We start from the raw sequence: 105,000 nt of genomic DNA on the forward strand, positions 1-105,000 counted from the left end.
TTAGAGACACTCGGTTAATACATCGGGTATTCTTCCAGATATTTCTAATATTTCTTTGTCATTTTATTATTTATATATATGTGTATGTATATATATTTTTTCGAGACACTCCATAATATGTATTACTACATTGTTGTATAATTGTTCTAATAATATTTGTTCCTAGTTTGTTAATATTTGTTATGTTGTTTGCCATTCCAGAGACACTCCTTACCTGGCTCGATGTCAGCTGCCAAGCCGCTGAGCGACAAGAGGCCGAGCTACAACGGACATCAGCATGCCGGGTGAGGAACACACCACACTAGTCCCACACTATGGATAAATAACTCTTATTTTATTACTATATATTAATTTTACACATGCAGAAACATAGTACTGCTAACCCTCTGAAACTGAGACCTTCCAGAAACTCTCGCCACTTTTCTTTTGCAATGTATAGCTTAAGAACACAAAAGCGACACTGCGCAGTAGATCAGTTTTAATGCCATAGATTCATTTAAAGAAGCATAACATTCAATCTACTTATAAAACCTTTTCCCAAGTGCAAACAAGAGTTACAGATGTTGGGGAAAACGGTCTACATGCTGTGTGTTTTACAGAAATTTATGGCCTTTAGATTCAAAAGGAGCAGATTTGGGTATGTCAACAAGATTAGTAACAAAATTCCTACCATACCACCTATGTTATGTAAATAATATAGAACATACAATGTGATAATAACATTTTAGCTGGAGTGAAAATGAATCAAAATGAGTTTTTTTTCTTTTACGATAGACTAAATCAAAATGATATTCATTTAAGAATTTCAAATTGTGAGGAGTACGTTCAGCCTCAGACTCGTCCCTCCTCGGCACAGCGCTTCGGACAGTCCTCTGTGCCTGAAGCCATTAGACTGCACAACCAAGGGTTAACCATGTAACCCAATAAAAGTAACGCGTACTGGACATTAGGGTGGTCCTTCAAATTGAAAGTGGGAAAGTCTAAGCTCCAACCCCCAGAATTCATTCTATTAGTCAAGAAAACTCTCCTGGTGAATGTTTTCCTCAATCTGACAACATGTACCCCCCCTCACCAACCTGGAAGTGTAGCCTCAGTGGCAGCACCGTGGCTGCTGGTGTGGCAGCCCAGGTCCATGAGGGAGGGGTACATGTTGTCAGATTGAGGAAAACATTCACCAGGAGAGTTTTCTTGACTCTCATAACAAATTCCGGTGGTTGGAGCTTAAAATAAATTAATTTGAAAATGTACATGGCACGAAGGACCACCCTACTGGACATACATAGAAACCTGCCCTGATTGTACCTGCACTCGCATCTTCACACATACATGTAAATATTTAATAACCCAAAGCATGTATGTATATATGTTCATTTAAATTACCAACGTTTTATCTTGTTGTGATATCTCCTTTTAACAGTTACTTATATAATGTTATTTAGATCTTACTACCCTCTTCACTCTCACTCTGTTACTGCTTTAAACTCCTGAATTTCCCCACAGGGATAAATTAAGGTCCATCTAATCTTACCTTATCTTAAATTGCTTAACAAAAGTAGTGCGTTTTGCTGACGTAAATGGAACAAAATCTTCTAGGAAATGAAATGCCACAAACTGAAATGGTGTCCTGCCATTCGTCCTCCACGATCTGTTCAAAGACCGTCGTAAATGTTAAAATTCAACAGTAATTTTACGTTCTTCCAGTTTGCGGCTATGATAATCAGAGATGTCAAAAGTACTCCAACCTTTACTCAAGTAGAAGTACAGATACTCGTGTTTAAAAATACTCTGGTGAAAGTAGAAGTACTGACTAAACTTCTTTACTCAAGTCAAAGTAAAGAGGCTTTGAAATGTACTTCAGTAAAAAGTACCCATAACTAGCAGCTGCTTTAAAGAGTACCTGACCTCCCTTTATATCAATAGAACAATAATGTCATTGTTAGCTAATGAATGTTTCCATGCTGAACAACGGCAACATGACAACGTTTCCATTGGTCCCTCTTCTTTAGAGAAGACCAGGAAATGATGGATACACGGATCGTGTTCAAATCAATAGGCACGCAATGACTCTAAAGAATAATGATCACGCACCAAACACACATTCAGACTAAAGGAACCAGCTGTTTGGAAAATGAGAGAAGTAGAAAGTACAGGTATTTGAGTTCAACATGTAAGAAGTAGAAAGTACAGGTATTTGAGTTCAACATGAGAGAAGTAGAAAGTACAGGTATTTGGGTTCAACATGTAAGAAGTAGAAAGTACAGGTATTTGAGTTCAACATGAAGAAGTAGAAAGTACAGGTATTTGAGTTCAACATGTGAGAAGTAGAAAGTACAGGTATTTGGGTTCAACATGTAAGAAGTAGAAAGTACAGGTATTTAGTTCAACATGTGAGAAGTAGAAAGTACAGGTATTTGAGTTCAACATGTGAAAGTAGAAAGTACAGGTATTTGTGTTCAACATGTAAGAAGTAGAAAGTACAGGTATTTGGGTTCAACATGTAAGAAGTAGAAAGTACAGGTATTTGAGTTCAACATGTAAGAAGTAGAAAGTACAGGTATTTGAGTTCAACATGTAAGAAGTAGAAAGTACAGGTATTTGAGTTCAACATGTGAGAAGTAGAAAGTACAGGTATTTGTGTTCAACATGTAAGAAGTAGAAAGTACAGGTATTTGGGTTCAACATGTAAGAAGTAGAAAGTACAGGTATTTGAGTTCAACATGTAAGAAGTAGAAAGTACAGGTATTTGTGTTCAACATGTAAGAAGTAGAAAGTACAGGTATTTGAGTTCAACATGTGAGAAGTAGAAAGTACAGGTATTTGAGTTCAACATGTAAGAAGTAGAAAGTACAGGTATTTGAGTTCAACATGTGAGAAGTAGAAAGTACAGGTATTTGAGTTCAACATGTAAGAAGTAGAAAGTACAGGTATTTGGGTTCAACATGTGAGAAGTAGAAAGTACAGGTATTTGAGTTCAACATGTAAGAAGTAGAAAGTACAGGTATTTGGGTTCAACATGTAAGAAGTAGAAAGTACAGGTATTTGAGTTCAACATGTAAGAAGTAGAAAGTACAGGTATTTGGGTTCAACATGTAAGAAGTAGAAAGTACAGGTATTTGTGTTCAACATGTAAGAAGTAGAAAGTACAGGTATTTGAGTTCAACATGTGAGAAGTAGAAAGTACAGGTATTTGAGTTCAACATGTAAGAAGTAGAAAGTACAGGTATTTGAGTTCAACATGTGAGAAGTAGAAAGTACAGGTATTTGAGTTCAACATGTAAGAAGTAGAAAGTACAGGTATTTGAGTTCAACATGTGAGAAGTAGAAAGTACAGGTATTTGAGTTCAACATGTAAGAAGTAGAAAGTACAGGTATTTGAGTTCAACATGTAAGAAGTAGAAAGTACAGGTATTTGAGTTCAACATGTAAGAAGTAGAAAGTACAGGTATTTGAGTTCAACATGTGAGAAGTAGAAAGTACAGGTATTTGAGTTCAACATGTAAGAAGTAGAAAGTACAGGTATTTGAGTTCAACATGTGAGAAGTAGAAAGTACAGGTATTTGTGTTCACATTAAAAAAAAGAAAGTACAGGTATTTGAGTTCAACATGTAAGAAGTAGAAAGTACAGGTATTTGGGTTCAACATGTAAGAAGTAGAAAGTACAGGTATTTGTGTTCAACATGTAAGAAGTAGAAAGTACAGGTATTTGAGTTCAACATGTAAGAAGTAGAAAGTACAGGTATTTGGGTTCAACATGTGAGAAGTAGAAAGTACAGGTGTTTGAGTTCAACATGTAAGAAGTAGAAAGTACAGGTATTTGAGTTCAACATGTGAGAAGTAGAAAGTACAGGTATTTGAGTTCAACATGTAAGAGTAGAAAGTACAGGTATTTGAGTTCAACATGTGAGAAGTAGAAAGTACAGGTATTTGAGTTCAACATGTAAGAAGTAGAAAGTACAGGTATTTGAGTTCAACATGTAAGAAGTAGAAAGTACAGGTATTTGAGTTCAACATGTAAGAAGTAGAAAGTACAGGTATTTGAGTTCAACATGTGAGAAGTAGAAAGTACAGGTATTTGAGTTCAACATGTAAGAAGTAGAAAGTACAGGTATTTGAGTTCAACATGTAAGAAGTAGAAAGTACAGGTATTTGAGTTCAACATGTAAGAAGTAGAAAGTACAGGTATTTGAGTTCAACATGTGAGAAGTAGAAAGTACAGGTATTTGAGTTCAACATGTAAGAAGTAGAAAAGTACAGGTATTTGAGTTCAACATGTGAGAAGTAGAAAGTACAGGTATTTGAGTTCAACATGTAAGAAGTAGAAAGTACAGGTATTTGAGTTCAACATGTAAGAAGTAGAAAGTACAGGTATTTGAGTTCAACATGTAAGAAGTAGAAAGTACAGGTATTTGAGTTCAACATGTGAGAAGTAGAAAGTACAGGTATTTGAGTTCAACATGTAAGAAGTAGAAAGTACAGGTATTTGAGTTCAACATGTAAGAAGTAGAAAGTACAGGTATTTGGGTTCAACATGTAAGAAGTAGAAAGTACAGGTATTTGTGTTCAACATGTGAGAAGTAGAAAGTACAGGTATTTGAGTTCAACATGTGAAGTAGAAAGTACAGGTATTTGTGTTCAACATGTAAGAAGTAGAAAGTATAGGTATTTGAGTTCAACATGTAAGAAGTAGAAAGTACAGGTATTTGGGTTCAACATGTAAGAAGTAGAAAGTACAGGTATTTGTGTTCAACATGTAAGAAGTAGAAAGTATAGGTATTTGGGTTCAACATGTAAGAAGTAGAAAGTACAGGTATTTGTGTTCAACATGTAAGAAGTAGAAAGTATAGGTGTTTGGGTTCAACATGTAAGAAGTAGAAAGTACAGGTATTTGAGTTCAACATGTGAGAAGTAGAAAGTACAGGTATTTGTATTCAACATGTAAGAAGTAGAAAGTACAGGTATTTGAGTTCAACATGTAAGAAGTAGAAAGTACAGGTATTTGAGTTCAACATGTGAGAAGTAGAAAGTACAGGTATTTGAGTTCAACATGTAAGAAGTAGAAAGTACAGGTATTTGAGTTCAACATGTGAGAAGTAGAAAGTACAGGTATTTGAGTTCAACATGTAAGAAGTAGAAAGTACAGGTATTTGAGTTCAACATGTGAGAAGTAGAAAGTACAGGTATTTGTGTTCAACATGTAAGAAGTAGAAAGTACAGGTATTTGAGTTCAACATGTAAGAAGTAGAAAGTACAGGTATTTGAGTTCAACATGTAAGAAGTAGAAAGTACAGGTATTTGTGTTCAACATGTAGAAGTAGAAAGTACAGGTATTTGAGTTCAACATGTAAGAAGTAGAAAGTACAGGTATTTGTTCAACATGTAAGAAGTAGAAAGTACAGGTATTTGTGTTCAACATGTAAGAAGTAGAAAGTACAGGTATTTGGGTTCAACATGTAAGAAGTAGAAAGTACAGGTATTTGGGTTCAACATGTAAGAAGTAGAAAGTACAGGTATTTGTTCAACATGTAAGAAGTAGAAAGTACAGGTATTTGTGTTCAACATGTAAGAAGTAGAAAGTACAGGTATTGGGTTCAACATGTAAGAAGTAGAAAGTACAGGTATTTTGTTCAACATGTAAGAAGTAGAAAGTACAGGTATTTGAGTTCAACATGTAAGAAGTAGAAAGTACAGGTATTTGAGTTCAACATGTAAGAAGTAGAAAGTACAGGTATTTGGTTCAACATGTAAGAAGTAGAAAGTACAGGTATTTGGGTTCACATGTAAGAAGTAGAAAGTACAGGTATTTAGTTCAACATGTAAGAAGTAGAAAGTACAGGTATTTGTGTTCAACATGTAAGAAGTAGAAAGTACAGGTATTTGTGTTCAACATGTGAGAAGTAGAAAGTACAGGTATTTGAGTTCAAAATGTAAGAAGTAGAAAGTTCAGGTATTTGAGTTCAACATATAAGAAGTCAAAGTAAAAAGTCGTGTAAGTAGTGGAGTAAAGTACTGATACCAGAAACATGTACTTAAGTACAGTAACGAAGTATTTGTACTCCACTACGTCCCACCTCTGATGTTAATTGATGAAATGTATGATTTTCAAAAAGGAAACCTGTCTTTTAAAACTGGTTTGAGAGGGTTTCATATCAGCCACTCCTCTGCTTCACCTCAGTAAACTAACAATGATCAGGATCGGACCCCCCATCTCCTCATGAGAAACATTTAGTTTCCCCCGGAGGATGGCGTGAGCAGGTTTCCTGTGTCAGTTTATCAAAACACCCGAGTGGATGATAAGAGGGGAGCAATGATCCACCATTCTCCGCTGTAGTTCTTCCCACAGTTCATCTGCACAGTGACGAGTTCAAGTGTTTAATGTGAACGTGCAGACTTGGCCATAGCCTCCGATGTTCCTCTTAGTTTTCCGTCATTTATTGGTTTATTTGGCCTCTCCTTCGTCAGTATTCCCCCGAGCTCAGCGTCACTGGAATGTGTTTCTTTACTGACCTGGTTATTTCCTTTCAGAGGAAGTCTCTTATCGAAACACTAAATATGATTCATTAGTTAAACAACTCTGCAGTACTCACACCACTGTGGCATTATTACGCACAATTAGAATATTACATTTTGGGGGGAATTCAAGAGAGTTCAAGTAAGACTGCAATAAAAAGATACCATAGATTAAATATATGTATTTACAAATAAGCATGTTGAGTATGACTGTGCACTTAAAAGATTACATGTATATCACAATTAGAAGTAAAAATAAGATTGTGCAAAAAAATTAAATCAATATATTTAAATTAACAAATAAGTTAAAAATAAAATGTCTAATAAAATGGAATACAAATATTTATAAAAACATAAGAATTTAAAATAAAATGTCCACATTGTACTACCATGTTTATTACAATATTATACATTGATTACACTGTACATTTTACTTTAAAAAGCCTGACTATCATCATATTAATACACTTCTATTTATATTGTATTATTCATATTTTACACGTTTTTTTACGTTATATATTGTAATACAGTGGGTCTATTTTTAAATACACTTCTTCCTCTCAATGTATTTTATTTTTGTATTTGTTGTTATGTGTCCACAGCTGATCACCTGCTCAGGGGATCCGGGTCCAGCCGCCCCGCCTCGGCCATCCAGAGGGTCTCCAACATGGACTCCAACAAGACGATATCAGGTTAGACACGTTGGCTGAATGATACAATTATAAATGTATTATTCACCACAAAAATAATAACTTGTTGATCATTTACTCGCCCTGTGTTAAATTGAATTCCTGCAGAGTTCTCAGTTTTTTTAACAAAGACATCTTTTGATGAATTGAAGTCAATTGGGGACGCGGTTTAACAGCAAAATGATATTAAAGTGAGTTTTTAAGAGATGTTTGACATAGTTTGATCAGTGTGGCAATTAAAAATATATATTTAAAGGGAAACTTTTTACTGTCTAAAATATTGGGGATATTTTTAGATAATTCCCAATAACTTAAAAAAACTATAATTATGCATAAAGTAAACATGTACTAAAATAAAGGTAAGGTACTTTAATAAGACTATTAGAAACATTTGCTAACCAGTAAATATCTTTTTTTAATTCGTATCTTTTTTTAAATGAATCTTGCGGGAACATTTGGCCCCTTGTCGATGGATTTAAGGGACATTCTGAGATATTTCTTTAGGGCATTTTTTACATTTTTCCTCATTAATTTCCTGTCACTGTTTTGCTGTCTCTAAACGCAGCGGTGTAGGGTACCAGATGTGCACGGTCTACGAGATCAGCCCGGGGTCCTTTACGCTTACCAATGACGTCACGCAGATGGCTGTACGGCAACCCCAAGAGGACATTTTACACGGCCAAATTCCGCAAAGAATATTAAAAAATAACAATCGACAGTGGAATGTATGTTAGTGGAAATGTGTCAGGAAAGTTGAAGTGTTAATAAGGAATGTATTGAAGAACTGACATGCAATAAAATAGAAAGTTAATATGTAGCATATCCCTCTTTGTTTTATTGCACAACAAAATCATGTAAACATATTATGTAAATAACCCAATTTGTGTTCTGTGAACTGAAAAGGATATTTCATTGTTTTTGTTACGTTCGTTGCAGTTGTATGTCTTAAATGTAATTTAGGTTAACTTCCTGTCTTATTTAGATGCTTTTATTTAGAAGGCGAGTTTACGATGTTGACAGGAAGTTGCTATGGAAACAACATGACGGAGAAAAGTTATATCTTCTACATATAACAGACGGAGAAAGTAAAGAATAAAGTGTTATGTTTAAATGTTAGCACCCCCCGAAAAGGCACAAGCTCTTACGTTGAGTCTGGATCAATTCTAAATCACCAGTAAAGTCTACGACCATATTTCGGAGGGATATGCTACATATTAACCTTCTATTTTATGCATTTCAGTTCTTCAATAACATTCCTTAATTAACACTTCACTTTCCTGACACAGTTCCACTAACATACATTCACTGTCGATTGTTATTTTTTAATATTCTTTACGGAATTTGGCCGTGTAAAATGTCCTCTTGGTTGCCGTACAAGCCAATGCGTGACGTCATTGGTAAGCGTAACGGACCCGGGCTGATCTGGTAGGCCGTGCACATCTGGTTACCTACACCGGGATATACTTAAATCCTTTCAGATTTGTATGATTTTTCGGATACTGCAAAGTCATGCAAAAAAAGTTTTCTTCAAGACTTCAAGGGCTGATTATTCCATATTTCAATGATCATATACTAGGTGAAGTTTCCCTATAAAATCGAACTCCTCTTTTTTTGAGTAATGATGTTTCTAATCCTGTCCCCAGTGTCCCGCCTCAGCAGTGAGGAGATGAAGAGGGACATGTCTGCTCCGGACTCCTCCTCTTCCTTCCCCTGATGGCTCTGAGTGCTGCTTCCTCTCCTCTCTCCCTCTCCTCCTCCTCCCCCCCCCACCCTCCTCCATCACTCCCACCGGCCCCGCAGCCGCCTCAGGTAACTCTCAAATCCTCTTTATTGTTGTTCTGAGAAAACTCTACAAACTGGGATGTGATCTTTGGCCTGTACTCCTGCTAATAATCCTGCTTTTATTCTGTGTTTTTAGCACTTCTTAACACGTGGTTTGTGTGGTCCTTTAATCCTTTATGACTCGTATGATTTATTCCACAAATATATAACATACATGGAGATGTACATAAAAATCACACCCGCCTCAGTTTACAGTCCACTCAAATCTACACGATATTGTTCACATACACATACATACATTACCCCTTCCTTCTAAGTCTTGACAAATTATACATAAATACAGACATTTATTACGTATCTTATTCTAATGCTTTGTCAAGCACTTTGTGACTATGTCTGGGAAAAGCACTTTATAAATACATTTTACTTACTTCCTAATATGTGACCTTCTCTATCGAAATCAGTCGGAAGTCGCGACGGCTCATTTAAAAATAAACGTGGATTTGCGTTAACTACTTTTTCGGGGTTCGGGTGTTTTGTTTGATTTTAAATAAACAAAGTCTTGGTTTTCAGAATATGAAACTTGTTTCGGCAAATTCAGATGATAAATACAACTTTGAAGCTTGTGACGGCATAATTACAAGCGGAGTAACTTGACGTCACCGCAGGCATAACAGCCGGTGTTTCTCGTGAGTGTTTTCCCCGGGAAACAAACGCAATACACACAAACGCAAAAATACACAAACACGTACACACGTGTATACACACACACACACACTCGCGAGCTTCCCCCAGACCAGTAATCCAAGGGTAAATATTTTCCCTCTGTACTACTTTGATCCTTGGCTCCGCTAATAACCAATCAGATCGATGGATTCCAGAGAAGAGGAAACTTTGAAGGCCTTTTTCTCAAAATGATGACTCGGTGACAGTCATTATATAATGTGACATATTTTGCTGAATATTTGGAGTACAAAAACAATCCTGATATCATTAGAAAGCTAGGAATATCCTCTTTCCAACAACTCAACATGTGTCTTCGTGTTAATGCGACTGATTTCGATAGAGCAGGTCACATATGCTCTTATCAATGGCCGGTTATTATTTGAATTGATCACACATTTTACCCGAATTTCAAGAAAATTGGCAAATAAAAACCTTGTTTCCGTCCTCTACTAATTATGCAATGATTAGAAGTTGGTTAACCTAAAAAGTGTTAATTTTATTAGCTAGTTTCTTATTTGATCTTTTTTTTTTTGTCCATTGTCAAAAGTCATAAATGATTCATTTAGTAATCACGCTCTATGTCTTACTGATCTGGTATTGAGATGTGTTATTGCCTATATTTCAGTTAATGTTGAACATTTTTAACCAGATTTCCAGAAAAATCTGCTTCTTATTATCTCAACACTAATGGCGCGTTTCCACTGCAGGCCTCGCTCGGTTTGGTTAGGCCTTATTAGGCCCGGCTCACTTTAATGCTGCGCTTCCATTACAGTTTAGGAACTGGGGCAGTTACTATAGTAACGCAGTGTAGGCGGAGCCGTGACGTCATCTTCAATGAGAGCCCCAGAAAAACAACACAGCCGTTAGCTCTTAGCACTCAGAGCTCACAGCTCCTCATATCTGTTCAGAAACTAGACAAAAGTTAAACAAGTACAAACCACAGACTGCCTGTGTCATGGCGAATACAGTCGCTGGTTTATTTATGTCTGTATAGGCCGTTGTTGTGAGTGTGGACGGTCGGAGCATATATAACGTTAGCTTAGCCAAGCTACATTTAGCAAACACGCATTTTAAAAAGGGTTTTCGCCTGCCGTCTGTCTGCATTGATTGATTGATTGATTGATTGAAACGTTTATTAACAGCTTGTATATTGGGTACAGTACAGCTCAAAACATACAATTGTTAAGGGGATGCAGACCAGAGAAAGACTTTCGTCTTGTTTACATCAGGGTCCCCCATTTCCAATTCAGACTTGTCAAAGCATTAATTCATGGTTTTCACTAACCGGTATCAGTATGTTGTTACTTCGGCATCATTTTGAAACGTGTATTACAATTAAATCACGGTCAAATATGTTCATCTTGTTGTAGTTGTAGCCCCCTTGCCAGCGATTCTCTCTAGTTTAGCATACTCAGCCCGACTCAGCCTGGTTGTTCCTGGCCTTTAGAACCACGATTTAGTCGGGCCAGAAAAAAGGTGAAAAAGTAGCCCCGGGCCAAAACTAGGCCAAGTGGAAACGCAACCAAAAACGGGCCACGCACGGCTCGGCACGCTTAAAGCGAGCTACCCGCTGCAGTGGAAACGTGCCATAAATGTCTCACTCCAGCTTTAAAAAACTATGATCTGCGTTATTCACACCTGTAGAGAATTAGTTTTCAGTCTTATCTGTAATCGTAACCCGTCATAGATGCAATAATGATAACAACCTAATCTGTTGTGTAAAAAGTGAAGTTATTCAATCTTTTTAAACTTTGTCGGAGTGTTTGCTCACGTCTCTATTCTTCTGTGTTTTTCCTCCAGAGAAGAGAGGAAGGACCCGCTGTCGGCCCTGGCCCGAGAGTACGGAGGCTCCAAGAGAAACGCTCTGTTAAAGTGGTGCCAGAAGAAGACGGAGGGTTATCAGGTACAGTCGGTCCCTGAAGGCACCATCTGATCTGAGAGTCTATAACTAAGTTCAGAGTGAACAGTTGGCAGAGTTAGTCTGTCTCATAACTGTCAGTGTATCTGAAATGACTAGGTTAGCTACGTTAGCTAGCTAGCTTACAGCAGATCTGCAGTGACATCAGAAGGAGTCATGTGATCACTTTGTTCAAATAAGACCGTAAAACCTTTTAGGTAAGTTTCCAACAACAGAGACAGTTGTTCAGCTTTATCATCCTGAACGTCACCAAGCGCTCCGTCCCAGCTGTGTGCGTCACTCTTTAGTGTCCCCTTGTCTCCCAGCTGTGTGTGTCACTCTTTAATGTCCCCTGGTCTCCCAGCTGTGTGCGTCACTCTTTAGTGTCCCCTGGTCTCCCTGCTGTGTGCGTCACTCTTTAATGTCCCCTGGTCTCCCAGCTGTGTGCGTCACTCTTTAGTGTCCCCTGGTCTCCCTGCTGTGTGCGTCACTCTTTAGTGTCCTCTGGTCTCCCAGCTGTGCGTCACTCTTTAGTGTCCCCTGGTCTCCCAGCTGTGTGCATCACTCTTTAATGTCCCCTGGTCTCCCAGCTGTGTGCGTCACTCTTTAGTGTCCCCTGGTCTCCCAGCTGTGTGCGTCACTCTTTAGTGTCCCCTGGTCTCCCAGCTGTGTGCGTCACTTTTTAGTGTCCCCTGGTCTCTCAGCTGTGTGCATCACTCTTTAGTGTCTCCTGGTCTCCCAGCTGTGTGCGTCACTCTTTAGTGTCCCCTGGTCTCTCAGCTGTGTGCGTCACTCTTTAGTGTCCCCTGGTCTCCCAGCCGTGTGCGTCACTCTTTAGTGTCCCCTGGTCTCCCTAATGCAAATGTTTTGTGCCGTTGTAGCGCCTTTGCACCTGTCGGCCACCATATTTAAGGGCTTTTGCAGGAAAAGTCGTCCACAATAAGAACCATTTTAACTTCAAACTTTTACCGTCAAATTTCTCTTTGACGGTTCCTCCAGCAATGCAACATACAATATACAAAAAAACATCTAAATAATTATTGAATAAGATAAAAGTTGCAAGAATAACAACAATTTCTACATAAAATAGTAACAATATACACAATGTAAAATGAAACTGCAATAATACATAGATATTGATTTGGATGTGTGGAGTTAACCTTAGACATGTGCAGTGTGTTGTTGTTGCAGATGCACCGGTCTAAATGTTGATTTAAGTGCAGTTTCATTGACTCATATAAAATAAATCCCTTTTTAAAGCATAAACCTAGAAATGACTGGGACTATAACGACACTCAGCCGGTGTGTGGAGAGTCTCTCGTCATATTAAAGTGATGTTTATCCCTTTCTAACAGGTGTGAGTTGTGGTTACCATGACAGCTTGGTGCCTCTCCAGGAAGTGTGCCACATTTCACACATCCTGCGAGTTAACCACCCTCAGAAAAACACAGACTTTCTCTGAATCACGGCGAGCTTTCCAGAGTATAGTAGTGGCTGTGGGGAGGTTTCAGCGTGTTGTTGTGTTCAAGCTCAGAGGTTGTTTACGGCCCTGCAAAGGTTAAACTGTGGAAAGAGATGATCAATCTGAAGAGTGATGGAGAGCCTCGCATTAACTCTCAGCATCATATCAAGCTAGCTTTTATTTAAGGACACTGCAGATGGATGGAGTAAAACAAATAACACTTAGATATCACCATGAAACTTACCTAGTTTCATTACTGACATTAAGACACATAATTGTTGTTTTACAATCTTTCTGAAATGTTATGTTTTAACCCTTATGTTGTGTTCGGGTCTCCCGTGACCCGTTTCAAGTTTAAAATTATATAATATTTTTTTATCGGAACAAGGCTTCAAGATATCCTCCACAACAGCTATAGACATTTTTGCCAAGTCTGAAGGTCTCTAAAAAAAAAAGATGTATAATTTGGTGTTGGGGTCTGGGGACCCAGCAGCATTGTTTTGGGTTACTCGGGTTCAAATTTGGCCCAATCAAGATTCATCTTTAGACACCCCCCCCCCCCCCCCCGGTACTTTATTGATCCCAAATTGGGAAATGTTTGCAAAAACAAAACAAGGCATTGCACATAAGTAATTAAAGAGTAGAAATAAAAAATACTAGAATTGAATCATCTCAAAATAGAATTGAAATGTTATTGAAAAGTAGAAAATATACAGTAGACGGTGAAGATAAAAATAAATCTATAAACTTTGACAATTAAAAACTATTGAAGGGCTTAGTCACAATATAAAGCAGGATATTATTTACATTAAGAGTGTAGGGAATGGAATAATACATCAAATGTTACAGTATGTCTAACATTAGATAAAGCCAGTTTCAAAATCCTTGTTTCCTTTTTGTTGACATATTAGAGTCAATAGCCGCTTTCACACCAAGTACTTTGCTGGACTTGGTCCACCGGTACTTTGTCCCGCCGAACTCTTTAGTCTGGGAACTGTCCTAGTAAATCGCGTTCACACCGGAAATAAATCCCTGAGGGAGGATTACGCAAATGAAGCCGCTGACGTCACTTCTTCTTCTTCTGCTCTGGGTTACTGGCAGGCCGCAAACCACTTCACGCAAAGTCCCAGGAAAATCGCCAGAAGCACTGATACCTCCTCATCTCCACCGCTCCCACGTTTTATTTTGTGTTGCCATAAGTTAGTCTCTCTCCGTTGGTGCGTTGGGCTAATGCTAATAATGCTAATGCGTGCAAATAAAATGGCGGCTTCACACAACTTTGGGAGTTTTACGGGGCGTGGTTTCTAATTCGCCCAGCCAATCAGAAATTGGAACCTTTTAAGATAAGATAAGATAAGATGAACCTTTATTAATCCCCGAGGGGAAATTCAGTTGTACAAAGCAGCAACAGGGTAAGCGTGAAAAAACAGGACGGCAAAGATTCACACAGATCAAGAAAATCAAAAATCAAGAAAATCAAGAAAAAATTTAAATGATAATAATAATAAAAGACTATAAAATAGGAGAGGAGTAAAATAAGAGTAAATAACTGTCAGTATATATACATATTTGGTCATCTAAGTTATAAAGTATGGAATAAGTTAAAGTGAAAATGGACATCTGTACACATAGTGACATATCTATCTACCTTTTTGGTCTACTACTAATAATATGTTAGCATTGGTTGTGGAAACAGTGTTTCCTCCCCAGGAGAGTACCACCTCTCTAGCAGGCACTAAAAAGGGGGTGAAAAGGTTCGCATGAACGAAGTTCTAGTTCCAGATCTTTTTGGTGTGAACGCAAAATCCCAAGAACTATCACAACTATTCCTGGGAAAAGTACTCTGGTGTGAAAGCGCCTAATGGTTTCTACAGAGGGATATCTCTTTGTTGACTCCATAAATCAGAAAATATCCCCCCCAAAGAAATCCATTTTCTGTATGTTTTTATAAGTGTGTATAAATGAGTGTGTGTATGTTACAAATATTATTTTGCTGTTAGTGTCTTGTTTTAAATCATTTTAAATAGTACAATTAAAGCTGGATTTATTGACGTCATTTTACTGTTGAAAAAATATATAAATCAGGTCAATATAATATCACACGGTGTTTCACAGCCGAAGCACCGCGTGACATTATATTGACCTGATTTATATATTTTGCTCCGGACCGTAAATGTCGTGTTTAAGTGTAAATGGACTGTACTTAGAAGTGCGTCAGGTGAGAATCTTTTTGTATCTCACCATTCGATCATGGAGTTATTTTAGTTCATGTAAACAGGTAAAAGATAAAGATGAGAAAAAGGTTTATTTACATTTATTTGTGCTAAACTTCCACAAATACTCTTTTTAATTCTATAAATAGCATTTGTAGGTTTACGCATGAAAATGAAATCCAATCCAACTTTATTTCTAAATCCCTTTTTAAAACCTCCAGACCAAAGTGCTGTACAGAGAAATACAAAGTCCCACAGCGCAGCTCACAAAACAAAAACAAATAATGGGGAGAACACAAAATAAACCAGAATCAAAATAACAGCAGTTTAGTAAAAAACAATAAACCTATCTACAAAGTGCAGAACGCCGAGGAGAAGAGGGGAGTTTAAGGACGCAATGTATGCTTCGGTCAACACTAGATTTAAGGCTTTTATGGTCATGTGTTCATAGCTACAGTGTAGATATGACAATGGACATATTAGGTCACAATAAAACAGATAAAATAGTGTAAGAAAATAGAATATAATAAACAGTTCAGAATAGTCTATATACATGAGAGTAACACAAGCGTCACTTATGGGCAAAAAGTATGGCTCCGCCCACTTTTGGGGGAAAACAAAGCTGTCATTTGAACGGCGGTCAATGTCAATTCTGAAGTTTTTGCCAATTCGATCAGAAATATAAGAAAACCGTGGATTTTCTGATCTTCAAAGCGCCCGGTTACGATGGCCAGACAGGCAAACAATTACATTAAATCGTTGGAAATCGACGGTCGGGCTCGATATATGGTTAAATAAAGCAGTAGGCGATCGATGTCCATAGATGAGAGTAACATCTACGTCACTTTACGGCCCCGCCCACTTTTGGGGGAAACCACAGAGCTCTTCTTATACTTTCCTTTCTTCTTAGAGGAAGTACAGAAACACTGAACTCTGGATTTTTTTTAATGTTTGAGGAGCAATAAACGACACAGCAGCTTGTTGGCATGATAAAACTATTATTTTCCGCCTCGCTCAGTAGAGTAACAGCTGGCGAAATTACAGCCTGGCCTACTGATTTATATTTAACCATATATCGAGCCCGATTGTCGATTTCCAATGATTTAATGTAATTGTTTGCCTGACTGGCCACCGGGCGCTTTGGAGATCAGAAAATCCACGGTTTTCAAACATTTCTGATCGGATTGTCAAAAACGTCAGAATTTGTATTGACCGCCGTTCAAATGACAGCTTTGTTTTCCTCCAAAAGTGGGCGTGGCTGTAATTTTCGCCCGGAAGTGACGTAGGTGTTACTCTCATCTATACAAGTCATTGGAATATTGATATATATAAGTTGCAAACTTTAATACTGTTACAGGGTTAGTGTGGAAGGTTCAAGAAGGTCTTAATTCTGTCAGCTATATTTTATCTACTTCTTCTACGTCATATTTTATATTTAGATCGAACATGTAAAGGCATTTTATACAAAGATTTACCAGTGTCTTTTTGTGATTTGAACCTTGTTTCTTGTGATTTAGACAATCGATCCTTTTCGTTCCCCCATTCCTAATCGTTGGTTGTTTTTTTGTTTGTTTTTTTGGCAGAAAATTGACATCACAAACTTCAGCAGCAGCTGGAACGACGGGCTGGCTTTCTGCGCCGTGCTGCACACCTACCTGCCGGCTCACATCCCCTACCAGGAGCTCGGCAGCCAGGACAAGGCAAGACCACACCGCTATTTAACATGCATGATATGATCCTTTGATGCTTTAGTGTCGGATCCAGTCTGACCATTTCCTTGTATCGTGCGACACAAGACACAAGGAAACAGACATTTAACGTGACGATACAATCACTGAAGACAAAATGTTCCTTACCCTTTAGCGTGGATTTGATTTGAGATTAAATTCTGTATTAAACCAGGAGCTCAGCAGCCAGGACAACACCACTATTTAACATATACAATACACCATTGTTAGCACCTACTGTATTTACAATGTTTGTTTTTAAACTATCTCTTTTCTGCATGGTTCTGATTCATCTGTTTACTCCAGTGTGTTTATTGTGTTGTGTTCCTTTCTGTTGTCTTCTTATTAAGTGTTACTGATGAGGTAAAGCACTTTGAATTGCCTCTGTGTCTGACAATGTGCTTTATACATAAACATACCTTACCTTACAATACAATACCATTTGACTGTATTGTCAGATCTAGTCTGAAATGTTTCCTGCATTATATCAGCTCCATTGGCAACATCACAGGACAAACGTTAAGACAAGGACACACATAGTTAACTTAACATTTCAATCACCGAAGACGATGTGTTCAAATCCCTTTAACGTACATTTGATTTAGGATTGACTGTAATCTTAATTTATCAAATCGTGGCACCCTGTACCTCCGATGTCATGGTAACAATTCATATCTGCTCTTATTATGGTAGGCTTATCCACAGTTTCTCAAAGGGCTGACCTGCAATCTTTCTTATGATTCACATTTAGTGTTTACACTTTAAAGCAGGGGACTAACGCTTGTCCCATGGAGAATGGCAATACTGTAGAAACACCTGCCCATATCATATCACAATCATAGGTGTGAAAAACAAGAGGAAATGGTCTACCCGCCCGTAAATAAGCTCAAGCAGTGGAAATAACTCATTCTTTGTTTTGTCCTTTTGCAGATGTACTCAGTGTGGTCTTTCCAGGACAGCAGATTGTCCAAATCTAAATCCACTTATTGTGACTTTTGACTCTTCTTTCCTCAGAGGAGAAACTTCACCTTAGCCTTCCAGGCTGCAGAGAGCGTGGGCATCAAATGCACTTTGGTGAGTTCAATATCCAAATCAAATCACTTCTGTTTCTTGGCAAGTTCAGGGTCTGCTCCTGTCATATTTAACTGATAGTATATTCATCTTGCACCTCTGTGGAAGCGGCACAATCGTGGCTAGAAGAAGGGAGATCTTAAACAGTTTGAAGGCCATGAATATATTTTTTTTTTATGGCAAATTCTTTACTTATTTAAATGATCCTATTTTACAAAAGAAAGACAAAAAATGAATCTATATTTGTCTTTTTCACAAGAGTCTGCAAGTGTTACCAATACATTTAAAAATGATGGTATGATAAACAGGTCACCGAAGCACTGTAACATTTAAATATATATTTTATCTCTCTTTCTAAATATGTAATACATTTTTTTTTTTAAATGTCATATAAAAAACTGCCTTTGGATTTGAGGCTAACGTATGGCATGTCTTTTTTATATTTATATAATTTATTATATTTAAATCTATTTGACCAAAGTGCCTATATTAAATATATATATATATTTAAAAATACAACGTAAAAAAACTGAAATAATGCCTTTTTTTAAAGCTGGGTTTTGAGGTAAAGAGGGTTCAAATAAATACATTTAAATAAAAATTAATATTTGTTAAACATCATAATTACTTGTAGTGTAAATAAAGAATATAGAAAATCACAGACACAACTTCAGGTCGATGAAATGACGTCATGTATGGAGGAATGCGGACAGAAACATGTATCTGTGCGTTGCTCTTTCCTCTTGGCCCTTTTTCGGGTCATTCCTCGCTCTGATCTCCCTCATAATGTAAACACATTCAAACAAACCCATGACAATCATTAACCAGAGATGAACTGCAGCAGGTTACGCAGTACTACACTCTGACGTCTCTAGTTCTGCTTCTTATCTCTTAAACCTCATAAATCAAACCCCAAGCTGTGCAGCGAGGCATCGTCTGAACTTTATTTAAAACTCTGGTGGAGATCATGAAGTCTCAGGAGACTCCACATGTTGGGATACGTTTGGATGAAATGATGCTCAGATATATCTATTTGGTTGGAATCCATCACAAACCAAAAAACTGGAGTTTTTGATTTATTTTGACTATGCAAACTCAATTTAAACCAAACAAAGGGTTATGAATATATAAGAAAATGTCCAGGACTGTGCAATAAGATGATTTTACCAACCTTCCATTACAAGTACATTTAAGGACAAAAATGAGTCGGTAAAGAATAAATACATTTAATTGGGAAGCTAGGAGGACAGTTAACTTTCATATATAATAAAATACAAAAATATTGTAAGAAGTCTATTGCACGTAATAGAATATGATATACACAAGAACAGAATGTAAAATGAAATATTGTGCAGTAAAGACAAAATGAAAACCGGTTTATGCAGTGATAACTATTTAGATAAAGAAGTGAATCAGAAACGGGGGTTATCACCAGGTAAGTTGACATGTACATCAAGCAAACTACACATTTAAAACACAGAGAACTATTTTTAAGAACACTATAATATATTACAAATATAGCAGTATTTACATTGAAATGGAATAAAATTCGGCAGTAATAAAAAAAGAAAACGGATATTCAAGATTCAAATGCAAAGGTTTTATTGTCATATGCACAAAGCTCCAGTGATAATAAAACACAGGTCCATTGTGTGCATTAATGTCATGAACTGCAAGATAACAGACTGTGTTGTTCCCCCGCTGCAGGACTTGAATGAGATGGTGCACACGGAGCGCCCCGACTGGCAGAGCGTCATGACCTACGTCACCGCCATCTACAAGTACTTTGAGACCTGAGACTCTACTGTCCTGCAGCACAATCAGAGCCACGCCAGCCCTCCTGAGCTCCCAGCAACTGTAATACCTCACCACCTACGCTCTCACACTCACCACACACACACACACACACACACACACACACACACACACACACACACACACACACACACACACACACACACACACGTGGTCCACAGTATTAAGCGTCGATCTCTCCTGCTGTTACAGTCTCTCTGACGATGAGATCCAGAAACCGAGTCTAAAGGAGCATCAAACACAAACTCAGTGCCTTTTTGTTTTCTGCAGATCATATTCCTACGACAGCTTTCCGGGTGTTCGGGGGAATTCCTGCAAAACTGGCTTTTCAGGGCACTCGAATGATTCCCCTATTAGATTGACTTGTATTTTCACATCTTCCAACGTGAGAGACAGCTTCCTTCTCCATTCCTTCGTCCCACTTTTTGAAAAGCTTTCGTGCACCAAAACTAGTTCATATCCAAGTTTTGCTCATGTTTAGAAGTGGCTGTGTGTCTCCGTCCAACAAGAGATGTGCGCTTGAATACTTCAAGTTTCTAATCCTGGTTCAGAGCTAATGCACTGCGGTGAAACGCATGGATGCATATTCCGGATGTGGTGTGTACAGTACGGAAGCTGCTAAAACCCCAAATAGGGAAGTCAGAAGTTGTGGTGTGTGTGTCCTCATGTTCGGGGGGAAAGTGGAACATCATTGTGTGTTTTTTTTAAAGATGGTCCCAGTATTTCTTCAGTTCTTTGCGTGTGGATATTTAGTGAAAGCCTCTGTCTATCAAAGTGAAAGCCAGTGATGTTGGAATTCCCCGAAACGCCTTCAGACAGGAATTGATTTCAGCCTTTCTGCACCGAGTCTTCCAGACGTCACCGTTACATTTGAGCTGCCTTTGTTTTCCTTTTCAAAGCGGACAAAGTGCCTGCGTGAGCTTTGATGCAGGAGATATGTTTGTGAAGATGAAGATTTGAGGAGTCGTTGCCAAATATGTATTCGGAGCCTTTTGAGTGTTGGTCATTTCAAGCACAGAAAATATGCTACGTTTCACAACACGACTACACATTGTATTGAGCGGCACTCTTTGTAGGTTTTCTTTTCCACTTGAATATCATTTCTCAACAGCGTCTGGAGATAATGGCTGATGTGTGTGTTTGCATTTACTGTCCTGCACTTATTCCATTGGGCACACACAGCATCGTTTCATCGTAACCAAAATATGAGTGAGTAGTATTTAGTCTTTTGATAAAAGTGTTTTATTTCAAGTTCTGGTTTTAGATCAGAGAAACTTAAGGGGATTTTTTTTTTACCAGTTTTTGTGTCAAATTGGAACTTTTCTTTACATTTTGCCAAAGTCGATCCACTGAAAGTTTGTTTTTACCCCCCGCAAACTTACATTGATTATTCAAGTGTCTGACAGAGAGGCATTAATCATATTTCTTTATCTGTTTACCTTGATCTGCTCCCGTAGTCTCTCCCTGAAGTCCCACATCAGATCCTCCAGATATCAGTGGTTAAAACAAACTTACTTTGACAAAAATATGTACATTTCTCTCTTAAAACTCCACATAATTTTCTAACTTATTGTCCCGATTAGCCGCTTCCTCGAGTCTCACATTACATGTGAAGTCAATGAAATCATTTGTCACTAGCTTTTGTACAAATGAAGCTAAAGAAATGCATCTAGTGTCACTAAAAACCCCAAGTTAGTGAGTTTAAGGGGGGAAGGTAGACGGATCTGTACATTTGGACAGAATCAGTCCTTAAGCTAAGCTAACTAGCGGCTGGCTGTAGCTCCATATAAGCATACTAATACTCTACATTCATTTGTCAGGCATTTATTCTATTGATCCGAGCCAAAACAAACTTTTAGTGGACGTTACACATTACATATACTACACATATCAATAATTGCTGTTTGCTTTGACACAAAAACATGTGGAAACGTTGAAAAGTGACCGTTTCTCTGAGTCTGATTTGGAAAAAACATCTCTAATAATGAACCTCATGTTGAGAAAAGTGTGCTCGAGTGTTTGGAAAGAAGCTGACGGTCCGTGCAAACACTTCGTCTCATTAAAAGAGTCATTCAGCTGTTAAAAATGAAACCACTTTAACATCCGAGTGGTTTCAATTCATCATCTGACCCTCGATAAGAACAAGCGCATCTCCCAACCGGTCAAATTGTTCCCAAAGCGTTGCCAAACCATAAGTTTATAGCACAAAAGTTCAAACAATTCATCGTGCCATTGACTTACATGGTGTGATAATGACGGTGCTGTGTTAGAAAGGTCGTTTTTGAAATTCCTGTGTCACTAAACATTACTATAGAAACTCTTTAAAGCACAGAATGTCAGCAATAGTCATTTATGACACTTTAAATCCCCATATAAGCAGTTTAACGCGTTAATAACACGTTTTATTGTAGTTATAAGCAGCTTTAAGGACATTTTTGATGTCAAATATGATAACTTCTATCAACACTTATGTAACATTATTATAGTCGCTGTGTTTCACTTCATTATCTTCATATGGGTGTCCACAGGAGGAGTTATAGTGATAGACATGCATTGATAATCACTTCAACCTACTTTATAGTGAGTTATAAACCACCGCTGCAATTGTTAATCGATTGATCTGAACAATTATTGGCATTTGATATTTGAGTTTTTCATGCAAACATTTCAGAACATATTTAAATTAGCTTCTCAAATATGTTTTTATGTTTTATATCATAGTAATGAGAAATAATGTGGTTTTCTGACTGAAAAAACAATGCATTTCAACATTTTATACACTAAACAACGCATTTAGAAAGCAACATGCAATTAATTGTAATTGAAAATAAGCGGTCCTATTTCAGCCCTATTGTAAAATATTCATAAAGTGCTTTAAGATGCTAACATAAGGGGGTTTAAAGCACCATGTGATGCTGTCAGACTGCTTCTCGTGCCTCTTCTTGCCACGTTCACTGTATTTATTTGCATTGTTTCCCGTCATTGTAGCTTTGTGTGTGTGTGTGTGTGTTTTTTGTGTGTGTGAGTTTATTACACTGAGATAAGCTTGTTATTGTTATCCGACACTAACTTCCTGCCTTAACACTCAGCCTTCAAACCGCGCGTATCTGTTCTCCTCAGACAAGGGAGATACAAAACACCCCAGCTGGTATCAATAGCAGAACATCAGAAACTACATTTTTGTCTCGATTTAGAAGCACATGCTCTGTACTGCGCCACGTCTTCACGCCGTGTGCATCTGCAACTCGTTATACCCTCTGTGCAGGAGAGAGGGAGGTGTTCGTGCCATTTCATAGGAATAATTCACCCTCATGACGTACGTCGCAGCGTCTCGCTCATCCTGCAAACGTTTCAAAGTAAAAGTTCCAATTTGACACAAAAACATTTACAATACCTAAGTTATTACCCTTAACATTTTAAGAAATAGGCTTCTAAGTGACTATGACTATGAATACATACATTTCTCACTCGTGAAGCCTTGAATTCTTAGAGAAATGTATGTTGTTGTCGGCTTCGTCCACAAATGCACAAATGAGGTACATTGGTGCAACATTTCAAAGTCAAAGTTCCTATTGGACACAAAAACAGTGAAAAAATGGGGTCCAAGTTGAACTATACCTAAGTTATAACGCCTACAACTCTGAAAATAGGCTTCTAAGTGACAATATGGCCATTCATACATCAGTTTCCCACTCGTGAAACCTTGAATTCTTAGAGAAATGTGTTTTTCTCGGCTTCGTCCACAAATGAGGTATATTGGTGCAACATTTCAAAGTAAAAGTTCCTATTGGACACACAAACATTTCAAAAATGGGGTCCACATTGAAAAAAACTGAAGTTATTACCCTTGAAACTCACGAAATGATCTTCTAAAGTGTACTTTACCCAGAAAATGACTAATTTATAAATCGGTTTCTTACTCGTGTTACCTTGACATTGCCTCCACGTTGAACAAGGAATCAGAAAACTGAGAAAGGTTGATGCATTGAATCTAACGAGGGGGGGAATTGCCTAATTGAATTAAAAAAACACCCTGCATATTTAGTTGAATTCCCGTTACGGTATTACTAAAACCATAACATTTCAAACACGTGTAGAACACCTGCAATAATGTGAGACTTTAAGGAAAAGGGCATGTGTTAGTAAAGCAGTGAGACTACGACTGGATACACGAGTTGTGTTTTGATTCAGTTGTTATAATATTCTTTAACCGTGGAAGCATGCAAGTCAAACAGCTCAGTAGTCAAGGAAACACAACGTGAGGAATTGATCAAAACAACGTTCATTTCCTGTACGGAGCAGTCATGAAAGGGGTTTGTGGTGCCATGATGCTAAGTGGTTAGCATCCAACTGTGTGTTTTCTGCGTGTGTTATCGCTCCCTGCAGAAAGCCCTGACACATCTGAAGCCTCTGCTCGCTGGGAATGTGTTTCTGTTGGACTTTACGAGGTGCAGCGGGAGTGATAACGACATTTAGGAGACGTACGCTAAAAGAATCTCAGTCCACGTTCACGCAGAGCCACGAGGAACACGTAGCGTTAGCACAACGAGCTAAAAACATTTAAAGGGTCCACTTCATCACATTTATTTTGTCTTTACTTGAAAATGCTCTGATCCACTGAACCTGCTTTAGTTTCCAATGTTGCCTTTTTGTTTGTTTTTTGGTGTGAATTATATATATTTTCCTGATCACACTACATGCAGTGAAATGGTCCCTTGAGCATAGCAAAGCCGTGTGTGTGTGTGTGTGTGTGTGTGTGTGTGTGTGTGTGTGTGTGTGTGTGTGTGTGTGTGTGTGTGTGTGTGTGTGTGTGTGTGTGAGAGAAGGGACTAAGCTACAGTATTAAGTGCACACTACGATGATAATCAGTTGTAAAGAAAAACGATGTTTGTTTTTATGTTGCTTTATTTTTTGGCAATAGTTATAAAATTAAAATTAAAACAGCCTCTTGTTTGTTGTGGTTTTTGTCGTCACAGTATATCCTCCTCTGACTGTTTTACTATTATTAGTATTATATTTTGAGCGTATCATTACTTGCATTAATGTAAAAGGACATTTGACTGTCGCAGTTGGTTATTGTGGAGCTTATTGGATAGGACTGCAAACATCTGCTAATTATTTCTCTAGTGATAATTGTTTGTTCAAATCAGTAAAACCAGAGCATAAAATACCTCAAAATTAATTGTAATACTTTACATTATTAATGCTATAATTCAGGAACTACGTTTTTTCCCACATGTGTGCACAAATAAACAATTATCGTTTACAGTTATTATTTCAAAGGATTTCACGATATGTTTTGTACTATAGTAACACAACGCTGCATTGATCCAATAAACCAAATGTGTTCAAGTATTCAAATACATTTGAATGGTGTCGAGTACAGCTGCACCTTTACCAGCTTTGAGAACACTTTCATGATCAATCATTATAAAACATATCATATATATTATTCTGAAATGGACCAATCTGCACAACGACTACTTTCACTGTCGCTACTTTCACTATATTTTGATGAGATTTCTACTTTCACTTGAGGAACATTTTGAATGCAGGACTTTTACTAACAGAGTATTCCTACACTCTGGTACTTCTACTTTTACTCAAGTACAATATCTGAGTACTTCTACTTTTACTCAAGTACAATATCTGAGTACTTCTACTTTTACTAAAGTACAATATCTGAGTACTTCTACTTTTACTCAAGTACAAAATCTGAGTACTTCTACTTTTACTCAAGTACAATATCTGAGTACTTCTACTTTTACTAAAGTACAATATCTGAGTACTTCTACTTTTACTCAAAGTACAAGATCTGAGTACTTCTACTTTTACTCAAGTACAAGATCTGAGTACTTCTCCAACCTCTGGTTCAGTATAATTATTGATATCTGGTATTGATTGAATAAAAAATAAAAATGTTATAATGTTTAAATATGTTTGTAAAAGGAATCAAAGACACGTCAAACCGGTGAGCCACATTTATTATCTATCTTCTTATTGTATTTATTATTCATGTTTGTATATATTGTGTTGATATTGTTCATTATATATGTGTATTATTTATTTAAACAGTAATAACTGGCTACTTGTCATCACGTGTAATATTTGATTTTGAATATTAACTTTATTATTTAATTTGCCTCAGGTTTAGCGTGTGTCCTCGACAGATATAAACTGCCCCGCCCCCTGCCGGTGTGTGTGTGTGTGTGTGTGTGTGTGTGTGTGTGAGTGTGTGTGTGTGTGTGTGTGTGTGTGTGTGTGTGTGTGTGTGTGTGTGTGTGTGTGTGTGTGTGTGTGTGTGTGTGTGTGTGTGTGTGTGTGTGTGTGTGTGTGTGTGTGTGTGTGTGTGTGTGTGTGTGTGTGTGTGTGTGTGTGTGTGTGTGTTATAAACTGCCCCGCCCCTTGCCGAGGAAAGTGTGTGTGTGTCAGATAGCGCTCCTCTCATCTGTCTTCAGTCTCTCTCGTATAGCTGTTATCTCTCTCCGCGTGCAGCAGACTTTCACCGTGTTTTTGGTTTTTGACTTTCACCGTATTCTTCAAGTTCCATTTGTCGATATTTGGAAAGTGTCGGAAGTGTTTTAACACCTGATCAGTGTCGGAAATCTACTTTGTGAGAAAGGTGAGTTATTTGGATCGATAACAACTTAAATGTTTCATAAAATAAGAGTGTTTTTACTCTATTATGCGTCATATATGAGCTTGTGATACATGCATGATTGAAATATGATAAATAATGTCCATGTGGCAGACAGCGTGTAGAGCTCCGTGTGTATGTAGTCATAAGAGTGCCGATAAAAGAATAATGATCTGTAAACAAATAAGGAGATGAATGTGGAAATATCAAGTGGTTTGCATAGAATAATAAATACGCAAATTAACAACGAAGGATATATAAAGAGGAATCAGATAATGGAGGAAAGCCAAGCAAAATCGCGACAAGATATAACAATGACTTTATGTAAATAAATATGAAATAATAATAATAATAATGTTTAATATAAAAATAAACACAAAAATTGGAAAATAAAATGTAATAATAAAAATACAAATCGTTATTTCTATTGTTTGATTTTGTTTTTGTCTTTTAATTTCCACACATTTTGTTTATTATTTTTGTATTTATATTTCCTATTTTATTTTTTACTTCTTCAAATATTTCCTTAATTTTTTTTGCATTTTCTGATTTATTTATTTCATTTATTTGAGAGTTAGCTTAGATGCTAACTGGACTGACAGGTCTGACAGCCACTGAGTATATTTACTCATGTCCAGCGATTAAGTACACATGTGAGGTACTTGTAGTTTGTTTGAATAATAACTAACAATGCAAAGTAAACAGTGGGTTTATAGGTCTGTGTCCTTAAGAAACATTAAGCTAACAATGTTAACGTTGTGAATAAATGGTTAACGAGCTAACAGCTAACTGCTAACAGCTAACAAACAGGGTCCATGTGTTTTCTGTTCAAAGTGTAATAATATTAAAGAGACCCTATTGTGTTTTGGGGGGTTTCTCTTTTCTGTCGTGTGTTCTATATGTTTCAGTGCATGTAAATGGTCTGCAAAGGCTAAAATCCTCTTTGTGCACACTGTGTTAAGAACATTTAAAACAAATTATTATTTTAAAAAGTGATAATTTAACCCAGGGAGCTAAATGCACCTCACTGCAGAAATGAAACTTCACTGCAGGAGTGTCGGCTGTCAAGGTGTGAAATAAAAAAGGGGGAAGTAATTCTTGGTAACACAGATCATCATGTGGCACATTATCGCCGCACTTCTCTGAAAACGTTTTTCTGCCCTATATAGACTTTGAAGTTGCAATCGCCCAAATCTCTGTCCTTTGATTCTTGTTTTTGTGGATCTCATTCTTAATTCCACTCATTTTTGTCTTGTTTTAGAGAAATTCAATTTACAAATCTCTAAAACTGCAGCTATAGCAGTCTCTTATCATCAGAGCTCACGTTTTACTGCAGACCTGCTGCCACTTTGATCCTCCGTAGAGTTGACAGGAAGCTGAGAGGTGTGACGTGTGTTCCTCTTCACTTCCTCTGCAGGGCAGGACATGATGAAGCAAAGATAATTAATAAATGCAAGTATAAAGAAGTGTTTTCTGAGCGTGTCCTGTGGGTGCTAGTGTGATCAAATCCTTATAAAGAGACCTCACTGTTACACTTATCTCTGGAGCCGCACTTATACAACTTCTTGGTAAAAAGAGTCGTTAGTAGAGAGAAGAAGAAGAAGAAGGAGTTAATGACCTTTTTTATAGTTAGCACAAGATCCCCTCTTGATGTCGAATTAAAAGATAGATGGATAAAGACGGTATATAAGTACAGAACATTTACCATAAATAGATGGAAAGGTACTTTGTTGATTGCAAATTGTTTTGTTGAAGCAGCAAGGCATTCAAATCTTCATCACTTTAAGTATAAACTGCTGCAGCGCTCACATGAACCGAAACAGAAAATAACTGGTCATTGCAATTAATCGCAGAAAATCATCAATTGTTGCCCAGCACTAATATATATTTATTTATTTTCCTATTCCTATAAAGACTATTTCTTGGGATGAACCAAACCTGGTCGAAAGGGAAGAGTCCTGCACCTGGGAGTTATCGAGGACACATGTTTGACCTTCAAGTGTTTTGTAGTGTTTTCTTGTTGTTGCATTGATAGCATGGGAGCCTCCTAGATTTCACAGATCTATTATTCCCCTCGCTCTCCTCTGGGATTTCTTTTTGTGCTGCTTAATACATTATAATAAACTGCAATGCAACACCTCATCCCTCTGACATCAAGACACATGAATACCTGACTTCAGAGGAAAGACCAACAAAAGCGAGTCAAATAGAATTTAAAAACCTTGAAATAACAAGTTTTCTTTATTAATAAATAGTGTGTCTTCGTCCCAGAGGGGAAACCCTGCTTCAGAGAGCAGAGGCTGCAGCTGTTATCTCACACAACTCAACCTCCAGACAGATTCTCTCTGAGGGGATTCTTCAACTCAAAAACAGCAGATTCCTGTTTGCTGAGCCTTTTAGGGAAGATGGCTCACAGATAGAATTATCCAAGAGCTGGGAATAGATGTTTTTCCAGGAATTACTCTTAAAGAAAAGCGATCTGAAGGTTGACCTTTGCTTTATCACCTCTGTCTCTATCTCCCTGTCAATGAAGGGCGAAACCTGCTTAAAACACAAGTATTTTGGATTAGATTTATTTATTGTTATAATGGTTCATGTCAGTAGGTAGTGTCTCTACTTTAAAGAGTCCTCTCCTGCTGATGTTCAGGTGTATATCAGTATGTAGTGTCTCTACTTTAAAGAGTCCTCTCCTGCTGATGTTCAGGGTGTATATCAGTATGTAGTGGCTCTACTTAAAGAGTCTCCTGCTGATTCTGTGTATATCAGTATGTATGTCTCTACTTTAAAGAGTCCTCTCCTGCTGATGTTCAGGTGTATATCAGTATGTAGTGTCTCTACTTTAAAGAGTCCTCTCCTGCTGATGTTCAGGTGTATATCAGTATGTAGTGTCTCTACTTTAAGAGTCCTCTCCTGCTGATGTTCAGGTGTATATCAGTATGTAGTGTCTCTACTTTAAAGAGTACTCTCCTGCTGATGTTCAGGTGTATATCAGTATGTAGTGTCTCTACTTTAAAGAGTCCTCTCCTGCTGATGTTCAGGTGTATATCAGTATGTAGTGTCTCTACTTTAAAGAGTCCTCTCCTGCTGATGTTCAGGTGTATATCAGTATGTAGTGTCTCTACTTTAAAGAGTCCTCTCCTGCTGATGTTCAGGTGTATATCAGTATGTAGGCTCTACTTTAAAGAGTCCTCTCCTGCTGATGTTCAGGTGTATATCAGTATGTAGTGTCTACTTTAAAGAGTCCTCTCCTGCTGATGTTCAGGTGTATATCAGTATGTAGTGTCTCTACTTTAAAGAGTCCTCTCCTGCTGATGTTCAGGTGTATATCAGTATGTAGTGTCTCTCTCTCTTTAAAGAGTCCCTCTCCTGCTGATGTTCAGGTGTATATCAGTATGTAGTGGCCTCTACTTTAAAGAGTCTCTCCTGCTGAGTTCAGGTGTATATCAGTATGTAGTGTCTCTACTTTAAAGAGTCCTCCCTCCTGCTGATGTTCAGGTGTATATCAGTATGTAGTGTCTCTACTTTAAAGAGTCCTCTCCTGCTGATGTTCAGGTGTATATCAGTATGTAGTGTCTCTGCTTTAAAGAGTCCTCTCCTGCTGATGTTCAGGTGTATATCAGTATGTAGTGTCTCTACTTTAAAGAGTCCTCTCCTGCTGATGTTCAGGTGTATATCAGTATGTAGTGTCTCTACTTAAAGAGTCCTCTCCTGCTGATGTTCAGGTGTATATCAGTATGTAGTGTCTCTACTTTAAAGAGTCCTCTCCTGCTGATGTCGGGTATCAGATGTAGTGTCTCTACTTTAAAGAGTCCTCCTGCTGATGTTCATGTAGTAGTGTCTCTACTTTAAAGAGTCCTCTCCTGCTGATGTTCAGGTGTATATCAGTATGTAGTGGCTCTACTTTAAAGAGTCCTCTCCTGCTGATGTTCAGGTGTATATCAGTATGTAGTGCTCTACTTTAAAGAGTCCTCCTCCTGCTGATGTTCAGGTGTATATCAGTATGTAGTGTCTCTACTTTAAAGAGTCCTCTCCTGCTGATGTTTCAGGTGTATATCAGTATGTAGTGTCTCTACTTTAAAGAGTCCTCTCCTGCTGATGTTCAGGTGTATATCAGTATGTAGTGTCTCTACTTTAAGAGTCCTCTCCGCTGATGTTCAGGTGTATATCAGTATGTAGTGTCTCTACTTTAAAGAGTCCTCTCCTGCTGATGATTCAGGGGTGGTATATCAGATGTAGTGTCTCTACTTAAAAGAGTCCTCTCCTGCTGATGATCAGGTGTATATCGTATGTAGTGTCTCTACTTTAAAGAGTCCTCTCCTGCTGAGTTCAGGTGTATATCAGTATCTAGTGTCTCTACTTTAAAGAGTCCTCTCCTGCTGATGATCAGGTGTATATCAGTATGTAAGTGTCTCTACTTTAAAGAGTCCTCTCCTGCTGATGTTCAGGTGTATATCAGTATGTAGTGTCTCTACTTTAAAGAGTCCTCTCCTGCTGATGTTCAGGTGTATATCAGTATGTAGTGTCTCTACTTTAAAGAGTCCTCTCCTGCTGATGTTCAGGTGTATATCAGTATGCTAGTGTCTCTACTTTAAAGAGTCCTCTCCTGCTGATGTTCAGGTGTATATCAGTATGTAGTGTCTCTACTTTAAAGAGTCCTCTCCTGCTGATGTTCAGGTGTATATCCAGTATTGTAGTGTCTCTACTTTAAAGAGTCCTCTCCTGCTGATGTTCAGGTTGTATATCAGTATGTAGTGTCTCTACTTTAAAGAGTCCTCTCCTGCTGATGTTCAGGTGTATATCAGTATGTAGTGTCTCTACTTTAAAGAGTCTCTCCTGCTGATGTTCAGGTGTATATCAGTATGTAGTGTCTCTACTTTAAAGAGTCCTCTCCTGCTGATGTTCAGGTGTATATCAGTATGTAGTGTCTCTACTTTTAAAGAGTCCTCTCCTGCTGATGTTCAGGTGTATATCAGTATGTAGTGTCTCTACTTTAAAGAGTCCTCTCCTGCTGATGTTCAGGTGTATATCAGTATGTAGTGTCTCTACTTTAAAGAGTCCTCTCCTGCTGATGTTCAGGTGTATATCAGTATGTAGGGTCTCTACTTTAAAGAGTCCTCTCCTGCTGATGTTCAGGTGTATATCAGTATGTAGTGTCTCTACTGTGACATGTCTCCATGCTTTCATGTTCAAAAAGCTCTTTATTTTTCTCAGTTTTCACCCTCTGTCTGAAACCAGAGCTCAGTCTGCTCTGATTGGTTAGCTGGCTGGCTCTGTTGTGATTGGTCAACCGCTTAGAGATGTCCCGCCTATTAGCCTCATCACGTACAATGTGTTGGAGCGCTAGCCAATAGGAGCACAACTGTTGCCTAGTGATGTCACTTAGAGTTTAACGTGGAAGAGCTTAAAGGGTTTTCTTCGTAGGAACTTGCAAAATACGCAGACTTCTCAAAACCACACAACATGTTGAGATCCTCTTCCTATGTTGTAACAGCGTTTCCTCTTTTGTCTCTGCAGCGTCACGTTGCCTCAGTGATTATTGGCATCATCTCAGCCCCTCGAGAGGTTCATGGGAAGAAGGCTGTGAGCGGGGAGGACTTAAGAGCGGAGGAACTGAGGGAAGGGGACAGCAGAGGATTCTATCTGGAGCCTTTGAGTGTGCAGTGAGGAGTAAATACATTTCTCTCGTCAGGAGTTTGGCGGTGGATGTTTGTGGAGGTGAGGCGCCCGGCTGCAGCGATGGTGTTTGAGGCGAGGCTTCCTCCCTCCTTACCTTTGACCTTTCCTTCACGATGTCTGAAGAACCCCCCCTTAACTACTACCTCCACATCTACATCGTGCTGGAGCTGCTGATCGCCGTGTTCTCCGTGTTGGGAAATGTTCTGGTTTGTTGGGCCGTGTGCCTCAACAGCAACCTGCAGAGCATCACCAACTTCTTCGTGGTGTCTCTGGCGGTGGCAGATATCGCCGTCGGGGTGCTCGCCATCCCCTTCTCCATCGCCATCAGCACCGGGTTCTGCTCCAACTTCTACGGCTGCCTGTTCATCGCCTGCTTCGTTCTGGTGCTGACGCAGAGCTCCATCTTCAGCCTGCTGGCCATCGCCATCGACCGCTACATCGCCATCAAGATATCGCTCAGGTCAGTGGAGCCGGGGTGGAGACATGGGAGTGTCATAAAATACATGTTACTTGTTAGATGCTTTTATCCAAATGTCTTACATACTCAATACAGTTTGGGGTGAAGTGTCCAGGGACACAACGACATGCTGACTGCAGTGGGGTTTGAACCTGATCCCAACACCAACGCACTATCCACTGCGCCACACACCTCCCTTATAAAGACAAATACATTTTAAATAAGCAAAGAAATTGAGGAATTTCAAAGAGTGAATACAAAAATGTGGAAATATTTAAAAACAAAACAAACAAGTAAATAGCTAAATGTCAAAATATAAATAAATAAGTAAATAGATAGTTAACAAATAATCATACAAATTTCATGGCACTCCTATATATTTTGTTCTCAGCTCAGTGTAATCCGTCTCCTGGTCCCCGTGCGAGTGGAGGTCTCACAATAAAACCACATATTTCATTTTGTATTTATGAGTATCGACATTTGATATTTGATCCAGAAACCCTTGGCAGATTAAGTGTTTCCAGAAATGGCGTCTCCCACGAGGCCGCTTCCCTCCGGGGCAATCCAACGAGCGGCGCTCTAATTACTTACACAGACTGTGACCCCCCCCCCCCCCCCCCAAACCCCCTGTGTGATCCTACTTCATATTTTAACTGGTAAAACACATCGCTTATTAAACCGCTTATGTTGAATGTCGGCCTAGATTAGGATATCAAATTAGACGGTACGTGTCCAGATATTTAACCTTTCAGCTCATCACATTAACTCAGATCTTAAAGAGGCTCTATTCTGGGGTTTCCCTCTCTTAATGTGTGATTTTAGTGCATGTAAATGGTCTGCAAAGGCTTATATTCCTGTGTTTCCCCTGTATGAACCTGAAGATGAGCAGAATATGACCTCTTCAACCCTCCTGTTGTGTTCGGGTCATTTGAACATATACAATTGCTGATCACCACTTTCATTGCATTTTGGATGACTTAGTCAACTTTGTAACACCCATGGTGTAACCATCCGGATCAGATAAAACACACATACGCTAGATGTGTTCCCCTCCTTATGTGCCCAATCCCCCATGTGAATCACACCTGGCACACACACACACACACACACACACACACACACACACACACACACACAGAACAATTTGACACGTTTCCCGCTCTTATGTGCCCCTCCCCCCACATGGATCACACCTGGCAGACGCAATACATGTTCAGTGTCTGTTCTTTGTATATTTACTGCAGTTGTTCATGTATACCAGTAGTCTGATGCAATATGTACAGTTTGAAAGGGTGTTAAATGAAATTTGGTGATGATTAATGGTTTTTGTGTTAATGTAATAGCAGTTAAAACAGGACCGGTCAAATTTGAACACCAAAGTAAGGGGGGGAAACAAACACAACCGGAGGGTTAATCAACTCCCATGCTTTGTGAGTGGGCTCATTGTGACCTTTTATAGCCGACCACCATTATGGGAAGCGCCACTCTTTTGAATTTCTTTAAGCAAGCATGCTTCCCTTACTAGATTATAACATTATAATGTAATGCACACTAACAAAAAAACTACATTTTGAAATGTTTCGATTAATAAAAGAAGAGATAAGTTAATACAACATTTGGAAATATAGAGAGAAATAAATCAAAATAATGAATTAGTAAAGAGATATGGACATTTAATGAGATACAAATAAAAACAAGCAATATTTAAATATAAAATGGACATTTAATAAGGAAAATTTGTTGTTGCAACAAAAACTTGTTGTTGCAACATTAACCTCTGCACTTTAACATCTGAAGAATGTGATAGAAACAAGCCAAATATCTCAGCTGCTCTCCCACACAGGCCTCCCCAGAATAGACCTTCCTCTGCGGCCTGCAGGACCGTTGTTTGTTTATTCTGGCTCGTTTACTTCCGCCATGAGAAGTGCTTCCACCGAGCCGTCAGCTGATCTGAGGACAAGTCCAGGGAAACCTCATATCTACCGAATACTGAATATTATCAACTCGTTACGGCCCAAAGACGTACAAAGCCACAATATTTGTTCTAATGATTGTAACGTCTCAAAATCTGGCATGGACAAGCTTTGGTAAAATAGATAATCGGAAAGGTTTGTACTTTTTTGGATCACATGGAAAATCAGACTTTTATTAATCGCCAAAGTCAGGGTTTGTTTTGTTTTTGATTTGGAGAAGTGGCCTTATTGGAGTTATGAAATGGCTTCCATATGAAATATATATTTTTAACTGCATAGATGTACGTAAGTCGTCTTCAACAGAGATGGGAGAAGTACTCAGATCTTGTACTTGAGGAAAAGTAGAAGTACTCAGATCTTGTACTTGAGGAAAAGTAGAAGTACTCAGATCTTGGACTTGAGGAAAAGTAGAAGTACTCAGATCTTGGACTTGAGTAAAAGTAGAAGTACTCAGATCTTGTACTTGAGTAAAAGTAGAAGTACTCAGATATTGTACTTGAGGAAAAGGAGAAGTACTCAAATCTTGTACTTGAGTTAAAGTAGAAGTACTCAGATCTTGGACTTGAGTAAAAGTAGAAGTACTCAGATCTTGGACTTCAGTAAAAGTAGAAGTACTCAGATCTTGTACTTGAGTAAAAGTAGAAGTACCAGAGTGTAGGAATACTCTGTTACAGTAAAAGTCCTGCATTCAAAATGTTCCTCAAGTGAAAGTAGAAAAGTATTCTCATCTAAATATAGTGATAGTAGCGACAGTAAAAGTAGTCATTGTGCAGATTGATCCATTTCAGAATAATATATATGATATGTTTTATAATGATTGATCATGAAAGTGTTCTCAAATCTGGTAAAGGTGCAACTAGTTTAAACTAATTGTGAATTTAATCCAGGTTTATCTAAAGTATTGTTTAAGTGTTGATCCAGTGTGAAAGTACAAACGAGCATAAAATGTAAATACCCAAGTAGAGGACAAGTAGCTCAACATTGTACTTAAGTACAGTACTTGAGTAAATGTACTTAGTTACTTTATCTCTCTGAAAGAAAAGGCCAGGGAGATGCAGATGTACCATATTTCCGTTTGTAGCTAAATGGCGCGCTCTGGTGGTTGTAATCATAACATGGTTTGAAATAGAAAGTCTGGTGGAGTATTATAACATTACATTACATTACATTACATTGCATTTAGCTGACGCTTTTATCCAAAGCGACTTACAATAAGTACATTCGACCAGGAAGACACAACCTTGAAGAAAACAGAATCATATAAGTACATCAGGTTTCATAGAGCCAAACATTTCAAGTGCTACTCAACTGGCTTTAGGTAAGCCAGTCCTTTATTAGTATATAAGTGCTTTGTTAATAAATCTATCGCTCGAAGTGGAGTCGAAAGAGATGAGTTTCAGTTTGCGCCGGAAGATGTGCAAGCTATCTGCCGTCCTGATGTCAATGGGGAGCTCATTCCACCATCTTGGAGCCAGGATAGCAAACCCACGTGTTTTCGCCGATGGGAACTTGGGTCCCCCTCGCAGCGAGGGTGCAGCGAGTCGTTTGGCTGATGCAGAGCGTAGTGCACGCGCTGGGGTGTACGGTTTAACCATGTCCTGGATGTAGGAAGGGCCAGATCCATTCGCAGCATGGTAAGCAAGTACCAGTGTCTTGAAGTGGATTCTAGCAGTTACCGGAAGCCAGTGAAGGGAGCGGAGGAGCGGAGTGGTGTGGGAACATTTAGGAAGGTTGAAGACCAGACGAGCCGCTGCATTCTGGATGAGCTGCAGAGGTCGGATGGCACATGCAGGTAGACCAGCCAGGAGGGAGTTGCAGTAGTCTAGGCGTGAGATGACGAGAGCCTGGACCAGAACCTGAGTCGCTTTCTGTGTCAGCTAGGGACGTATCTTCCTGATGTTGTAAAGCGTGTATCTGCAGCAACGGGTTGTAGCAGCGATGTTTGCAGCGAAGGACAGTTTGTTATCTAGGGTCACACCCAGATTCCTTGCAGTCTGAGTCGGGGAAACAACTGAGGTGCCGATGTTGATTGTTAGGTCAAGAGTGGGACAATCTTTTCCCGGAAGGAAGAGCAGCTCAGTCTTGTCAAGGTTGAGCTTGAGGTGATGAGCAGACATCCACTGAGAGATGTCAGCTAGACAAGCAGAGATGCGTGCGACGACCTGGGTCTCTGAGCGGGGAAAGGACAGAATTAATTGGGTGTCGTCAGCGTAGCAGTGGTAAGAAAAACCATGCGGGCTAATGACTGATCCGAGCGAGTTTGTGTACAGGGAGAAGAGGAGGGGACCAAGAACAGAGCCCTGAGGGACCCCTGTAGTTAATTGACAAGGGTCGGACTCAGACCCTCTCCAAGTAACCCTGTAGGTGCGGTCTTTGAGGTATGAGGTGAGGAGGGAAAGTGCAGAGCCTGAAACTCCAAGTTTTTGGAGAGTGCGAAGGAGGATCTGATGATTCACCGTGTCGAATGCAGCAGACAGGTCCAACAGGATGATGACAGAGGAGAGGGATGCAGTTTTGGCAGTGTGCAGTTATTCCGTGACAGCAATGAGAGCAGTTTCTGTGGAGTGACCTGCCTTGAAACCAGACTGGTGCGGATCCAGAAGGTTGTTCTGATTGAGATAACAGGAGAGTTGTTTAAAGACAGCGCGTTCAAGTGATTTAGACAGGAACGGGAGGAGAGAGACAGGCCTGTAGTTTATAACATCAGACGGGTTGAGAGTGGGTTTCTTTAGGAGAGGGTTTACTCTTGCCTCCTTGAGACTGTTTGGAAAGTGACCAGAAGTTAGAGAAGTGTTGATGAAATGGGTGAGAAACGGTAGAATATCAGGAGCGATAGTCTGAAGGAGGTTTGAAGGGATAGGGTCCAGAGGGCAGGTGGTAGGGCGGGCAGAGGTAATGAGGGTAAGAACCTCACTTGGAGAGAGAGGGGAAAAGGAGGTAAGTGTGTTGGTGGAAGGAGAGTCTGGTGACCCAGCGGTGAGTAAAGGTGAGTCAGAAAAAGAAGAGCGAATATCATCAACCTTTTTTTCAAAGTGGGTAACAAAGTCGCTTGACAGAAGTGAGGAGGGGGGAGGAGCTTTGGGAGGGTCCAAGAGGGTGGAGAAGATGGAGAATAGTTTTTTGGGATTGGAATAGGAAGATTGGATCTTATCTTGAAAGAAAGTGCTTTTTGCCTGAGAGATCGAAGCAGAGAAAGAGGAGAGGAGAGCCTGATAGGTTAGGAGGTTATAAACGGGAGAAAGGGAAGGGCGGTGGATTGGTTAAACAAACTTTTTCAGACTTTGTCTCATGTGAAACCATAAACTAGGCCGCTTTAAGTATGGATGTCCTTAGAAAAAAAAACAAATTCGTTTTTCTCTCCAGGCACGACAGCTTGGTGACCAAAATCTAACATCCTAACAGCTCCCTGTGTTCCCTCCAGAGGGAGTTTCTCTCCCTCACACCTGGTTTCAGACAGAGGGTGAAAAGACAGGCTGTATGAGAAAAATAAAGAGCTTTTTGAAAATTAAAGCATGGAGACATGTCCCAGTAGAGACACTACATACTGATATACACCTGAACATCAGCAGGAGAGGACTCTTTAAAGTAGAGACACTACATACTGATATACACCTGAACATCAGCAGGAGAGGACTCTTTAAAGTAGAGACACTACATACTGATATACACCTGAACATCAGCAGGATATGTCCTCTTTAAGTATGGCTGTCCTTAGGGGGGGGAAAAGCATTCTTATATTATATTTGATGTTTCTATCATCTTCCTCCCCAGATACAACAGCTTGGTGACGGGGCAGCGCGCTCAGGGCATCATCGCCATCTGCTGGGTGTTATCCATCATCATCGGCCTGACCCCCATGATGGGATGGCACAAACCCCCCGACAGCAGCAACAGCAGCAACAGCTCCGTTTGCCCCCCGGGCCTCATGCCCTGCCTGTTTGAGGACGTGGTGGTCATGGAGTACATGGTCTACTTCAACTTCTTAGCCTGCGTGCTCATCCCCTTGCTGCTGATGCTGGGGATCTACCTGTGCATCTTCATGGCCGCTCGCCACCAACTCAAATTCATGGAGGTGAAGGCGGTGCACGGGGGGAAGTCTCGCTCCACACTGCAGAAAGAAGTCCAGGCGGCGAAGTCTCTAGCGATCATCGTAGGACTTTTCGCTGTCTGCTGGCTTCCTCTCCACATCATAAACTGTTTCACGCTCTTCTGTCCGGACTGCGCTGGTCCTCCAGTGTGGATCATGTTCGTGGCGATCATCCTTTCCCACGCCAACTCTGTCATCAACCCTTTTATCTATGCCTATCGAATCCGGGAGTTCAGGCAAACCTTTCGCAGGATTATCCGCCGACACATCCTTCGAAAGCAGGAAACCTTCGAGAGCGGCAGCAGCAGACGCAACTCCATGAGACTCAAAGCGGACGGGATGAACTTTGACGCTTGTACTGAACATAGCAGCAGCAGCAGCAGCTGTGAAAGCTCCTGCAGATGTTCCTCTCACATCTCGACTGTCGGGGGAAGTTTGGTGGCGGTTTCTCGGCCTCCTTTATCAGTCATTATCTCCCATTGTCCTAAAATGGGACCCTGTCCACTGCAGGCTCTCAGACACATCCCTGGACGCCATCATCATCTTCAGTATGCAGAGCAAGAGCACGACAGTGCAGGACAGGAAGTGGAAGAGGAGGCGAGGTCGGCACAGGCGGAATCGCTGTACGACGAACAGGAGAGGAAGTGTTGCTTTATAGAGCTGGCGAACATGTCATGACGCATGCAGAAAAACCCGGTTATCGGATGATTGAATGGGCTTCATCAGCTTCAAAGGTGTGGGTCAGAAGCTCCAGCTCCTACATCACCAACAAAAAGGAATATAAGAAGAAACCGTGACCTCTAGTGGACGTAGTGCGTATGACAGGACAGGAGCAAAGGCCATTTTAAACTTTGCGGACACGTTCCTGATGATGCAAATCGCGATATTAGTCCCATCCACGAGGGTCCTGTACGTTCAGCAAAAGCCCCTAATGCAAATCCAGTTTTGCTCCACACTCCAGTCCAGTTATTGGCGAATGAACCTGTAGCTTGTTTGCTAAGAAGAAGATGGAAAGACACAAAACTGGAGGATTGTTTAGGAGAGAGGTTGTGTGAGCCATTACGGACGTTACGAACATGAATAAAATGTGTCTTTTAAAGGAAAACAAAGACAAATGGCAAACACTGTAACGTGGATTGTGGATCGGTAAAAAACCAAATAGACGTGCAAAGTTAAAATACTTCACAAGACCCGTGATGAACTATTAACATCAAGAAAATGCTTAATAAAACCAAACAGTCTCGCCCCCTCAGTTTATTCCAGCTTGTTTTTATTCAGAAGGGGAGGTTATTTAAGAAAATGAAGTCTCTGCACTGTTGTTGAAATGTCGTTTGTTTGTTGCCTTTAATCCAGTGGCGAACCGTGTCTATCACAACTGGACCTTCTGTAGACACACACACACACCTCGCCCCCGCGGCATTATATTGTCCGTCTTTTCACTGAATTGTCGTCTTGAAAAGAGTACTCACAACAATTCCGCAACAATTTTATCTTCACCTAGTGCACTTGTCATTTCAACGTTAAAAACAATAAAACGGCATGAATTGCTTCGTCGCATTCATCTAGATCCTCTGTCTCGAGCCAGTTAACTTCTAGAGGGCCTTCTAGAGCACCTGGAACCGAGGGAAACTCTGAAAGAACACGCCCATTGGCTACAAATCAATATAGGATTGGTTGATCAAACTGTCAGTCCAAACGTACGCTCTCATTCAGAGCAACGGCCAGGGCATTCGATCAAGGATGTAGAATACCTTGTTGAAGGATATTCTACCCAGAGACCCAGAACAAGATCTGATTGGTTGCTTTCTTTTCTAACACAAAACCACTGAAATGCGTAGAGCATGGTCCGAGAAGGACAAACAAATCAACGTACCACTGTAATATTACAGATCAACAACACGGATACGATTCTCATTATTCATTTTAAATTATTAAATCGATTTTGTGTTTGTTTTATCTGAGTGTTCCAGGGTATTCTCTGAATACCTTGAAGGCCCTGACGGTTCGCCACTGCTTTAATCCACAGAATACTTCGGACCAGATATATGAAGTCTCTCCTTTTATTTTTATATGCAGATCTGTAGCGGCGATCGCTCATCAAAAAAAGCTACTCATGGAGGTTAGCAGTCAGAGTTCCCAACGCGTGTTGTTGTGAAGGATGAGGTCCACCATGACGTCATTTGTAATGCTTTATTTACTTCAAATGTTCTTTTAAGACTCACATATCTAAAATCTTGTTTAAAACATAACGATCACGGTTGAAAAACGTGTGGCTTCCTCTGCAACCTCTCATCCCAGCTGATCACCCACACATATAGGTTAATTACCTCCCGTCCTCCCAGGTGCGCAGATTGGATGATGACGCGTTCACACACACAGAAGCTTCATCCCAATATCCCTCCTCGACTCCTCTCTTCTCCTCCTCCGGGACTTGACCCGGAAATCGATCAAGACACGCCATGTTGAAGGACGTCCCAATAGCTGAAATGCACACGGAGGAGTCGAGGAGGGGTGAGGGAGGAGGGGTGCGGGAGGAGACGAAAGAGAGGATACACGCGAGCAGACTACGCGGAAGTGTTTTCACTGTATAAAAGCCCCGCCCCCACCTTCACAGCTGGTCGATTTCAACAGAGAAAAACGGACAACTGGAAGATGAGTGGAAAAGCGTCACATAAATGTATAAGTGCTCACAGCTCCGTGGGAATTATTATGTGCAATTCATTTCTAAAAGGCTTTCACATTACTATAATTATATTTTTATTTAAATGTAGGCTACATTTTACACCAAAACGAAACACAAAAGCAGGACCAACCATCATACATTGAATTCCTTGACTAACGAGAGAAAGATTCATTCATTTAAATAAATATTTCACAAACACCCCCGCCTCTGTTAGTACACATTTACTGACACAAACATTTGTATCATCTGTTGTAGACCCAAATACATTAAATACAATAAGAACTCATTCTGAAAAAAGATAAACGCCATTCTTAAAATGTATAAACGAACAATAGTTTGTTTAATATTGATTAGAGTGCACAAAATAAATAAAATAATTGAGAGAAGAAAAAGAGATATGTTATCTATCAAAACCCAGTTAGATTAACATTCATTGGATTGCACACTTTGTTTGTTTGTTTGGATATGTAGTAAATTAACATTTCAATAGCACTTAATGACTGACTGAATGGAAATGACAATACATGAAAATGTAAAACGAAAAAAGCGATCATGAAAATGTTTCCAAAAAATGAATTAAATGATTTGTGACCACTTTGTTGTTCAGATATATCACATATTTGTAACTAAATGAAACATGAATTGAAACAAAACACGGTATAAACTGAGGAGTGACTCCCGTGAGGTTCATGTATTTTCTTCACTCTGCTCTCATGTCAAGAAGCATCAGATCAGTGCATGCACTGCCTCGTCCAATCAGTGAGCGATACACAGTAAGGGGGCGGGGTGAGTATCTGAGGATTTCATCGGAGGATGGTCTGGTGGTTCCTCGGTTATCGCTCCTCCATGATCGCTCCTCGCTCCTCGATCCTCGGTCCTCCGGCAGAAATAAGAGCCATGGGACGGTACTCAAGATGGCGCAGGAGGCAAATCAACTTCCGGTGAGACCGAGGAGCGAGGAAATGAAAATAGTCGACCTGAGAAGCAGCCCTGGACTCCTCTGTCCTCGCGTCACCTCCTCGTGTCCCTCGTTCGCATCTTACGGAGGCGGAGCTAAGATGCAAGGAAGAGAAGCGAGTGAGGAAAGGAGGAGTCGAGGAGGGGTGTTGGGATGAGGCTACAGACAAACCGCGTGCACGACCCAAAGCAAATTGTCTCCAACCGTTCTTTGTGAGTTCTTTTTTTTCTAAAAACACTTCAAACATGAGTCAGGTGTTTGTGTCCCACGTTTTAAACCATGTGTTGTTGTCTTCGTGTTCACAAGGTTGAGTCTCACTTACATTTACAAATGAATCTTTTTGAATCCACATTCCCCGCCGTATTTTTCTGTATTGCACTTACAAAACAAGACGTTTACATACGTCATTTGCGTGGTGCACAGACTTCAATAAATCTGCGAAGCAACGTTCACGCTCGTTTGCAAAAACCTTTTTCACATCCAGCCTTTTCCTTTCTCTCACACTGAAATCCAGCTTCTCCCACATCACGTGTGTTTCATAATAATGTGTTAAAGCGAAGGCCCCAAACTCGGTAATATATCCCTAACTCTGTGTTTGGGTCTGCTGAAAGTGTGACACTGTGACTTCTAAGTTATTTCTCATGTTGTTGACTTCTGAGTTTGATGAGTGGATTGTTAATGATTAGACTTAAAGGAATACTTCACCTCCAATCAACGACTCACTCAGTGTTTCCTTACATTTACCTCCACTGTAAATGAAGAATTGAAAAGCAGAGAAAAGTCTTGATGAATTGAAGTAAAGTAGCTTCCTGAACATAGTGACATCACTATATAACACCTGTGCTTCTATTGGCTAGCGCTCCAACACATTGTACGTGATAGGCTGAGGGGCGGGACATCTCTAAGCGGTTGACTAATCACAACAGAGCTGGCCAGCGAACCAATCAGAGCAGACTGGGCTCTGGTTTCAGACAGAGGGTGAAAAGAGGAGCTGCAGCACATTAAAGGAGAGGCAGAAAATACAAATATGACCCTGAAAATGAGCTTTAAATTGTAATATTTGACTGGAAATGCATTTGTTTAGGATGTACTCACTGTACTTCAATTCATCAAGAATGGTCTGTCTGTGTATGCTTTGGTAAGAGTTGAGGCATGTGAGCAAAGAGTTATTAATACACAAATGATCCTTTTATTGGTGAAATATCCCTTTAAACTCAAACCCATGACTCGAGCCTTTTTGTGTGTCTCTGCTGAATGTCTTGTCACATGCAGGCGAGCACAAAGTCCCGCCTTTCAATAAATTCCTTTTACATTTAAAGTGTCCTTACTGTATTTGCCGTCATTAATGTCCACAATGACACCGTCTCTACTCAGAAGCTGAAGGCGTGTCTGCAGGCGTTTCCCCAGGCGAGGTATCATATCAGATAGGGATGTCTATAGCCAGAGAGCATTATGGGAAATGGGTTATTTAGTCAAACTATGTTAGGACTTCTTTATTTTCCCAGCAATCCCCTGTGGGTTCAGGGTAAAGGGTGCAGAGCGTACTTCTTTTCAAAGCTTCCCTAGGGGTCTTTCGTGCTTTTTAAAAAAGATTCACAACTGAGACCTCTTTTTAGTGTGTTAGCTCCTAAATAACATTTCTCATTCTTAAATCTGTAGAAAATACAGACACATCGTACAGTTTTAAAGGTGTGTGTGTGTGTGTGTGTGTGTGTGTGTGTGTGTGTGTGTGTGTGTGTGTGTGTGTGTGTGTGTGTGTGTGTGTGTGTGTGTGTGTGTGTGTGTGTTGTGTGTGTGTGTGTGTGTGTGTGTGTGTGTGTGTGTGTGTGTGTGTGTGTGTGTGTGTGGTGTTGTGTGTGTGTGTGTGTGTGTGTGTGTGTGTGTGTGTGTGTGTGTGTGTGTGTGTGTGTGTGTGTGTGGACACCATGGATACAAGCAACAGTAACCCCTCGTTTATAAGGCTTTGAAAGGAGAAGAAGAGGAGGATGCAAAAGAAGTGTGTGTGTGTGTGCCATCTCTACGTCACAAAGTGTGCACCAAAACAGATTTAAGGGCCTCTTTTGTTTCTCTGTGTGTTTCTGGGGCTCTCTGTAGTAAACACATGTGGGTCAGAGTTGGTAGTCAGTGTGAGTGGAGGAGCACTGAGTCAGGAGCAGAACATGTTCGTCACTATCCTGCACGGAGGTTAGTAAAGATCCTCGTTCTTTTATATTCTGGTAGCTTTTCAAGTGTTTAAAAACAAGTCCAATTATCCTCATGTGATTATGTAAATGTAAATGGTGTTTTTTTTCATCTCTTATTTTTAACAATATTGTTTTCTTGCCAGACAGCAGGATGGAGATATTAAATCTCAACTGTAAGCTGATAAACTTCATCCATCATTTAAAGGAGCGATGCGGTCTGGACTTCAAAGGTAATAAACACAAATGTTAGTAATGGTTATTATAATGACTTTAAAACGAGTATATCTGAATTTAAAATATTACATATCACATTTTTAACAACAGCAAAGATTTGAAAAAAGTGTTTGTGTTTACAAAAATTACCTCATAGTAGAAAAAAGTTTGTACATGTTTTACAGATAAAATGTTTTTATTTAAAGGGGACCTATCATGCAAAATGCACTTTTAGATATCTTTTATACATAAATGTGTCCCCGGTGTGTCGGGGAACTCACGCAGCGTCAGGAAATAAAACCCTCTCTCTTTTCCTCCGTACCCAAATCTCTAAAAACGGGGAACAACGGAGCTGATCCAGATTTGCGTCCGATATGACGTAATATCTGAAATGTGGACCCACGGCCCAATCAGAAAGTTGCTATCAGAAACAATGCCCGACTGTTTTGGACGTAATATGGTCTGTGTTTACATTAGCATCGCTAACACTCAGAGCTAACCTGTACTGGAGAGCATGTGTGTGAAGAAGCAGGAAGTAAAAAGGAACTCACCTTGTGGTATAACCGGCAAGAGAGAAAGCCTTTGAGCTCCAGACTGTTTCAGAGAGAATCCTTGATAATCCATGATATGGAGTTTCATCACGGCAGCATTTAGTTTAGACAGTAGCTGCCGGGTCCCGCATGAGCTCAGACCCCTGCTTTTTATTTTTAAAGCTTTTTACCCCAAATCAGCACGTTTGAAACAGGAAGTGAAATAGAGGGATATGAGGCATGGATAGAATGATCTGTTTGGTGTTTTGAGCAAAACACTTCATAGACATGTTTTTTATATTTGTGTATATCTGAGAGCTATGCTATTGCCTACAAATAGCATGATAGGTGACCTTTAAATGACTCCCTCTGGGTTTTAGCCTTTACACACCATTTACATGCACACAAACCTAAATAACACACTACAGGAAAGGGACACAAATAGTGGGGCCTCTTCAATATAGTCTATAGCCTTTACTGAAGCATAATAGAGCATCTTTGATCATTATGAGTTGATTTACATATTTTATGAAGCTATCAAAGACACAGTGGAGACAAAAGTACAATATTTGCTCTGACATGTAGACGTGTAGAAGTATAAAGTAGAAACAAATAATAATATTCAAGTGTAGTACAAGTACCTCAAATATACTTGAGTAAAATTACTTATTTCCTATAAGCCTTTACAAACGCATAATGGTGTCTTCACAGGGCTCACAAAATGCATTAGGAAGCTGCAGCTGATTCAGAACGCCGCTGCCCGAGTCCTCACTAACAGAGTGGATCACATCAGTCCAGTACTGAAGTCTTTACGCTGGCTTCCAGTCTGCCAAACAATTGATTTTAAAGTGCTATTGCTGGTTTCTAAAGCACTGAATGGTTTAAATGATATCAACGACCTCCTGCAAAAATATGAACCTCAGGTCTTCTGGGACGGGTCTGCTCTCTGCTTCAAGAGTCAGAACTAAACATGGAGAAGCAGCGTTTAGTATGCCCCGACCATCTGGAGCAAACTGCCTGAATCCTGCAGGTCCGCTGCAACGGTTGATACTTTTAAATCGCGATTGAAAACGTATCTCTTTGACGCTGCATTTGGATGAGTTGTCTCAAATTGTAGTATGGCTTTTTATCCATGTGTTTTATACCTGTTGTGTTGATTTCATTATATTCGTTGTTTAAATGCCTGTTTTGAAATGCCACGTGCTTCCACTGTATTTGTTCTTAAATGTCTCTTTCATTTGGTAAATCACGTTGGGTTGCCGTGTGCTGAAAGGTGCTGTATAAATAAACGCCTTGCCTGCCTTTGAAGCTCAATTGCCTCTCAGGCCTCCGTCATGTCTTGTAATAGTAACATCAAGCGTTCCCTCGTGCAGAGTGCGTGGAGCTGATGGACGGCGGTGGGAAAGTGATGGATTTGGAGGCGAAGCAGCAAAGTGTCGCTCTGGCCAGCAGCGTGCTGACGGAGAGACAACACTACTTCCTGCTGAGAGTGTGCAGTACGTGGATCTAATGCTTAAACATAATGTCAATAAGAGACACAACTTTATTTTTATTTTGTAAGTTACATTATTACATCAGTTGTAAATGCATTGTTTTTTTATTATAAAGGAGCTTTAGGGTATGCCTTCGTCCAAAACAAACCAAAAATGTATCTAATAAAATATTAAAATGAATATAATCAATTATAATAAAAGTAAATAATTATTAATAATATATTAAGGGAATTAGATTGTGTAAAAATGGTGTCTCTTTCATTACAAAATAAAATAAATATGTTTTCATTTGTTTGTATAGTGTTAAATTACTGTATTGCTGCTATACTAGAGGTATTCTACATTATATATATATATATATATATATTTCATATTGATATATGGGGAGAATATCCTACAAATGTATCGAGCTGTTATTATACTACATTAAAATACTAATTAATATATGATCTATTTTCTCCAGGAGAGGATGATGCTGCAGGTCAGAAATATGTTTCTCTCCTGAACCCCTGCAGACACCCGGAGATAACAGGTGACAAACCAGCAGATTTATATATTAAAAAAGGCTCTCTAAAGCCTCCTGTTTGTCAACATTAAAATATAATTAAATGTTAATTTCTTCCTTCGTAGAGCTGCTGAGGAAACTGTCTAACCCCGATCAGGAGCAAGAGAAGAAGACGAGAGGACGGACGCAGAGGAGCAAACACATCTCTGCAAACAACAAGAAAAAACACATCAAATAGTTTCTTAAAGTCCGAGGTGGAAGAAGTACTCACATGTTGCACAGTTTGTCAAACTAGCTATACTACAGCGTAAAACCCTCTGTTACAAGTAAGAGTCCTGCATCAAAATATACTGATTATGCAGAATTACCCATTTTAGAATCATATATTTTATTCTAATTTACTATATCATTAATGATGAATTATTGAAGGTGGAGTTTATACTTGCACTGCTTGGTAGGTGTACCTTTAATACAATATAATTATGAGGTGATTTATATATTTTATGAAGCTATCAAAGACACAGTGGAGAAAAAAGTACAATATTTGCTTTGACATGTAGACGAGTAGAAGTATGATAAAGTGAAAATATTCAAGTGTAATACAAATACCTCAAATGTGTACTTGTACTTGAGTAAAATTACATATATTCCTTGTTGGATTGTTGTTTATTTTGTTGTGTGTTTTATGCTATAGTTTTAGGCTATAGTGTTTTGCAATGTGTGATGTTTTTTATATATAAAGGGAATTCATGTGTTTACTTTTTACATAATGCAATTGTACAAAATATTCATGCAAAAACTGATGAATAAAGTTTATTTAAAAAAAAAGAAAAATGAAATAAAACGGTTTAGCATATTTGAAGAACACAACTGTATTTCCCTTATTGTGTTTTAATTTATTGTATACTTTAATCTCAGTTTTTGATGTTTAGTCCTGTCTTCTGGATGCATCTGTTCCTCTTAGATTGTTGTATTTATTTCAGAAAGCCACGCTGTTTTGTACATTATTAAAAAGTCTCTTCCGCATTGGCTTCATGCCCCGGAGGTCGCCCCCTTCAATAATGCCTTTCCCCACAGCTGGGAGGGAGGGGGGGTCTGGGGTTAATTACTGACAAACAGCCACTGACAGCCTCTGGACACACCGTAGCTTCTGCTGAACCAAATCCTGCGTCAGACTGCGAGAAAACACACTGCTATATAACGAGAGCAGCAGAAACATCACCGAGCTGCACGAACTGCTAACCCGCAGAAACTGCCCCTACAGCCTCCAAAATGTCCTCCTGTGAGTTTGAGTCCCTGGAGAAATGTCTGGAGACCCACCTGCCCGAGGCCGAGCTGTCCGAGGTGAAACGCATCTTATTCGGGAAGGAGACGAAGTGAGTTGGGGTCCAGGAATATGGACCTTTATTTTTATTTTTATTACTATGCTTTTTCTGTTCTATGTTTTCCTTCTTGGTAAATTATTATTCTGCTCAGTCAGTGGACTTTGGTTAGTTCAACTTCTGTCAGAGCGGAACAACCTTTAACCTGTGCAAATAATAACCTCACGTGTGTGTTCAAATAATGTTGTGTTTTAGGCTTTTTTGGTTACAAATAATGCTGGAAAGCACCCTGGTCCAGAATATGTCATACATATATTTTACAAATGACACATTTTAGTATTTTATAAAAAACGTAATCGTAAAATATGTCATAAAAAATTATATAAAAGGCAATAGTATAGTTTTGATATTAAAGTTAATTAAGAGTATAACTTCCATAAAAAAGTCATAAAAGATGTTATATGTCAAAAATACAAAAGTAATTGTTTAATATCTCATAAAGAAATAATAAAAGAATGTCATAGTATAAAATGTTGTAAAAATATATTTAAAAAATCATTAAAAATTTCATATTTTATGATAATTATATAAAAAGTTATTTTATAGTTTGTATTATTTTCACATACAGTACTCACTCATATAAGGAAGCAAAAACGTCACAACAGACACACCATTATTTAATAAGAAAAGCTAAAAAGGGACAGTTTAATATTCACAGAAAATATATACATGCAATAATTATTAAATTGTCATTATAGTGCAGTGATAGTCATTCCCAGGGGAAAAGCTGCAGGTTAGATGGTGATTAATATGGATAATTACCTCATTAAACCCCCCAAAATATCAATGTAAAGACCTGAGACCCACCTGAAATACATGTTATTACTGTGTGTCCATTGTGTCCACATTCCCAAAACTCTCCTCTCTGACAGGAAGTTGGATCTGCCGGCAGCTGCTGTCAGCGCCGCCTCGGAGCGGGACTTTGAGCTGCAGGGCTTTGGGTTTGAAGCGTCTCCGGAGCAGCTGAGGAAGGCCAGGAGGACCCGGGTCGGACTGATCCAGAACCAGATCGTGCTGCCGACCGACGCCCCCATCCTGGACCAGGTCTGGATCACACACACGCGTTATTAACACACACCTGACGTGGTTTTCATTTAGAGTTTACTAAACATTGAGAGACTTTACATAATTTAGATAGAGTATATAATGTCATGGTATAGTATGTCCTACAAATATTTGTAACAGAGTATTCTTACACTCTGGTACTTCTAATTTTATTCAAGTACAATATTTGAGTACTTCTACTTCTACTCAAGTACAAGATCTGAGTACTTCTACTTTTACTCAAGTACAATATTTGAGTACTTCTACTTTTACTCAAGTACAAGATCTGAGTACTTCTACTTTTACTCCAAGATCTGAGTACTTCTACTTTTACTCAAGTACAATATCTGAGTACTTCTACTTTTACTCAAGTACAATATTTGAGTACTTCTACTTTTACTCAAGCACAAGATCTGAATACTTCTACTTTTACTCCAAGATCTGAGTACTTCTACTTTTACTCAAGTACAATATCTGAGTACTTCTACTTTTACTCAAGTACAAGATCTGAGTACTTCTACTTTTACTCAAGTACAAGATCTGAGTACTTCTACTTTAACTCAAGCACAAGATCTGAGTACTTCTACTTTTACTCCAAGATCTGAGTACTTCTACTTTTACTCAAGTACAAGATCTGAGTACTTCTACTTTTACTCAAGTACAAGATCTGAGTACTTCTACTTTTACTCAAGTACAAGATCTGAGTACTTCTACTTTAACTCAAGTACAATACTTGAATACTTCTCCCAACTCCGGTTAAATACGTCGTAAAAAAGTCATAGTATATTACCTCGTAAAAATATATATTTATACAATTTATATATTATGTGATAAAAAATATTTGTTATGTGACAAATATCATAAAAAGTTGATTCCAAAAAATGGAACGACTAATAAAGACCTGTATGACTATGTCCTCCTCCTCAGATCACTGCGATGCACAGCCGTGTGGGGGAGATGGTGGAAGTGGCGGCCATGTGTGGTGTGAACATCGTCTGCTTTCAGGAGACCTGGAGTGAGTTTCTTTATTAAATCAAAGCCACACGTTACACTTCATCTACAGAAACACACTCAGAGTGGTTCCTCTCCACAGCCATGCCCTTCGCTTTCTGCACCCGAGAGAAGGAGCCGTGGACGGAGTTTGCAGAGTCTGCAGAGGAAGGAAACACCACGCGATTCTGCCAAGAGGTCAATCATTACTGCAATACAAGTATATAAGAAATACTTTCAGGTTCATATTAGTATATTTAGATGTTTTCAGTGGAATTACTCATAAAGAAAAGCAATCTGAAGGTTGCCGAATGGACCATTGGCCTTTGCTTCATCACATCCATCTCTATCTCCCTGTCAATTAAGGGCAACACCTGCTTAAAAACAGGTATTTGGGATTACATCAGATATATGTATTGTCTATATCAGCACAAATGTGTTTTTTGCTTCTCCAGTTAAAGTCCTGCATTCAAAGTCTCTCTTAGTAAAACACCTATAAGTATTAGCATTCAAATGTGCTCCAAAAGTACTCATTCTGCACATTTTAGAATAATATATAATGCAATAGTGGATTTAAAATATGGGTGAATTATTGGACTTACCACTTTAATGTTGCAGCTTTTAAAGGAGGAGCTTATCTTTTATCATACATAAAAGTACATATGCATAAGTACATATACTGCAGGGTAGCATGTGCATCATAGTCATAGTATATTATGTTATACAACTATGGTTTAAAAATGTATAGTAAACTATGTTAAAAAACATCATAGTATAGTATGTCATAAGTCATTAAATGCCATAAAAAGTCATAATATGGTGTAAAAATAATGTTAAAGGTAAAGTAGGCTATGTCAGAAAAAGTCACAATATTTTGTTAAAACAATAGAAAGTCTTGGAAAATGATGTCAAAGCAAGTCATAAAAAGTCCCACTAATATTTGATGAAAAGTCATTAAGATGTCATAATATAGTATGAAATAAAACTGTTCATAGACAGAGTTTTTTTAAATTAAATGAATGTAATAAAATAAAAAGTAAATAAAGAAATTGCTCTATATGACATTCAATGAGTACAACTATTACAATTAATCAAAAACATTATTAATACATATATCTACCACCTATATCATATGGTAGTTTAACTCGGCCTCACCCATTCAAATAGTTCAACCAGGAGAGACGGTTTTGATGTTAGAATACATATTTATTGCCAGGAATACACAAATGAATGTAATGGAGTTTTGGCGATTAGGCCCCGTTGTGCAGGAGTATCATTCGGGAGGGGAGAACCGATCCGATGAAACCCCCCGGGGTCTTGACCCTGGTGGTGGTGAATGGATGGTTGGGGTCGGTCTGAAGGGGAGGGGCTTAGCTTGACCCTGGTGGTGGTGAATGGATAGTTGAGGTTGGTCTGAAGGGGAGGGGCTTAGCTTGACCCTGGTGGTGGTGAAGGGATAGTTGAGGTCGGTCTGAAGGGGAGGGGCTTAGCTTGACCCTGGTGGTGGTGAAGGGATAGTTGAGGTCGGTCTGAAGGGGAGGGCTTAGCTTGATCCTGGTGGTGGTGAATGGATAGTTGGGTTCAGTCTGAAGGGGAGGGGCTTAGCTTGACCCTGGTGGTGGTGAAGGGATAGTTGAGGTCGGTCTGAAGGGGAGGGGCTTAGCTTGACCCTGGTGGTGGTGAAGGGATAGTTGAGGTCGGTCTGAAGGGGAGGGCTTAGCTTGATCCTGGTGGTGGTGAATGGATAGTTAGGTTCAGTCTGAAGGGGAGTGGCTTAGCTTGACCCTGGTGGTGGTGAAGGGATAGTTGAGGTCGGTCTGAAGGGGAGGGGCTTAGCTTGACCCTGGATTCAGAGGGACAGGAGGTGGAAAGGGGTGGAGGAGGGTTGCATCGAGTCACCTGAAATGACAGCTGTCAGAAGGGGGAGAGCAGATTTAAAAGGGTTGGCGGAGCGCTATGATAGGCTTGTGAGAATAGAGCGAAGTGATTGGTTAAGCTGGGGAGTGACGCCCCCGATCATTTATTATTACCATAGCATAGTAAATGAATGAGTAAAGACGGTCTTCCTGGTTGAACTTGCGCTGATCTTCATTAGTATATTTAGTATTATTTATGAACCTTTTGAATGATATTAACACTGTGCTTTCTGTCTCTAGCTGGCCAAGAAATACAACATGGTGATTATTTCTCCGATTCTGGAGCGAGATGCTCGGCACAGCACCCTGTGGAACACCGCCGTGGTGATCTCTAACACCGGGAAGGTCCTGGGAAAGACCCGGAAGAACCACATTCCCAGGATCGGAGACTTTAATGAGGTCAGTGTGGGAATTTTGATTTATTTTACACATTTTTTTAGTATTTAATAGATATGACTTCTACATATTTTTCATATTTTTTATTCAAATTTGTTTCTATGCAGCTTTATTTTAATTCAGACATATATTGTACTTAATTTGATAGTATTTTGCTAATATGTTAATGTTTGTATTTTATACTAGCTATTTTTACATATATACATACACTATACTATATATTAGCTAGATACAAGCTTATTTCATATACATTTTACATATTTTATAGCATTCTTTCTTATTTGTATTGTTCATTTCTTTTTATAAAGCTTTCATTTTGATGGATATATAGTGTTCATAGTTTTATTATTTGTATTGCACTTCTCTTCTATACAGCTTTCAATTGAACTCAGATGTATTTCACCTTTTTACAGAGCATTTTAAAATATATGTATGTACTATTTTCTTGTATGTAAAAAAAAAACGTCTTGGGACTTAAATGTAATGTTCACAGTGTTTCTTTTCCCCCTCAGTCCACGTACTACATGGAGGGCGACAGCGGACACACGGTGTTTCAGACGCAGTTCGGGAACATCGCCGTGAATATCTGCTACGGCCGCCATCACCCTCTTAACTGGTTCATGTTCGGCATGAACGGAGCGGAGATCATCTTCAACCCGTCAGCTACTGTCGGAGCGCTCAGGTAAATACTCAGTACTGTGAAAGAGGAGATATTAGTGTATTTAGAGGTTTTTCACAGGAATTCATCTTTAAAAAAGCAATCTGAAAGTAGCAGAATGGACCATGGACCTTTGCTTCATCACATCTGTCTCGATCTCCCTTTCAATTAAGGGAAAAACCTGCTTAAAAACAAGTATTTGGGATTGCATCAGATTTATTTATTGTCTTTATCAGTGCAAATGTGTCTTTTGCTTCTCCAAGTACAGCAAAGTCACATTAAAGGGACCTATAAAGCTACTTGGCCGCTAATGTGACATGTCTCCATGCTTCAATGTTCAAAAAGCTCTTTATTTTTCTCATACTGCCTGTGCTGCAGCACCTCTTTTCACCCTCTGTCTGAAACCAGAGCCCAGCCTGCTCTGATTGGTTAGCTGGCCGGCTCTGTTGTGATTGATCAACCGATTAGAGATGTCCCGCCCCCTTAGCCTATCAAGTACAATGTGTTGGAGCGCTAGCCAATAGGAGCAGGAGTGTTACACAGGGATTTTGTGTCCTTTGCAGACCGTTTACATGCACTAAAACATATCAAACACACTACAGGAAATGGAAAACCCCAAGAAGCAGAATAGGACCTCTTATATTATCTCTTGTCTGTTGATGACGCCCACAATATAATTTTTTGGTGACACCTGGAATATTTTTGACATACTCCTGGATAGGGCTGTGCGATTATGGCAAAAATCATAATCACGATTATTTGGTCAATAATTGATATCACGATTATTTTGACGATTATTCATTGACCATTTATTGAACTTTAAAACAAATAATATTTTACCAATAAACAAGATCAATAAATGTGTTGGAGCACACTTCCAAAACCATACTAAACATATATTAATATGATAAATAAAAATAAATTAGACCAAAATAAATGAAATCAAATATGTTGCAGTGCACTGTCACAACCTACTGAAAACTCCTTAACATATAGCCAACATTTTGGTAAAACATATTCAACATATTCCACTCAGTTAAACGTTGAAGGCTGGCCAACCGTCATGGTCCAGAAGTAACAGGAAATAAATGTTGAACTACAATTTAAGACTAAATGTTTTGGCCACCATGACAAATGCTGGTAGGGCTGCTCATGTCATCTCTTAAAGATTTTTTGCAAGAAATAAGCAGGCAGGTGACAATATTGCCACCTGTACTGAAGACCCTCTCTGAAGAGCAACTTGTGGCAGTGCTGCCACATATGACACAGGAAAAAAAGAAAAGACTCTGAAGAACCCTTTCTTTGCCATTATATAAAAATAGTGTTGCTACAAAAGTATAAATTAGGCTTACTAATAAGACAACTCAGATCTGAAGCTACACAGTAATCTGCTGCAGCAACAGTGCAATAAAAAAGACAACATTAATAGAATCAAACCCATTTTTTGTTGCATTTTATTAGAGTATAAAAAGAAATGCCTTTAAAATAGGATGCAAGCAACACTAGTTTCTGAACTGATAGACTATAATCAATTTAAACAGAACAGATCTTAATGTTTGCATTCTTATACCATTTTGTACAATAATTATCATGAATAAATTCAAACAAACTAAAACTTACAGCAGATTAATAACGGTATCTAAATTGAGTTTTTATTATATCAAACACCTGTTGAAATGCTGCTGTTATTTTTACTGTCCCACAAAAGCGCGTCGCAGCCTCCAGGAAAGCTTCTTTCATAACTTCGCCGTCTTCGAAAGACTTCATGTGTTTCGCAAGAACGTGACTGACACGATAAGATGCTCTGGTAGCAGCCTTGCTCTTGTTGTTGGGCCTGGTGAAAATGGACTGCTGTGCATTTAGCTGTGCTCTCAGGCCCCTCCCCTTTTGGAGCGTAGGGCAGAATAGGAGGGAATTCCGTCTCGTAGCGTTTGTGCACTGTTTTGAAATGCCGCTCCTAAATTACCCTTCTTCGATAAAGCCACGCTCGCATTGCAGATGAGACAGATGGACTTTGAATTGGAATAGATACAAAAATAATGATCCTCCCACTTGGAGTGAAAATTATATATTTTGGGCTTTTTTGCTTCTGCCATAATTGCGGTCTTGTGCGGACTGTCACTCCTGTTGACCATCCATGCTGTTGACACGGACAACGTCAGCGAAATAGTGCACTGCTCACCAGCCACGCCCGGACACATGGGGTGAGGCCGGCCAATCACAAAGCTTTGATGCGTTCAAGTGCATTATTCTGGCACGGGAACATTATGTTACAGGACATTAACGATAAAACAGAATATTGTTGTTCTATTTTTAGACACATCTCGCGATCGACTGGGAATCTCCCCGCGACCCTTCTTTTTAACGAGTTGCTGCTCTTGTTCTGACATCTTCGCTTGCGCTGAACACTCACAACACATGTCACTCCCACGTGGCCGAGTGGGCTTTTAGGGAGGGGCGAAAGCGCACCCAGCAAAATAATCGTATTTTGTCAATTATGCTGTTTTCCTAATCGTCGCAAGCCATAATCGTAATCGCGATTAAAATACGATTAATTGCACAGCCCTACTCCTGGATTCCTCTTACAAATAAATATACACTCACATTATCGTTTTGTCGGAAGAAGTAAATTCTCCCCATGCTTGAATATAATGTATTTTCTTCTGGTCCTCAGTGAGCCCATGTGGTCGATCGAGGCGAGGAACGCAGCGATCGCTAACCACTGCTTCACCTGCGCTATAAACAGAGTGGGGACGGTAAGTTAGTCTCAGTAACTGCAAACATATACATTTAAATTAGAGATTATTAGGTAAATGCATACAAAATAAAGAACAATGTCTTTGGTCATCACCACTGATTGAAAGTGAAATTATGTGCATTGTTGTTTTTCCATGCAGGAAACTTTCAAGAGTGAATTTACATCTGGTGATGGAAAAAAAGGTGAGAGATTTGACACCCAGCTGGATTCATCTTCTTCTTATGTATAGGCAAGGCAAGTTTATTTACAGTGGGGCAAAAATGTATTTAGTCAGCCACCAATTGTGCAAGTTCTCCCACTTAAAAAGATGAGAGAGGCCTGTAATTTTCATCCTAGGTACACTTCAACTATGAGAGACAGAATGAGAAAAAAAAATCCAGAAAATCACATTGTCTGATTTTGAAAGAATGTATTTGCAAATTATGGTGGAAAATAAGTATTTGGTCAATAACAAAAGTTCATCTCAATACTTTGTTATATACTCTTTGTTGGCAATGACAGAGGTCAAACGTTTTCTGTAAGTCTTCACAAGGTTTTCACACACTGTTGCTGGTATGTTGGCCCATTCCTCCATGCAGATCTCGTCTAGAGCAGTGATGTTTTGGGGCTATCGCTGGGCAACACAGACTTTCAACTCTCTCCAAAGATTTTCTATGGGGTTGAGATCTGGAGACTGGCTAGGCCACTCTAGGATCTTGAAATGCTTCTTACGAAGCAACTCCTTCGTTGCCCGGGCGGTGTGTTTGGGATCATTGTCATGCTGAAAGACCCAACCACGTTTCATCTTCAATGCCCTTGCTGATGGAAGGAGGTTGTCACTCAAAATCTCACGATACATGGCCCCATTCATTCTTTCCTTTACACGGATCAGTCGTCCTGGTCCCTTTGCAGAAAAACAGCCCCAAAGCATGATGTTTCCACCCCCATGTTTCACAGTAGCTATGGTGTTCTTTGGATGCAACTCAGCATTCTTTCTCCTCCAAACACGTCTAGTTGAGTTTTTACCAAAAAGTTCTATTTTGGTTTCATCTGACCATATGACATTCTCCCAATCCTCTTCTGGATCATCTAAATGCTCTCTAGCAAACTTCAGACAGGCCTGGACATGTACTGGCTTAAGCAGGGGGACACGTCTGGCACTGCAGGATTTGAGTCCCTGGCGGCGTAGTGTGTTACTGATGGTAGCCTTTGTTACTTTGGTCCCAGCTCTCTGCAGGTCATTGACTCGGTCCCCCCGTGTGGTTCTGGGATTTTTGCTCACCGTTCTTGTGATCATTTTGACCCCACGGGGTGAGATCTTGCGTGGAGCCCCAGATCGAGGGAGATTATCAGTGGTCTTGTATGTCTTCCATTTTCTAATAATTGCTCCCACAGTTGATTTCTTCACACCAAGCTGCTTACCTATTGCAGATTCAGTCTTCCCAGCCTGGTGCAGGTCTACCATTTTGTTTCTGGTGTCCTTTGACAGCTCTTTGGTCTTGGCCATAGTGGAGTTTGGAGTGTGACTGTTTGAGGTTGTGGACAGGTGTCTTTTATACTGATAACGAGTTCAAACAAGTGCCATTAATACAGTTAACAAGTGGAGGACAGAGGAGGGTCTTAAAGAAGAAGTTACAGGTCTGTGAGAGCCAGAAATCTTGTTTGTTTGTAGGTGACCAAATACTTATTTTACCAAGGAATTTACCAATTAATTCATTAAAAATCCTACAATGTGATTTCCTGGATTCTTTCCCCCCATTCTGTCTCTCATAGTTGAAGTGTACCTAGGATGAAAATTACAGGCCTCTCTCATCTTTTTAAGTGGGAGAACTTGCACAATTGGTGGCTGACTAAATACTTTTTTGCCCCACTGTATATAGCACCTTTTAACACAAGGCAATTCAAGGTGCTTTACAAAAATGAAAGACATTCAGACAAAGGCATTTAAAAACAGTCATTAAAAAGAAAAGATAATAAAAGAAACATTAAAAGAAAAAATACATGAATAAAAAGTTACAGTGCAGTTTAAGATATGAATAGTTCACACAGAAGTTCTACTTTACTGATGAACACAACGGCTCAGTTTCAATTAAAAGCAGCGACAAAAAGTCTTCAGCCTGGATTTAAGAGTTGCAGCGGACCTGCAGGTAGAATGTATAGACACATGCATGTTCTAGCATTTGGACTGCCTATGTTGGAATGTATTATCTTTTTAATTCACATACGACATCTATTGCCCGTCTGTCCGTCCTGGGAGAAGGATTCAAGATTCAAAGGTGTTATTGTCATATGCACAAAGCTACAGTGTAGAAATGGCAATGAAATTATTCTGACCCTCCTACAATGCAACATATATAATAAAATACAAAATACAAAAGCGTATCCTCCTCTGTTGCTCTCCCCAAGGTTTTATAAAATGTTTTCCCCGTTAACCGTGGGGTTATTTCGTTAACCGTGGGGTTCTTTCGTTAACCGTGGGGTTATTTCGTTGACCGTGGGGTTATTTCGTTAACCGTGGGGTTATTTCGTTGACTGTGGGGTTATTTTGTTGACCGTGGGGTTTCTTCCGTTGACCGTGGGAGTTCTTTCGTTAACCGTGGGGGTTATTTCGTTAACCGTGGGGGTGCTTTCGTTAACCGTGGGGGTTCTTTAGTTAATTGTGGGGTTTCTTCCGTTAACCGTGGGGTTCTTCCGTTAACCGTGGGGTTTCTTCCGTTTAACCGTGGGGTTCTTTCGTTAACCGTGGGGTTTCTTCCGTTAACCGAGGGGTTTCTTCCGTTAACCGAGGGGTTTCTTCCGTTAACCGTGGGGTTATTTCGTTAACCGTGGGGGTTCTTCCGTTAACCGTGGGGTTATTTCGTTAACCGAGGTTTTTTTTCCGTTAACCGTGGGGTTTCTTCTGTTAACCGAGGGGTTTCTTCCGTTAATCGTGGGGTTCTTCTGTTAACCGAGGGGTTTCTTCCGTTAACCGAGGGGTTCTTCCGTTAACCGTGGGGTTTCTTCTGTTAACCGTGGGGTTCTTTCATTAACCGTGGGGTTATTTCGTTAACCGTGGGGTTTCTTCCGTTAACCGTGGGGTTATTTCGTGAACCGTGGGGTTATTTCGTGAACCGAGGTTTTTTTTTCGTTAACCGTGGGGTTTCTTCTGTTAACCGTGGGGTTTCTTCTGTTAACCGAGGGGTTTCTTCCGTTAATCGTGGGGTTCTTCTGTTAACCGAGGGGTTTCTTCCGTTAACCGTGGGGTTCTTTCGTTAACCGTGGGGTTCTTTCGTTAACCGTGGGGTTTCTTCCGTTAACCGTGGGGTTTCTTCCGTTAACCGAGAGGTTTCTTCCGTTAACCGTGGGGTTTCTTCCGTTAACAGAGGGGTTTCTTCCGTTAACCGTGGGGTTTCTTCTGTTAACCGTGGGGTTTGTTAATCTGTGATGGTTATTCTCGTGTCCAGGAAAGAGAAGCTTAAAAAGGAGACTAAATGGAGTCTCTGAGATGTTTTCAAATTGGTACGTTAATTAATAAAAAGCGTGGTAAAGTCACAAACAGGATATTGTTCGACAGAAAAGCAGCTGTCTCTGGCTCTCGCTAGCAGAGGGAAAAGAGAGGCCGAATCGCTCAGGTGCTGCTGTTATATATCTTCTCCTGGCTCCTCCCTGCGGGCCGGCCCTCCACATCTTAATGTCCGTTGTTACGTTAAACAGAGGATTCAGGCATTGTACATTCAATATATACCTACACACGCCTCTTCTCCTCATATTGTCTTTCATCACTTTTCCTTTAACACATTCTAAACGTTGTAGTTAATATTCTAAAAAATACAGAAAATACTTCACGGCTGGTTTGGTTTCTGGTCATTCCGGATGTTGTCACATCTTACCCACGTCTGTAAACAATAACTGTATTCAAATAAACTGTACCTTAATTTAATATTCAGCAATAAAAATACGTCTATAGTTGCAGTGTTAAAATCAGTAGGTTTCGGTGTGCATCACTCCATGTCATTTCGCTACTAAATTCACCCCTATAAGAAATGGTAAACTAGCCACATGCTAACTGCTAACCGGAGATGAAGGATTTTCAGAATAAAATACTTAACAACTGGTTGTGCACAAGAACTTCTGGTTTTTCAGTATAAAACAGCATTTAAACCAAGCGGCAAACTGTGGGGTAGAGCCGGTGTTGTGTCACATTATGCCTCCCCGTCATGAAATGCCCCCCTTGTCACGGGAACGCGCATTTCTAAATGACACGTTTACACCTCTAAATGACACGTTAACACCATAGGTTTACACCTTAAAACGATGTTTAAAACGAAAAGTAAACGTTCAGGGTTTTTATTAATGGTAATTTTCAGACTGTGAGTTGTTTAGTGGTAGCTCATAGTCTTGATTCTTCTGGTTTAACTTTTCGCTCCGTATTTGAGGTGTCGAAATTCGTTCGTCACTTCCTTTTCAGTTTGTTTTTTTAAATGTTTTTTTTTATCATTATTGTTACGTCCTGTCTGTATAAACGTGCTTTAAAATGTATTGTTTAATTTTACATAGTTGTCATCTAATAATCAAAATATGTTTACAAATGTTACATAGTCTTTGTCAGCATATATGCTATGCGGAAATGCGGGGCATTTTATGACAGGCCTAGCCATCACAATATGCCCCCCCTTGCTATCTTACAAAATAAAAGTGTCACAATCATGAAACTTGCTCCATTTATTGGTACCAGTCCTAGAACCATACCCTGAAAAATTCTTGAGGGTGGGATTCATAGAAACCTATTTTGGTGGGAGGGGCATTATATGACAGGCCTGGCCATCACAATATACCCCCCCTTGCTATCTTACAAAAATAAAAGTGTCACATTCATGAAACTTGCTCCATTTATTGGTACCAGTCCTAGAACCATACCCTGAAAAATGCTTGAGGGTGGGATTCATAGAAACCTCTTTTGGTGGGGGGGGCATTATATGACAGGCCTGGCCATCACAATATGCCCCCCCTTGCTATCTTACAACATAAAAGTGTCACATTCATGAAACTTGCTCCATTTATTGGTACCAGTCCTAGAACCATACCCTGAAAAATGCTTGACGGTGGGATTCATAGAAACCTCTTTTGGGGTGGGGTGCATTTTATGACAGGCCTGGCCATCACAATATGCCCCCCCTTGCTATCTTACAACATAAAAGTGTCACATTCATGAAACTTGCTCCATTTATTGGTACCAGTCCTAGAACCATACCCTGAAAAATGCTTGATGGTGGGATTCATAGAAACCTCTTTTGGGGTGGGGTGCATTTTATGACAGGCCAAACAATAGTTGCATTGGTTGAAATGACAGTGGACAGTTAATGATGGTTCCTTCGGGGCATTATGTGCATCCAGGGCACAAGTACGGTTGATCAACTGGCGGCCTTTGTACACATTGGTGGTGGTACCACTGCTGACAAATGTCACAGCAAATCTGAGAAAACAATAAATACTTGTTATGTAAGGTATGCATTATGGGATTTTGTTATGATAATAGAATATCTCTAATGTATTTCCCACTAACATTCTAACCATTCCTTCAATAATCAAAATCTTTCAAAAACATAAATGTTGTGTTATGAGAAAGAAATACATTTTCAACAAAAATGTATGGAAAAACAAGCAAAACATTAATCCTTTATCAGTTAATGCTGAAGATGCCAAATATAGTAGCAATTACCAACGCAAATGTTATGTTGATAAAGTCTGGAAACATATTTCTGCTAATTTTCTTTATTTGTAATGTGCAATAGGAAATTACCCAATGTTCTTCATCCTGCTCCTCCATCCCGCAGTAAAAGCAAAGCCTGCTTAGATCATCTGTTGAGACAAAACGTAATCAATATCTTCAGATAAACCACATTACAGATTTGGGGTCAAGGTGACCCATTCCAATTTTTGACTAAAAGGTCAATTATATAAGGACACATTTGTTGTGGTCTTTTATTATTTTGTGTGAAGAAAAGGCAAAACACACACAAACACATAGATTTTCTAAATGATTAAATCTGAGCACAGAGGAGCCATCTGCTCCTTCTTTCCCACTCTCCTTACCCTCTGTAGAATCATGGGAACCTGCACAATGTCATTACAAAATATCCAAAAACTTCTTTCGCACTGTAAGCATCAATTTAAGTTTGGTTCTCATGGTTCTTTTGTTGTTCATCACATTAGCCTTACAGCTTTGATTATAATAAGTTCAAGGTAAAAATTAACTGAGGATATCAGTTAAAAGTAATACACACCAATGAGCACATTGAAAGGAGGAAGATGGGGAAATCTCACATCTTAAATAAACCGCAGAATTGAAAGGGTGTGTTAGAGTGTGACGTGTGTAGCCTATATGAAATTGCAGTTGAAGATGCCTGCCTGCGATGCTTCATATGTTATCTGTTTGGAGTTGAGATACACAATATACTGTATGTAGTGACTATTTACCCTAATCTATACTTAAGCCACTGTGTTGCTTTTAAAACCCTGATAATGTCCCTGGTCAATATTAACCCAACAGTACCAATGGTCCAAGCAGTGATACAATACAACAATTTGCATGGCACATTATTAATATACTAGGTTATTGATGCATACTTATGAGATACAATTAATAAAAGTAACTACATGAAGTCATTGACAATGTTGAGAAAAGGTAACAAACCAGATTCTCTGAGGAGAGAAGTAGCAATGTCCAGCCTCAGCTCGTGCACTGCCTTCTGTGAGCTTTCAAACTCAATTGACTCCCCCAGTAAAATGTTCTCTGCAAACTGAAGAGAACCTTGATTAGTATATGGACTGCATGGTCTATGATTTTACCCTCAAATGGAATACAGACAAATGACCCAACAGATTTAAAGAATGACATGTTGTATATGTGTAGTTTGACACAATTCAATACATCTTTGATCAAGATGTATAAAAGCAAGTCAAGATATTCAGTCTAATTGCTACTGAATTTGAGTTTGAGAGTAATGTTTGGCTAAATGCATTTCACACTCACTTTTAAGGCCAGGACACCACAGGATGTGCTGTCTTGTTGGCGATTATGGGGGAGGGTGCTGCATGTCCATCTTGACACCTTGCAGCCTTTCATCCTCATAAAGGCTCTACAGTATGTATATAGTACATGTGTCAAGATGCAGCACATCATTGTCAAAATACTCATAAAACACCGGAACTAGTACACTGTATCAAATGTACCTTGTAGACTGCAGGCACAACTTCGTTTTGCCTTTCCCTTCTCCAAGTGGATCCAAGAAGAGGGTTTTCTTCTCATGGGGGTACATTACCTTTTATTATTCACATGGAAACACAACATGCATTAGGCAGGAACCATACATTAGGCAGGTACGATGTAGGGTATTGTTTAGATTTGATCAATAATAAGTGACAGCATGTATGTGTGGCCCGGTTATCTTGCAAATCACTAATTATATATGGTGTATACAGCACTATAGATACAGATTGGAGCTTAAAATATGCTCCTATTCTCACCACCAACATCCAATGATGGTTCTCGTTCACAATTCCCACGATGACTGTGTGCCATTGGATCAACCTGAGAGTAGTTGCAAAAGTATTACATTCCTGTTGAAAAATGCACATTTGCAACATTTACAAAAGCAAAGTCATTCCAATCATGTACATACCCGGATTCTTCCAAATTTGTGTTTCCAGATGGCGGTCATAGCGTAGCTGTCAATAACAGCTGCTTGACCATCATTGCGCTGGTTGATTTTTCTGGGTATGGTTCTAGGACTGGTACCAATAAATGGAGCAAGTTTCATGAATGTGACACTTTTATTTTGTAAGATACCAAGGGGGGGCATATTGTGATGGCCAGGCCTGTCATATAATGCCCCCCCCCCCACCAAAAGAGGTTTATATGAATCCCACCCTCAAGAATTTTTCAGGGTATGGTTCTAGGACTGGTACCAATAAATGGAGTAAGTTTCATGAATGTGACACTTTTATTTTGTAAGATAGCAAGGGGGGGCATATTGTGATGGCTAGGCCTGTCATAAAATGCCCCCCCCCCCCAAAAAAAGAGGTTTCTATGAATCCCACCCTCAAGCATTTTTCAGGGTATGGTTCTAGGACTGGTATCAATAAATGGAGCAAGTTTCATGAATGTGACACTTTTATTTTGTAAGATAGCAAGGGGGGGCATATTGTGATGGCCAGGCCTGTCATAAAATGCCTCCCCCCACCAAAAGAGGTTTATATGAATCCCACCCTCAAGCATTTTTCTGGGTATGGTTCTAGGACTGGTACCAATAAATGGAGCAAGTTTCATGAATGTGACACTTTTATTTTGTAAGATAGCAAGGGGGGGGCATATTGTGATGGCCAGGCCTGTCATAAAATGCCTCCCCCCACCAAAAGAGGTTTATATGAATCCCACCCTCAAGCATTTTTCAGGGTATGGTTCTAGGACTGGTACCAATAAATGGAGCAAGTTTCATGAATGTGACACTTTTATTTTGTAAGATAGCAAGGGGGGGAATATTGTGATGGCTAGGCCTGTCATAAAATGCCCCCCCCCCCCAAAAAAAGAGGTTTCTATGAATCCCACCCTCAAGCATTTTCCAGGGTATGGTTCTAGGACTGGTACCAATAAATGGAGCAAGTTTCATGAATGTGACACTTTTATTTTGTAAGATAGCAAGGGGGGGAATATTGTGATGGCTAGGCCTGTCATAAAATGCCCCCCCCCCCCCAAAAAAAGAGGTTTCTATGAATCCCACCCTCAAGCATTTTCCAGGGTATGGTTCTAGGACTGGTACCAATAAATGGAGCAAGTTTCATGAATGTGACACTTTTATTTTGTAAGATAGCAAGGGGGGGCATATTGTGATGGCCAGGCCTGTCATATAATGCCCCCCCCACCAAAAGAGGTTTCTATGAATCCCACCCTCAAGCATTTTTCAGGGTATGGTTCTAGGACTGGTACCAATAAATGGAGCAAGTTTCATGAATGTCACACTTTTATTTTGTACGCATAGCATATATGCTGACAAAGACTATGTAACATTTGTAAACATATTTAGATTATTAGATGACAACTATGTAAAATTAAACAATACATTTTAAAGCACGTTTATACAGACAGGACGTAACAATAATGATAAAAAAACCATTTAAAAAAACAAACTGAAAAGGAAGTGACGAACGAATTTCGACACCTCAAATACGGAGCGAAAAGTTAAACCAGAAGAATCAAGACTATGAGCTACCACTAAACAACTCACAGTCTGAAAATTACCATTAATAAAAACCCTGAACGTTTACTTTTCGTTTTAAACATCGTTTTAAGGTGTAAACCTATGGTGTTAACGTGTCATTTAGAGGTGAAACGTGTCATTTAGAAATGCGCGTTCCCGTGACAAGGGGGGCATTTCATGACGGGGAGGCATAATGTGACACAACACCGGGAAGCCAATACGGAAGTGCCACACACTGCAGTTCATATATTGGCCGATAGGCGATGGCTGCAGAAAGGAGCAATTTCCATAGACCCCCATGTTAAAATGCCCGATTTTACAGCAGAAAAAAACATGTTTCTACCCCTGGCTCCATACATTTTATTATCGATATAGTTAGATTCCACCTTCATGATTATAGATCTGTGAGTGAATTGTTTTCTAACGCGACCCTTTATATTTATATTAGGTCTTAAAGTGTGTGCATACATTAGGGCGTGGTCACTTTGATTGACAGATACGTGCCTCACTGTCAGCTAACAGCAACTTGTCCAATCTGCTAGGCTACAACCATAGAGGCTACAACGTTAGTTAGTTGTAGTTACTGTACTTGATCCTTTAGCTGTGTTCGTGGTGATCGTGCCTGTTAGGGAATATTGTTACAAATACCAGATAATTAAAATGTCGTGCTGTGCGCTTGAATGTACTAACAGATCTTCCAAGAAGTCTACTTTCAGCTTTTTTCGGTGAGTAAAATGATAATATTATACATGTTAACCCCGTTAGCAGGTGTTTGTGTGCTTGTTAGCTTAGCCTGTTATGTAGCTTATTAGCCAGCTAAGGACGTAACCCTTTATACATATATACAGTGCTGGAATTGGGCCGGTACTCACCGGTACGCAGTACCGGCACTTCTGGTTCTGACCCATGGAGTACCGGCACTTCTTGCTCAGTACCGGCATGCTGGCGGTACTCCGGTACTCATGCACCGTGCCAGTACTCAACACTCTCCCGCCGTTCTTATTATACATCCATATATATATATATACAGCCGCCCGGTACTCAGTAGATGCGTCATGAGGTGCCGAACGGACATTCTCATCGCTCTAACCGCTGGAGTTTCACAGCGGCTGTCAGCTGTTTACTCCTGTCATTCAAACAGAACGTGCTGGAGAGGGGGCGGGGCTTATCTTCTCCATGTAAATACTGTGGTGGAAACGACTATGTCAAAATTAACCTATTTGACCGTGATTTAATAGTAATACACGTTTCAAAATAATAATAATAATAATAATGCCGAAGTAACAACATACTGAAAACTGTTAGTAAAACCATGTTTTAATGCTTTACAATTTACATACCTAGATGCACGTGTGTTGTGTTTATGCAGTGCAACTCCCACCCAGTGGGTGGCTATGTAGAGTGATAGAACAGAGCAGGCACGCCCCCGAGAGAAAGAAAGCAAGTCACGTCACAAATTAGCATTTCTAAAATGTTAGCGTGGATTAATAAAAGTGCAAAAAGACAGCGGTTGTCGCCGGAAGAAACTTCAAATACAGAGAATGCTGTGCCTGTGTTGGAAATTGTGTCTGATGGGGAGCTTTCTTTGGTTGATCCTCCTGCTCCAAGTTCTAGTGCATTAGCATTAGCACTAGCTCCGCCGCCTCCTCCAGAGCCTCTAACGTTAGCTGCTGCTGGCGCAACTGCCACCACCAACACCGGGCAAAGCGATGCACCTGACAACGGACAACGGACCAGGTGCAATATTTTTGCAAGACCAATGCATGGCTCCTTCTTAAAGATAAGAAGCTAGGATGTCGGATATGCAGAGATGTCAAATCTTTGGGAATACACACTGGACAAGGACTGAAACTGTCAACTGAATGGGGTGAGTGTGCAGTGTCTCATTTCGGTGTTGACAAGGGCAAACAACAAGCTAGCCTGAGAAAAAAAATCAAAGAACATAAAGAATCACAAGCCCATGTAAAAGCTGCTGACATCCTTACATCTGCTTCACGTGAAACTATTCAACATCAAGTGCAGTCTATGCATAAATCTGAATTAGACACCACTATCAGAGTTTTTCGAACGGCATATAAAATTGGCAAACATAGCCGGCCATTCACAGACATGCCAATTGATTTGAATGTACAGAAACTGAATGGGCTGAACGTGGGCAGGGTTTTGCACTCCAATAAAACCTCTGGCGAAATCATCGACCACATAGCTCATGAGCTGAAGAAAAAAATGGCAAAAGACATTACAGAAAACCAAAGAAAACTCTGTGTTTTGGTCGATGCATCTACCACTATTAGTGGTAAAAACGGTGCTTGTTGTGTGTCTACGCTCAGCATTAGCTGATGCTGAGCCCGAAACGTTTTTTTGGGAGCTGATCGAGTTGGATGGAACAACGGCTGATGACATCACAAAGGCGTTAATGGAGTGTCTTGGAAGAGATTTTAACGAGGACTTTTTAGGTCAGTGTTTCGTTTCTTTTGCATGTGATGGGGCTTCAGTCATGCTAGGGAAGAGAACAGGCGTTGCTACCCAGTTGTGTAGTAAATTCCCAAGCCTGTTTGTGTGGCACTGCTCCAATCATCGTCTAGAGCTGGCAGTTGGGGATGTGGTCAAGGAGGTCTCAGGGCTCAATCATTTCCAGATCTTTTTTGACAAACTCTATTCCTTGTTCCATGCCTCCCCCAAAAATCAGAGGCAGTTAGCGCAGTGTGCGCAAGCAGTCGGACAGCGTCTCCTGGTGATAGGGCGTGTTTTGTCCATCCGCTGGGTGGCTTCAAGTGAAAGGAGCGTCAGAGCAGTCTGGGAAAACTACCGAGTGCTTCATGATCACTTCACAAATGCTGCAAACGACACGAGCAGGGATTCCAGAGACAGAGCAAAGTACAAGGGCCTGGATGATGTGCTCACATCTGCAACGTTTGTCAGCAATCTGGGACTGATGTACGATGCGCTCACAGAGCTCAGCGACCTCTCTCGGCAACTCCAAAAAAGAGAGATGACACTGCCTACAGCAGATAGGCTCTTAACTCGAGAAATACGAGTTTTTGAATCCATGGTCACCATGCCTGGCCCACACATGACTACAGTTCATACAGCTCTAGCTGAGAAGTCCTTCAAGGGTGTTGCCCTGCGTGAGAATGGCAGGCTTGTACAGATTCATGCAGGTCAGTTTTTCCGCAGTATGGTAGAGAATCTGAGACACAGAATGACTTCCACAACCTCCTCTCATGTCAGCACAAGAGAAATCCCATTACATGGCCGGGAGGCCCGGGACAATCAGCTAATCCAGGACATGAAAGTTATCCATCCTGGAAGTTGGCCTGAAGAGGAGTTAGACGTACAGTATGGGGACGTAGAGGTGCTACGTTTGTGCGAAGTGCTGAAAGTGGACAGAAGAGAGACTGTTCAGGGCTTTCGCGAATACAATGAAACCAGGGCATCCCGTACACCTGCTGCCATGGAGCCTCTACTGAAAGCAGTCCGAACCATCGCTGTCTCCACTAGTGAGTGTGAGCGGGCATTCAGCTGCATGAACAATATCCTTACTGCAAAAAGGAATGCTCTCTCTGTCAGCCGACTGTCCAGCCTGGTTTTCATTACATGTAATGGACCATCACTAGGACAGTTCAATCCGGAACAGTATGTGAGGTCCTGGCTGGCAAAGGGAAGGAGAAGTGCTGATGAAAGAGCCTGTCCAGCTCCAGCCCCTGATACTGATGTCCCCAAGGCCTTCTGGAGCCTTTTCTAACAATGTGAAGTATATTGCAAAGCAGCTCACCCAGTGAGAAGACTTTTGGCATAATGTGCCGATTTGTACAGATCCTGGAGATAGAAGGACTTCAGACCAACCAGGGAGTTATCTGATCAGCTTGGTGTTCAATGTAACTCTTTACCATGGCTCAGACTTTGTTACTTGCAGTTACAGTTTCTCATTTTAGATTGTGCAAATTTTGCATTTGTTTTTACATGTTCTTTGTTCATGCTCTTTATCATTTTTCTGAGTTGGAAAGTTAGATTGCATCATAGTTTACTTTATACATATTTGTATTCTTCAGTGGTGAAGTATATTGCAAAGCAGCTCAGCCATGTGAGAAGACTTTTGGCACTTTTTCGTTTTTCGTTTTCTGAGTTGGAAAGTTAGATTGCATTCAAAATGTACAGAAATACTTAATTTTGTTAAAGCTTTTTATAAAAAATGCTTCTGACCAGAGCTTTGTTTCCTTGTCATTAATGTTGAACACCACCAGAGGGGCTCTCACCTGAAAGGTCTCTGCTTCATCTGTCTTCAGCAGAAGATCTAGACTTTGATTGCTATATTTTCAGTTAATATTGACCTTACTGAGCTTTAGCCATATCCGCTGCCTATCATAAAAAATGTTAAGTACAGTGAACCTTTCTAAAATATACAGTAGTAAAGAGACAAACCCACCAGCATTATAGTAGCCAAATTCTTGTTTGTGGGCTGTATATATAAAATTGACTTGAAAAAGTTGCTGATTTTAGAGTACTGGCACCTTTTTCATTCCAATTCAAGCACTGCATATATACAGTTTAGTTTATGATTCAGCCTTGGGTAAGACTTTTATACTATATGGCTATGACGCCCATAATGCTAAACGGGAGCAAATGTTAAAAGGGGTGGGCCGCCGGAGTCCACGCCGCCGAAGCTAACGGGGCTGCAGGGTGCTAGCTCGCTAGCGCGTCCCGGCGGCCGTAGCTAGCACACTGGGGCTCCGTTAGCTTCGGCCAGCGGCGGAGTCCGGCGTTATAACTGCAGATCAAGGAATGTATCGTAACGCGGACTTGGTTCGCCTGCAGCCCGCTGTAGTATTAGCTAAATAAATGATGTTGAGCAAGGCTTATTAAGCTGAACACCGCCACAATTATTCTGCTATGTATCGGTACTTATTTTATTTTATTAACGTGTGAATGACAAGCATTAAGAATAATACCAAATAGCTAATTATCTTGCAGATTGTCTCGTTTGATTATGAATGTAACGTTTATATAGTGGAACTACACTGTTTTATCAAAACCAAAGTGCCACGCAGTGACTTGGTATGCATGTATTTCAGCAGGAAATGTGCAACCTAGATGACATTTACCAACACAGACTATATAGAAATATTTGTAAAAGTTGTTCATGCGTTACTAAGTGAATATGGCATTAACCCTCCTGTTGTCTTCGGGTCAAATCTGACCGATTTACTACTTTCATCAATCATGTTTTACATTCGATTGATACTGAGAGCATGTTAGCTTAGCTTCTTAGCCTGAGCTAGGACTCGCTCCTCAGCTCCGCCTCTTTGCCCTTATTTGGAGAAGGCGGGAGAAGGCGGGAGTTAGACTCTGACGACACCGTCGAGCCGTTAGTGGCCGACTCCGCCTACTAAGGGCTTCACGGCAACTCTGCAGAATCCTATGGGTGACGTCATGGACCCTACGTCCATTTATATATACAGTCTATGATTTAAACTGAAGGTATGTTTAAGGTACATTATGCTATCAAAACATTGATTTTAATTTCTAACAGGTTCTTTCATTAACCGTGGGGTTTCTTCCGTTAACCGTGGGGTTATTTCGTTAACCGAGGTTTTTTTTCCGTTAACCGTGGGGTTTCTTCTGTTAACCGAGGGGTTTCTTCCGTTAACCGTGGGGTTTCTTCTGTTAACCGAGGGGTTTCTTCCGTTAATCGAGGGGTTCTTCTGTTAACCGAGGGGTTTCTTCCGTTAACCGTGGGGTTCTTTCGTCAACCATGGGGTTCTTTCGTCAACCGTGGGGTTCTTTCGTTAACCGTGGGGTTTCTTCCGTTAACCGTGGGGTTCTTTCGTTAACCGTGGGGTTTCTTCCGTTAACCGTGGGGTTCTTTCGTTAACCGAGGGGTTCTTTCGTTAACCGAGGGGTTTATTTCGTTAATTGTGGGGTTTCTTCCGTCATGTTCTTTGATATATCTTACAAGATCAGCGCCACAGTATTGCCCTCATATTATATTTTTCAGAATTGTTTCAGTCCCAGTTGGAGTAACAGATTCTCTCCTGGTGTTTGCAGCCCACCATGACTTCGGGCACTTCTACGGCTCCAGCTACGTGTCGGCCCCAGACGGCAGCCGCTCTCCGGGTCTATCCAGGACCAGAGACGGGTTGCTGGTGGTGGAGATGGATCTGAACCTGAACAGACAAATCAGTGATAAATGGAGCTTCAAGGTAAATATAACAATAGTGTAACAAAACTCCCTTTGTGACACATGTTTTGCTTTTTTATGCCTATAGATATTTTGTGTATTGTTTGACATTCTATATCTTGACTTTTTTATGATTTTCCACTGCTATACACTTTTTTTAAATATATTTTTGAACATACTGTAAATTAAAAATGACATATTTTCCGCATACTACATTATAATTTTTTTACATGATGTATTTTAAACATACTATACTATGACTTATTTCATACTTTTTGACCTACAATTACCATGATCTTTTCATATAAAAAAAAAAACCCATACTAACCCTAACCCTTTTTTAAGATATTTTACTTACTATATGACTTTTGGGACTTAAAAACAATGCGTTTTTCCATGGTATTTTTTACATACAACACATTTTTTCATATACATATTTTTTTTTTTACTTACATTATTATTTTAAACATACTATAACTTTTTACTATTTTACATCTACATACTGTACTATGCTCCTCCTTCGCGTCGAAAGGAGCCAGTTGAGGTGGTTCGGGCACCTAGTTAGGATGCCACCTGGGCGCCTCCCTAGGGAGGTGTTCCAGGCATGTCCAGCTGGGAAGAGACCAAGGGGTAGACCTAGGACCAGGTGGAGGGATTATATCTCTTCGCTGGCCTGGGAGCGCCTTGGGATCCCCCAGTCAGAGCTGGTTGATGTCGCCAGGGAAAAGAAAGTTTGGGGCTCTCTGCTGTAACTGCTACCCCCGCGACCCGATCACGGATAAGCGGGAGAAGATGAATGGATGGATGGATGGATACTGTACTATGACTTTTTTTCCTTGACATACTTTACTATTTTTTTTAAACATACTATGACTCATTTTTCAACATACTATACTATGACTTTTGTCGTCGTATTAATATTACTATTCTCCTGGATGACTGTTAATCTCAGACTGTCCTTCTCTCTGCAGATGACTGGCCGTTACCCTGAGTACGCAGAGGAACTCACCGAGGCGGTCAAACATGACTTCAAACCAAAAGTTGTGAAGGAGTAAAGGATATTCCTCTTTAGTAAATTAAAGTATGAAACAAACCAGGTTCAGACCCTGTCATCATGTTTAAATGTGTCTGCAGCGGCCACAATCATAAAGAAATGATCCAGGCAGGATTCGCTTTGTTCCATTTATTTCATATCACAATGTACGGTTTCCTCTTCCTTTCCTGAAGCCTTTCCTTCATGCTCTACTTCCACCGATATATACGATTACACCAGGTGCCCAAGATGCCTTCAAAAGAAAAGGACATGGTTAAATCATACACCCCAGCACCTGCACTCCGCTCTGCATCAGCCTAACGGCTCGCTGCACCCTCACTGCGAGGGGGACCCAAGTTCCCATCAGCAAAAACACGTGGGTTTGATATCCTGGCTCCAAAATGGTGGAATGAGCTCCCCATTGACATCAGGACAGCAGAAAGCTTACACATCTTCCGGCGCAGACTGAAAACTCATCTCTTTCGACTCCACTTCGAGCAATACAATTACTAACTAAGCACTTATAATAAAGGACTTACATACTAACAAAGGACTAGCTTATCCAAAGCCAGTTGAGTAGCACTTGAAATGGTCTGGCTCTATGAAACCTGATGTTCTTATATGATTCTGTTTTCTTCTAGTTTGTATCTTCTTGGTCGAATGCACTTATTGTAAGTCGTTTTGGATAAAAGCGTCAGCTAAATGCAATGTAAAAAAAAGCATAAAAAACTTAAATAATATCAAGAAACAAAAACAGCGAGAAATAAATGTTTAATTCTTAAATACTATAGGCCTAAAGCAATATATATCTTCTCCAACAGTGTTCGTCTTAAATACTGATTGCATTTAGTTGGAAGAAAACTTAATTCCAAAATCAATCCCATGTTCTTAATAAATGGATTAAACACATATTTTTCATTTAATTTGTTATGAGTTTATTTTACTGCAGGGGAAAAACACAGGTTTTGATGCGACAATTATACACTTTCCGTACATTTTGAATTAATATAAATAGGTTATCTTAACATCAGAATCTACTTTCGGGAAGATAACGTTGAATTCTCAGTTTAAAACAATCAGAGAACTGAAGCCTAACTAAAGAAGCAAGTTAGCTTAATCTGGCTAATGCTAGCTATTTATTGTTGGGGAATAATTTGCTTAGGTATTCAACCTTTGACACAGTTCATAATGTTCTCCTTTCACTGTCTCTTTTCCCATGGCATAGGTCTACTGCCTTGTATTGCTGCGATCTCTCTTAAGGAGGAGCAGCTTGGGCGCATTGTTGTTGCCAGCTTATGACCGAGCACAAGCTGACATGAGAGTTTATTGTTCAGGGACATCTCGTCTCGAAGCCCTTATTTTTAGGGACGTAGGTTCCCTGACGCACATTCTTTCCTATGGACGACAGCTCTAGTTAGATTCAGGGTCCATATTTGTTTAGTCTCACTGATGAAGAATGTTGATTATTACACTTCGAAATAGTTCAAACCTGGAGCTACAGGAGAGTTCTTCAGAATTGATTTGGCATCTCTACCGTGTGGTCAACTCGTGGCCCGTGACTTGTCTTGTGAATTCTCCGGCCGAAGCTCCAAATAAACCGTCAGTGTTTGCCATCAAAGCTCCAGCTCTCCGAGTCCTGACTCCCAATTGCTTCAGAAGTTTCCCCCACATGTATCATCTATATAGACCTCACATATCATATAAAACATATCATTTGCATATTTAATTCACTCAATCTTTGCCCAAATGTCAGGTTATATTGTGGTGTAAGTAACTGTACCAGAACAATTACAATGGTTGAGCACATGTGCAAGTCCTTTAATCACAACATATAATAAATGCAGCTCTATGTTCAATACAAAATAAAGTCTGTGGTGTAAGACGTGCCGTTTGTTCTTCACCAAAAAAGCACAACTAGGAGGAAATTGCTTCTCATCAATTCAGGAAAAAAGCTATTTCAAGGTTTATTATATTTAAATAACACACAATCATGTCTAGGTTTGTAAAGTGTAGTGCAAAAACATCAACATAAACAACAACGGAGTGACGGTGAGGTAAGTTAACACCACTTTCAATTAGAGAACACATTAGTGGAGATTTGTTTTGCCACATGATTAATAAAAAAACAACTTTTAATTTCTCCATTTTTCCACGACACCAACACACAAGATGTTTTTACCCCATTAAAGTGAATGAAACTGTCAAATTCATTTTGATGTAAATCCAATGTCCAGACAGAGTCCCATAAACAAAGTGTTGCATTGAACGAGCATTTGACGTCACACTTTAGGGCTTTAATTACCTGAGACTCACAAACTACTTCCTGTTTTCCCTGTTGATGAAATACAGTTTTGCATTGATGAAGTATTTTTACAGGAAGACACAGAAGTTAGCATTCCCAGGGATTCCTCGACAAAAAGCCAATGGGATTTTTTTATTGGTTTTCGGTCAAAAGCAAAAAATACCCTCTGTGGTTAACACACGTTTATGATACTTAGACGTTTTGTTCAGCAATAGAATCTGCTAAAATCTCTAAAGGAACTACATCACGGTCACATGACTTCACCGCTAAGCTAAAGGCGGCTAATGTTGGGCTATACAGGAACTACAGCACGGTCACATGACTTCACCGCTAAGCTAAAGGTGGCTAATGTTGGGCTATACAGGAACTACAGCACGGTCACATGACTTCACCGCTAAGCTAAAGGCGGCTAATGTTGGGCTATACAGGAACTACAGCACGGTCACATGACTTCACCGCTAAGCTAAAGGTGGCTAATGTTGGGCTATACAGGAACTACAGCACGGTCACATGACTTCACCGCTAAGCTAAAGGCGGCTAATGTTGGGCTATACAGGAACTACAGCACGGTCACATGACTTCACCGCTAAGCTAAAGGCGGCTAATGTTGGGCTATACAGGAACTACAGCACGGTCACATGACTTCACGTAGCAACCGCTAAGCTAAAGGCGGCTAATGTTGGGCGTGATGACGTTTAATCGTCTCAATTAGACACTTGTTAGCAACTGCCATTTTAAAATTCACCAGTGGGGTATAACTGACGTATTTTATGTCAGAACAAAACGTTGTGTTAACCACAGACCTTATTTCAGGCTTAAAAAACAAAAACACATTCAGAAAAACCATTGACTTCCACACAAGGGAATCGGACGTTGAATACAGACTAATTTCCGTGTTTTAGGACTCTTTCCTGCACCACTCTATAAGAATAAAAAGTAACAATGAGGTAAGTAAAGAGGATTTAGATGGAGATGAAACTGGTGACGAGGATTCAACAGGACGAATAAATTAAGAGAGGAAGTCCCGCCTCTTCCAAGTGTCACTCATGTGATCTTATTTCTGGAAAAAATAAGAGATAAAGCGTTGTGTGGCCCTTTAAATAACGCCCACCACTGTCTTATACCAATCTTTTAAATTGACCAAAATATTTGTGTCTTTCGTCGTTGACTCCAAAATAAAATCCCATCATGGTCCATCGGAAGCGACTGACTTTCTCAAAAGGATAAATTAAATGTTCTCATCATCAGTCCTGGATGGATTATAAGCACAAGTACATTTCCTATCTTGTCATGATTCACACATTGTATCTACAAGTCTCATACTCTCACAGTTTGAGATTTCCTTTGCTCCAAAGTCAGTCGTTAAAATTCCACAATAAAATGAATTTAGACTCATCTGCTCAGCGAAGGTGGATATAAAAATAAATTCAATATGGATTATTATCATCCCAGCCTTCGAGTGGTAAGACCGGAAAAACTGAGAAAGATGGAATAGAAGCTGTGAGTCCTTGGATCTGAAGCATCCTGTCGCTACGACGATGAGCTGAGGAAGAGGAAGATAAAACTCATCCTCACTGTCCATCAACTCTCCTTATAGATCAACAGGATATCTTCATCTGTCCCATAGCTCCGCCGAGCCTCCTCAAAAACACTGACGCTCGTGCAGCACACGCCTGGAAAACACAAAAACATTGAGGTTAATATTTGACTTCAACCATCTCTGTGTTTTATTGATTCCTCTTTGTCTTAATCTTTGTTGTTGTGATCGGATCCACGACACAGTCAAATTCAGTGATGCCACATTCAGCGAGGGTTTACTCACGGTCAGAGTACGCCGGGTTGTTGTAGAAAATGCAGCCGGTGGTCCTGTTGTAGCCGCACACCACCACGAAATGCCCCTGGTACTCCGGTTTCCTGCAGAAACACTTCTGTCCCACGGGCAGGAAGCAGCAGTATTTGACGGGCGAGGAGCAGAGGTCACAGGTCAACACCACGGCGTTCACCAGGACGATCGCCACGTGACCCTGCTCCAGGTGAGACTGGATCTCCTGAAGCGGCACAGAGCTGCGGGGAAACACAATCAGAGTCAGAATACCTTTATTCCCTCCTCAAGGTTTCAAGGCTTGTATTGTCATGTAAAACAATAACATAGTTGCAGTGTAGTTATGACAATGAAAATCTTAGGTCACAGGCTCCTCCCACAGTGCAACACAATAAAACAGATATAATAGAGACCGAATATGATAGAAACTGTGCAGAATAGTCGATATACAGTAATTGGAATATTGATATATGTAAGTTGCAAACAGATGAATGTTATGGATGTTCTTTCAAAAGTTCAGGTGTCTAACAGTCTCATGGCCTGACAGTTATCTCTTTGGCATTAATGGACTGATTAAGAAAAAGGCCCATCTAGCTGCACTTGTACATATGTGACCTGCTCTATCGAAATCAGTCGCATTGACCCGAAGACACATTTTGAGTTGTATACACTGTTGGAAAGAGGAGGTTCCTAGCTTTCTAATGATATCAGGATTGTTGTTGTTCTCCAAATATTCAGCAAAATATGTCACATTATATAATGACTGTTACCGAGTCATCATTTTGAGAAAAAGGCTTTCAAAGTTTCCTCTTCTCTGGAATCCATCGATCTGATTGGTTATTAGCGGCTAGCAAATGATCAAAGTAGTACGGAGGGAAGATATTTTCCCTTGGATTACTGGTCTGGGGGAAGCTCGCGAGTGTATGTGTGTGTGTGTACGTGTTTGTGTATTTTTGCGTTTGTGTGTATTGCGTTTGTTTCCCGGGGAAAACACTCACGAGAAACACCGGCTGTTATGCCTGCTGTGACGTCAAGTTACTCCGCTTGTAATTATGCCGTCACAAGCTTCAAAGCTGTATTTATCATCTGAATTTGCTTAAACAAGTTTAATATTCTGAAAGCCAAGACTTTGTTTATTTGAAATCAGATGAAAACAAACTGTCACGGACCCTGCCGTGTTATCTATGATTACTATACGCCTTACATTCATAATTTCAGCCGGAGGGAGGGGGGGGCGGCGTGCGGAAGAGCCGAGTGGCGAGTGAGAGCTTCAAACATGTATTTATCGAGTGATTCTGGAAATAAAAGTTTCATATTCTGAAAGCCAAGACTTTGTTTATTTAAAATCAAACAAAACATCCGAACCCCGAAAAACTAGTTTTTTTTATATTATAACGATATGAGACAAGATTTCGTGTTAGATTTGAGATATCGTAGTTGAAATAAGTGTGTTTAAGGCAGCATAACGGGAAGCAACGATTACACTGAAAAATATATGCAGAGAAAGGAAGTTATTGTAGACACCTGTGGGCTGATGCCATCAATAATAAACATTACACAGTACGTAGATAACTTTGCATTTAAACCTATTATTACATGGCTTAGTCGAATACTCGATTCTGATTGGTCAATTCGGACATTTCAGAGGTCAATATGACAGTAGGACAGACCGCTGTGAAGCACTATAATCACTAAGGAGGATGAAGAGAGGGAAAGAGGTTAAAAGACGGAGAGCTGGACGTTTCAGTTAAAGGTCACCTATCATGCTATTTTTAGGCAATAGCAAAGGTCTCAGATATAAAAAAACATGTCTATGAAGTGCTTTGCTCAAAATACCAAACAGATCACCCATTCTAGCCACGCCTCATATCCCTCTATTTCACTTCCTGTTTAAAAAGTGCTGATTTGGGGATAAAGCTTTAAAAAAATGTAAATTGATCAAACAAAGAGGAAGGGTCTGAGCTCATGTGGGACCCGGCAGCTACTGTCTAAACTAAATGCTGCCGTGATGAAACGCCATATCATGGATTATCAAGGATTATCAAGGATTCTCTCTGAAACAGTTTGGAGCTCAAAGGCTTTCTCTCTTGCCGGTTATACCACAAGGTGAGTTCCTTTTTACTTCCTGCTTCTTCACACACATGCTCTCCAGTACAGGTTAGCTCTGAGTGTTAGCGATGCTAATGTAAACACCGACCATATTACGTCCAAAACAGTCGGGCGTTGTTTCTGATAGCAACGTTTCTGATTGGGCCGTGGGTCCACATTTCAGATATTACGTCATATCGGACGCAAATCTGGATCAGCTCCGCTGTAGCCCCGTTTTTAGAGATTTGGGTACGGAGGAAAAGAGAGAGGGTTTTATTTTCTGACACTGGGGACACATTTATGTATAAAAGACATCAAAAAGTGCATTTTGCATGATAGGTCCCCTTTAAATGAATATTGGGAGTCAAGTCGGTAGTGTGTTTCGTGTGTGGCCGTGTGATAAGGGATGTTCTTTTTCCAGTAATGACCGCCTCGCTGCAATTATCCTTTAATTAATGTCTATGCCTACATGTATGTAGAAAAGGAAGCTACAATGTTTGTAGCATATTTAGCCCTGATGCAAACGCCATTTCAAAAACACGCATTTGAAAAGTTGTTTGACTTTTTTTTAAATACGATCCTGACAAAGCATGAATACACTTTTCTCAAACTTGGCATTAAGATGCTATCATTTCAGCATTGTTTTGATGAGTTTATTGCTATTAAATCTCAGCTGAATATGTTCATTTTTGTTAAAACCACTGTAGGAAACCGGATATGGGGGCATGAATGATTACCACAGATGTTCTGTCAGCATGAGGCAATATTTGGTGGCTTTGTCTTAGTAAATAATGTTATACAGACAACTCACCATTTCTTCACCGTGACACCTTTGCTCTCCGCTTTAAGGAAAAGCTCATTCACTCGGTCTTCTTCTGTATCAAAGTGTTTCTTATAGAAGTTCTACAAACCATCCAAAAGACAACAGAGACATTAATCGCACACAAAGAACGATACACTTCTGAATGTGGTTAAAGGGCATGACTGATAGATAAGACCAGAGGTGGAAGTATCGGAGCACAAATACTTTGTTACTGTAATTAAGTACATTTTTCTGGTATCAGTACTTTACTCCACTACTTACTTTTCTGACCACTTTTTACTTTGAACCCAAATATCTGTACTTTCTACTTCTTACATGTTGAACCCAAATACCTGTACTTTCTACTTCTCACATGTTGAACTCAAATACCTGTACTTTCTACTTCTTACATGTTGAACTCAAATACCTGTACTTTCTACTTCTTACATGTTGAACACAAATACCTGTACTTTCTACTTCTCACATGTTGAACACAAATACCTGTACTTTCTACTTCTCACATGTTGAACCCAAATACCTGTACTTTCTACTTCTTACATGTTGAACTCAAATACCTGTACTTTCTACTTCTTACATGTTGAACCCAAATACCTGTACTTTCTACTTCTTACATGTTGAACCCAAATACCTGTACTTTCTACTTCTTACATGTTGAACTCAAATACCTGTACTTTCTACTTCTTACATGTTGAACTCAAATACCTGTACTTTCTACTTCTTACATGTTGAACTCAAATACCTGAACTTTCTACTTCTCACATGTTGAACTCAAATACCTGTACTTTCTACTTCTTACATGTTGAACCCAAATACCTGAACTTTCTACTTCTTACATGTTGAACCCAAATACCTGTACTTTCTACTTCTTACATGTTGAACTCAAATACCTGTACTTTCTACTTCTTACATGTTGAACTCAAATACCTGTACTTTCCACTTCTTACATGTTGAACACAAATACCTGTACTTTCTACTTCTTACATGTTGAACTCAAATACCTGTACTTTCTACTTCTTACATGTTGAACTCAAATACCTGTACTTTCTACTTCTTATATGTTGAACTCAAATACCTGTACTTTCTACTTCTTACATGTTGAACTCAAATACCTGTACTTTCTACTTCTTATATGTTGAACTCAAATACCTGTACTTTCTACTTCTTATATGTTGAACTCAAATACCTGTACTTTCAACTTCTCACATGTTGAACTCAAATACCTGTACTTTCTACTTCTTACATGTTGAACTCAAATACCTGTACTTTCTACTTCTTACATGTTGAACTCAAATACCTGTACTTTCTACTTCTTACATGTTGAACCCAAATACCTATACTTTCTACTTCTTACATGTTGAACACAAATACCTGTACTTTCTACTTCTTACATGTTGAACTCAAATACCTGAACTTTCTACTTCTCACATGTTGAACTCAAATACCTGTACTTTCTACTTCTTACATGTTGAACTCAAATACCTGTACTTTCTACTTCTTACATGTTGAACTCAAATACCTGTACTTTCTACTTCTTACATGTTGAACTCAAATACCTGTACTTTCTACTTCTCACATGTTGAACTCAAATACCTGTACTTTCTACTTCTTACATGTTGAACTCAAATACCTGTACTTTCTACTTCTCACATGTTGAACTCAAATACCTGTACTTTCTACTTCTTACATGTTGAACCCAAATACCTGTACTTTCTACTTCTTACATGTTGAACACAAATACCTGAACTTTCTACTTCTCACATGTTGAACTCAAATACCTGTACTTTCTACTTCTTACATGTTGAACTCAAATACCTGTACTTTCTACTTCTTACATGTTGAACTCAAATACCTGTACTTTCAACTTCTCACATGTTGAACTCAAATACCTGTACTTTCTACTTCTTACATGTTGAACTCAAATACCTGTACTTTCTACTTCTTACATGTTGAACTCAAATACCTGTACTTTCTACTTCTTACATGTTGAACTCAAATACCTGTACTTTCTACTTCTTACATGTTGAACCCAAATACCTATACTTTCTACTTCTTACATGTTGAACACAAATACCTGTACTTTCTACTTCTTACATGTTGAACTCAAATACCTGAACTTTCTACTTCTTACATGTTGAACTCATACCTGTACTTTCTACTTCTTACATGTTGAACTCAAATACCTGAACTTTCTACTTCTTACATGTTGAACACAAATACCTGTACTTTCTACTTCTTACATGTTGAACTCAAATACCTGTACTTTCTACTTCTTACATGTTGAACTCAAATACCTGTACTTTCTACTTCTCTCATGTTGAACTCAAATACCTGTACTTTCTACTTCTCACACGTTGAACACAAATACCTGTACTTTCTACTTCTCACACGTTGAACACAAATACCTGTACTTTCTACTTCTTACATGTTGAACTCAAATACCTGTACTTTCTACTTCTTACATGTTGAACTCAAATACCTGTACTTTCTACTTCTTACATGTTGAACTCAAATACCTGTACTTTCTACTTCTCTCATGTTGAACTCAAATACCTGTACTTTCTACTTCTTACATGTTGAACTCAAATACCTGTACTTTCTACTTCTTACATGTTGAACCCAAATACCTGTACTTTCTACTTCTTACATGTTGAACTCAAATACCTGTACTTTCTACTTCTCTCATGTTGAACTCAAATACCTGTACTTTCTACTTCTTACATGTTGAACCCAAATACCTGTACTTTCTACTTCTTACATGTTGAACTCAAATACCTGTACTTTCTACTTCTTACATGTTGAACTCAAATACCTGTACTTTCTACTTCTCACATGTTGAACTCAAATACCTGTACTTTCTACTTCTCTCATGTTGAACTCAAATACCTGTACTTTCTACTTCTCACATGTTGAACTCAAATACCTGTACTTTCTACTTCTTATATGTTGAACTCAAATACCTGTACTTTCAACTTCTCACATGTTGAACTCAAATACCTGTACTTTCTACTTCTTACATGTTGAACTCAAATACCTGTACTTTCTACTTCTTACATGTTGAACTCAAATACCTGTACTTTCTACTTCTTACATGTTGAACCCAAATACCTATACTTTCTACTTCTTACATGTTGAACACAAATACCTGTACTTTCTACTTCTTACATGTTGAACTCAAATACCTGAACTTTCTACTTCTCACATGTTGAACTCAAATACCTGTACTTTCTACTTCTTACATGTTGAACTCAAATACCTGTACTTTCTACTTCTTACATGTTGAACTCAAATACCTGTACTTTCTACTTCTTACATGTTGAACTCAAATACCTGTACTTTCTACTTCTCACATGTTGAACTCAAATACCTGTACTTTCTACTTCTTACATGTTGAACTCAAATACCTGTACTTTCTACTTCTCACATGTTGAACTCAAATACCTGTACTTTCTACTTCTTACATGTTGAACCCAAATACCTGTACTTTCTACTTCTTACATGTTGAACACAAATACCTGAACTTTCTACTTCTCACATGTTGAACTCAAATACCTGTACTTTCTACTTCTTACATGTTGAACTCAAATACCTGTACTTTCTACTTCTTACATGTTGAACTCAAATACCTGTACTTTCAACTTCTCACATGTTGAACTCAAATACCTGTACTTTCTACTTCTTACATGTTGAACTCAAATACCTGTACTTTCTACTTCTTACATGTTGAACTCAAATACCTGTACTTTCTACTTCTTACATGTTGAACTCAAATACCTGTACTTTCTACTTCTTACATGTTGAACCCAAATACCTATACTTTCTACTTCTTACATGTTGAACACAAATACCTGTACTTTCTACTTCTTACATGTTGAACTCAAATACCTGAACTTTCTACTTCTTACATGTTGAACTCATACCTGTACTTTCTACTTCTTACATGTTGAACTCAAATACCTGAACTTTCTACTTCTTACATGTTGAACACAAATACCTGTACTTTCTACTTCTTACATGTTGAAACTCAAATACCTGTACTTTCTACTTCTTACATGTTGAAACTCAAATACCTGTACTTTCTACTTCTCTCATGTTGAACTCAAATACCTGTACTTTTCTACTTCTCACACGTTGAACACAAATACCTGTACTTTCTTCTCACTTCTCACACGTTGAACACAAATACCTGTACTTTCTACTTCTTACATGTTGAACTCAAATACCTGTACTTTCTACTTCTTACATGTTGAACTCAAATACCTGTACTTTCTACTTCTTACATGTTGAACTCAAATACCTGTACTTTCTACTTCTCTCATGTTGAACTCAAATACCTGTACTTTCTACTTCTTACATGTTGAACTCAAATACCTGTACTTTCTACTTCTTACATGTTGAACCCAAATACCTGTACTTTCTACTTCTTACATGTTGAACTCAAATACCTGTACTTTCTACTTCTCTCATGTTGAACTCAAATACCTGTACTTTCTACTTCTTACATGTTGAACCCAAATACCTGTACTTTCTACTTCTTACATGTTGAACTCAAATACCTGTACTTTCTACTTCTTACATGTTGAACTCAAATACCTGTACTTTCTACTTCTCACATGTTGAACTCAAATACCTGTACTTTCTACTTCTCTCATGTTGAACTCAAATACCTGTACTTTCTACTTCTCACATGTTGAACTCAAATACCTGTACTTTCTACTTCTTACATGTTGAACTCAAATACCTGTACTTTCTACTTCTTACATGTTGAACTCAAATACCTGTACTTTCTACTTCTTACATGTTGAACTCAAATACCTGTACTTTCTACTTCTTACATGTTGAACTCAAATACCTGAACTTTCTACTTCTTACATGTTGAACTCAAATACCTGTACTTTCTACTTCTTACATGTTGAACTCAAATACCTGAACTTTCTACTTCTCACATGTTGAACCCAAATACCTGTACTTTCTACTTCTTACATGTTGAACTCAAATACCTGAACTTTCTACTTCTCACATGTTGAACTCAAATACCTGTACTTTCTACTTCTTACATGTTGAACCCAAATACCTGTACTTTCTACTTCTTACATGTTGAACTCAAATACCTGTACTTTCTACTTCTTACATGTTGAACTCAATACCTGAAACTTTCTACTTCTCACATGTTGAACCCAAATACCTGTACTTTCTACTTCTTACATGTTGAACACAAATACCTGTACTTTCTACTTCTTACATGTTGAACCCCAAATACCTGTACTTTCTACTTCTTACATGTTGAACTCAAATTACCTGTACTTTCTACTTCTTACATGTTTGAACTCAAATACCTGAACTTTCCTACTTCTCACATGTTGAACCCAAATACCTGTACTTTCTACTACCTTACATGTTGAACACAAATACCTGTACTTTCTACTTCTTACATGTTGAACCCAAATACCTGTACTTTCTACTTCTTACATGTTGAACCCAAATACCTGTACTTTCTACTTCTTACATGTTGAACTCAAATACCTGTACTTTCTACTTCTTACATGTTGAACACAAATACCTGAACTTTCTACTTCTCACATGTTGAACCCAAATACCTGTACTTTCTACTTCTCACAATGTTTGAACTCAAATACCTGTACTTTCTACTTCTTACATGTTGAACCCAAATACCTGTACTTTCTACTTCTTACATGTTGAACTCAAATACCTGAACTTTCTACTTCTCACATGTTGAACCCAAATACCTGTACTTTCTACTTCTTACATGTTGAACTCAAATACCTGAACTTTCTACTTCTCACATGTTGAATCTCAAATACCTGTACTTTCTACTTCTTACATGTTGAACTCAAATACCTGTACTTTCTACTTCTTACATGTTGAACTCAAATACCTGTACTTTCTACTTCTTACATGTTGAACTCAAATACCTGTACTTTCTACTTCTTACATGTTGAACTCAAATACCTGTACTTTCTACTTCTTACATGTTGAACTCAAATACCTGAACTTTCTACTTCTTACATGTTGAACTCAAATACCTGAACTTTCTACTTCTCACATGTTGAACCCAAATACCTGTACTTTCTACTTCTTACATGTTGAACACAAATACCTGTACTTTCTACTTCTGACATGTTGAACACCAAATACCTGTACTTTCTACTTCTTCATGTTGAACACAAATACCTGTACTTTCTACTTCTACATGTTGAACATCAAATACCTGTACTTTCTACTTCTCACATGTTGAACTCAAATACCTGTACTTTCTACTTCTTACATGTTGAACTCAAATACCTGAACTTTCTACTTCTTACATGTTGAACACAAATACCTGTACTTTCTACTTCTTACATGTTGAACACAAATACCTGTACTTTCTACTTCTTACATGTTGAACCCAAATACCTGTACTTTCTACTTCTTACATGTTGAACTCAAATACCTGTACTTTCTACTTCTTACATGTTGAACTCAAATACCTGAACTTTCTACTTCTCACATGTTGAACCCAAATACCTGTACTTTCTACTTCTCACATGTTGAACACAAATACCTGTACTTTCTACTTCTTACATGTTGAACTCAATACCTGAACTTTCTACTTCTCACATGTTGAACCCAAATACCTGTACTTTCTACTTCTCACATGTTGAACACAAATACCTGTACTTTCTACTTCTTACATGTTGAACCCAAATACCTGTACTTTCTACTTCTTACATGTTGAACCCCAAATACCTGTACTTTCTACTTCTTACATGTTGAACTCAAATACCTGTACTTTCTACTTCTTACATGTTGAACACAAATACCTGAACTTTCTACTTCTCACATGTTGAACCCAAATACCTGTACTTTCTACTTCTCACATGTTGAACTCAAATACCTGTACTTTCTACTTCTTACATGTTGAACCCAAATACCTGTACTTTCTACTTCTTACATGTTGAACTCAAATACCTGAACTTTCTACTTCTCACATGTTGAACCCAAATACCTGTACTTTCTACTTCTTACATGTTGAACTCAAATACCTGAACTTTCTACTTCTCACATGTTGAACTCAAATACCTGTACTTTCTACTTCTCACATGTTGAACTCAAATACCTGTACTTTCTACTTCTTACATGTTGAACTCAAATACCTGTACTTTCTACTTCTTACATGTTGAACTCAATACCTGTACTTTCTACTTCTTACATGTTGAACTCAAATACCTGAACTTTCTACTTCTTACATGTTGAACTCAAATACCTGAACTTTCTACTTCTCACATGTTGAACCCAAATACCTGTACTTTCTACTTCTTACATGTTGAACACAAATACCTGTACTTTCTACTTCTTACATGTTGAACCCAAATTACCTGTACTTTTCTACTTCTTACATGTTGAACACAAATACCTGTACTTTCTACTTCTTACATGTTGAAACCAAATACCTGTACTTTCTACTTCTCTACATGTTGAACTCAAATACCTGTACTTTCTACTTCTACATGTTGAAACTCAAATACCTGTACTTTCTACTTCTTACATGTTGAACTCAAATACCTGTACTTTCTACTTCCTTACATGTTGAACTCAAATACCTGTACTTTCTACTTCTTACATGTTGAAACTCAAATACCTGTACTTTCTACTTCTTACATGTTGAAACCCAAATACCTGTACTTTCTACTTCTTACATGTTGAAAAGCCAAATACCTGTACTTTCTACTTCTTACATGTTGAACCCAAATACCTGTACTTTCTTCTACTTCTTACATGTTGAACACAAATACCTGTACTTTCTACTTCTTACATGTTGAACCCAAATACCTGTACTTCTACTTCTCACATGTTGAACTCAAATACCTGTACTTTCTACTTCTTACATGTTGAACTCAATACCTGTACTTTCTACTTCTTACATGTTGAACTCAAATACCTTGTACTTTCTACTTCTTACATGTTGAACTCAATACCTGTACTTTCTACTTCTTACATGTTGAACTCAAATACCTGTACTTTCTACTTCTTACAGTGTTGAACCCAAATACCTGTACTTTCTACTTCTTACATGTTGAACCCAAATACCTGTACTTCTACTTCTTACATGTTGAGACCCAAATTACCTGTACTTTCTACTTCTTAACATGTTGAACACAAATACCTGTACTTTCTACTTCTTACATGTTGAACCCAAATACCTGTACTTTTCTACTTCTCACATGTTGAACACAAACACCTGTACTTTCTACTTCTTACATGTTGAACCAAATACCTGTACTTTCTACTTCTCACATGTTTGAACCCAATATGTACTTTCTACTTCTTACATGTTGAACTCAAAATACCTGTACTTTCTACTTCTTACATGTTGAACCCAAATACCCTTACTTTCTACTTCTTACATGTTGAACTCAAATACCTGTACTTTCTACTTCTTAATGTTGAACCAAATACCTGTACTTTCTACTTCTTACATGTTGAACTCAAATACCTGTACTTTCTACTTCTACATGTTGAACACAAATACCTGTACTTTCTACTTCTCACATGTTGAACTCAAATACCTGCTTTCTACTTTACATTGTTGAACCAAATACCTGTACTTTCTACTTCTTACATGTTGAACACAAATACCTGTACTTTCTACTTCTACATGTTGAACTCAAATACCTGTACTTTCTACTTCTTACATGTTGAACTCAAATACCTGTACTTTCTACTTCTCTCATGTTGAACTCAAATACCTGTACTTTCTACTTTCACACTGTTGAACACCAAATACCTGTACTTTCTACTTCACACGGTTGAACACAAATACCTGTACTTTCTAACTTCTTACTTGTTGAACCCAAATACCTGTACTTTCTACTTCTTACATGTTGAACTCAAATACCTGTACTTTCTACTTCTTACATGTTGAACTCAAATACCTGTACTTTTCTACTTCTCTCATGTTGAACTCAAATACCTGTACTTTCTACTTCTTACATGTTGAACTCAAATACCTGTACTTTCTACTTCTTACATGTTGAACCCAAATACCTGTACTTTCTACTTCTTACATGTTGAACTCAAATACCTGTACTTTCTACTTCTCTCATGTTGAACTCAAATACCTGTACTTTCTACTTCTTACATGTTGAACCCAAATACCTGTACTTTCTACTTCTTACATGTTGAACTCAAATACCTGTACTTTCTACTTCTTACATGTTGAACTCAATACCTGTACTTTCCTACTTCTCACATGTTGAACTCAAATACCTGTACTTTCTACTTCTCTCATGTGAACACAAATACCTGTACTTTCTACTTCTCACATGTTGAACTCAAATACCTGTACTTTCTACTTCTTACATGTTGAACTCAAATACCTGTACTTTCTACTTCTCTACATGTTGAACTCAAATACCTGTACTTTCTACTTCTTACATGTTGAACTCAATACCTGTACTTTCTACTTCTTACAGTGTTGAACTCAAATACCTGAACTTTCTACTTCTTACATGTTGAACTCAAATACCTGTACTTTCTACTTCTTACATGTTGAACTCAAATACCCTGTAACTTTCTACTTCTCTACATGTTGAACCCAAATACCTGTACTTTCTACTTCTTACATGTTGAACTCAAATACCTGAACTTTCTACTTCTCACATGTTGAACTCAAATACCTGTACTTTCTACTTCTTACATGTTGAACACAAATACCTGTACTTTCTACTTCTTACATGTAGAACACAAATACCTGTACTTTCTACTTCTTACATGTTGAACACAAATACCTGTACTTTCTACTTCTTACATGTTGAACTCAAATACCCTGAACTTTCTACTTCTCACATGTTGAACCCAAATACCTGTACTTTCTACTTCTCAACATGTTGAACACAAATACCTGTACTTTCTACTTCTTACATGTTGAACCCAAATACCTGTACTTTCTACTTCTTACATGTTGAACTCAAATACCTGTACTTTCTACTTCTTACATGTTGAACTCAAATACCTGAACTTTCTACTTCTCACATGTTGAACCCAAATACCTGTACTTTCTACTTCTTACATGTTGAACACAAATACCTGTACTTTCTACTTCTTACATGTTGAACCCAAATACCTGTACTTTCTACTTCTTACATGTTGAACCCAAATACCTGTACTTTCTACTTCTTACATGTTGAACTCAAATACCTGTACTTTCTACTTCTTACATGTTGAACACAAATACCTGAACTTTCTACTTCTCACATGTTGAACCCAAATACCTGTACTTTCTACTTCTCACATGTTGAACTCAAATACCTGTACTTTCTACTTCTTACATGTTGAACCCAAATACCTGTACTTTCTACTTCTTACATGTTGAACTCAAATACCTGAACTTTCTACTTCTCACATGTTGAACCCCAAATACCTGTACTTTCTACTTCTTACATGTTGAACTCAAATACCTGAACTTCTACTTCTCACATGTTGAACTCAAATACCTGTACTTTCTACTTCTTACATGTTGAACTCAAATACCTGTACTTTCTACTTCTTACATGTTGAACTCAAATACCTGTACTTTCTACTTCTTACATGTTGAACTCAAATACCTGTACTTTCTACTTCTTACATGTTGAACTCAAATACCTGAACTTTCTACTTCTTACATGTTGAACTCAAATACCTGAACTTTCTACTTCTCACATGTTGAACCAAAATACCTGTACTTTCTACTTCTTACATGTTGAACACAATACCTGTACTTTCTACTTCTTACATGTTGAACCCAAATACCTGTACTTTCTACTTCTTACATGTTGAACACAAATACCTGTACTTTCTACTTCTTACATGTTGAACTCAAATACCTGTACTTTCTACTTCTCACATGTTGAACTCAAATACCTGTACTTTCTACTTCTTACATGTTGAACTCAAATACCTGTACTTTCTACTTCTTACATGTTGAACTCAATACCTGTACTTTCTACTTCTTACATGTTGAACTCAAATACCTGTACTTTCTACTTCTTACATGTTGAACTCAAATACCTGTACTTTCTACTTCTTACATGTTGAACCCAAATACCTGTACTTTCTACTTCTTACATGTTGAACCCAAATACCTGTACTTTCTACTTCTTACATGTTGAACCCAAATACCTGTACTTTCTACTTCTTACATGTTGAACACAAATACCTGTACTTTCTACTTCTTACATGTTGAACCCAAATACCTGTACTTTCTACTTCTCACATGTTGAACACAAACACCTGTACTTTCTACTTCTTACATGTTGAACCCAAATACCTGTACTTTCTACTTCTCACATGTTGAACTCAAATACCTGTACTTTCTACTTCTCACATGTTGAACTCAAATACCTGTACTTTCTACTTCTTACATGTTGAACCCAAATACCTGTACTTTCTACTTCTTACATGTTGAACTCAAATACCTGTACTTTCTACTTCTTATATGTTGAACACAAATACCTGTACTTTCTACTTCTTACATGTTGAACACAAATACCTGTACTTTCTACTTCTTACATGTTGAACACAAATACCTGTACTTTCTACTTCTCACATGTTGAACTCAAAATACCTGTACTTTCTACATTCTTACATGTTGAACACAAATACCTGTACTTTCTACTTCTTACATGTTGAACTCAAATACCTGTACTTCTACTTCTTACATGTTGAACTCAAATACCTGTACTTTCTACTTCTTACATGTTGAACTCAAATACCTGAACTTTCTACTTCTCACACGTTGAACACAAATACCTGTACTTTCTACTTCTTACATGTTGAACTCAAATACCTGTACTTTCTACTTCTTACATGTTGAACTCAAATACCTGTACTTTCTACTTCTCTCATGTTGAACTCAAATACCTGTACTTTCTACTTCTTACATGTTGAACTCAAATACCTGTACTTTCTACTTCTTACATGTTGAACCCAAATACCTGTACTTTCTACTTCTTACATGTTGAACTCAAATACCTGTACTTTCTACTTCTCTCATGTTGAACTCAAATACCTGTACTTTCTACTTCTTACATGTTGAACCCAAATAACTGTACTTTCTACTTCTTACATGTTGAACTCAAATACCTGTACTTTCTACTTCTTACATGTTGAACTCAAATACCTGTACTTTCTACTTCTCACATGTTGAACTCAAATACCTGTACTTTCTACTTCTCTCATGTTGAACTCAAATACCTGTACTTTCTACTTCTCACATGTTGAACTCAAATACCTGTACTTTCTACTTCTTACATGTTTGAACACAAATACTTGTACTTTCTACTTCTCTCATTTTCCAAACAGCTGGTTCCTTTAGTCTGAATGTGTGTTTGGTGCGTGATCATTATTCTTTAGAGTCATTGCGTGCCTATTGATTTGAACACGATCCGTGTATCCATCATTTCCTGGTCTTCTCTAAAGAAGAGGGACCAATGGAAACGTTGTCATGTTGCCGTTGTTCAGCATGGAAACATTCATTAGCTAACAATGACATTATTGTTCTATTAATATAAAGGGAGGTCAGGTACTCTTTAAAGCAGCTGCTAGTTATGGGTACTTTTTACTGAAGTACATTTCAAAGCCTCTTTACTTTCACTTGAGTAAAGAAGTTTAGTCAGTACTTCTACTTTCACCAGAGTATTTTTAAACACGAGTATCTGTACTTCTACTTGAGTAAAGGATGTGTGTACTTTGCCATCTCTGAGTAAGACTAACCTGATTCCTAAAGCCTTTATCAACACCCAGAGTCTGCGTGAAAAAGCAGTGTTTGATTCCTAGATGGCACATGAGGTAGGCCAGGTCGATAGTCCACACACTCTCCGTCAGCTTCAGCTCCCAGCATGCTCTCTGGAACTCCTCGTCACTGATTGGGTGCAGGTACCTGCAAGATGGACAGTTCAATTCAATTCAATTCAAATGTATTTATATAGCCCAATTTCACAAATCAACACACGTGAATGATAATGTAAAAACACCAATGAATGGGTACAAAACACAATGACACAAATACAGTTAGAATACAATATGTACAATGTTTAAAAAGACTGTTGGTTTATTCATATAGCACATTGGAACATAAGAGAGCTGGATGTTTTCAAATTGTAGTCTGCTTATTATCCCCACTTTTCTCTGGGTGCGTAATACTCTTCTTTTATGCACAGAGGACCATCCCAGAGATCCTACAACGCAATGGGGAACGCATGTGCCTGCATTTGCTACACGACTGAATGCCATGAAGTTACATGCATGTAATGACATCATCTTAGTCTAATTAGAGACATAAAATTATTTTGATTCATGCCTCACACAGGAAGGATTCTTTAAAAACAGAAAAGACCTTTTTTAGCCTAAGATTTGTCGTAAAACGAACAACATATACAATAAAACCAAACTTTTTTCATCACGCATTACGCCTTGTTTTTGTGTAAGTGTGTTTCAATCTTAATTCAAGATACTTTGAATCGCTTTTAAATAAAGATTGACAGTAATCGGTGTTGAGTACGTTTGCTAGGTTTACGCTGCCTGCAGTTCAAAGCAATAGTAACAATATGTATGAAGTTCCATAACTTTGTTGAGGTTATTAAATAGTCACGTTACTTATTACCTCAACAGGGTAACTAGTAATCTTTAGCATTTTACATTGAAAACAACAACCTTTCCAACACGGCCTTAATCTGACCTTTTGATGTCAAGACAGTGGGATCAGGTTTCTTAAAACGAGAGGTGTTTTTTTCACTTAATGTTGACTGTCTGTAATTATTAAGAACCCCATTGTGTTTCTTAATACTGTGAGCCATGTTCATGCTCAACTCTCCGACTGCTTTTTGCACAGCCCTCCACTTTAAAATATAATACTCTGTAGTTTGCCATATACTCATTCTCCTAAGTGTTTTCGATTTTTAGCTTTTAGGTTATTTGTATAGTTACATTTCACAGACTATAACACTCCTCCTTGATGTTAACCACCAACTATGGGTTAGGCATAGTTGGGGCATGCTACTTATTTGGCACTTTTCTGCTATACCATGTACATTTCCCCTCTTTGGGAATAATAAAGGTATTCTGATTTACATTTGGTGTAAATACTTGTCTTTAACATCCTTTTTTAATGCTTAATTGTTTCTTTAAAAAATACTTATTTACTTATTACCTACTTAGCAACTTATTTTATTGAGATTGTTTATGTTCACACCACCAGATACCAAAGCAAATTCCTTGTATGTGTAAACGTACCTGGCACTAAACTTGATTCTGATTCTGATAATGTCATATAATGCAAACAAATGTTGAATATAACTCTTCTGAGCACTTACTTCAGCACCATCCTGGAGCAGGCTAAGCCACAGTCCCAGTGGTACAGCTGCCGAATGACAGGAACGTTCAACAAGACGGCATCCTCTGAGAAAACCACAGGTGGAGTTATTAGTTAAAAACTGTTCATGGACAATGGTGACAATGCACAGTACAACATTGTTTACAAATAAAAGACAGCATGGAGACACCCTGATAAGCTATCTGGAGCGTGATAGTTTGGGTTCAAACACCAATAAGATTGACTGTTTCGTAACTTGTCTACAAGTGGAAAGAGTTCAAGTCTTAAGCAGTAACATTTACAGCCAACAGAACTTCTAACACTAACTCAAGACTCTAGTTGGGCAATTATTCAACTGTATGATACTGTTATGATTGTATAAATACACTACTTAGTTACTTCCCACCTCTGCCAAAACATGTTGAGTATATCCATTGTATGCTACCTTGTACTTTTCCTCCACTACATGTATTGAATACCTTTAGTTACTTCACAGATGTGGATGAATGATGTGAAATCTAATCAAGTGTTGAATCAGACTTTAGTTCCACCTGGAGTAAATCCACCAGCTACCCTGCAGTATACAAAGTCATTCAAACTAGCTGCACCTTCACCAGCTTTGAGAACACTTTCATGATCAATCATTATAAAACATATCATATATATTATTCTGAAATGGACCAATCTGCACAACGACTACTTTTACTGTCTTTCACTATATTTTGATGAGAATACTTTTCTACTTTTACTTGAGGAACATTTTGAATGCAGGACTTTCACTGAAACAGAGTATTCCTACACTCTGGTACTTCTACTTTTACTCAAGTACAAGATCTGAGTACTTCTAATTTTACTCAAGTACATTATCTGAGTACTTCTACTTTTACTCACGTACAAGATCTGAGTACTTCTACTTTTATTCAAGTACATTATCTGAGTACTTCTACTTTTACTCAAGTACAAGATCTGAGTACTTCTACTTTTACTCAAGTATAATACCTCAATACTTCTACTTTAACTCAAGTACAAGATCTGAGTACTTCTACTTTAACTCAAGTAAAGATCTGAGTTATTCTCTTACCTCTGGTCAACAGTCCATATACGCCCATAGCTTTGACAGTTTTCATTAGTAACTGCTGCCTTTAAAACGCATGTATAGTGTATGTGTATCCAAGTTTATATTTAAATATGTTGCCATCACTCACCTGTCATTCTGTTGTATTCTGTCTTTAATTGGGCAAATTAAAGACCAGCTGGAGCGTCTTGTTTACAGCATGTTAGGGTTGGGTTTCTTCTCCATGGATGCTAACTAGCAGCTAACCGGCTAACAGTTATAAGTAGTCCTTTAGCAGGTTAGCTGCGAGGCTAGCTCCTCGTCTCACACCACCGCAGCACCATACAGTTGTTAGTTAACTCAACAAGTAAGGGATGAATGTAAGAAAAGTCATTTTTAGTACGTTGTTATGGTGGCGGCTCTAGCTAAGACAGGCTATGCTTCACTTCGCTGTTTGTTAGCTAGCATACTGGCTGAGAAGCTGCTTCTTCTTCGTTGAATTAATTTGGCAAAACCGACCTGGTGTATTAGCGCCACCTGCTGGACTGGAGGCTGAAGCAATGATGGCAGGAAATAAAAATATATATAACAAAAATAATTAATTAATAAATCAAATCAAAAGCCTGTTGACACGAAATAATAATAATAGTTAAAAAAAATCTAATATATATATATAAAAAAGAAACCAAAACACAAACAAATTAATCGTGTGTGTCTGCCCAAGGACAAGTTAAGGTAAAACCTAATAGAGGTGTCATACATAATAACCTAATAAAAGTAAATGTAACAACTACTACAGTGCAACAAAACAGGAATATTAAATGTGGTCTCTTAAACATAAGATCTCTAGCATCTAAAGCAATATTGGTAAATGATTTAATATCAGATTATAATATTGATATATGCTGTCTCACTGAAACTTGGTTGAGACATGAAGAATATGTCAGCATAAATGAGGCCACTCCACCCAGCCATATCAATACTCATATTGCCCGAGGCACGGGCCGAGGAGGTGGAGTTGCAGCAATCTTTGACTCAAGTTTACTTATCAATACTAAACCAAAATTAAATTATACCTCCTTTGAAAGTCTCGTTTTTAGTCTTACGCGTCCGACCTGGAAAACTTTGCAGCCAATCTTATTTGTTACAGTGTACCGTGCACCAGGTCCTTATTCAGAATTCTTATCTGAATTCTCTGAGTTTTTATCAACTTTGGTTCTTAAAACAGATAAAGTAATTATCGTAGGTGACTTTAATATTCATGTTGACGATGATAAAAATAGCCTTACTGTTGCATTTAACTCTATATTAGATTCTGTTGGTAAATAACAGTGTAAATAAACCAACCCACTGCTATAATCACACTCTCGACCTTGTTCTGACTTATGGTATTGAAATTGAGCAACTATTAGTCGAACCGCATAATCCTGCTTTATCCGACCATTTCTTAGTAACTTTTGAAGTACTGTTACTAGACTACAAAGCATTAGCCAAAAGCTCCTGCAGCAGAAACCTATCTGTTAGTGCTATAGCCAAATTTAAGGAAGAGATTCCACCAATACTTAACTCGATAGCATGTCTGCATGTAAGGGAGGAAACTTATACAAAATGTACACCACCCCAAATTGATCATGTTGTTGATAGTGCTACAGATGCGCTGCGAATAAAATTAGACTCTGTTGCTCCTTTGAAAAAGAAGAAAATAAAACAACATAGACTAGCTCCATGGCATAATGCCGAAACCCGCAAAATAAAGCAAAAGTCGAGACAACTTGAAAGGATATGGCGTTCTACTAAACTTGAAGAATCTCGTTTAATTTGGCATATTACTCTCAATGAATATAAGAAAGCACTGCGTAAAGCGAGAGCAGCCTACTACTCTTCATTAATAGATGAGAATAAGAATAATGCAAGATTTCTTTTCAGCACTGTAGCCAGGCTGACAGAGAGCCATAGCTCGATTGAGCCTTCTATTCCCATAGCACTCAGTAGTAATGATTTTATGTGCTTTTTTAATGATAAAATTGTTACTCTTAGAAACAAAATGAATGACCTCTTGCCTTTGACCAGTATAGTGTTATCAACAGCTCCCGGAAACGTAAGTTCTAATATTACACTAGATAGTAAACTAGAATGCTTTTCAGCCATAAACCTTGAACAATTAAATTCAATGATTCTCTCTTCTAAACCATCAACGTGCATGTTAGACCCAATTCCAACTAAGCTGTTGAAGGAAGTTTTTCCATTAATTAGCACTTATTTATTAAATATTATGAATATGTCTTTATTATCAGGCTATGTTCCACAATCATTCAAAGTAGCAGTGATAAAACCGCTTCTTAAAAAGCACAACCTCGATCCAGAGGTTTTAGCCAACTATAGACCTATTTCTAATCTTCCGTTCCTCTCAAAAATTCTTGAGAAAGCGGTCGCAAAACAGTTGTGTGATTACTTAAAAAACAATGATTTATTTGAAGCTTTTCAGTCTGGCTTTAGAACACATCATAGCACAGAGACAGCTCTGGTTAAAGTCACAAATGACATTCTAATAGCCTCTGACAAGGGACGTGTCTCTATTCTTGTTTTGCTCGATCTCAGTGCTGCATTTGATACTATCGACCATGATATCTTATTGCAAAGACTAGAGCACTTAGTTGGCATACAGGGAACTGCTTTAGACTGGTTTAGGTCCTATCTATCTGAACGCTCTCAGTTTGTACGTGTCAATGATGAATCTTCCACGCAAACCAAAGTTAGCCATGGAGTGCCACAGGGCTCAGTGCTCGGACCTATTTTGTTCACATTATATATGCTTCCGTTAGGCAATATTATAAGGAATCATTCTGTACATTTTCATTGTTATGCGGATGATACTCAACTATATTTATCAATCAAGCCTGATGAAATTAATCATCTAAATAAAATTCAAGACTGCCTTAAGGACTTAAAAACGTGGATGACCTTAAACTTTTTGATGTTAAACACGACCAAAACTGAAGTTATTGTACTTGGCCCGAAGAATCTACGAAACAAATTATCTAAGGATATACTAACTATGGATGGCATTAATTTGGCCTCCACTGAGACTGTAAGGAATCTTGGTGTTATATTTGATCAGGATTTATCCTTTAACGCCCACATAAAATCAATTTCAAGGACCGCCTACTTCCATCTACGTAACATTGCAAAAATCAGGCATATCTTGCCTCAAAACGATGCAGAGAAACTAGTCCATGCATTTGTTACTTCAAGGCTGGATTATTGTAACTCTTTATTATCAGGGTGTACCAAGAAGTCAGTCAAGTCGCTTCAGCTGATTCAAAATGCTGCGGCTCGTGTACTAACCAGAGTTAGGAAAAGGGACCACATTACTCCTGTTCTGGCTGCCTTACACTGGCTCCCTATAGAACACAGGATAGAATTTAAAATTCTTCTTCTCGCCTACAAAGCCCTTAATGGGCAGGCGCCATCTTACCTTAAAGAACTCATTATACCCTACTGTCCTACTAGGGCATTGCGTTCCAAGAATGCAGGGTTGTTGGTTGTTCCTAGAGTCTCTAAAAGTACAATGGGAGCCAGAGCCTTTTCTTATCAAGCTCCACATTTGTGGAATCAGCTTCCAGTTTGTGTTCGGGCGGCAGACACCCTATCCGTTTTTAAGAGTGCGCTTAAGACCTTCCTTTTTGATAAAGCTTATAGTTAGGGCTGATTAGATCCAGCCCCTAGTTTTGCTGATATAGGCTTAGTTTGTCGGGGGACATCTTACTTCTTCCTTCTCTCTGTCTATACCTGTGTACTCTCATGTTCCGATTAACCCAGCTTCCCCAAATGTCTTTCTTTTTGGTGTCTATATACGCCGGGATCCGGAGTCATGGATGATCCTGCGCTCCTCTGTCCTGGATCGCGAGCCCTGGATCTTGAGTCGTGGCTGTGGTCCTGGATCATAGGTCCTGGATGGATATCCTCGTGGATTCATCTTCCTATTATACACACATGCATTTCCAAACATTTGGACTACCTATGTTGCAAATGTATTATCTTTTCAATTTACACACGGCATCTATTGCACGTCTGTCCGTCCTGGGAGAGGGATCCCTCCTCTGTTGCTCTCCCTGAGGTTTCTCCCATTTTTCCCTTTAAACTGTGGGTTTTTCTCCGGAAGTTTTTCCTTGTACGATGTGAGGGTCTAAGGACAGAGGGTGTCGTATTGTCATACTGATATTTTGTACAAACTGTAAAGTCCACTGAGACAAATGTAACATTTGTGATATTGGGCTATATAAATAAACATTGATTGATTGATTGATTGATTAATCGCAAATAAAATAAAGTAAATTTAATTAAAAAAAAATAAAAATAATAATATATATGTTTAAGTAATAAAAACAATATAAAACTAACAAAACTAAATAAATTACATAAAAAATAAATATAATAAAAAATAATTAATAATAATAGCTTGGATTTATTTTGCGCCTTTCATGAGGCCCAAGGTCGCTTTACAGAGAAGAACAGGAGTAGAAACAAACATAACAAAAACAAAAGGCAGTCAGACAAACACTCAGACAGACAAAACAACAAATAGATTAGGATCTAGATCTAGATAGATTATGCAGGACTTTTACTGTAACAGAGTATGGCAATTGTAATTCAATAAAGTACTTGAATATACTTTATGATAAAAAGTACAAATCTATCCAGAAACATATTAACAAGGCCAAGGTTGGGAGATACCACACATAATAAAACACTGCAGATAATAAATGTATACCAATATATATATACTCAAGTCATTTGTTATATTTTTATAGAATTTTTCCTTTGCATTTGCTTTCAAAATGTTTCCATTATATCAGTTTTTATACAATTAATTTAAGTGCTAATAAAGTTGAGTTGTGGAGACTGTTCTATTATTGTCATTGTACAGGTACAGCAAAATGAAAAAGCAATCCTGTCCGTGTATATCTACACATCGACAGCAACAGCAATATGGTTCTACGTACATACATTTGCATTCATACGATAAATAAATGCAGTTCAAATCACAGTGTTCAAAAACAGACAGGAAGTGAAATGTGCATGTCAGAGGTGATCACTTAACGCTGGCAGCTATATTTGTTTATCTGTAAGTAACGTGTTTTGTGAAACTTGTCGCAGTAGAGGCACAAGACACAACTAGGAAATGCATTTCCTGCTGAAAATGCGTGCAAATGCTGTAAGCTGCGCACAAGTTGCTGAATTTAGCTGAAAAGCGGAATATTGTAACAGTTGAATGGCGACTGCTGAACTTAGCGGAGAAATGCTTTGAATCAGAATTGTTACAGCTCAAATGCACTGACTTTGTTGAAAGCTTGAAAGTGAAATGGAAACTGGAAGAGTAGGACAAATAGTGATGAAGCTTAATATTTCAAAGAAAAGTTGAAAAGGTTTAAACCGTTTGAAATGACTGTCAGTGTTGATGGAAAGCAGGCGGAAATAAATTGATTGTTTTATCCAGGAATAAGTGTTTACAAGGCGGGTAAAGTGTTCCTGCAGCCCCTCCATAACGGTAATAATGATTAGAAATCATTTCCAAGGCAGAAAGCTGTTTTTAAATCACCGTTGTCACTATTGTGGGGATCTAGGAATGTACCTGTGTGTTGCGGAGCTTCCCTGCACTTTAAATCCATTGATTTGCCTTTTTTTAGGGTGTTTTTGACTGTTTTTGCACTGTGCTCGCTTGGCTGGTGCGCCCTCCTGTGGGGACTCATGATAACTGCACTCAAATGGCTTTTTAAACGGTTTTAAATCATTTTTTCACTTTTAAAAACAGCTTTCTGCCCTGGAAATGATTTCTAATCATTATTACCGTTATGGAGGGGCTGCAGGAACACTTTACCCGCCTTTTAAACACTTATTCCTGGCAGTCATTTCAAACGGTTTAAACAACTACAGTAAATGTGTATTAAAGCAACCCTCCTGTGATATATAGCTATGCGTACAAAGATGTTTCAGTGAGGGAGGGGTCAGACTGAGTGAGGATGAACACTGTGCTTTGTTTCAGGAGGAAACTCAGTTTTAGTCTCAGATCACTTCCACATGTTCTCCATCAGCTTCGTAGCACCTTGGACATAACACAAGAAGAACATCCTGTTTTTGTTTTTGAAAGACAAACCTTTATTAATGATCCAAACATTTCCTTTGATCACACATCCCATCAGTAAAGTGTGTTCAATGATTTCATGACCAGTTTCTCTTTCTCCACCATGATGTGTTTCATCTCAGCTGTTTCAAACAGAACCAGACATGATTTACTTATTGATTATTATCATGATGAGTTATGTTCTATAAAACATCAGAGTACCCACTTTCTATTTGGACAACAACAACAACAACAACAACAACAACAACAACTAGTTATCATTATATAGTCATCATAATATCATTTTAAATAAACATGTGATGATGAAATAAGTGTGATAACCATCTGGGAACTCATGTGTTTGTTAATTTGGGCAACAATAACATTTAATCTGTCAGAATAATACATGTGATTATAAATGTCTCTGTTGTTTTAGAACCAGAATAAAATGTGTAGAATAAAAGAAGCTGTGCTGCTTTCTCTCTGAAGACTCGTGCACTACAAGAGAAACAACAACAAGAATCAAAAGAAATATCCAACACATATTTAGAGCAAAGTTTACACATCAGTTCAGGTGAACAAGGATCCTCCTGAGCAGTGACAGCCTCCATGGCGACACAGACACAGGAAGGAGCCGGAAGAAAGTCCAACATCTACAGAACAACTCGTGAGAAGATGTTGAAGCCCCGCCCATCATGTTTGATTGACAGCTGATCTCTGCAGTGAAGACATGGACATTCAGCTCTGAAGGACACACGGTGAGTTTAAGAAGTAGAAGAGTTCCTCCAAGGACTTCAGGCTATTTGAGTTTACAAAACTCAGCTGTGTCTCCATATTTATAATAAAGCCAAACTCCAGCATGTAGCGGCTGAGTGAACGTGGTCTGGACTCTGTGGAGGAGAGTCATGGTTTCAGAGACGCTGTAGAAGGACAGAACACCTGCTCTGTGATCCAGGTACACTCCTACTCTGGAGGACAGAGGATCTGAGACGGGAGTGCTGATACTGTTGTGATTAAATGAATAACTGTTTTGGTCACAATCTAAGGACCAAGATTTGTCATTGAATCCAAATAAACTTTCCCCCCCTGCTCTGCTGATATTCTTGTATGCGACTGCTACATAAACTCCTCCCCCTCTCCACTCCACCTCCCAGTAACAACGTCCAGTCAGACTCTCTCTACTCAGGACCTGAGGACAAAAAGTGAATCTGTCTGGGTGACGAGAATAAGGCTGTTTTTGTTTCATGTATGTTGCTTTTCTGCTCCCCTCAGATAATACCAGCTGTGTGTCTGCTGTGTTTGGATCCAGAGTGATCTCCTGTGAATATGTTAAGAAGCCAGCTCTGGTGGTGGGCTCTGCTGCTGACAGTAAAACCTCCACTTCAGTCGGTGAGACGTTTGTCCATTCCTCTCTCAGGACGTCCTGTAGTTTGTCTCTGACTGCTGACAGGGCCGCCGTCACGTCCTCAAAGTAGCTCAGAGGACGGATGTTGATGCTGGAGGAGTGTGTAGCTTCACTGAGGGCTGGCAGTGAGGGGTAGCTGAGCAGAAACTGGTTGTGATCCTCTGTGCGAGACAGCAGCTTCAGCTCAGCGTCTCTCCTCTTCAGCTCAGCCATCTCCTGCTCCAGCTTCTCCTGGAGCTCTCTGACTCGACTCACTTCTCTCTTCTGCTGGGATCTGAGCTGCTGCTTCACATCAGAGCTTCTCTTCTCCATGAGACGGATCAGCTCAGTGAACGTCTTCTCACTGTCCTCCACTGCTTTATCAGCAGAGCCATTGACGGCCTCCACCTCCTGCTGAAGCAGCTTCACCTCCTTCTCTCCGTCCTGGATCCTCTGCTGGATGTTTAGTCGACTCCCCTCCAGCTCTCTCTGCCTCTCAGTCCTCTCTGCTGCAGCTGACACCGTGTCGTGGCCTTTGTGTTCGTCCACAGAGCAGAGAGAACAGATACTCTGCTGATCAGTGCGGCAGAACAGCTTCTTCACCTCGTCGTGACGAGAGCAGATGTTCTCCTGGAGCTTCTTGGAGGGCTCCACCAGCTTGTGCTTTTTTAATTGAGCTACGTTATAATGAGACTGGAGGTGCTTCTCGCAGTACGATATAAGACACACGAGGCAGGACTTACAGGCTCTCAGCTTCCTCCCAGTGCAGACATCACAGGCCACATCTCCAGCTCCAGCATAGCAGAGATCAGCAGGAGCAGCTGGGGGTCCAGTCTTCTTCAGCTCCTCCACTAAAGCTGCTAACATGGTGTTCTTCAGCAGGACCAGTAGCGTGGCGTGGGGAAAAATGTAGGGGAAGCCCATTTTTTGGGTGGGGGGGGGGGGGGGGGGGGGTGGTCAATAACGTAACCAGATGAGTGATTACAGCGCCCGGTATCATTTTACACACATTTGTATCACACAGATGCAGGATTTGCACACGCCTGTTATCTAACCGAAAGGTCTGCACGCACTCTCCAGCTGAAACTCTCTCCTTATTAATTTAATGCAGACAATCCCACAATCTATGTGATTTTTGGATTTACCGTGCCTCTCAATTGCCCGTGACAGGTTGATGAATCCTGAAGTTGCCCAAGGATTGTTCAGGGAGCACGAATCCTTGTCAAAAAGAAGACATGGCCAGCAAAATAGAGGCTGAAGTTTAGCGCTTCCAGTTAGCCACTCAGTGCGGACATAATTATCCTCATTGAACGTCCGATTCTCTCCCTTTTTCCTCTGTGTACACACAGCTCGAGTGCGGGCATTGGCCTGTCATCTGATTTAATTTTCAGTTGCTGCTGTAGCGGAAGTTTAGTAAAGTTATGTTTGATTAAGTACGCCAAATCTCCAACCTCCATAATGCTTCATTTGCTTGATAATTTCTAACGGCGGTGATGACAGTTACAGTATTAAAACTGATGTTGATGTGATTTGATTGGATGGCAGTGTCCAATCAAATCGCCATTCGCCAGCCGCCTCTGAAGGGAAGCAAGAGGCGGCTGGCTTCCCTTGGCATGGCCTGACCAATCACAGGTTGGCAGGGGCATCACGTGGGCCTCATCTGATTGGTCAATCCCTCCATTTTTTTTTCACCAAGGGAAGCCAGATTCAGCTGGCCTCCTCTCGCAACAGTGAGTGCAATCTACTGTTTCACCATAACATCTAGAGGGGCGCTGTTTCACTCTTTGTAAAGTACTCAATGAGAAGGGGGGGAGAGCCGGGCCGGCAGCAACACACAGCAAAGGAGAATTATCGAAACAAAACAAAGTGTTTTTATTTATTTATTTAAATTATAACTACAATCCGAAAAAACAGGGGAAGCCTGGCTTCCCTTGGCCTCCGGGAGAAAACGCCACTGAGCAGGACAGGCCTCGGTGTGAAGCTCTGCCTGCACTGAGGGCAGCTGTGGATTAGCTCTCCATCCCAGTGCTGTGTAATACACTTCATGCAGTAGCTGTGTCCACAGGGAATAGTCACCGGATCCTTCAGTAGATCCAGACAGATGGAACAAGAGAAGGTCTCCCGGTCCAGCTGAACTCCTTTCTGCGCCATTTCACCTCTCAGTAGCAGCGAGTGTGTGAGTTTCACTTCCTGAGAGCTGAAACTAGT

The 105,000-nt window shown here is 39.1% G+C and overlaps 6 protein-coding genes across 11 annotated transcripts in view; 4 read left to right on the plus strand and 2 right to left on the minus strand.

Annotated features, from left to right (window-relative positions):
• The first annotated feature begins 198 nt into the window (after positions 1-198).
• On the plus strand, positions 199-24,835 carry specc1la (sperm antigen with calponin homology and coiled-coil domains 1-like a). Its single transcript, XM_034210207.1, is given in 8 exon segments — positions 199-284; positions 7,110-7,199; positions 8,840-8,896; positions 8,899-9,028; positions 11,505-11,607; positions 16,860-16,976; positions 18,018-18,077; positions 19,782-24,835. Coding segments are annotated over 8 exon segments (654 nt in total). The 5' UTR covers positions 199-277; the 3' UTR covers positions 19,872-24,835.
• Positions 24,836-26,358: 1,523 nt separating this feature from the next.
• adora2aa (adenosine A2a receptor a) lies at positions 26,359-39,971 on the plus strand. Its single transcript, XM_034210196.1, has 3 exons — positions 26,359-26,511; positions 32,041-32,662; positions 38,404-39,971. Exons 2-3 carry the CDS (start codon positions 32,316-32,318, stop codon positions 39,395-39,397), a joined length of 1,341 nt encoding a protein of 446 aa, XP_034066087.1. The 5' UTR covers positions 26,359-26,511; positions 32,041-32,315; the 3' UTR covers positions 39,398-39,971.
• Positions 39,972-42,335: 2,364 nt separating this feature from the next.
• LOC117542496 (uncharacterized protein C22orf15) lies at positions 42,336-47,937 on the plus strand. 6 transcript variants are annotated; one of them, XM_034210202.1, is made up of 7 exons: positions 42,336-42,572; positions 43,735-43,772; positions 44,455-44,544; positions 44,691-44,773; positions 46,660-46,782; positions 47,243-47,311; positions 47,410-47,937. In XM_034210202.1, exons 3-7 carry the CDS (start codon positions 44,462-44,464, stop codon positions 47,520-47,522), a joined length of 471 nt encoding a protein of 156 aa, XP_034066093.1. In that variant the 5' UTR covers positions 42,336-42,572; positions 43,735-43,772; positions 44,455-44,461; the 3' UTR covers positions 47,523-47,937. The 6 variants fall into 6 exon arrangements, with proteins under 6 accessions (XP_034066093.1, XP_034066095.1, XP_034066092.1 ...); XM_034210204.1 differs by lacking the exon at positions 43,735-43,772 and having other exon boundaries at positions 44,687-44,773; XM_034210201.1 differs by lacking the exon at positions 43,735-43,772.
• Positions 47,938-48,376: 439 nt separating this feature from the next.
• Positions 48,377-72,989, plus strand: upb1 (ureidopropionase, beta). The gene is made up of 10 exons (XM_034210197.1): positions 48,377-48,660; positions 49,539-49,710; positions 50,638-50,725; positions 50,804-50,898; positions 52,857-53,015; positions 53,525-53,694; positions 56,345-56,426; positions 56,568-56,610; positions 71,689-71,843; positions 72,793-72,989. Exons 1-10 carry the CDS (start codon positions 48,557-48,559, stop codon positions 72,874-72,876), a joined length of 1,152 nt encoding a protein of 383 aa, XP_034066088.1. The 5' UTR covers positions 48,377-48,556; the 3' UTR covers positions 72,877-72,989.
• Positions 72,990-75,764: 2,775 nt separating this feature from the next.
• On the minus strand, positions 75,765-95,771 carry gucd1 (guanylyl cyclase domain containing 1). Its single transcript, XM_034210198.1, has 6 exons — positions 95,439-95,771; positions 94,235-94,319; positions 92,637-92,802; positions 79,878-79,969; positions 76,979-77,220; positions 75,765-76,829 (listed from the first exon to the last, which is right to left on the minus strand). The coding sequence occupies exons 1-6, from the start codon at positions 95,443-95,445 to the stop codon at positions 76,738-76,740; spliced, it is 684 nt and encodes a 227-aa protein (XP_034066089.1). The 5' UTR covers positions 95,446-95,771; the 3' UTR covers positions 75,765-76,737.
• Positions 95,772-101,419: 5,648 nt separating this feature from the next.
• Positions 101,420-105,000, minus strand: part of LOC117542495 (tripartite motif-containing protein 16-like) — a 3,671-nt gene continuing 90 nt past the window's right edge. The window contains exons 1-2 of the mRNA XM_034210200.1: positions 104,758-105,000; positions 101,420-103,677 (exon numbers count right to left, since the gene is read on the minus strand). The exon at positions 104,758-105,000 is cut by the window's right edge and continues 90 nt beyond it. Of these exons, the coding sequence (XP_034066091.1) occupies positions 102,208-103,677; positions 104,758-104,943 (1,656 nt within the window). The 5' untranslated portion in view covers positions 104,944-105,000 and the 3' untranslated portion in view covers positions 101,420-102,207. The remainder of the gene's footprint in view (positions 103,678-104,757) is intronic.

The sequence above is a fragment of the Gymnodraco acuticeps genome, unplaced genomic scaffold (genome assembly GCF_902827175.1).
Source record: "Gymnodraco acuticeps unplaced genomic scaffold, fGymAcu1.1, whole genome shotgun sequence".
Taxonomy (NCBI): Eukaryota; Metazoa; Chordata; class Actinopteri; order Perciformes; family Bathydraconidae; genus Gymnodraco; species Gymnodraco acuticeps.

What these genes read in the sequence shown, in the direction of transcription:
- LOC117542496 (XM_034210201.1), top strand. Translation starts at nt 42,514, where the DNA reads ATGAGGCTACAGACAAACCGCGTGCACGACCCAAAGCAAATTGTCTCC. An exon ending in CTTCCTGCTGAGAGTGTGCA is followed by an intron (nt 46,783 to 47,242) that starts GTACGTGGATCT and finishes TATTTTCTCCAG; the next exon opens with GAGAGGATGATGCTGCAGGT. An exon ending in CAGACACCCGGAGATAACAG is followed by an intron (nt 47,312 to 47,409) that starts GTGACAAACCAG and finishes CTTCCTTCGTAG; the next exon opens with AGCTGCTGAGGAAACTGTCT.
- adora2aa (XM_034210196.1), top strand. Translation starts at nt 32,316, where the DNA reads ATGTCTGAAGAACCCCCCCTTAACTACTACCTCCACATCTACATCGTG. An exon ending in GCCATCAAGATATCGCTCAG is followed by an intron (nt 32,663 to 38,403) that starts GTCAGTGGAGCC and finishes CTTCCTCCCCAG; the next exon opens with ATACAACAGCTTGGTGACGG.
- upb1 (XM_034210197.1), top strand. Translation starts at nt 48,557, where the DNA reads ATGTCCTCCTGTGAGTTTGAGTCCCTGGAGAAATGTCTGGAGACCCAC. An exon ending in CCACGCGATTCTGCCAAGAG is followed by an intron (nt 50,899 to 52,856) that starts GTCAATCATTAC and finishes TTCTGTCTCTAG; the next exon opens with CTGGCCAAGAAATACAACAT. An exon ending in GTGATAAATGGAGCTTCAAG is followed by an intron (nt 71,844 to 72,792) that starts GTAAATATAACA and finishes TTCTCTCTGCAG; the next exon opens with ATGACTGGCCGTTACCCTGA.
- gucd1 (XM_034210198.1), bottom strand. An exon ending in ATAAAGGCTTTAGGAATCAG is followed by an intron (nt 79,970 to 92,636) that starts GTTAGTCTTACT and finishes GATGGTTTGTAG; the next exon opens with AACTTCTATAAGAAACACTT. An exon ending in GGTGTCACGGTGAAGAAATG is followed by an intron (nt 77,221 to 79,877) that starts GTGAGTTGTCTG and finishes GTTTCCCCGCAG; the next exon opens with CTCTGTGCCGCTTCAGGAGA.